Here is a 115,452-nt window from a genome sequence, read left to right as displayed (position 1 = left end):
TTGGGTGTGGCCAGTCATCCACAGGCCTGACGGTGCCTGTAACCCGGCCTCCTGGCCACAGCCACAACCACACACACACACACACACACACACACACACACACACACACACACACATAGACACATGGAACAAAACCCCAGACAGCGGAACAGAGCACCCACCAAATAATAACAATAATAATAATAATAATAACAATAATAATAATAATAATAACAATAATAATAATAATAATAACAATAATAATAATAATAATAACAATAATAATAATAATAATAATAATAATAATAATAATAATAATAATAATAATAATAATAACAATAATAATAATAATAACAATAATAATAATAATAATAATGATAATAATAATGATAATAATAACAATAATAATAATAATAATAATAATGATAATAATAACAATAATAATAATAATAGCGATAATAGTCCACACTTCTCATGGACCCCGAGTCCCCAGAGCTGGGTCCGTGACAGTGAGATGCCGGCATGTGGGAATGATAAACCACTGTTTATATCCCTGCAACGTCTGTCAGACGGTCAGTCGGTTGGTCAGTATGAGTGAGCATGAATGTGGGTAACTGTGCTCACCTCCACCCAGAAGTGGGTGTAGCTGCCCAGGGCTGGTGCTGGCACACCTGTTCCTCACCTGCAGATCTTTGCCCAGCTGAGGATAGCTGCAGACCACAGGGAGAAGGCTGGTCCACCGACGGCCTGCTCAGATGTTAGCTATTGGCTTACACTGAACCCAAATGAAACCTCACAGCGCTGTTTCACACTGTGAAGCATCAGCCAGGCATTCAGTGTGCATTAGGCACTGAAAGCTTCACTACAGCAAGCCTGCACGCTGTACCCCCGTGGGTGCATGTGTTGGGAAGTTCATGGCATCATTGTAAAAGCAGATCACTTTCTGCTTGTACACACACAGCATTCCTTCAGGGGATATATATGTCTGCCACACACACACACACACACACACACACACACACACACACACACAGTTGTAAATTGTGCATGACATCATTATAAACACAGATCACTTCCAGGCTCGGTTTTCTTGCACTGAGTGAGTTACTGTTTCAGCACACACTCTGTCATGTTTCCATCCACCCAGAGGACGTTACATCCACTCACATCCATCCGCTGCACCCAGAAAAGTGTAACTACATCTGCTCCCTCATTAACTCCTGCCCCACCCTAAACCTGAGCTCGGCTGCAGTCAGCTCACAGTAAATGTCCTGAAATGGATGAAAACCTCAGTGTGGTTCAGTGCGGACAGGTGATGACAGGTCTGCAGGCCGCGTGCTGTCTCCAGCTTGTTTTGTGGTTTGGGTGAAGTTTAACAAGCTTTCCCTCCTTCCAGGATTTACTTTGGACTCGACTCTTTCACCTGTCACTCCAACTCAATGTCACATCACAATCTGTTATTGCTGGACAACAGAGCAAAATGAGTCAATTTTACAATAAAGGCTCTAAAACTGGGCCATTCCCATTCTGTTGGCCAGAGTCATGTGACTCTCAGGCTTTCTGAGCAAAGTCAATCTGAGGTGATGGAGCGAGGTACATACAGGTCCTCCACACTTGAGTTCCTTCATTTTGTTTACAGCACTTTTATTCTTACTTTTTCAGTCTCTGATAGTGCTGAAACCTGCAGTTCCTCCAGCATCCAGCAGGGGCAGCAGTGAGTCAGTCCTCACAGACGTTTACAGCCTGTGTTTGTGCTGCTGGAGCCTTTGGGAGCATTTTTAATGACATCACATGACCAATAATGCGGCTGCTGTGAGGTCACTGTACTGACAGGCAGAGCTTCAGCTTCACTGAGTGAAACTCTGGGATTTTATTTGGGTGTTACTAACAGCGCGGGGCGTGAGAGGCTACATGGATGACCAGCTGTTCATTGTAAAAGCACCACGTTTTTACCATGGACCCATTTAGCTACGCTAACCCTGGGCTGCTGATTGGTGTTAATACCAACATAAGTGGGCTCTCATGCATGTTGACATTGCTGCAAACACACTGAAAATGTAAAGGTGTAGCTAGAGATAATTAAGCCTGCCCAGTCCAGGAATTAACTCATCAAACAGTTAGACATTACAAACCAGCAGCGTGTAATCATCATAACAAATACTTTGTTTATTCTACTGCTGAACTATATCACACAGGTTCAGTCCATCACAGTATTCCCCCATTTGCCCTTCAGCCTTCAAACAAATGATTTTGGAAAAACCCAAATGTGATGCAAGGACCCAGGAATGCATTATGTCAGTGTAAGGCCTCACAATGATACGAATACAGACACGTGTGTGTGTGTGTGTGTGTGTTTAACACCCCGCAGCAGCATCGCATCACGCCCCGAGAGGGCTGAAATGTCAAACATGTGTTAACACCCAACTGTCTCACACACACACACACACACACACACACACACACACACACACACACACACACACAGATAAACACCAATACACACACACACACACACTCTCACACACACACTGATGTTTTGTCAGCATCGTAAAGGATTTACAAAAATCAAATTAGATGGTGTGTGTGTGTGTGTGTGTGTGTGTGTGTGTGTGTGTGTGTGTGTGTGTGTGTGTTGGGGGGTTGTTATTACATAAAGGGTGTGACGGACGGCTCGTGTGTGGGGGGGAGAGACAGTGTTTGTCTGAAGCACCGTGAGCTCCGATCGAAGGTTTGTTCCCTTTGCTTCAGTTCTTCTCAGCTTTAAACTTTCAGTAAAAATGCTTCATAAGTTTATAAAACTTTTGAATTTTTAAGGTTTGAATTTGTAACCTTCAGTCCAGGAAAGAGTTTGTCTTTAGTTTTTAGTCCTGTTTAGCTTCTGTTTGTGGTAAGGGAGGAAATACAGTTTTAAAAGTTTCAGCGTCTCGATAGATTAAAACTTGTTTGCTGCTCGATTAGAGGAAACAGGCAGCAACTTCACAGTACTGAGAATTTATAGAACCAAAACTTATTGATATTTCTGATTTTTGGTCTATAATTTAATATAATTGATGATGAAATGGTTGTTTTAGTTTAAATAAAGTGCAGCTTGCTGTTTCTACAACACAACAAATTAATAAATCTCCCACGCGTGGGACTAGTAAAGGTTACCTTATCTTATCTAACAATAATAACAAATGTGGTTGTTTGCTTTACCAGATTTTAACATAATGTGATTTTAAAAAAATAGTTTGTCTGGTTTTGACGTCGTTTTATTTATCTAAAAAATTCGAAACTACTCCATTAGAGCAGCCAGAAAAGGATGCACGATGTTAGCATAGCCAAGGCTGCAGATCCTCTGCTTTATGCTGACTAATGTGCATATTTAGTGGCACCTGTTCAGGTGTACACCACCTCTTGCCCTATGACAGCTGGGACAGGATGGATGTGATACTGCTCAGCTACAGGCTTCATTAACAGATGGATGTTATGCCCACCCTACATACACACTGTGGGTGAAACCCAGATTCAATTCAATTCAATTCAATTCAATTTTATTTATATAGCGCCAAATCACAACAACAGTCGCCTCAAGGCGCTTTATATTGTACAGTAGATCGCACAATAACACATACAGAGAAAAGCCCAACAATCATATGACCCCCTATGAGCAAGCACTTTGGCGACAGTGGGAAGGAAAAACTCCCTTTTAACAGGAAGAAACCTCCGGCAGAACCAGGCTCAAGGAGGGGCGGGGCCATCTGCTGTGATTGGTTGGGGTGAAAGAAGGAAGACAGGATAAAGACATGCTGTGGAAGAGAGACAGAGATTAATAACAGATATGATTCGATGCAGAGAGGTCTATTAACACATAGTGAGTGAGAAAGGTGACTGGAAAGGAAAAACTCAATGCATCATGGGAATCCCCGGCAGCCTACGTCTATTGCAGCATAACTAAGGGAGGATTCAGGGTCACCTGGTCCAGCCCTAACTATATGCTTTAGCAAAAGGAAAGTTTGAAGCCTAATCTTGAAAGTAGAGATAGTGTCTGTCTCCTAATCCAAACTGGAAGCTGGTTCCACAGAAGAGGGGCCTGAAAACTGAAGGCTCTGCCTCCCATTCTACTTTTAAATACTCTAGGAACAACAAGTAGGCCTGCAGTGTGAGAGCGAAGTGCTCTAATAGGGTGATATGGTACTACAAGGTCATTAAGATAAGATGGGGCCTGATTATTTAAGACCTTGTATGTGAGGAGCAGATTGAAACACGGTGAGATTAAAAGCTCCACCCTGATTGAGGAGAAGCAGGAGCTCATTCTTCAGAGACGTGCTCCACACTGTGGGTTTGAAGGACTCACACTGCAGCAGGATAATGAACCCAAACACACCAAAGAAGACTGCAGAGTGCTGACATCATGGACCGAGTGGAAGAAGGGGTTAAAGGTCAATGTGGGTCACTCGAGTGATGCTGCCATCGGACACAGACAGATTCTGATGTTCACTCATGAACATTTTACTCGGACTGATGTCATCTATGTGCAGCGATGTGTTTCTGTGGAGGTCAGAGGTCAGAGTGTTGACAGCGTGTGTGCTCCTGTCGTGCTGTTACAGATGAACCTGGCTCTGGTCCATGACAGAGAGCTCATTAAGACGTTCTGGGAGAGGAGGATCGAGACTCAGACTCAACAAGCCGAGACCGAGGAGCAGAGGATGAGCCAGAGCGCCCTCAAAAAGTGAGTGACGTCCTTCGGCCCAGCGGTCACCGCATAACAAACTTCATGATGTGAGGCTCTGGTTAACTGTGTCTTACCCAAGTTTAGTCATCTTCTAGTTAGTTCAGTTTACTTTTAGTTTTGTACGTGTTGCATTTGAAGGTCACACCTGCCTCCATCTTTGCGTACAGCTTCTTTTCTGTCACGAGGCTGGCAGAAAGGTTTAACATATCCAGACTTTCTTTGTGTTAGTTGGCTAAACGCAGTCAGCGATAACGGATATCACTCAGTGATGGTTGCCAGCGTTCCCTCTAAAGTACATCTGAGCGTGCTAAACCGAGAGACCAACTGTCTACGGGCTGTCCTGGGTCTGCCCAGGTCTCCTCCTGATCAGTCAGTTATTTAATCAAGACGACAAAGGAGGCAAAGTGAGGTGAGACAGTGAGGGGCAGTTTGTTTTTCCTCGCCAAAGACACAACTGCAGGTCAGATTTAAGCTGAGCAGCTGATGGAAATAACTCCAGACCGAAGGGAAATGAATCCATAGATAATTCATTAATTATTTATGGTGATGTTTATGCACTGAATGCACAGTCATGTCACAGTATGATGGACAGGCTTTCATCAGCTTGAGTTTGAGTTGATGGATGAAACGTTGTGAGGGACCAGCGAGCGCTCGCTGTACGTGTTTTACTGCAGAGAAAAGCTGAGACTCAGCTGCTTGTTCGCTTCCACCTGAGCACACGGAGTGGCGTCCTCACGGGTTTTCAGTTACTGTTATTTTGGTGGAAAGGTTTTTGGACTCTTCTGTGTCACAGGATGTGGCGTCCAGTCCTTCATTTGTAATGTCACTGAACTTCAGTCTAACTGGTTTCGTGTTCACAGACTTCTGGAAGCCTTTCAGGATGGTTCGTTCCACTCTCAGCTTTAAATTCTTGCATTTTATTTGTCTCTGTGTGATTCGCTGATTATTCTGTGGTCTGGTTACCTGTCAGCACTCAGTCTGTCCTATGTTCCGGGTGTAACTGGGTTTTATGGACAGCTGGAGCTCCCTCTGCTCTGCTGTCCTCAGACACACCCTGCTCAGTGACTCTTGGTAAACGTGCTGTTTGTAATTCACACGCTGCGTCTCTCTACAGCTTTTCACTCGTGGAGGCTTAAATTACAAACGCTTTCTTTCATCTGTCGAAGTCTTTGAGCCAGACGTCCGTTACCAAACTGAGCATGAATGCGGTTTCATTCGGTGAAGCCATGTGACCTTGTGGCAAATAGACGCATCTAAAAACAGATCCTCTCATTACAAACGGCCTCGTCTCTCAGCGAGCTGCAGGACATACCGACACAAACACACGAGCCTCTAACACCGTCTGGCTGCTAAAGGTGTCAGAGACGATGAGCACTAATGAGCGGAAACATGACCTCGCCTCACCGGGCTCTGAAGGAAGCAAAGGAAACAGGACGATGGCGGGCTGGAGTCTCCAAACCAACCGAGAGAGAGAGACAAGCTGTCTCCAGGCTGTCCTGGGTCTCCTCCTGATCAGTCAGTTGTTTAATCAAGACAAAAAAGTGAGGTGAGACGGTGAGGGGCCCGAAACCAAAATCCTCCATCAAACAAGAATCAGCACACAGCTGTGACACAAACTGGGAGCAGGTTCAAAACAGGAAGCGACTAACACAACACACCTGGTGGAAGGAGGTAAGAGTGAGTACGGTGACTCAGACTCAGCGAGCAGGTAAGAACAGGTCAGTGCTGACACTGATGGAGGAGCCTCCTGCCCCTGTCCTGCTGCCCTTTTGATTTACCTTATATCCTCTTATTAAACTTGACCTCCTGATGTTACATCAGCTATTAGCCCTATCCGCCTTAACCCCTCTCACTCATCTTCCTCCCCCCTTAACCTCAGTTCATCTCACCTAATCCCTCTGCTATCCATTACCCTGTACCCTAATCCCCCACCTATCACTACCATGTATCTCCTAATCCTTCGGCTATCTATTACCATGCACCCCCCGCCTCCACAGCTATCTGGCTCCCCGCTGCCTCTAACCCCGACTCTAGTCCCCGCTAATTGTGTACGTTATGTGTGACCCGAGCAGGGGCTGGAAAAATGTGCTGCGGAGCGCCGAGGTGATAATCTGGGAGCGATGAGTGATGGAGGCCGGCCGCGAGCACAGACACAGCAGCTGAATTTAGAAGATATCCTGATATTAATAATCATCTAACGGATGCTTCGGTCTGTGCGTCTGTGTCGCTGAAGCCAAAACTAATTTTATTTCATGAAAGGACGTCGACGTGAAGCTCAGCACGCTCAGTTTCTGCTTTTCTCAATGAGCTGCAGCGAGTCCATCAGTGAGGATCTGTGGAGGCTTTTCTCTGCTTATGTGTCCACAGTGTGAGGCCAGAGTGTCCTGATATAAGTGTTAGCTCCACAGCTCTTCACTTGGACACCATGGAGCATAAAAAATACATATGAATGCATGATTACAAGAGTTAAACTTATCTATAATTAAATCAAGTTATAGTATTCCTCCACACTCGTTTAATGGATTCATTTATTTTTAAAACATCTGCATTTAAAAAAACATTCATTCATGAAAACTGAAAGAAAACACAGTGATGGAGATGAGCTGGGCCTAACACAGCGAACGGTCAACCATGAACCAGTGACATCATCACACCTCCTCCATGGCTTCAGGAGCTCAGATATAAGGCGGCTCCTCCACCCCTCGCCTGCAGCTCAAACACCAAACAAGTAAAACTAAATTCAGAGTTCAGGTAGAAGCTGAGGAGTCGAAGCGTTAGCAGCAGGAGAGGTTGTAGCGGAGTAACAGTAAAACACACAGAAGTCATCGCAGGCGTGGACGTGCTGGACTAACACAGGAGAGCAGAGCAAGACACGCCCCCGTTCATGGAAGGGTTTTTTCAGTGCCGAAGAACTTTTATCCAAACCTTCACGCTCTGATGGAGGCACCTGAGGGTGGAGTGTTTGCCCAAGGACACTTTAACATGCAGCTCGAGGATCCAGGGACTGAACCACAAACCCTGTGGTTAGTAGACCCACTGCAGTCGGAGCAGAAGCTGCAGAAATGGGAGGAGTTACAGACACTGTGGTAGTGTTTATGTCTAAGTCTAAGCAGAGGGTGTAGCAGTAGTAGAGGAGTCTGAATGGCCACAGTCATAGCAGCAGATGTAGAAGAAGCAGCTCATCAACAGCACAGGAAGTGGCTGCAGTCATATTAATTATATTTAGCAGAGGAGGAGGAAAATGCTGAACGTGACTCTCCAGCTTCTCTAAATCATTTCGTTTCGTTCCTGATCAGCTGACAGGTTAGCTTCAGCCTGCAGGTCCTCGCTGCAGATCCCAGACCTTAGCCTGGGTGATTATAATTTAGCTGCACCTCTGGACCGCCTCCTGCACCGCTGCGTCACGCTGCGTCACGCTGCGTCACGCTGCGTTACGCTGGTGATTCAGGACCCACAACTTTGAGGTTCGTGGTGATATCAGAGAGAAGCACATGCAAACAGGCGGTGCAGAATAAGAGGTGCACCAGGAGACGACCTGAAGAGGACATCTGCCAATCATAGTGAGACACTCAGTGATGTCATTGTGGTGCAGTACTGAGCCTGGAGCAATGACCCCACATGTTTTTGGTGAAAATGTGTGAAACTGGTTCTGGCACTTCTGTGGATAAGACACATCATAGCAGCAGCGCTCAGCACGCTGAAAGGAGAAATACTGACCTAAACCAGTGAGCCGGGCTGGACTTGAATCACTCTGATGCTGCTTCAGGAAAACTTTTGTGTCAGACGAAGGTCTTAAAGTGTCGGTCCTGGTGCAGAGGAGCGAGACGCCTACCTGTCCGCCTCGGCTGAGGTCAGGAAGATTATCAGGACAAATGGAATAATCCAAAAAACTTGACAGGAAGGCGACAAAGAGCCGGTGAGGACAGCTGATGTCGAGGGTTGGGTTACACTCAAACATGTGACGCCTGACAGACGAACGTCTGTTATTTCTTTGCCTTTCTATCCTGGAGTCACTTCCTGTCATGTTTGTGCTTCTGTAGTTATGAAGCCTTTCAGTGACATAACGTACACCCTGACCCCTCAAACAGCCCTCTGTCCTCAGGTCTGTCCCAAAGGAAGGACCAGAAAAAAGTCTGGACTGACAGGCTGGCAGCTCGTGATGATTTGACCTCCACCATCTTTAAGGAGAAACGCCTTCTTCCTACAGACAGCAGCCAATAACATCCGGTCAGAGAGTTGAATCGGACGCGGTGCAGCTCAGTTTCTTTGGCACAGAGCAGTGTTCTGCTAGTTTCTGTCAAGAAAGATGAAAACTGCAGCACAGAGAATGAAAACAGACGCTGAAGCAACAAAACCTGAGCAGAAATACTGTTTGAACTTATTTAGATGAAACCTTCAGAGGTGATTCAGGTGAAATCATATCTGTGAACACTGACACCTTGATTGCAGAGTAACTAGCCAACACTGCTGTGAGTGAAATCACTGTACTGAGACTGAAGGTGAAGCAGTGATTTGGCTGTGACGTGCTGTGAAACAGAAGAAGAAGAAAGCAGCACGAGGTGTTCTTTCTTCATCGTGCCTCACAGAGACAGACGAGCACGCTCGCGGGTGTTGGTGAAACAAAAGTGCTGATACGACAGCGATAACGCCGCAGCTGTCACCAGGACACCAGATCTGCTGCAGACTCAGAGCTCATTAAGCTCTGACCTCAGCACTGCTGCACGCCACCGACCATCGAGGCTCCAGGCATCGCTTTTACAACGATCAGATCCTCTTAAAATACTGTTAATGAATGCTTTGCTGTTAAATATGATGACGCTCACCCTCACATGGCAGCTTTAAGGCCTGAACCATAAGAGCAAAAACTGAAAGTTGAAGCAGGTGGTCTATAAAAGGTCACAAACCTGCGTGACCTTTGTAGGTCTGCAGAACCACTGCTGAGCACGTGTGGTGTGTGTAACAGCAAGATGGGGGTGGAGTTTGACTACATGGTATCATGTGATGCGCTGGCATGATGTAATGTAACCGTCCTTCCTGTGTGTTTCAGGCTGAGGGGGGAGTGGCTGGTCCGTCTGGAGAACCGAACCAAACACCTGAAGAACCTCAATGACAACTACATGAGGAAGATGAAGATGGAGCCGTCAGCTGACCAGACCTGAGCCCCCCATAACTCGCCGTAGAGCTGCTGAGCCAACAACCGTGTCTCCTCCTGCTGCTGTGTGAGAGAAATAAAGTGACTGCTGGAAAATAAACACGTCTGTGATTCACTCAGAGTCAGAGTTTGAACGTTCTGTTTTATTTCCTGCATGTAAAGCATCTCAAACACATCAGTGCATCAGACTTTCTCCCACAGCCAGCCGTGTGAGAGTGTTTCAGCGTCAGGCTGTGCTGATTCTGCAGCAGGTGTTATGCTGGGCTTACACTGTGCGATTTTTGGCCCATTTTGAGCTGATTTTTCAGTCGTGCATCGTGTAGTATACGTGGGGTAACGAGAAGCGATTAACACCTCACGACAACCGTGAAAATAGTTGGATCTACACTGCTGCTCAATCACAGCTGCCTGATCAGTGTTTTTCATTAGCACTTTAGCAAAGTTGATGGTGGTGGTGTGAGTCTGTGTGAGTGAAAGACAGAGAGGGAGAGCGAGCGACAGAATTTCTGTTATAACCTTCATTTTTATGGACGCACAGTGTGAACACTCAGGTCACATCAGAGCATCGGGCCGTATAGTGTCAGACCCTGCATCGTGACCTATGAACTTCTAACCCCTGCAAGTCAATCGTACAGTTTGAGCAGGAGCTGAATCGCGTGACTGAAAAAATCGCACAGTGTCTGCCCAGCTTAAAGGTGGGAACATGAAGGAGTTTCCGACGCCGGCCACATGCAGCGTGGGAACCAATAAATAATCTATAAGTGACCATTAGTGACAAAACCATCGGTCACCTTCAACACTAGCAAACAGCAGAGCGGGGTCAGTTTTTGGAACGTAACTGAAATAAAAACAACTATTAAATATTTTAAATTCACTCTTAGGTCATTTCAAGTTTTCTCACAGCAGCTTCACAAATACAAAGTTTTCAGTTGTTTTTCTGCAGAAGCATAAAAAAGTTAATTTTACGAATTATTCTCCGCAGAATTTAAGACGTTGGCCACCTTGGGGCGATGTTTCTGTTTAACATATGTTTAGGAAGTCATAGTGACTTTTTCCCCACCACTGTTGTTTTTCTTTATTTTGGAAACTTTAAACTTATTTATAAACACATATATTTAAAATAATAACCTTTAAATTTCTGCTTTTTTCTCTTTCCAGCAGTGCAACATGCAGGGGGGGCTTTAAGGGGGCCCCAGCTGTACCACACAGCTTTAGTTACTAAATACGTTGCACATGTAGATAATGATACAAACATACTCATGAATGACATTATTATAGAATAATCCAACCCAGCTGTAAACTGACAATCAGCTTTTCCACAGGTCAGTGAGCGATGGTGGACACCAGTCGCCCCAAAGATTTCTTACTTTTTTTGACAATATTTGCTGTTCCAGCTCGCCTCTCCCCTACTCTGAGACGCAGCGGAGCGGAGGTGTGAGTACCTGGCTTAAAACAGGACATGTTAGCTGCATTTAACCTTCAGTTACTCTTTATATAGTTCGGTAGGAGTCAGACCATGTTTCTTTTAGCTGAAAAACATTACACCAGGTAACCTCCAGTGTTGGAAACGTGTTTCTCCACGATGTTTGCTGCCCTACAATCCGTCCTACTCTGTAGTAACATCAGCGACATTTGACCGTCCTGTTGCTCCCATTGAAATGTATACAGCCTATTTAATAGGGCTGCACGATTAATCGTTAGAAAATCGCGATCTCGATTCATACTTATGTGCGATCTCATTTCCAAATGACAACGATTTTTTTAAAAAAAGAAAGAAAAAAAAGACGACGACGATTGTACCGCATTTTGATCCGGGACGTAATCTGCATGAAAACAAGCGCTCACTCTTCCTGCTCAACCAATGACAAGGGCGGAGCCTTATACCACGTGATACAGAAGCTGTGCCTTTGATGGCAGGGAAAAACAACGGAGAAGACGTCAGGGATGACGAGAAAGTGACAGGAGAAAATTCGTCCGGGTCAACCACCCAAACATCAATAACGGGAACCTTATACAGCGCTTCCCCATAGCCGTCGAACTCCCGCAGGCACAAAGAAATTACGGAGGCTATTACTTATCACCTGACCAAAGATATGGCTCCCATCAACACTGTGCAAAACGAGGGATTTAGGAAAATGATCAACACCCTAGACAAACGCTACACAGTGACGTCACGCAACTATTTTTCTATTGTTGCACTACCTGCTCTATACACGCAGTGTCGAGCAACGGTGGAGACGGAATTACAAGCAGTACAACATTTTGCAGCAACGACAAAATGTGAGACATTTATTTTTTTTATGTTTATTTATTGTTTTTATGTTTATTGTTTTTATGTTTATTTATTGTTTTTATGTTTATTGTTTTTATGTTTATTGTTTTTATGTTCAGTCTCAACTGTTACGAAGTTGATGTGCAGTTAATAAGTGCAATAAATATTTATATTGGAAAAGAAAATCGTGAGAAAATCGTGATCTCAATTCTAAGCAAAAAAATCATGATTCTCATTTTATGCAAAATCATGCAGCCCTACTATTTAAAATCTAAAACTTAAAATTGTCCGTAGCCTGCTGTTGTTACCACTGTCCTGTTTGAAATGGATACTAACTAGCTAACTGACTGAATGCCCATTAACCTTATAACTCCTGTTGTGTGTGTGTGTGTGTGTGTGTGTGTGTGTGTGTGTGTACAGAGAGACAGCCAGGTTCATAATGGATATAAGTTTGTTTGTTTTTTAATTTATATCCTTTATTAGATGTTCATGTGGTTTGGTTATTTGCCTTTTGGTTGAAAGTACACTGAGAGAGGACTTTTTGTTAGTGATCTTAATAGTATTTTTTCATATTAATGTAATTTTTCATCTAATTGAATCCAATCTATTTGTGTATGATTGTCAGTCCAAAGAGGGAGAGAGGAAAGAGGGGAACGTGAGGAGAAAGGTCAGGAAGAACCAGGTAAGAAAACAGACAGGGAACAGTGACAGGCACAACAGAAACTTATAAATCGTATTTCTGTTTATACTTCAATGCAACCAACACCCCTACCTCTTAAACTGTATTTATTATAACATTATTCAGTATAGTTCCAACAGCACCCCCCTCCCCCCCCTCCTCAATGTGCAATATCACTGATCACACTGCACCTCTCAATGCACCTGCTAGTTAGATGGCATGTGTGTGTATGTATATAGATGTAAGCATGTATGTGGAAATATGTGTGTGTGTGTGTGTGTGTGTGTGTATGTACGGATGCATATATGTATATATACATATATGTATGTTTGCAGGTGTATGTATAACTTATACATATCTTTCTTGTGTAAATGTAAATTTGTCTGTTATTGTGTAAATACTTACGCTATTGTGTACTCCACACACACGGAGAGATGCCAAACTGCCTTTCACTGTTCTTGTAACAGTGACAATAAAAAGCTATTCTATTCTAAAGTGTTAAACTGACAAAGAGAAAAAACCTGATTTTACTCACACAGTCAGGAAGTTGTGTCCTCCCTATATTAAAGCTGCTATACAGAATCTGCAAAACAAACTGGGTTGAAACATTTTTGACCCTCTTTAACAACATTCCAACATAACATTATCATTGATTGGGGAGATTAAAATTAATGATATATTTTTATGTGGTTCAGCCACAACTCTGCTAAAACCTCAGTAATAGGTAGGCCAACTTTTGGACTGTCCAGTTGTCTGTATGACTGCCGCAGTACGTGCACCACATTTGCACACTGAATCAGAAAGTGCCAAACAGCCCTGGTGGAGTGAGGAGCTGTAGAGAGAAGCAGATGCTCTGTTTATATTCTAAAAGTGTTTTAAGATTTATTTAAGAAATGTTTTCCAAAAGCACACATACACTTATCAGTGTTTCTCAAACCTTTTACAGTGTGTACCACTATGAAAGCATGAAACTCATAAATCTTACAACACAAAATTAGTTTTATTAAATTAGTAAAATTAGCATCTGCAGTAAGTATTTTTTCATACATTGTATACATTCTATCACAGGCAAAGTTGCCTCCATTTTTATAGTTTTTTATTAATATTTTGTAATAATTTATTCTTTTAAGGGAGTGTTTTTTTTTTAAATGTATCTGTATTATATTATACATACACATTAAAAGTGAATCTCTGTCCAAAAAATGCACTCGGTTTATTTTTACTCACTATGAGCATCATTCATTATTCTCCTCCAGTAATTAATGTTAGGATATGTATTTTTTATTCCAATCCATTCTTCTTTTGCAGCATTTAAATAACCTTTATCAGATTTGATGGTTTTTACAGACTTTTCAAAAAAGTTTTGCTTTTCTTTCTCAAATGTGGGATTAAATTGTGTTAAAATGTACAAAACAGTGATGTCATGTTTTGTGACGAGGACCCAGGCACAGAGAGACTTGATGAATTTAAGAATCTTATGATTTAATAAAGAAATTTGCAGACTTGCACAGAGATGGTAAAATTATAATGACTGATAACGGAGACGAAGACAACAGACGATGAGGACAGGGAGGAACAGGGGTTTAAATGCACCCAGGAGACAGTCAGAGGGAACTCGGGACAACTGGAGACATTTAAGGATGCAGGGACTGACAGAGACGGGGAAGAAGTCTCATCGTGACGAGTAAAGTTTATCTTGCCTGGCTGGGCAGCTCTCTGGGTGCTCAGCACCCCCAAAGCTCTGATCCTAGAATCGCCCCTGGTGGACACGTCCTTAATCAGCTGAAGACAGAACTTCACAACAAATCAGTAACTCGTAATCTACATGATAGAGGACCAGTAAGGCTCTGAGGTCCCTCCCCCCAGTCTGGGGGCGGTCGGAGTGATTCCCTGACAGTCATTAGCTTTCATTTTATTGCTGCAGTTACTGGCATAGATTGCCTTTCAGAATAAAACCTAAAACTTCTCGTTCTTTTCAAAATGAAAGTACAGTTGGTGTCGTCCCCGTACGCCCGGAGCCCCTCGCCGGCGGTCAGTACAGGCTGTGGATCGGTACCAGAGCGGCGTTTCTGGTTTTCTCCAGCAGTTTCTCCCTCAGCGTTTGTTTCTGGACTTCATGCCAGACGTAGCGAGGGTGCTCCACACGCGGAGGCTGCCCCGTCGGTGTCCACTCCACCTTGCGCCCGTCCTCATCGCGCTGGACGTGGTCAGGCGTCAGCACCACCAGCGTGTTGAAGCACACGCCGTCCGTCTTGCCGTGCTGTCGGCCATTGTGCTGCAGGCTGAGCACGCCCAGCGTGTTGACATCGTGGTCGTAGTAAGCCGACTGCATGGCTTCCTGCACCACCATGTTGGCCGCCCAGGTCACCGCGTGGGTCCTCACCGCCGCCGCTGTTGGAAGGTGGGGCACCGGGGCTGCCAGCAAAACAATCATATAAATTTCACGTCTGTAATATTCTGGATATTTATCATTGAGGTATTTGTATATATTAGGGCTGTTTCTTATATTTGTAACTTTGTAATATATTGCATTATTTAATTTAGTTCAGTCTGTTACTGAGCCGAGTAAATGATACACGGCTCAGGGTCCTACTTAATTAAAGGTTATTTATGAAGATGTCAAACTTAAAACACTTTAACTCAGCTGTGAAAAAAGCCAAACTGTAGAGTGTGTGCAGGTTTCTCTCAGTGCTAACGAGTGAGTTTGGTACCTCTGATGAGCAGAACCCAGATGTGCTCCTCAGCACCGACGAAGACCAACACCAGTCTCTGCACCACGTGACGGCAGCTCAGGTCTAAGGGTAGCGTGACAGGATGGCCGGGACTCAGACGGTACCTGAAGGCAGCACGGGAGGAAAGTCAGGAGTCGCCACATCAGCATTGTACAGATCAAAAACAGGCTGAACAACTCGGATAAAGGAAGTTTTTAAACACACTGAGGTTAATTATGGAGTTCCACAGGGAACCAATGAGTTAAACTGCAGGAATGTCTTAAAGACATAAAGACCTGGATGGCCGCTAACTTTCTGCTTCTTAATTCAGATCAAACTGAGGTTATTGTACTCGGCCCTGAAAATCTTAGAAATATGGTATCTAACCAGATTCTTACTCTGGATGGCATTACCTTGGCCTCCAGTAATGCTGTGAGGAACCTTGGAGTCATTTTTGACCAGGACATGTCCTTCAATGCACATATTAAACAAATATGTAAGACTGCTTTCTTCCATTTGTGCAACATCTCTAAAATTAGAAATATCCTGTCTCAGAGTGACGCTGAAAAACTAGTTCATGCATTTATTACTTCCAGGCTGGACTACTGTAATTCATTATTATCAGGATGTCCTAAAAACTCCCTGAAAAGCCTTCAGCTGATCCAAAATGCTGCAGCAAGAGTCCTGACAGGGACTAGAAAGAGAGAGCAGATTTCTCCTGTTTTGGCTTCCCTTCATTGGCTTCCTGTTAAATCCAGAATTCAAAATCCTGCTCCTCACATACAAGGTCTTAAATAATCAGGCCCCATCTTATCTTAATGACCTTGTAGTACCATATCACCCTATTAGAGCACTTCGCTCTCACACTGCAGGCCTACTTGTTGTCCCTAGAGTATTTAAAAGTAGAATGGGAGGCAGAGCCTTCAGTTTTCAGGCCCCTCTTCTGTGGAACCAGCTTCCAGTTTGGATTCAGGAGACTATGGTATTATGGTACTCCATAAATAAAACTGATGTGAATTTAACCACTGACTCTGTGGTGTGTTTCGCTGAGTTTACATACTTCAGTCCGGATTCGATGAGGCGGAGGATGTCCCGCCCTCTGAGTTGGAGCTCTGACTGTCTGTCCCACCACGAGGCCTGAAGAGACTCCTGATCTGCTGCTGACAGACTCTTTAAACTTCCCCCTGACAGAAGAGGAGAGACATGCTCCTTAAACTCTGCTGCTCTTCATGTGATACACACATTCCCCAGCTTCCTCAAACCAGACAAAGCTAACGATGCGTTCAGGGGCTCGGAGTAAAAAAGGTTACCCTTCAACACTAATAAAGTGTGTGACCTCTGACCTGTGACCTTGGCCAGGAAGATGAAACGGATCCACTGAGGTCCCTGCTCCTGGATGAGCAGCAAGGTGACTGGCTCGCTTTCAAACCCCGCCTCCTCCTTCACCTGCAGACAAAGAGAACCGCAGCTGATGGAAGACAAAGCCAGGCTTTCTCTACATGAGCTGGTTCAACAAAACCTGAAACCCAGGTCAAAGACATCCCAATCGCTCAACACTTCTTCTAAAGACCAACCGAGCAGCTCGCTCTTCAGTCAGAGCAGCAGCAATAAGCAAGACTGCTGCTGTTTGTAGCAGGGTGGTGATCACAGAGAGGATGGAGATCATTTCACAGCATTACGTCCTCCTGAGCCGAGTCTGGGACTGAAAGCACGAAGTTCTGTGCAGGCCGGCTCGGACTCCTGCTCCTGTGATCCAACACGGATAACAGGAAAAGCGTGACACTGAATTTATCCCTGAAGCAAACATCTCACAAAGCTGCTGCTCAACACAGGGCAGCTTTAAATACTGCAGCAGAAATCAGAGGCAACCTGGAAACTCATCATTGTGCAGTCCCTTCTAATGATGGCCTTAAAAAACTACAAATTTTATTTAAGTTCCATAAAGCTTCATGTCATCTCCCAAATATCATCTTTAATGAAAGAAAACACTGAAACGGACTTCCGCTTTGAACGTCACCGTGATGGCGGCGCTGTGAGCGAGCTCCTGAGGGAACCTACAAAACTGAAAATCTAACCCCACTAAGACGACGCACATTTGTCCCTCGAGGTGAATAAAGAAGGGGGTGAGCGAAATACACCAAACCAATACTCTGAGGTGGCAATAAAGTGGTAGTTTAACGGTGGGAAAATAATGCTAGCTTCCAGGCTAACACGTTTCACCTCTCACTGCAAACCTGCTGCCGCACACTGTGATCCAACCCCAGCAAGCAACGGTTGAAATATGGCTGACTTGGACATTGTGTTACAGGAAATAAAAGACTTTCGCCAAGAAAACAGTGCAAAACTGGGGAGATGAAGGAAGAAATCCTAAAGGTGAGCGCCAGACTGGACGAGGCTGAGGGGAGGATCGAGAGCACCGAGGTTGCCATGATTGAAAAAATAAAGCTACAGGTGAAGGTGGAGGACAAACTGACAGACCTACAGAGCCTTTATGCTGTACCCGCGACAGCAGGGCGGGCTCTACAACAATGAGTGAGTTTGTTGAGAAGTTGCCGCGGGAAGGCCTGGGCTGTCCCAAGATAAACTTGACGTACGCATCGAACGGGCGCACCACCCCAGGCGACGTTCCCCTGCGATCTATTATTGTGAAATTCCTCAGCTTCAAAACAAAGGAACTGCTGCTTCGTAAGGCATGGCAGAACAGAGGATTTACCTCCAACCACGTGAGTTTGGACCATGACTAACCCCCCGATTCTAAAAAAACCAAGAGAATACGCCAACGCGTGCAAGACTCTGAAAGAGCAGCAGATCCCCTCCAGCTTAGCTAAGGTGAAATATACCGATAAACAAAGATTTACAACACAGCGGTGGAAGCCAATAAGGACATGTCCAGTAGAGGCTACGCTGTGAAGATCGTTAAATCATCAGAAACAGCTTGTTTACAGAACCATCAGTGGATCAGGCAGAGACAGTAAGAACGGCAGGAGGGGACCAGAGAGTAGCACTGTTCACCGACGACCTACTACATCCTGTCCCACACAGGCACTCCCCAAAATCATGGAAATGCTCTCAGAGTTTCTCAGGATACAAGGTTAATGTAAACAAAACGCAGGTACTAACTCTAAACTACGATCCACCAATCGAAATTAAGAATCGCTGGAAATGGAAATGGGACGCAGGTAGCATTAGGTACGTAGGGGTGGTAATACATCGTGATGTCACCAAAATGTTTGATGCCAACTATGGTCCTGTGAATGAATCCATAAAATCTGATATAATGGAATACCATCCCTAATTGGACCTACACTCTAGGATTGAATCCATTAGATTAAACATGCTGTATTTGTTTCAGTCGTTACAGATTCCCACACCACAAAAAGGCCATTGATATGTCTCTGTTGTTTAGATTACACTGTGGGATGGAAAGATCTGGAAGGAACAAATGTTAAAGTAATACCAGCTACAGCTTTAATTCAATTCAATTCAATTTTATTTATATAGCGCCAAATCACAACAAAAGTCGCCTCAAGGCGCTTTATATTGTACAGTAGATAGCACAATAATAAATATCAGACACAAAGCTACAGAACAAAACAAACCTGCCAGATGAACCCATGCTACGAGTAATGATATCTGCTTGGAGTGAAGCAATAAGAATTTGTGGTTTGAAAATGCCTCTAAAGTCTTTAGATGGTGCGTATATGACTCAGACTTTACCCTGAATCAGTGCGATAAGAGCTTCAGGAACTGGATTCCAAAAGGCCTAACTAATTATTATCATCTGTCCACAAGGGGGCGTTTCAAAGCTTTGAAACCTTAAGGAGAAAATATGATTTAAGCTCAGACGATTTCTTCAGATATCTACAGGTCAGAAATTATTTTAATCAAGACCTGAAAGTGAATATAAACAATCTACGATTTGTAGTAACATTTGTATCATTAACTAATTCTGGAGCACACAATAAAATCATTTCCAGATTATACAACAGCATCCTGTGTAAAAACAAAAGCACTGTTTGTTAAAGTGAAGTGGGGGAAAAAAGCTAACCTGACCATTTCAGAGGAGTGCTGGGACCACATATGCATACAGTGGACTACCACTGTTGTTTGACGTGAATTTTGCTGGAAAAGCATCATGAGATTCTTCATCCCCCTGCTCAGAAAAGGTATCTGGGAACTGGTGACACTTGTTGGAGATGTGGAGGAGATGGTGCTAACCATTTCCATAATTCCTGGGACTGCCGGATGTGAGTAAACAGGCCCTCACGAGGAGATGGTTCAAGCCTGACTGAAGACTGGATATATTCTGTAGAAGACATCTATACCATGGAAAAACTGTCTTTCTCTCTCAAAGTGCAGACGGATACCTTCTACAGAATATGTTTGAGCCTGTGAGGTGGGATTTTCTATCAAGCCTGCCACTTTTATGCTCGTGCACTGATTGAAATACCCATGCTAATAACGCGAAGCTAACTTGGCTACCCCACTACCCCCAACCCAAGTTCTTACGGGGGGGTTTTCAACTATAAGTTTACAAATCTGAAAGCAAAAGCAATGTAGAGAGTCATACTACTGTTATGTTCAATGTACTTTCTTACAGTTTTTTCTGAATGCTTAAACCCTAACTGTGATTCTTATAGCACAATTTCTAAAACTATTAATACTTATAGCAAAACCACTCACTGAGTTTGCCAAACTAAAAGCACAAACACTGCTTTGCACTCAGTTTGCCATTTTGTAACACACACTTTGCAAACCTGTAGCTACAATCCACTGCACAGCACTCTTTTTGCAGAACTGTGAACACAACTCACTCCTTTACACTCAATTTGCAAATGATCAACACACTCTTAGCAAAACTATACACATTTATGGCTGTTATTTACACTATTTTGCCAACTGTCTGGCACACTGTCACATGTGAAAACTTTTTTAGATCATTAGTTCACTTTGCAATCAGCCTAAGCACTTTAAATAAGCTACAGGTAAGCTCTGTGTGTGTGGAGTACAATGGAGGGAGCAGGAAGAGTGAGAATTAGAGGAGGCCAACGGGTTCAGCCTAACTCGAGCCGCTACACTGTAGCAAGCATCATAAGGACATTTTGAAATGACAGTTGGTTAGTACAGTCACTTTGCACTAAGATCTGTAGCACTGCCATGCTAATGAGAAACACAACAATACCATAGATGTAAAAATACTGAAATTGTTACTTTACAGAATTGCTAGACGACCAGATGCTGGGAGCAGAGGAAGCATGTTCACTGCAGACCAAGAAACCCATATAGTCAATATGGTGATTGCAAATAATCCTATACTTGGAAATAAACACTTGTGTTTGTTTTGATGTGTGTGAATAAACACCAGTACTTGAAGTTTGGATCCCTCTATGCTTACGGATCTATGACAAAAGTATGAGCTCACACTGACATAGCCTACCTTGTGCACAGAGAAAGCAAAAGCCAGATGTGTTTTTCATTCATACCATCAGTGTGTAGTTGGTGCATTGTGTGCTTATTAATATGATGGCTTGTGTTAACTGTTGGATACGAAAATACCATTTTTACAAAGGTGTGGAGAGTTAAGCAAAGGTTATTCGCTTTTACAAGGAAACTACAATGTTTTGCTGATTGGGTGAAGAGTTTTCTTATTTGTGTGTAGAGTTTTGCAAAAATAGCCAATAGTTACAAAAAATGTGCTCAAGCCATCAGAAAAAACTGTAATAAAAGAGTTTTTTTTTTTAAAAAGAAAAAACTGAAACACCAAAACCTGCAGTTCCTCTAACGTCCACCTGGGGCTCCACCAGCGAGTTATTCCCATAGACTCCAATGTTAAAATGGTTCAAAACAACCAAAGCCTCTGATTATGATTTTTCAGACATTTTATTGATATACAAAAAACAAACATGTTCACACAGGTGACATAACACTGATGTTAAAGCCAGATCACTCCTCCTCCTCGCCCCCTGATCTCTGTAAAGCAGTGTTGTTCTGTCAGGGCAAGCAAGGAAGGCGGTGCTTACCAAATGAAAAAACAAACTGTTATTTCAGTATTTTGACTTTTTCAACCTTAAGTGACCGTATTTGGCATATCTTGGTTAGAAAGTTGGCAAGCTGCATTCACAGAGCTTATGCAAACATCACACAAACACATATCTGCTAATCAGTGCTCAGTAATATCTGAACTGTAGCTCCGCCTCCTTGGATGCTCTGTTTTAACAGTGACCTCACAGCAGGCATATTATTGGTCACATGATGTCATTAAAAAGCTCCAAACGGGTCCAACAGCACAAACAGGGTCCAGGGGTCCAGTTCAGGGACTCCCGTTAGTTAAGGTGAAGCCTAGCAGACAGCTAGCTGCTACAGCCACCTGTACCACCATCTACCTGTCAGTCAAAGAGGCCACGCCTCTAATAATGCAAACTTTAAGCCTTAATACAATTTGAACAGGTGAGTAATAGAAACGCTCTTCCGCGTACAGCTGTTATGAAGGAGTATATGATCCACAGAGACCAAACTGTTTGTGTATCAGGCTGTAAACAGGTTTGTTTTAACATGGGAGTCTATGGGGCCTGACTCGCTGCTCCCCCTGCTGGACGCTGGAGGAGCTGCAGCTTCTTACTCTTACAGGCTCCTCCTCACTCACCTCCCTCTTCATCGCCTCCTCCAGGCTCTCCCCCACCTCCACCCTCCCAGCAGGAAGATACCACTGTTTGTAACAGTCCGGTTTGGCCTCCTGGACCATCAGCACCTCCTCCTGAAGGAGTGTTAATTAATTAAATAATCGATCATTTAAGGGTATTGATGAGACGGAGTGGCTACCTGTGGTGACCTCTGTTCACCTTCTCATTGAAGATGACAGCACAGACGATGTAGGTGACGTTCTTCCTCAGGGTGGCGGGTTTGCTCTGCTCCAGGCCCACATCACACACAGTGACCTCTGACCCCTGCCCACTTAAAAGCCTCTCCACCTGCTCCTCCACCTGCTGCTGTTCCTCAGCTGTCATCTCCATGTCTGTAAGAGGAAGAACAGAGAGCGTCTTCATCAGCTAAAAAAAACACCGCAGAGCTCGAGGCTGTGATTGCAAGCGCGCGGAGGCTCACCTGTGATCCAGGTGTGGTGTTTCTGGTGTCTACCAGGTGTGACAGACGCTGGGAGAGCTTCCTCTCTTACTGTCGGATCTGAATCCTGAAAACTGTAGTTCACTAAAAGTACTTCGTTACTTTCTCCGCAGGTACCGGCGTCATAAATCACCGAAGCCTTCCCCCCGGAAACAGATGCCGGTGATAAAAGCACGAGCCCCCCTCCTTCAGCTCGCCTGTTTTGACATTTGACTCCAGAAGGTGACACCGGAAGTGCTACTAATCTTCCTGTTCCGCGCCGCCGCAGTAAGAGCTTTTAACCCACTCGAACAGCCCCCCACGGGCGCTTTGGACGGTCCAGATTCAGATAAACACAACAGAAGGTAACTGAGCTCTAACCAATCAGGAGCAGCGTTCTTAAAACGGGTATGAGCTTTAATTTGTCTGTGTGCGTGCTTTATTGTGAAAATCTGACCCGGAAATCACGTGTTTTGTAGTTTGTCCTGGTCGTTGCGGCTCAGGCCGGTGTTATAACGCAGTAAGGTCACAGAGGAGCTGCTCACAGAGAGCCGGGAGACGTACCTGTGACGGTGGAATAGGACAAACAGGTGAAGCAGCGGAGCCGGTCCGAACCGGTCTGAGCGGAACTCCGTCAGGTAAACAGGAAGTTGAACTGATCGCTCTCACTGACCAATCCTCTGAGGTCCAGCAGCCGCTGGTGTTGTGCCAAAGACTGATTTCCAATGTTTCCGTGTATTTTTTATGTGTAATATCTTTACGTATGTTGGTAAATAGACTTCAGTGAACAGCGTTTACAAAGGGGTTTTATATAGAATTAAAAAATTATCTGTTTTTCAAGTATCTTTACAACTCTGTGTTATTGTACTTACATTATAACCAATCCGGTCCTTTATCCCCACTTAAAATATTTTTACAGAACTATTGTAATATTTGCTGCCATCTCTGCTGTCCTGTTGGCCAGCTTACTCTTACAAAAGACATTTTTAATGTTAATGAGATTTTTTTTAACTGCATAAATAAAGGTTATATAAAAGTCACTGGCAAAAACTGATTGCAGCTTCTACCTTGTTACACGAATGTTGTTTGTGGCTCCAGATGACTTTATGTCATCCATGAGGGATGCATTTGACATATGTTTCACATATTATAGCCCAACAAGTTACTTATAGCAGTTTAAATACGAGCAATCAGTTTTTGGCAAATACCAGCTGTGGGTTACTTTCATAAGCCATAGCTGCTGGTAATACTGCGTGTAGTACTATAATATAAGTAATGCTAATACTACTGTATGTGTTACTGTAAAAACTGTTACTCAGGAGGGTCAAAGGATGGGCATCCAATCAGAATCCAAAGATCACTTATTCATGTTATTTTAGCTGAAATGTGTTTTAGCGAGAGACAGACACACCTAAACTCTGTTGTTGTTATAACGTGTGCCAGGTGAGTTCAGTTATCACAGAAACCAATCAGGGATGAGAAAATCAGGAGAGGCAGTCAGGTAAAAAAAAAAAAAAGTACGGAGGAAGAATCTTTACTGAAATAAAAACGTGCTTTTACGTGCAGGTCGACACCTGTGTGAACAGTCTGGGCTCACGTGCACGTTCATGCTTGTGCAGGAATATGAAACACACATAAGTACAGCTGTGTTTGTGTTGTTAGATCTGTGCCTTTGTTAAAGATCAGAAACAGCGAGAGCCAAAAACGTGTTCCTTCATCAGAACTCCAGTGAATGCATTCTGAATAAAAACAAGCAGGTAAAAGAAGAAGATTTGTTATATTCAGTCTGGCTCAGGGGAAACTGTGCTGCTGTTGACCGAAGTCCGAGGAGGAGAGGAGGAAGGCATGTTAGGAGGCTGAGAGAGAGAACATGAGATAAAGAAGGATTATTTTGAACTTTGATTGATGCAAAGCTGTTCTTGCAGGATTCAAATGTGGAGCTGCAGGTGAGCAGATGCCTTCTGTCGTGTCTTCAAGGTGTCAGTTTCTCCTGTGGGAGAATAAAACTAGCGACCGTGACGTGATGAATCTGCCTGAATGCTGTTTTGTTGTTCGGTTCTCTTTGTGTTCTTCCTGCAGGCAAACATCTTCTTTAAGACCCTGAATGAGAAGAAACGGGTGAAGCTGAGCCTCGTGGTGTGTTCAGAGTGGACGTGTGAGGGAGTGCAGCCGGAGACACGCCGGTGTTGGAGCGTCATGTGTGCGTAGCTGCCCTCTGATTGGACTCTTGTCTCTGCTGACTCGGTCTGATGTTGCGGCACAGTAAGCTGCAGAAGCAGGTCCTCGCTCTGTACCGGCAGTTCCTGCGAGCCGGGCGGGACAAACCGGGCTTCGTCCCCCGAATCCGCGACGAGTTCAGAGAGAACTCCCGCATCAAGAAGACGGACGTGATGCACATCGAGTATCTGTACCGACGGGGCCAGCGGCAGCTGGAGCAGCTGAGGGACGTCAACACCAAACAGCTGGGCTCCTTCTCCAAACCCAAAGAGTGCGGCTGAAACCGTGTGACCTCTGAATCGCACCGCCGTACCTCTGAAAGACGCTGGCGCCATCAAACTGCTGCCATCGTGCTCAGGAGATGGGCTATGAAGGCCGCAGCAGCGATAGAAGCTGCAGTGAAACAAATGTTGACAGTAATGAATTTTATCTGATGTCTGTAACAATAAAACGTGTCTGTGATGAAGACGAACTCATATTCTTCATATTCATGTTTAAGAAACTCAAAACCATCAGAGTTAATCTGTTAATGTGTTCATGACGGTCAGGCTTCATGTCTCCCTCTGAAATATCATTCATATTTTTCTTCATGCGTCTGCACTGCATTCTGGGTAGATGAAGAGTCATGTGACTATTTTTTTTTTTTCAGGAATTAAAAAGAAAATTAAAAAGTTTGTTTCCAGGGGAACTGAAACGAGGGAAATCAGGTGTTTTAGTTTTTACACAGAAAATTGTTTAAAGGAGCTTAAATGGAGTCAGAGCAGGAGTGGGTTTAAAAAATCAGTCGATTTTAGTTTGAATAAAGTGATATCGATGCATTAAATCCTGAATCGATTTTTAAATGTAAATGTATTTTGCTAGAAACGCTAAAATCTCAGGTTAAATCTCACAAAACTATTTCAACAACCAGCAAACAGCCAAAACGGTAAACGAGAGCCGAAACATGTAAACAGAGAGCGTGGATCATTCACCTGACGTCACGGACGCGCCGTCAGGGCTGAAGAACGAAAGCTCAGTGATTCTGATGCTGCAGGTTTTGTCTCTCCAACCAAAATTCACTGAACCTGCAGAAAAAGAAGCTCCGAACTACGCTTCACACTTGATAAACATGCTCATTAACTCCCTCTGACTTTGGCTGTTTTACTTCCTGCACAGCTCTCTCTCTCTCAGTGCACTCAGAGTCAGTTTTACCATCAAATCTCTGTTTTCTGCATTATTCTCTGCTTATTACACACCAGCCTGCTGCTGTGCTCAGTGCTGTCCGCCTCTGACAGTAAAGCCTCATTTCTGCTGTTCAAATTGAAGAAATGTAAACTTTTACAAATGATTGCTCAGCTGTGTCTGTAATCAAACCTCTGTGACTTTGCATCAGGTCATGTTCACATGTTCATTCACGGTTTTCTTCTGTTTTGGATCTACTGCAGAATATTTTAAGGTTATCTGCTATAAAAAGTCAGGCCAGGAAAATCTGCTTCGTGATTTTCTGTTTTATCCTCAGTTACTGTGACACAAAGGCCTCTGCTGTGATGCTCACACCTCTGATGGAGTCTCACAGTGTCAGCTTTGGTTTATACATAGATATAAAAATATGGAGATGAACTGATAAATAATCAGAATTAGAATATTTCTGACTGTCTGAGTCAAAACTGAACTGAATAGATTATAGAAATGGAAATCGATACCCGGCGCTCAGTCGGAGCTCTGCAGCAAACACGCGGAGACACGGTTGTGGCGCAGCACGCGAACGGAAGCAGCGTTTAGTTTGACACATGTGTCGCTGTGGAGCCGCCGAGCTGCTTCTAAAGCGACGAAGAAGAAGTGATGTAAACAGGAAGTTGGGCACGTACGTCCACAAAAACTGTCGTGTCGAATATGTGGATAAATATGAAATTCAGCAAAAGCTGTTGAATACAGAGGAACTGCCGAAGTTTGCTTTAGTTTAATCTCGGGACGTTTTTCTTAGTTTGGGGATTTTTCGCTGTTTTTGGGCCGTTTTCCGGTCATGTCCGGGTCAGTGAACCCCACAGGAGAGATGAGCAACGCGCAGTTATTCCAGCAGGTAAATCAATTTATTCTGTTGTAAAATAAATGAAATGTAAACTTTTATCACAGCGTGTGTCACGGTGAATTAGGCGTGGCTGAAACGGTCCAATCAAAACGAACAAAAAGACTTTTAATAAGAACAAAGACAATTTGATTATTCAGGAATCTTTATAGGTTTCTGTGAAGGTTCTCAGTCATCCAGCTCATCGTAGTCTCAGGAGCCTGGAAAGAAAAGCGTCTGGACTTAATCAGAGAAGCTTCTTCAGTTCCAAGAACAATTGGTCCCACATTTGAAACCCCGTGGGAGGGTCCCTAACAGGGTCATGGACCTTGTAATCTTTACAGGTGCAGGCTCACAGGAACATCAAACTATCAACAGAGTCAAATTAAAATCTAACTCAGCTGAAAGGAAATACACAAATACTCCTGAAGACACAGGTACACCTGAGTACACCTGCAACCCTGCAGGTGTATTCAGGTGTTATCCTGTCCCACTTCCTTTACCGCGGTCAAGTGAGCCGTCATTTATAAGCCGCGGTCAAGCCAGCCGCTTCTTATCCGCCGCATAAATGTCCTTGCGCTTTTACACCAGTCTTTACGGTAGCGCCTTTTCGCTTTATATCCCGATTGAAAGCCGAGACACGCGCACGCGTGCACGCGCGCACACACAAATTGCAATGGGACAGTCTGGTTGCATATTCAAAAATTCATTAAAAATCTTCCTTAATAGTTGATGCCAAGCTTTCAACACATTCTTCCTCTGGGACACCTACTGTACCTCTGGGCCAGGTTTCATCTCAATCCGCTGCATCAATAATTGTTTAATATTAATGGATCAAAAGTGCTGCTGAGAGAGTCATGACAGCATATTTCAGCCATATTTGCTTGTCTTCACTGACTCGCTTTGAAATCCAGATTTTAATTTTGGAATATCAGGTGTACTTGTGGTTCCTATAGAATTTTAAGGTTGAACGGGAATCAGAGTCTTCATCTCTCAGGCCTCTCTTCTGTGGATGCAGCTCACAATATTAATTGTGACAAGACAAACACCCATCTCTGCTCTTGTTATTAGCATTAAAACCTTCAGTTTTGACAAATAATACAGTCAGAGTGGATCAGGTGACCCTGAATCTTCCCTTATTTGTGCTGCAATAAGCCTCGGCTCTTGCGGGCTTCCCGTGATGTATGAATTTTTTCCTTCTTTGCTCGATCTGTGTTTATACACCTCTCTGCATTTAATCATTAGTTAGTATGTATCTCTTGCTCTCTTGCACAGTGTATATGTTGTCCTGTCTCCTTTTCATCAACCTCAGTCAGTCACAGTCGATGGCTGTCTCTCCTTGAGCCTGTTTCTGCCAGATGTTTCTACCTCTTCAAATGGAGTTTTTCCTTCCCACTCTCACTAAATGTTAGCTCATATTGGGTAATTAAATTGTTGGGCTTTTCTTTGTATTATTGTTGTGTTTTTACCCAGCAACATAAAGTGTCTTTAGGCAACTGCTGTACACTTTATCGAAAACCTAGTGAGGGTTTACTCATATTTGCCACTGGGTGGCTGTAGCTCAGGAGGTAGAGCAGGTCACCTCCTCATCGGGAGGTTAGTGGTTCGATCCCTGGCTTCTCCAATCTGCATTTCAAGAGTGTGAATGTGTATGAATGTAGTTAGGAAGCACACAGTTAAGAGGAAGTGTGTGATTGGGTGAATGTGGCATGTTGTATAGAGCACTTTGAGTAATCCGGGAGACTAGACAAGCGCTATAAAAGAATCAGTCCATTCACTGTCTGAACAGTTTTGTCACGTTACTTTTGCACTATTATGCTCCGGCACATGTTGTTATTACATGGCTTGATTAAGGTACACATTAGGCTGACATCGTGGGCCAGAGCTGAAACTGTTCTGGGCCAGCACAGGACCACCAGTGTCTATGCAACTGGCCTTGTGCTGGCCCATGTGTGGATTACCTCTGGCAAACCTGATCTGGGCCACCAAAGGACTGTCATTCTTTGCGGTATGTGGGCCATGTGTAAGCACATTGTGTGGTCCTGATCCAGGCCATACCAATTTCGCTACATGGGTTTAAGATTGAAGCATTAATTAATGGCAGGACTTCTTTGAGGAGACTTGTAGGAATGGGGTCTATAAGACACGATGATGGTTTGGAGGAAGTGATCACTGAAGTTAACTCAGAAAGATAAGTTGGAGAAAAAGAGTCTAAATGAATATCAATATTACTTAAAGTAGCTGTAGATAATATTACATCTGTGAGATCATTATGGTTAATTTTCTCTGTAATTGTTAAGATGTTATTTGTGAAGAAGTTCATGAAGTCATTACTAGTTAACGTTAAAGGGATGGTTGGCTCAGTAGAGCTCTGACTGTTTGTCAGCCTGGCTACAGTGCTGAAGAGAAACCTGGGGTTGTTCTTATTTTCTTCAATCAGTGACGAATAGTAAGATGTTCTGGCTTTGCGGAGGGCTTTCTTATAAAGCAGCAAACTATTTCTCCAGGCTAAATGATGATCCTCTAAATTTGTGACACGCCATTTCCTCTCCAGCTTACGAGTTATCTGCTTTAGGCTACGTGTTTGAGAATTATACCACGGAGTCAGGGACTTTGGATTTGAGGCCTTAGTTTTCACAGGAGCTACAGTATCCAGAGTCGTACGTAGTGAGGAGGTAAAATCAATTCACCTATATATTGTGTATTGTGCCTTAATTAAGTGTTCCCTGGTGTTTCCCAGTTGCAGTGTGTGTTACTACCAGTAAGTTTGGTAGTTCATGAAATAGAAGAGCTTCTGTTCCTGTAATATTGAATGTTGTTTTAAAAGGTGTCCAAAAACAGAAAATAAAGTATTTCAAAAGACAAGGAGTATGTCACAATGAATATATAATTTGAATTTATACAATTTAATTAATTCCGGTGTTAGCAGTTAAATGTTATGTATTTAGCGCCAAATCACAACAGCAGTCGCCTAAAGACACTTTATGTTGCTGGGTAAAAACACAACAATAATACAAAGAAAAGCCCAACAATTTATTTACCCCATATAAGCTAACATTTAGTGAGAGTGGGAAGGAAAAACTCCATTTGAAGAGGTAGAAACATCTGGCAGAAACAGGCTCAAGGAGAGACAGCCATCGACTGTGACTGACTGAGGTTGATGAAAAGGAGACAGGACAACATATACACTGTGCAAGAGAGCAAGAGATACATACTAACTAATGATTAAATGCAGAGAGGTGTATAAACACAGATCGAGCAAAGAAGGAAAAATTCATACATCACGGAAGCCCGCAAGAGCCGAGGCTTATTGCAGCACAAATAAGGGAAGATTCAGGGTCACCTGATCCACTCTGACTGTATTATTTGTCAAAACTGAAGGTTTTAATGCTAATAACAAGAGCAGAGATGGGTGTTTGTCTTGTCACAATTAATATTGTGAGCTGCATCCACAGAAGAGAGGCCTGAGAGATGAAGACTCTGATTCCCGTTCAACCTTAAAATTCTATAGGAACCACAAGTACACCTGATATTCCAAAATTAAAATCTGGATTTCAAAGCGAGTCAGTGAAGACAAGCAAATATGGCTGAAATATGCTGTCATGACTCTCTCAGCAGCACTTTTGATCCATTAATATTAAACAATTATTGATGCAGCGGATTGAGATGAAACCTGGCCCAGAGGTACAGTAGGTGTCCCAGAGGAAGAATGTGTTGAAAGCTTGGCATCAACTATTAAGGAAGATTTTTAATGAATTTTTGAATATGCAACCCGACTGTCCCGCTTTGGGATGTCCCAAAGCATTGTATGCATGCGTGTGCATGTCTGAGTCCGCGCGTGTGCACGTGTCACTGCTTGCGCGTGTACTTGTGCGCAGGTCTATGCTTTCGATCGGGAAATAAGGAGAAAAGGCGCTGCCGTAAATGCCGGTGTAGAAGCGCAAGAAAATTAATGCGACGGAAAAGAGGCGGCTGGCTTGACTGCGGCTCACAAATGACGGCTCACTTGACCGTGGTACTTCCTTTCACACAGGCAGCAGGTACACGCTTTAGGTCTGTCAGTCTGTCTGTCAGCAGCTCTTTTATACCCGGAGTTAAACCTGAAGTCACCTCCCAATCCACAGTCCAGGCCTCAGCCTCTGTACACCAGCGTGTTTTTCATCCAATTCATTTTTAAGTTCAGTCCCTGCTCCTGATTGGCTGCTGAGGCTCACCTGCACAGAGGGATGCTGTGTCTTTCTCCATCAGCTCTGTCTTTGGTCTAGTTTTAAGAGTTTACGGGAGAATCTGTTCATCTTTTTCACTTTTTCGTGTTCATAAAAACACCTGTGGCATGTCAGCTGGGTTTACAGGCAAAAACTCTGTGATTGGTTCTCATCGTGTTTCCTGCAGGTGGCACTGCTGCGATGGTTGAACTCTCAGACTGAGGAGGACCGGAGGATCTTGGCGGCGGTGACGGGCGTCCAGGTCGGCAGAGAGCTGCTGAATCGGATCACCGGCCAGGACAAAGTTGATGCCTACAAGGTACAGCGGGGAGCGCCGATCACATCCGCCACTCTGCTCGCGTCTCATTTCCTCACGATGAATGTCGTCCTGTTTTGTGTCCTCAGCGAGACTGTGTCCTGAGCATTGCACAGTTCCTGCGGCAGAACCCGCGAGCCTCGCAGGCGCAGATCAACGCCGAGGTGGAGAAGAACGTCCTGCTGTTCGCCGCTCGAGTCAAAGCTCTGGAGACAGCGCCGATTCTCTGAGTTATTCTGTGAACGCTCCACATTTCCCTCGAGTGTGCTCGCTTCATACTTCAAACCTTTGTTAGTTTGTGTTCTGCTTGTGTTGTCTGCTGAGGCCATGCTGAGTTCAACGAAAGCTACAGGATTTGTTTCCACATGAAGAAAAATCTGTTTCCGCCTGTGACTCTTCACAATAAAAGCTCCAGCTAATTCCAAGCCTTCTGTGTTCCGACTTGTTTACAGAACAATAAGTTCTGCACTTATTCAGATCTTCAGATTTTTATTTCTGGCGCACAAAGTTCTGATTGAGATTTTTGTACATGAGTTTCAAATGTCTAGAAATCTGGAAATGTTACATTCTGCATTCAAAGTTTAGTCATCAACTGTCTTTTACTGCTGAGGTTCATTATTTATGAGTCCTTCTGCAGAATGGGCTGATTTTAAAATCCTGATTGGAGTCAAACGTCCTGGGCTGCTTCCAGACAACAGACTGTATATTTATTAGTCCTTTATTTATCCAGGTAAAAATCTCATTGAGATTAAAAATCTCATTTCCAAGAGAGACCTGGCATCATGGCAACAAAAGTCACATACCACATAGGTATATAACATTCAAAACAAATACAATATCCCATACCAACATGTGTAAAATATACAATAACAGATCAAATTAAGAGTACATTAAAAACAATCACACTGAGTAAAAGAGCTGTTCTCTCATTCCTTTAAGACAGACTTAAACTCTCCTGAGGTAACCAATTCTGATAATTTCAGTTCCTTCTGCAGATTATTCCAGGAAGCAGGGGCAGCGTATTTAAAAGCCTTTTTCCCCAATTCTGTTCTGACTTTTGGGACAATCAATTGTATGGTATTGTGAGAACGAAGGCTGTATTGGTTGTGGTTTTTACACATATAAACACATAAATAAGATGGAACCAGCCCAAGGAGAGATTTATAGATAACGAGCAACCAATGGGAGAGTCTGCGAATATGCGAAGATGGACATTTAGCAGCAGCATACAAAGAACAATGTTGTACACGATTTCCATAGCCAGTAATAAAACGTAAAGCACAATGGTACACAGTATCCAACCTCTTTAGGTAGTGGGCAGGTGCATTCATAAAAAGCAGGTCACCATAATCCAATAAAGGTAAAAAAGTTGCATGAATCAAGTGTTTTCTCACTTGGAGGGGGAAACAGGATTGGTTTCTAAAAAAGTAACCTAGTTTTAGTTTTAACTTTGACACAAGCCTTTGAATGTGAGTCTTAAATAACAAATTCTGATCTATAATGATCCCTAGATACTTGTAAGATGTGACCATTTCAATTTCAGTTCCTTGAATTGTTTTAGCTACGTCTCCTAAGATTAAAACAATTCAAGGAACTGAAATTGAAATGGTGGAAGTCACCCACTTTGAATGAACACATAGGGAACACACCTGAGACTTGTTCTTGATGCTCAAAATATTCAGGGTGCCACATATGCACTCTTGGTGTGCAGTGCACACACTCTTCATATGATCCTCTTTTCAGACTAACATTTACAAAATAAACTCTGTATTTCATTCATTAAGACCTGAAAGTGTTGACTGAGGTCACAGAGGGAGCCGAATGCTGCTTTCCTTATGGGAGTCTTTAAGCAATAAGATGAGTCGCCCCCTGCTGGCCATTAGAAAGTATCCAGGTTTAAGCTTCACTTTCATCTTTAACAGTTATGAGAGTCTAAGACATTTTTATTTTTAGCTGTTTTACATCAAAAACTCAAAAAGCTCAAAATAAACAAAACATGCTTTTAAGTCCCGAGAACATAACAGAGAGGAGAGAAACAGTCGGCTTTACCCTGTCCAGCCAGGAAGCATCAACCATGTCACCTGCACATGTGTGTGTGGTAGGAATTTTTTTTTTTCAGTAATTGAGGGTAGACAATGGATGAAATACGGCGTTTTCCAAAGCTCGAATTTCGGTGATATTCCCTGGAAAACCTCAAACTGAACTGCTGCGAATGTAAACGTTTTCCTTCTCGCGCGTGTTGCTCGGCCGCTCATTGGCTGAACGTTTACTGGGGTCCCGCCTTATAGCACTCACCACCGCTTCTCCGATTGGATAACGTAGTCGTGACGTCCCCAAAGCGTCATCTCTGATTCGCTGTGACAAACCGGTGGGGGATGATCCTCGAGTTTAAACATAGAAACAGGTGGCGGCTCCTCGGAGAGTTCGGAGTTTAGTTTGAGGACAGATAATCGTTAAAGTCGTAGCTTCGAGCAGTTTGTAGGCGGAGGTACAGCTGTAACGGCGGGATGGACGGGGCCTACGGTACTGGAGAGGTTTCGCAGATTTCGGAGAAGCTGGAGAAGTAAGTAAAGCTCGAATCGTTAGCGAGCGGCTAACAGGCTGTGCCGTCTGAGGTCCCGTTCAGGGTCCGAAACACCAAACATGCCACCGGGATAAAACTCACGGTACTGGGACCGTGGAGCGCGTGTCGGGGGCTCTTGTGATTGGTGGTGGAGAAACGGATGGAGGACAAATTAAAGGCAAACCCGAAAGGACAGTGAGCCGCTCGGTGTTTACGTTACTGGCCTCAGATATTTGGGTGGAAACCATCTGAGACTGTTACACTTGAACCTGTAGTCCACCCGTCAGGTGAGTCTACCTGTGAGCACCTTCTCTGCTGAGCTTTCAACGTAATCAGCCATAAACCTGAGAAGGTTTTCACACAGACGCTTTAGAAAAGCTCAACCATGAGAACGAGAGCGGCTATGAGTCAGATCTGATCTGGGGTTTTTAAAGGAGACGTGGGGGGAGGCCGCTCTGTTCACAGCTGCAGGTAAAAGCCCGCAGGTGTGAACATGCAACTGAAACCAGAATCAGAACCCTTTATTAATCCCTAAGGAAATGATGTGGGTCACAGTTGCTCCAAGACAGTAACAGATTAAACTATTTAAGCAGATTTATGGATGTGTTTTTTATTCCTGGAGCGAAGGCTTCAGGTGTTCTTCAGGTGAGGGTGAATATCTGGTCCTGTGGCTCTCCGAGTGGACTCTCAGGCTAAATATGTGGGCGTGTGTGAACTCTGAATTGCTGCATGCTTTCGGTCTGACACTTGGTACCTGTAATGGGAGGTGGTGTTACAGTCAAGCAAAAATCTCCAGAACAGTGAAACTGAATGAGAAGCTTCATTGTTTGTGGTGCTTATTTATCGGTTTGTTTGATTTTCACTCCGACTCTTTGCAGGTCTTTGTCCATCAACACAGAAGAAAGAATGGAAACTTACCACAGGTACAACACACACACGCGCGCACACACACACACACACACACACACACACACACACTACTAATCTAATGCAATGACTCGTCACGTCATTTGTGGCTGTAGGTGAAGGCAGGATTTTCTTTGTCCTGAATCTGGGATCAGTAACTGTTCAGATGAGTCGCTGCTCTGCAAAACCCTGAAGTAGACCAAAGCCACGTTCTTTCACTATTAATGTGTGACGATCAGATTATGGCTGCCACGATTAGTCCACTATCAAAATCATCGACTAATTTAATAGTCGATGATTCGTTTGAAGTTTTGTAAGATCCTGAAAGACGCAGGAATAAGTAGTAGGATTTAAGAGTGTAATAACGGACTGAAACAGAAGATGGCAGCACTGCATCTACAAGGATGCCAGCTGCCGTTAAACACCAAAGAAGAAGAAGCAGTCTCCGATATCGTAGCTGTGTCCACATTCAGGGGCTGCATCCTCCTGAGGCTGCATTTGTAGGCCGATTACGTCACAGCGGCGCGACGAAGGCTGTCCCAATTCGTAGACTCTGGGGTCGTGTCCAAATTCATGGGCTGCATCCTCCTGAGGACCAGGGGCGGATCTAGAAGGGTTGCATGGGGTGGCAAGTGCCACCCTAAAATGATCCCTTGCCACCCCAGTTTTGCATATGACAGCGTTGTGTATTAAAATAAGATAGCATTAACAGTTTGAGCGTAGTTACAGTCAACAGTGAATATAAATGCTAAAACTGAATATATTGGATAGTGTTCCCCCCCTCCACCATTAACAAATGGTTCAGCCCATAGCAGGACCGGCTTTTTTCTTGTTTTCAGTAGCAAGCGATGCTTATGATTGTGCCAGAGCACATTTTGAACAACACCATGGGAATTTCGGATTTTACACAGGTGGTTGGATGTTACACTCTGGAAATGGAAGGAAGGTGAGTGTTATTAACCCTCTGTGGTCCACGGACACGCTGCACCTCCAAATCACATGACTGATGTAAGCTGACACAGCAACAAGCTGCAGCCACGCTGAGTCTCTATTTCAGCCCACATTGAAAGTTCGGACTTCAAAGTTTTTACATTTTAATTACAGGCCAGTAAATCCAGAGTTATGATAATATATATAAGCCACGCTTTTTACTAAATACTGTCGTCACGTTTTTGTGTGTGTGTGTTTTAAGCGTTTTCTAAGGACAGCGCGAAAACAGTAAAGAAAGGGGGAAAAAAAAAAAAGCCACCTCTTTCCTATCGGTGGAAAAATGCACCATGTCAACCAATTTATTAAAAAGTCAACATGTGGGATTTTGTTGTTTAGGAAGAGGGGGGGGAGGGAGAGAGAGAGAGAGAGAGAGAGAGAGAGAGAGAGAGAGAGAGAGAGCTTAGTGTGTTGTGTTGTCTTGTGTAGTTGTTCTGTTGTGTAGTCGTTTTGTCTTGTGTGTCAGTGAGGGCACTAATGATGTCACTAAGGCACATTTGCAACGTAAACACTGTCACTAAGTAGAAAACCAGCGGAGTGATACACCTGCTGCTGTCAGGCCTGCAGGTTTGTCCCTGTGCTGCTCTGTCTTTTGGTGGACAAACTTTTTTTTTTTTTACTGGCACACATCATTTGTGGGGCATCTTATTGCAACACCTGATTGTTCTCTCATTTTAGTTTTAGTAGGGCTGCACGATTAATCGTTAGAAAATCGCGATCTCGATTCATACTTATGTGCGATCTAATTTCCAAATGACAACGATTTAAAAAAAAAAAAAAAAAAAAAGACGACGACGATTGTACCGCATTTTGATCCGGGACGTAATCTGCATGAAAACAAGCGCTCCCTCTTCCTGCTTAACAAATGACAAGGGCAGAGCCTTATACCACGTGATACAGAAGCTGTGCCTTTGATGGCAGGGAAAAACAACGGAGAAGACGTCAGGGATGACGAGAAAGTGACAGGAGAAAATCCGTCCCGGTCAACCACCCAAACATCAATAACGGGAACCTTATACAGCGCTTCCCTATACACGTCGAACTCCCGCAGGCACAAAGAAATTACGGAGGCTGTTACTTATCACCTGACCAAAGATATGGCTCCCATCAACACTGTGCAAAACGAGGGATTTAGGAAAATGATCAACACCCTAGACAAACGCTACACAGTGACGTCACGCAACTATTTTTCTATTGTTGCACTACCTGCTCTATACACGCAGTGTCGAGCAACGGTGGAGACGGAATTACAAGCAGTACAACATTTTGCAGCAACGACAAAATGTGAGACATTTATTGTTTTAATGTTTATTTATTATTTTTATGTTCAGTTTCAACTGTTACGAAGTTGATGTGCAGTTAATAAGTGCAATAAATATTTATACTGATTTCTTTGCCACCCTAAGAAAATTTCTCTAGATCCGCCCCTGCTGAGGACCCGGCCTTCACGGTCTACGTGGGCCGGGTCCTCAGAAGGTCGGGTAGGCCGGAAGTAAACGGCTGTGAAATTGGACGGTCTAGCCTTCTGGTTAGCGTCACCGCTGTCTCGGTGGAGTTGAATAAACTCGGCCGTCTGCTCCTTGCTATCTAAAATATAACAGGACACTGGCGTAAATTCTCGACCGTCTCACACTTCTGTTTAATTGGTTTTCTGTTTGACGTTTATTCAGCTGTGTGAAAATCCCGGAGGAACCCACCCGGGGGATTAATTAAGTTTTATTTTATTTAATCTAATCTAATATCTTTAATCTCAGCCAAACCGATTTACTCAGGAACAAATAAAACACTGAAAAAAGCCAAACAATATCATTTCTAGGTTGTCTAAGTGACTTATATATTACGCTTAACCTGAGTAGCGAAAAGTCCGCGGTGATCTGAAAATGATGTGCCGGGTTTGTGCCGCTCGGCGGCTTCAGTGGCCCTCGAGCTCGGCTAGCTATCGAGCTGGTGGGTAACAGACGTCTCCGAAAAACGTCAAGCACTTTTTGCAAATATGCGATGTCTTGATAAACCGAGCAGATATTTGAAGTTTACACGGCTACATTCTCGCCTGAAAATATGTTAAAAGTTTATTTTGTGACCCAGAAAGATTAATAAGAGTAATTTTAAAACTTAGTAGCGGCCGCCATTGTTGGAAACTGGAGTTTGGCTGGGCCGCGCTATGAATTCTGGGATATGGTGGGCCACGAAGGACACACATGGCCCATCCTTCAAATTCAGGGAAGAGGAGGACGCATTTGTCGGCTGCATTCGGAGGAGTCTACGAATTTGGACAGCCTTCGGCGCGTCGCTGTGACGTAATTGGTCTTCAAATGCGGCCTCAGGAGGATGCAGCCCATGAATTTGGACACGACCTGGCTGTGTCCCAATTCAGGGTATGCACGCTTGAAGTACGCACACTACGTGTGTGCGTACACTACAGCTGTGTCCCAAAACGTCGGCTGCATCCTTCGGAGGACCCGGCCTTCGGTCTACGTGGGCGGGGTCCTTCGAAGACCGAGAAGGCCGGAAGTGCGAGGCTGTGAAATTGGACGGTCTAGCCTTCAGATTTGCGTCACCGCTGTGTCGGTGGAGTTTAATAAACTCGGCCGTCTGCTCCTTGCTATCTAAAATATAACAGGACACTGGAGTACATTCTCGACCATCTCACATCACTAATGTCACATAACTTTCCCGACATGTGGCCAACAGTAATGTTTTAATGTTCTTAACCATTCGCACATAAATAAGTGACATCATATTCAGTACTTACTTCTGACAGTTCACTCTTCGGCCGCTCCCTTCTGCCGTATTTTGCGGCAAAATTATCCACACCCACCGCCGCGCTATGGATTGTGGGATATATGGGGCCACGAAGCGTGCACCGGACCACGCTTGATATTTGGGAATCGACGGTGCATTTGGAGTATGCATTTGAAGTACACTTTGAATTGGGACAGCCGTCGTCGCGTGGCGGTGACGTAATCGCACTTGAAATGCGTACTTCAAGCGTGCAGACCCTGAATTGGGACACAGCCTCTGTCGCTACCCGATCCGTACCGGAAACCCGATCGGTACCCCGCATGCGCACATCTTACGTCACTTCCTCTCCGTGCCAGCATTGCGACATTCTTTGCACATGCGCAGTAAGGATCGGGGAGTCCTGATCCATCACTATCTTTTTATTTTTTTTGTTTTTGTCTACATTATATTAAATGTTTCATTATCGGAAACATTTTAAGAGAAACTTATTTTTCTTAACATCTTAACAGATACTCTGACCCGTAACTATCGTAAAACGCTTCGACCGGAAGTAGACACCTTTCGCGCATGCGGGGTACCGAGCGGGTTTCCGGTACGGATCAGGTAGTGACAGACTCCTCCGAATCCAGCCGACAAATGCGTCCTCCTTTTCCCCAGATTTGAAGGATGGGTCGGGTGTGTCCTTCGTGGCCCACCATATCCCAGAATTCATAGCGCGGCCCAGCCAATTCCAGTTTCCAACAATGGCGGCCGCTACTAAGTTTTAATATTACTCTTATTAATCTTTCTGGGTCACAAAATAAACTTTTAACATATTTTCAGGTGAGAATGTAGCTGTGTAAACTTCAAATATCTGCTCGGTTTATCAAGACATCGCATATTTGCAAAAGTGCGCCGACGTTTTCTTCACGAGTCACTGACATTAAAAGCCTGTTTGTCGCAAGCAGGGCTGAGAGGATGTCAGGGTTTGAGTGACAATGGGATCGTAAATATCCTGGAATCTGTCTTCCGAACGTTTACTGAAGCATTTTAAGCTGCATTAATTCATCCGATAAATATTTGATTCTGTGCTAATATCACAATTTAGACATTAGTTAAGAAACATATTTTACTTTATTTAAATTATTATTACAGCGTGTGGCTGATCTGAGATCAGAGTTTTTTCTTTTTAAGACTGTTCTGTTTCTTCGGGCGTGTAGACGAAGCTGCTGTACTGCCACACCTATCTGAGCTCTCATTATGCAGTTACACGAGTTCATGTGTCGCATCTTTGTTTGTTGTGGCTCTGTGCTCCAACATCACTGAAATATCTTTATCTAAAAATCCGACATGAGAAACCTTTTAAAGACTGTAACTGTGCTTTGCTGTAACTCCACTCGAGTCTTTCTGCTCAGATTTCAGAGGAGCTGCAGTTTCTGGTTTAGTGCTGTCTCTTGTAGTTGCGGCCTTTGACCAGCAGGTGTCAGGCTTCCTGTTGATCATGATGAACCCAGCACTCTCAGCACTCTAACTGTTGGGAGTCGCGGGCGCTGACTGTAAGCGCAGTCAGGACTGAGCAGAGGTTCCTGGCAGTCGGTGTCTATGAGCCGCAGTGATCTCAGTGTTGGCGGGCAGAGGGTGGTTAAAGGTGATTTCCACAAACTCACTTTCTAATCTCAGGACGTAGGTGACCCTGTGGCACCATGGGCGGGTGCAAACACGATGAAATGCTTATTTTTGGGGGAAAGCCTTTTAAAGGTTTTTATGTAGCAAACACGGGAAGCTTCCAATGTCAGTAACCGTTAACCATAACCAGCCTGGGTTACTGGGACGGCTGCTCAAAGGAGCAGTTTGTCCCACTGGTGTCGTGTGATCTCAACTAGGCCCGAGCAGTTAGTCAGATTTTAATGTTAGATGATGATTTTCTTTACATTAATGTTGATTAACATGAAATTATTCTTGTACTACTTTTGCATCTTAGAACTGTTTTTGTCGTTGTACAGTTGCTTGCACAATGAAATTATGTAGCAAGACCACAAAGGTGTGAAAGTAAAGAAACCAAAATACAAGAAAGAAGAAAAACAACACGAGAACATTGTGTGCACTATAGACACGATGTTTGGGTTACAGGAAGCATTGTGGGCATGTTTACAAAGCATCGTAATAAAATATAATAAATAATAAGCGTGGAAGGACTGTGGTCACTAATGGATGGAAATTGCACATCTGCCGAAATATTTCACAGGAAGAACAGAATATTGCAACATAATAATTGACAAGAAGCAGCAACAGAATGATTGTAAACTGTTAGTTTGCATTAATGGTTCTGACAGCCTACAGGAAGAAGCTGTTTTTCAGTCTGTTGGTTTTGCACCTGATGGATCTGAACCTTTTTCCAGAGGGCAGGATGTTGAAGAGGTGGAGGTTAGGGATGGAGGTGGTCTTTTATGATTGCTCTGGCTCTGGAGAGACATCTCGAGCTGGCAATGGAGTCCAGGGAGGAGAGTGGACAGCTGATCACCTTCTCTGCAGTTCTGATGAGCCTCTGGAGTCTCTTCTTGTCAGCTGTTGTGCAACCAGCGTACCACACAGGGATGGCGTGCACCAGCACACTCTCGATTGTGTCTCGATAGAAGGACACTAGGAGGTCAGTCTGCAGCCTGTTCCATCTCAGAACCCTCAGGAAATGGAGGCGCTGCTGGGCTTTCTTCACCAGATGTGTTTGTGGAACCAAGATAGGTCCTCAGATATGTGGGTGCCAAGGAACTTAGAGGAGGACACCCTCTCCACATAGTCACCTTTTATAGATAGGGGAGGGGGATCAGTTCTTGTTTTGCGGAGGTCCATGACCACTTCCTTGGTTTTCCTGGTGTTTAGGGTGAGGTTATTGTAGTTACACCATTCTGACAGTCGCTGGACCTCATCTCTGTAGGCGGTGTCATCATCCTTGGTGATGAGCCCCAGCAGAGTGGTGTCGTCTGCAAATTTCTTGCTGACAGTTTAACCAAAAGGCATTTCCAGTGGAAACTGGCCGACATATCATCAGCATAACCATGTATAATATCCACAAAACTTAAAAAGAGGTTATACACACACAATACGGTAATATTATGTTGAAGCACAGTACGTATCACTCCGCGAGGCTCCTGCCTACGGTAGCCGTAATGCTCGACAATCCATCAAGCGGTGCGGCTTCCTAGCTTAGCAAAGTCGTACTAAGACATTTGACAGATTTTCGTGTACCACATAAAATCGTTTCGAGGTCAGTAAACACAACCAGAATTCATACATAAGGCACACGGGATTATAAGGGACACTGTCGATTTTCAGAAAAATCAAAGGATTGATTTTAAGTGTGCCGTATTTTCCAAACAACACGGTAACAACGACGGCCCGCTAGCATGCTCTACCAAAAATAGTGCTTTGTTGTGTATCTGAGGGACGAAAGCTAAACCAGTTCCACACCACTGAAGTTGCAGCATTTTTACAAACCGATTCTGGTTCATCCGTTTCATTCAACGATCCACTTTCGCTCTTCTCATTCTGCGTCGCCGCCATGTGCGTATGTAAACATAGGCACTGCGAATGCGCGTTTTACCCATATTCTATCGCGATATTTCATTTTCCTATCGTTGCCCAAAATTACACCGGTATTACCGTGAACAGTATATGGCCCAGCCCTATATGACAGTTTTCTGCTTCTCTGATGTTTTAAAGGTAAAACTTTCGGTGTCATCACCACATGCTTTCAGTCTTCTGTTCAAGCTGTAAAGTTAAATCATGGAGAATTTTCCCTCAGCTCTGCTTTCCAGGATGAGGTTCGGCCACGTTTCCCACTTTGAGCTTAACTGAATGATTGTCCTACATCCTGTTTGTTCACAGCTCGTTTCAGTGGAGAAACCAACTTATTTATGTTGTATGTATTTATGTCAGCTCCAAATAAACTACACTGTATTCTAGGGCTGCCACAAATGATTATTCTGGTAGTCGACTAGTCACAGATTATTTTTGCGATTAGTCGACTAATCAGATCATGCATCCATTGGACATAAAACGTACAGTTTAAACTTTTAATGAAATTTGCAGATTGTAGCAACAAAACGAAAGACCCCAAAATGTGTGCCGAGGTGTGCATGTTGTTGGCTTGGTGACAAAGTCGTTTATTGAAGACGAACATATTTTTTGTAGCAGTACAGTAACATAACATTTACCCCTATCAGTATGAGTAAGTAATTAGCTGTTTACGCTAATGTTAGCAGCTAACTGGCCAATTAGCCAATTAGCTTATCGAGACGACTGTACCACTTCGTCAAAGCTGCGACATGGTATACTTTTCAGATCGCCGTCATACAGCCATGGAAGGCAAGTTCCATTCTGCAGATTTTGCATTGGACGTTCTTCTCTTTTATGCTCCCAGACTTAACAGCAGCTGGCATCCTTGTACATGCAGTGCTGCCATCTTCTGTTTCAGTCCGTTATTACACTCTTAAATCCTACTGCTTATTCCTGCGGGTTTCAGGATCTTACAAAGCTTCAAACGACGCATCCACTATTAAATTAGTCATCAACAATTTTGATAGTCGACTAATCGTGGCAGCCCAACTGTATTCTCATTTCTACTTTCTCTGACATTATAGGGTAATTTAACTTTATCATTTCTTTTTCTTTCTTTTTTTAAATAATATTTTTTCTGTCCTTTGTTTGAGCAAAATCATATTTATAATGATAAAATTACTATAAATGTAAAATACTAAAAAGCAGAGTTAAAAAGTTAAAATCAAATTCAGTGCGATTAGACTTCTTAATATTTGTTACTTTGGGTTGTCTGATGAGGTGCTCGCCATAGACGGTGAAAACTCTGATACTAAAGTGGATGTATTAAGTACATATATCTCAGTTTTACATGTACAAGTTTAAATTAACGCTGTCACTTTAATCTGATGTTTCAATATCAGAGTAAATTTGATAGAAACAGAAGAGATCCCTGATGCTTTGAGTAAAGCTGTTATTTATGTAACTACAGTTCTGTGAATTGTGTTAGTAACCACATGAGATCCATCAGTTCTGGTCCTCAGGCATCGCCATCCTGATGTTTCCTATTCCATACCCCACTAATTATTTACTCACAAACATGAAAAAGTGAAATCACTGACACACACACACCCCGTCTGTGAAGGTCCTCGGTCACAGTTAGGGCTGCTCAATTAATCGAATTTTAATCTCGATTACGATCTGGGTTTTCAACGATCATTAAAAATGACTGAGCCGATTATTAGCACCTCCCTCGTGCTTTACTCTCGCGCTGTTCTGTGTGGCAAATCGAGCGCACCTCTCTTCTATGGCAAGCCATTAGTGCCAAAATTCGCCACTTTGCCATACTCTGCGATTCGAACACGCGTCACAACAATTAAGAGGACCCGAGGGAAGCTCGGAAAGCTCAGAAAGCTAAGCAGAAGTTATTTGGAGAGGAGAGGATAATGGCTGCTGAAGAAAGAATGCCGTTGGTTGAAAAGAGAGGTAAAACGACTTCAGTGGTGTGGAAACCAATGTTCCATCTAAGCTGCGCACGTGCGCAATTGCGCACTGCTGGCACGGTCTCTGCGCACAGAAAATCTGCGTTGCACACAAAAAAAATCTAACCTGAATTGAAATTAAAACTTCAACAATTCTGTTTTGCAGTGTTAGTCAGTGAGTGACTGCTCCTGTATGGGATTAGAACGATGCCACCTTATCCTATAGTCCAGCCAATGATGCGATTCACATTCGTATACACGCAGCCAATCAACGTCGCTGACAGGCTATGACAGCGTCCTTATGTGCCGACACCGGTGTTTTAGCGAGCAAAGCGGCGTGGCTGATGTGCAGTGAAGCCACATTAATGACAACGTGTCCAACCATTGGAGATGTGAGCAGGACAGACGGAACAACTGACGGAAAAAGGTGTGGACTTTATACCAGTTTTTAAATTGTGTTGATCGCCACGTAAAACCAGAGTTATGATAAAAATATCTGCAATGTTTGGTTTTCTTCCTGAATACTGTCGTTGTTTATATTTACTGCGGAAGAACGGTAAAACGGCATGCTTTATAAGGAAAACGCCGAAAGCCTGTGAGCAAAAACAAAACCAAACCCCAGCCTTTCCTATTGGTCGAAAAAAGTACTGTGTCGACCAATCAAAAAATGATATGGCAACGTGGCATCTAGTTGTTAAGAAACGGGGGGAAGTTTTAGGAGTGACGGCGGTGTTCTGAGATGTGAACACCGCCGTCACACTAACTACACACTAACTACAAATCTTGTGTAGTTAGTGTGTAGTCAATAGTTTTGTTGTGTGTGTCAGAACAATGAGGCGGCTGCTGAATGTTACAGGTGTTACAGCAGTGATACATCTCCTGTTGTCAGGCCTGCAGGTATCAGGCTGTTGTTCTCCTTTATCTCATAGTGGACAAATTATTTTTTGGAGTGGCACAAATAATTTGTGTGGCATCAGATTTGATGCAGAACAGCTGATTGTTCTGTAAATAGTTTGAAATGTTTATTTAAAAAAACGCCTTGGCTGCATTAAAAAAATAGCTGCAAAAAACTTTGTTTGCCAAACTGAGTTACTTTTTTGAAGTAGTAACTATATAATTAATTGCCCAACATTGGTCATTATATACTGTATTTGCAGACAGAGTTACAGACTCTCTCCCAGACCACAGACTCATAATACAAGTCAGAGCTTTATGAAGAAAAAAGAAAAGAAAGAAAGTTGTGTTTTCAAAATTGGAGTTCAAGTTATTTTTACTTCCAATAGTGTTAACATCCTACACAGGTCATGAACAGGATTTTTTAAATTTTCATTGTAAGTGGGCTAAAGCAGTTAATTAAAAGTAGTCTAACATAAATGTAAATGCTGTAATTTGATTATTTTAATAAACCATGTAACTTGGATGGATTCGATGCTGGCGTGACCACAGTGCACACGTCTGATGTCGCTCACAGTGGTCCAAGGGGACGCTCAGGGAGTTTGTGTGTTCGCTCAGACACATGAAACATTTGAGGGAACATTGGTGGAAACATTACGGGTTCGCAGAGTCAGACGTGGATCAAATATTGTGCAGTATTTTGAAGTTCACTAAACATAGATGTTTACATTTTTCATTTATTTTTTTATATTGCAAACATTTGCACTGTAATCAGTATTTGCACACTATTTTATATTATTTTTTGACAATCTTTAAAGCCGTTATTCAATACATTGTTATTGTTAAATAAATATCGTCAAATAATCGAGATCTCAATGTCAGTGAAAATAATCGTGATTATCATTTTTGCCATAATCGAGCAGCTCTACATCCAGGTCATCGTAGTCTAAGGAGCTTGGAAAGAAAAGCATTAGGCATTACTTACTAATGATGTTTGCTTTGCTTTCTTTCAGGTTCATTCAAGATGGTAAAGATGCTGCCCGAGAGGGAGACCTGCACAAAGCGCTGGAGTTCTTTAGACTGGCTTACAACATTCATCAGAGTCACAAACTGGAAAGCCGGATCAAAAAAATCGAAGAGCTCATCGCTGAGAATGACTTGGAGGAAGAGGATGACGAGTTTGTTAATGTTAACAGCAGCGGCTTAATGCTTTTTAAAGAGCTGTATGACAAGCTGTACGACTACCAGAGAGATGGAGTGGCCTTCTTGTACAGTCTCTACAGAGATGGCCGGAAAGGCGGGATTTTGGCTGATGACATGGGACTAGGCAAAACCATCCAGGTGATATCATTCCTCTCTGGTATGTACGACAATGAGCTGGCTAAACACACCCTCCTGATCATGCCGACTTCCCTCATCACAAACTGGACCAAGGAGTTCTCCAAATGGACTCCAGGCATGAGGGTCAAGGAGTTTCACGGCATTAGCAAAGGAGAGAGGACCAGGAATCTGGAGAAAGTTCAGAGGAGGGGCGGCGTCATCATCACCACCTACACGATGCTCTTAAACAACTGGCAGCAGCTGTCCACCCACAATGGCAAAGAGTTCACATGGGACTACATGATCCTGGACGAGGCTCACAAGATAAAAAGCACAACCACCAAAACCGCCAAAAGTGCCTACGCCATACCGTCCAAGAACCGAGTTCTACTCACAGGTACTCCTGTCCAGAACAACTTGAGAGAAATGTGGGCTCTCTTTGACTTTGCCTGTCAGGGCACCCTCCTCGGCACGGCGAAAACATTCAAAGCGGAGTACGAGAACTCCATTACCCGGGCCCGGGAGAAGGACGCCACTCCAGGAGAAAAGGCGCTGGGATCCCGAATGTCGGAGAACCTGATGGCAATAATAAAACCGTATTTCCTCCGCAGAACCAAGTCCGAAGTACAGAAAAACAAAACAAACCGCACACATAACAAGGAACACTTGGAGGACAAGGAAGACCATGTTCCAAACCTTGAAGCAGACTCTGGAGCAGTGATGCCAAAATTGACAAGAAAAAACGACCTGATTGTTTGGACTTACCTGAGTGCCATTCAGGAGGACATCTACAGGCAGTTCATATCGCTGGACCACATCAGAGAGCTCCTGCTGACCACCCGATCGCCTCTAGCTGAGTTAAACATTCTGAAAAAGCTCTGCGACCACCCGAGGCTCCTCTCCGCTGCCGCCATAGCCAAGTTAGGCTTGGAGGAGAGTGCAGCTGAATGCCAGGAGACCACAGACACAGAGCCCAGCGATCACAGCATCACCAGCGTTCCTGATGACACCTTGATCTCAGAGTCTGGGAAGATGGTCTTTCTTTTCTCTCTCCTAGAGCGGCTCAGACAGGAAGGCCACCGCACACTCGTCTTTGCCCATTACAGGAAGGTGCTCGACATCATCGAGCGCATCCTGAGCAACAGAGGCTTCAAAGTGCTGCGGCTGGATGGAACCATCACTCAGATCACAGAGCGAGAGAGGCTCATCTCTCTGTTCCAGACTGACAAACGGTACTCCGTCTTCCTCCTCACCACCCAGGTCGGTGGAGTCGGCATCACCTTAACAGCAGCCAACAGGGTGGTCATCTACGACCCCAGCTGGAACCCTGCAACAGATGCCCAGGCCGTTGACAGGGCGTACCGCATAGGCCAGACTGAAAACGTCGTCATCTACAGGCTGATCACCTGCGGCACTGTGGAGGAGAAGATTTACCGCCGGCAGGTTTTCAAAGACTCTCTTATTAGGCAGAATACCGGGGACAAGAAGAACCCGTTTCGGTACTTCAGCAAACAGGAGTTGAAGGAGCTCTTCACCTTGGAGGACACACGGTCCTCCTCTACACAGCTCCAGCTTCAGGCGCTGCACGCCAGGCACCGGCGCACCGACCCTGAACTAGACAAACATATCGCACACCTCCACACCATGGAGATGTTTGGGATTTCTGACCATGACCTCATGTTTACACTTGACATCAACCACGATGAGGCCCTCGAGAACCAAGAGGAGCACCATTACATCGAAGGGCGGGTCCAGAAGGCTCAGGAGCTCATGAAGGCGGAGTCTGAGCTGCAGATGCAGCTGGCAGAGAGCATGGTGTCCAGCACGGAGCCGGCATGGCTCCGATACCCAGCAGACAACAACAGCCATGAGCGGTCCCACGAGAAGAAACCACGAAACCACAAAAGTCCTTCATATCCGGAGCAGGACACAAGCCTGGCCCGTTCTCCGGCTGTGGTGGATTTGGAGCAGAGTGGTTCTGGAAAGGAGGACACTCTGGAGAATCTCAGCAAGGGAGTGATTGATCTGACTGCAGAGGAGAGCACAGCCGAGGAGCAGATCGCAGCAGAGGTCAGCCACCACAGCCTCGCCGAGCAGAACGTGGATTCCCCGAAGCACCCGTCAGTGAAGCTGGAGAGGAGCTTGTTGGAGGCGGCAGATCTGATCGAGGAGTCTGTGGTGCTGATGGAGGCTGGTGACGTAGCTGACACCTCTGTCGGAGAAGCACTCAATGACTCTGCGGCCGCGAGTCTGTACGTTACAGCAGCCGATGAAGATGAGCAGAAAATGATGGGACATTTGACCCTGAAGTACGATGACTCCGAGATGGAGCTCGGGTCTCCTCACGCCACTCCTCCTCCAGAGAACAGAAGACTTTCCGCCCTGCGCGCCTCCAGTTTGAGCCTCAGAGCCGACACATCATCCAGAATCGGCAGCGAGCTCGAGTCTTTGAACGGCAACTTCAACCTACAGCTGGAGGACAGCGACGCTGATCACGACGAGGCGGTGGTGCAGGAGGAGGAGGAGCTGCAGGAGGAGCTACTGTCTCAGCTGCAGCTGGAGGGAAGTTTCGACGTGGGTAAATCTCTTTGTGAGTGGCAGCAGAAAGAAGCATCAAGGCACAGCCCGAGCAACTGCCACGCCGTCAGCCTCAATGAGTCACATGACTCAGTCGTGGGTATCAGGAAGAAAAAGGCTGCAGTGATTTATGACAGTGAAGAGGAGACGCAGGAGGAAGATGATGGGCAGCTTGAGAACTCCTTTCAGGTTTCCGGAGCATCAACGCCAAAGTCAGCGTCCACTGGCACCACCCCGCTCCGTACACGAAAGAGCATTGGCGGAAACACGTCCGTGGCTTCTCGCCGCTCCTTCCTCCATTCCATCATTGAAGACATGGACAACCAGGACATGGAGGAGGAGGAAAGCCATGAAGATGATGGTGATGCTTCGGATGTCCATTCAGATGAGGCCGAAGAGGACATGATTGGTTTGACTCACGATGAGGTTCAGGAGGAGGAACCCAGTGGAGAGACTCTAAACTCAGAGGAGGAAGTTGAAGAAGAGGAGATGGAGGAGGAACTTGAGGAGGAAGGAGACTTTGAGTCAGGAGACGCCGAGGAGTCTGGAGGAGAAGGGAGCCTCCTGGAGGAAACGTCCACTGAGCCTGAGTTGGCATCAAACGAGGTGATGGATCAGTGCACCGCCGAGATGGGCGTGAAGGAGGTCGAGGACGAGAGCTACGACTCGCTGGTGCGGCGAGGGCGGGAGTGCTACAGCAAAGCGGAGCTGGACGAGGCCCTAGACTTCTTCCTCAGAGCCATTGACATCAAACCCGGAGATCCAGAAATTCAGTTCATGACCATCCAGCTGTACCGGCAGCTGAGTCAGGTGGCGAGGAGATCCTAACAGAAAAGAACGATCGGGGCGGTGAGGTCAAGCTCTGCCAGCCCGCCGCTTCACGCCAAAGCTGTAAATCTTTCAAACGTATCTGGTGTGTTCGTGTTCTCCGTGAGATTGCGCTGAGTGACTAATGTTTGAACAGCGCGGCTGATTGCAAAAAGCTTCCTGTTTGAACTTCTTGTTTCAGTAATGTAACTAGAATCAGGTGCGTGTCATCATCCACCACGAAACGATCAGCTTTCATCTTTGATCTGATTTTCATCTGTAACCTGCACTTATTGTAAAATACTTTGAAATTAAGATTGTGAAATTAAAATTCATGTTTCTGTCTAATTTGAATTCATGTCTTATTTTTAAGGTAATGAACGACTTCATCTCTGAAAACAGAAATGTCCTGCAGAGCGTTTGGCTTAAACCCTCCAAAATAAACTTCCTGTTTTATCCAAGCGGGCCTCAGATCAGCTGAGCAAGCTACATCCATCTTTTATATACAGATTATAACTAAATCATCCGATGGCCCATAAAAGACTCCACACAGCTGTGATCCAGCTGTGCAGAGACCAGAAACCACTCAGCAGGAAGTGCTGAGGATACATCAGTGGGTCAGACCTGAGTTTGGGTCCCTCTGAAGCCTCTGACTCAGCTCCTAATCCTGGTTACATTCCTCTTTAAAACCAAACGTGTTGGGATTTGTCATCTCCTGAAACGCTCCGCAGTCAGTGCTGCAAACCTACATTTACAAAGCAGAACTGACGAGACGCACACAGCGGGGAGGACGCGTGTTCCCAGACTTCCTGTCCGATGAAGTCGCACAGGTCAGAGTATTTGAGCAGAAACGAATCCAGAAAACGTAAAGCGTCAGTGAGTTTATCAGTGTGAGGTCATAACGGCTCATTTCCATGTTTCTGTGATCACCAGTATGCAAATATTCAACATTATTCTTCTCAGCGGTTTTAAAGTTCACTGTTAGACCAAGAAGCTGAAGAATAATGAAGCTCATCATCATAAGATGTAAGATTCCAGTCATTTAATGTTTAACGTCAGTTTTACGGGTTTAATGTTCTGATTTCTCGCTGCTCTCAGATTTGGGGGTTAAAACATGAACTTGGTTTATTTTCTGGATAAATAAAAATATAATTTGAAACGCGTGTTTGACAGGTTTCTAAAATATGTGACGCGTGATGTCATAAATGTAGAGGGGGACAGCATCAGGTAATGGCACGAGTACACAAGTACTATGATAAAGTATAAATACTGTCATTAAAGTACTAGGTTATTCCCAGCACGGGTCCGAGCGGGTTTGTTACCCTGATTGGTTGAGAACAACTTCCACCTGCAGTCACGTGACACTTTTAAGTGGAGGTCACGTGATTCATTCAGTGTGAGCTGTTGCAGGAGATTCTGCCTCCATTGCCTCTCCCAACACCTCCACCTTCATCATCATCATCACTCTCCCTCTTCTGCACATGTGCAAACCATGTGGACCTCCAGCTTGCTGTCCTCCTGTCACCTCCACCCTGCCTGGACTCTCTGAGCTGGTGTTGTGCCAAAAACTGATTTCCAATGTTTCCAGTGTGAGTAATATCTTTACATAAACAGACTTCGGTGAACAGGCTTTATAAAGGGATTATAAACCTCCTGTGTTACTGTACTTTCATTATAACTTTTTTCCCACATAAAATATGTTTACAGAACTGTTGTTATATTTGTTGCAATTTCTGACTTTTTTTAACTGGATAAATAAAGGAGATATAAAAGGCACTGCCAAAAAAATGTAAAGTTGACATTTAACATGTTTGACATTTTATAGACCAACAAGTTATTTATAGCATATGGCAGCAATCAGTTTTTGGCACAACACCGTATTCAAAGTCAGCGCCTCATTGGTCAGTTTACTCCCTGAAGAGTCGGGCTGACTGAAGCTGCGTTCTGATAAATCACGTGACTATGCTGTTTACGTCTGTGAACGACACCTGAGCTCAGGTGAGTTTCAGAGAAGCGGTTTTCTTAGTTTAATAAGAATATGACGTTTTTATTCCTGTCACGTGACGCACGTCTGCTTTTAAAGTTTAAAGCTTTTACACAAACTCTGAATACGTCACTGTGCTCGCCGTAAGAATCTGCGCGTGCCCACTTTGACGGCATATTAGTTTTGTCACGTGAACTGAAAGCGTCCATTGACCTCTGCGTGAGCTGCTTTGACTTCAAAATAAAAGCCTGGGCTGAGAGGAAAGCATCGTGCTGAACGTTGTTTTAATTTACTTATTTGTATTTTAGGTGAGATAGCGAAGTGTCACCTTTATTCAAAGTACTCTGTGGAGTGAAGCAGCTCCTGTGATCATGAATTTTTATTTGCTGTGACTAAAACAGAATTAATTATGGTTTTATTTAGAAATTAATTCTAGTATTTTCTTGATTTGCTGATTATTTATTTTGTTTAAAGTCCTGACATGAAAACATTAATTTATTTAATAACCAATGAAAACTCCTCAGATCTTGGAGTTCACATGAGAGTAACAAACACAAAACAGTCATCTAAACACTATATAGTACTAATGAGACCATCTTCAATGCGTTTTTGTTTTTTAGTTAATGACATCGATGTGAATGGAGTGATTTCAGCTCGACTGCTCAGAGTTTAGACTGAGCACCTGCCAGGTGATCCTGGCGGGATCACAGGAAGCTGAAACGGTCCTTAAAGGGATCATCCTGCAGTGTTTCATCAAACTTCCTATTACTGCAGTCTGTCCTTGCTCTTTACGCTCAGTTCAGAGTGTGTGGTACCGGTTGTAATTTTCATTGATGTGGATCAAATGTCATACCTCTGCCTACAGGGATGAATCAAATCAAATAAAAATGCAAACGCACTCCTGTGTCAGAGACTGTGCCCTTCTGTGTTCATTATCATCCACTAAAGTCTACTGATGCGACCTTTGACCTTACAGGAACGGACTTTTGTGCACTTTGGTAATTTGTGTGAGGTCCACATCCAGTAATCAAATCAATTTTTTAAATTTTTAAAATCTTTTTATATTCATTGATATTCGTGTTTACTGGAACATTATTAAGACAGACTTGTTGATTTTAATTTTATGATTTTAGTTTTGTTCCTCTCGAGATGATTGGTCTTGGGTGCTCTTATTTTGAAGAACCGCACAGGAAGCTGCGGCTGTTTCCGCCAGCTTGCTTCAGCTTCAGTCGAGTTTCCAAGGAGAGAAATATCAGCCGCGCGCGGAGAGGACGCGCTTCAGCTCGGACGGGACTCCTCAGAGCAAACACCCACACACTCGGCGCTGACCTTTGACCTCTGGGACATTTTGGGGTCCGGGCGGGAAGCTCGCGGACGGTGTAGAGCCGGGACAGGCTGCCATGGCCCGGCCGAGGAAGAAAAGCTGCTCTGGGTGCTGAACATGAAGCTCCGCGGGGGGAGACAGAGAGAGCACAGACTGCAGTAACACGGAGGGAGAGGAGGAACTTTAATTCAGGAGAGAAGAAGAAGAAAAGGAGGAAGAGGAGGATGAAGATGGGAGGGATAGTGGAGCTGCTGGGCATCAGCTGGCTCCTCTTCCTCCTGCTGCTCATTGGAAACGGTCACTGCAGAGGTGAGAGGGGTGAGGAAGAGCACGCTGAGTGGGAGGTTTATCGGGCCCTGTGAGGGACACTGACCCGGGGTATCATGGGAGGTGTAGTCCACCCTCAGCTGCTCTGACGGTCACTGCGAGCAAAAATCTGTGAAATGTTCCTATAAATGTGTCCAAGTTTAATCTTCATCGGAGTGAGAGGACTCTGGCTCCTGCCTCCCTCTGTGAGCACGCAGGTGAGCGCACAGGTAGGAGTTTATGCAGCACGCTGAGGTTCCATCGCTAATAGTTAGCTCTAAGGTTTCATGTTAAATGTGGTCAGAGTTTCACAAAGTGACGGGCGCATGTGCAAAAGTAGGGTAAAGCACTGGGTCGGGCCCCTCTGCAGCTTCCTAAAGTCAGCCAATTAGACGAAAGAGTATGGGGGCGGGGCTCAGACAGGAAATGAGGATGAATGGCAGGACAAATGATGATGACTGTCGTCTGTAAACCTGTGTCTGATGCAGCGCTTCTCTATAACCCTGATGAACAGCTGTTTAAAGCCATTTAATATAACTGTTGCTCAGGTGTCCAAGTACCCGAGAGCTTTAGACTGGTGAAGCTGAGGCTCAGGACTTTTGCACAGAGCGATCCAAACCAGCACCAGATCATTTAGTGACCTGGACCTGCTCATAGATCCTCTCAGACCTTCTCGGAGCTGAACTTTGGTCTGTCTTCCTCCTGACTCCGCCCACCAGGGACTGAGAATGGCGTCCTGTGCTCTGCGGCTCCTCTGGGCCGGAGGACAGAGGTGGCCTCGAGCAGGGAGTTCAGGTGTCCCGGAATCTTATTCCTAGGTGAGGGGAAAGTGGAGCGTGAGCACTCAGACCTCTGGAGGGATCTTGGAGTACAGCTGCTGCTCCTTCGTTTGAAACGACTCAGTTCAGGTGGCGAGGACGTTTCCTCAGCGTCTCCTTTTTCCCGGTACATTGAATTGAAAGGAGACTCTGGGTCAACACGTAACTGCTGGACAGATTTTACTCCTGCCCCGGCCAGGGAACGCCTGCTGGGATTTCCCAGGAGGAAGTGGTGCTTAGTTTACAGAGCTGTGGGTTTCAGTTTTCAGGCGTGCTTCAGTCACAGCTGCCTTTTCTTTCTGGAAACTTTATTGAAACAGCTGTGAGAACAGCTAGCAGGTGACCAAACCGCGTGGTTCCTTCCTGTTCAGCGCCTGGTTCTGGTTCTGGCTGAGCGGAGCTGAATAACTAGCGTGCTGAGACCAGTGCAGCGTTTCCATCCTCAGCCTGAAAGTGCAGTTTTTGTTCATCATAGTTATATCTACCAATCTGCAGGCGGATCATTTCCATTTCTTCCCGTATTTGTGAGTCTTTCTGTGTTAGCCTGTGTGAACATGAACAATGGTCTAAGCTAACTTGTTGAAACCCCTGGGAGCTGACATCCAGGAAACAGGAAGACAGGAAACTCTTCTTTGCTCGGTTTGAGGTTTCTGCACATGAATCTGATACTAATCAGTTTTGTGATTTCCTGTTCTGTGATGTGGTTTCAGAGCAGCGAGTCAGGCAGTCAGACCACAGTGCAGAAGTTTGTGTGAGGGCGGAAAACCTCCTTAACCATGAAAGGAAAGCTTTAACAGCTCCTGTTTAGGATATCTGGTGTCACTATGACAGTTTTATGCATAGAGTACATTTGATAACATTAATATTGAATATGCTGAACACTGAGGACACAAACATAAAAACCTGCGTGGGTTTAGCTGAAAGCTGCAAATAAAACTTGACAGAGAGGAAACGGTGTGCAGCTGAGAGGCGTGACGAGGTCAGAGAGGTGAACTAACAGAAGGATTCTAACGGTGATTCTGTCTTAAACTGGGAGCCAATGGCGTGACTTCAGTCCCGGGGTCACGTGGTCACATGTCAGTGGTCACGTCCTGCAAATCGAGCGTTACAATAATCTAACTGAAAGCATGGACCGGTGTCTCTGAGTCAGTTTAGAGTAGAAACTGTGAACACAGGTTAGATCATCACAGGAAGTGACACGTACAGCTGTGTATCGTCTGCATAGAACAGTAACCCCAAGGCTGAAGCTCTCAGTTCACTTAGTTCATGTCCATGTTTGGACACACCTGTGCTGTCTTACCTGAGCTCAAGGCACTGCTGAGTACTCGCCGTGTGTGTGTGTGTGTGTGTGTGTGTGTGTGTGTGTGTGTGTGTGTGTGTGTGTGTGTGTGTGTGTGTGTGTGTGTGTGTGTGTGTGTGTGTGTGTGCAGGTTCTTACTATCTTGGTGGGGACCAAAACCCAGGTCCCCACGGGGTTGAAGGCATTTTTCACACTCAAAATGTGGTTTTAGTGTCAGGGTTACAGTTGTGGGTTATGGTTAGAGTAAGAGGCTAGGAAAAGCATTATGTCGATAGGATGTCCCCACCAAAATAGCAAACCAGGTGTGTGTGTGTGTGTGTGTGTGTGTGTGTGTGTGTGTGTTACAGTAAAACACGTTGACGTTTCTGCTTTTTGAAAAAAATCAGATAAAAAAAAAAAAAAATGAAACCAGTCCTTTCTGTGAGAAGTTTCCACTGAGTCGTCCAGAGTCTGAATGAATCACTCTCTCACACACACACACACACACACACACACACACACACACACACACACACACACACACACACACACACTTTCCCTGAATCATGACTCATGGTGTTTTTCCTGGATCCACAGACCGTAATCACAATGAAAGCAGCTTCAGGGTCTGATAATGTGAACCTGCAGTTTTCTCAGTGCCCAGCAGAGGGGGAGTCGTTTGGCAGTACATCAGAGAGGGCACGGCCATCTTTTAAATACAGTCTGATCGGGGTGGCTCCTCCTCCTGAGTGGCTGATCGCAGCTTCTCCTTCTTTAAATGTGTTTAAATCCGTTTCTTGGGGTTTATCATGTTTTACTCAAGTCTTCATTTAGTTCATTTAGTTTTTACTGTATTTTATTCTCAGAGCTTTTTGCTCGTCTCGGTGTTCCTCATGGTTCCACCTGAGTTAGGTTTTTTTAAAATCTGTGGTTGAGATTATCTTTGGAGTCACTTTTCCAGGGTTTTCCTTCTGGGGTCCCTTCGGTAGGGATGAGCAGCAGCTCTTGACGTGACGAGCCGGTGACGAGAATAAAACCAGCAGGAAGCAGTGAGAGTGCTTCCTGTTTGGAGGCTTCCTGCCCGGCTTCAGGACGGCGAGGTCGTTAGCATCAGACTGCAGGTGTTGCTGTGGCTACAGATTAACACACACACTCGTGTTGGACACCATGCTGTCTGTTGTTGTGAGCAGATGGCGAGAAATGAAGAACAGAGAGTGTGTGTGTGTGTGTGTGTGTGTGTGTGTGTGTGTGTGTTCTCTATCAGCTGACTGTGGTCAGACTGTATTTGACAGGCTGTGCAGGATGAACCACCGCTTGTGATTTTGTCTCCTGAGGAACAAAATACAGTTCAGAGCTTCCTGTGAAATGTGTGTGATTTGAGCTGCAGTGTGACACTGATACCTGTGTGTGGATCAGCTGCTTTGTTACAAACAGGAGCTGCTGAGGACGCTTTCAGCTGCTTTACAGGAAGCAGTGGAGCTGTTGTAGCAGCGCCGTAAGGAGCTTACAGCTCTGCGGCTGGATTTATTTTCTTTCACTGAGCTCATTTCCAAACAGGCCGTCATGTTGCTATGAGCATGTTTGCTTTACTTTATCAGCTCAAAGATAAAGAAGGAAAACAGAAGAAGGGTGAGGCTGAATGTCAGCAGCAGACCTCACAGGCGGGGTGGCGGGTTCAAAAGTCCCGCCTCCCATCAAGGAGGAAATCTGGAGAGAGAATGTGGTGCGATGGTGTGCGGGGACGGCTGAAATGAGGATTCATTGATGTTCTGCTGAAGGTCTCACTGATGCTCCTCAGACTGCAGTGTGTGGAAACACACCCGGCTCACACGCAGGAAGTAGAGCCGCACAGAAGTGTCATCAGAGACATAAAGATGAGTTTCATGTGTATAAAATCCAGATTCTGGATCGTGTCTGTGGACCATGTGTGACACTCAGAGACTCACACAGACGTAACTGTGAAGCTGGGTTTAAAAAATGAAGAGCTTAAAGTTTTAAAAACATGATTAGCGCCATCCTCTGTCAGCACAGGACGTGATGTCATCTGGTTGGTTGGTTGTGGCTGACAGACATCGATAGCTCAGAGGAAAATAAGGACACTGAAACTAAACATCAGTGTGAGGATCACCTTCGTGCTGCAGCGATGAGTTCATGTTAAACATGGACGTCCACTGTCCATGCCTTTAACAGGAAGTGGCTGTTGGCTGTGTGGTTAGCTGCACTCAAACAGGAAAATCCAGCTGTTAGCCGTGATGCTCGGGTTTGTAAAGCACTTCGTGAACGAGTCCTGAGTCAGGTGACAGGCGGTCCACCTCCTCTCAGCTGATGCGATGTTTTATGCAGTAAAATCTTTGCGTTTCCGACACGTGCACACAAAATGATGTGTTCAGTTCTGAGGCTGTGGCGAAGGATTTGAACTTGTTTACAGAGGAAACTGAACTGATTCGTTTCCCGTCTCCTCCTGCAGACTCTCACCAGACCGAGCACCTGTCCTCCTATCAGCTGGCTGTCCCTCAACCAATCGGAGGCAGGCTGAGGAGGGACGTGAATGGAAGACTGCCCAGTCAGGTTTGGAGGTTTTTATTTCTAGTTCATTTTCACTTACCTGTTTCCAGGTCACACAGAGAGGTTCACGTAAGACGATGACGAGGGCACCTCACAGGAAACAGCACTGCTAGCCACGGAATCGTAGGCGGGCAGACTCCATGTTTGCTGGTCCATCAGACCGAACAACCTCAGATTATTGTGACCCCAGTCTGCGTTAGGCGAGCTGCTGATTCCAAACTGATGGATTGTGTTGTTTTACTGACGTGACTGTGGCTGCACACAGATTTTAAACATTAGCTTTAAACCGTGTTTGGCTCGCCACGAACACAAATCTGATGTCACGACGTCCATGTAGCAGCACGCCTGCAGGCTTCGTTTAAAGACGCTCGCTCCGCCTGTGCTGCTGTCCCTCCCTGCATGCTGCAACATGCTCACACACACACACACACGCACGCGATGATACACTCTGCTGGCATGTGCAGTCTGCTCAGAGATAACACCCCTGTGAAAGTGTTGTTGAGACGTGTGTGTGTGTTCTTGTCTAGCTATCTTTGTGAGGACCGAAATCTGCATTCTACTATACTTGTGAGAACCAGCAGTCACTTGTGAGGACACACAACCCGGTCCTCACATTTTTGAAGGCATTTAAAGCCATTTTTGAGGCTCAAAACATGGTTTTAGTGTCAGGGTTACAATTAGGTTAGGGTTAGGCATTCATTTGTAATGGTTAGGGTAAGGGGCTAGGGAAACCATTATGTCAATGAGGGTCCTCACTAAGATAGCTGAACGGGTGTGTGTGTGTGTGTGTGTGTGTGTGTGTGTGTTCAGCGCTGGCTCAGCTCCAGTCTAACACTTACACCTGGAGTAAATCTGATGGGGTGTGTCGCTGCTCGCAGAGACTCGTGGCTAACACGTCGCTGTGCTCGGAGCCGATTATCATCCAGCTGTGTCACAAACAGCTGGTCATTCCCGGGATCGTGAGATGTGAGCGCGCTCGGATCACCACGTTTTTCCACGTTTTACCCTGTGAAACTGTTGAACATGTACTTTCTCTGAAACTCGTCAGCATCGCTCACTTCCTGTGGAAACAGCTGACGGGGGAGAGCTCCTGACCTGTGGAGGCCCGTCGGACAAAAACGGGGCGCCACAGTGATGACCTCACTGCTCTCAGCGCCGATGGCTGCCTCGGGGTTCGTGACCCACAGAGGAGCTGAGAACGGATACCCGCTGCCTGCATAGGCGCGCACACACCTGGTGATGTCATCACCTGACTTCACAAACGTAACAGAAACGAGGTCAGCTGACTCTGCGAGGCGCCACGGGGACGCCGACCGAGCCAGAACCAGCAGCAGCTCTGCTTAATGAGTTTGAGCTTGAACTGTTTCCATGACAATACCATGGTATGTTTACAGATTTACCCGACCTCTGACCCCTGCTGTGTTAGAGGACGGATGAGCTGCTGCTGGCAGCTGGACGATGGAGGCCACCGCTGACTTCCTGTCCACACCAGCTGTCTGTGTGCGCTAATTATAGTCCCACTGACACACACACACACACACACACAGAGCCAGGTGAGTCAGAGGCTCAGGTGACCTGCTCGGCGAGCAGCGGGATGCGTGATGAAGGCGATGGCGTGCTGTCAGTGCAGATGTTTGGCTGCCCGTGCTTGAGCTGGCCCTTTTTTCCACCATGGCGTGACCTCAGAGCATCCGATGACATCAGCTGAAGTTCGGTTGTGTCAGCAGGGTGACTCGAGTTGACGAAGTCTTTGCTCACAGCGGATGGAGTGTGTCTTTAACGCACGCCGTTTTAGCTGTTTGAGCTAAAACGAGGTAAAAATGAAACCCTGAGAAGCTCCGTTTTCATCCCTCGATCAGCTTCATGCTCTGAAATAACCCAAAACACGGAGCAGGAAGTGGAGCCCACAAACATCACGGGTACAAAGGTAACCACTGCTGGGAGCGACCGTACGTCTGTCACATATCGGAGCTAACGCTAGTGTCAGTGTGTTTGTGCTGTTAGCTAGCGCCGTCTCTGTTAGCTAACGTGCTCCTCGTGAGGATTGAAGCTGTAATCCCGACGCTCATGTACCAAACCAAGCTTTGAAGGACGCCGGCGCTCTCTTAGCTCTGTGGCTGTGAATCCAACATGGCAGACAGGATGGCAGGGAATGAGACCTCTTGGTGTTCTGCTTTCTGATTGGCTGATCTCCACCTGCAGTCACTCACACATGCTCAATGTTTTATTCTACAAGCTGTCACATTTGGCATCAAATTTACCTTTGTGTGTGTGTGTGTGTGTGTGTGTGTGTGTGTGTGTGTGTGTGTGTGTGTGTGTGTGTGTGTGTGCGCGCGTGCAGGTGTCCTACATCATCAGTGTGGATGGAAGCGACCGCGTCGTCCATCTGGAGAGAAACGAGTAAGTTCTGATGACGGGCGGTTGTATTCTGGCAATCGTTCGATCGCTGAGATCGAAGCTCTAAATTACTTAAACAAAAAGATTGAAGTATTTTTTTTTTTTTTCATTACCAAAGAAGAGTATCTGTGTTTGATTTGTCCAATTTTGACACACACGCATGCACGCCGACAGACGGCTGACATGTTTTTTACTTCATGGCCACAAAATCACATTTCAGACTCTGACAGGTGATCTCGAATGTCCTGGTGTGTGATTCTAAGTTTTTATGGAAACGCCACCAAGAATAACAGTGAGACATTTAAATAAACCTGTTTTTAATAACTGACTGAGCTCCAGTGGGAGTGAGGCAGGTGAAGGTGTGTTTCCTGTGCAGGTGTGAAGTGGCAGACTCACACCTGCACAGTGTTCACCTGCAGTCGAGGGTTCGGGGTTAAAGTGAAGTTGGTCACATGACTGTCCTGTTTCAGGCTGCTGCTGCCTGCAGACTTCACCGTGTTCTCCTACAGTCCCGACGGATCCTTGGTCACATCCACGCCACCTGTCCAGGTAACGCCCCGCCTACCTGTCTGTCTGTCTGTCTGTCTGTTGTATATGAGCCTCACCGGTCCTGTCAGTCAGTCGCATCGCTCAGACTCACCTGCTTTACAAACGTCCCGCCCTTTTCTTTCCTTTGTGGTCATTGCGGCGTCGATGCCACTGAGAACAAAGCGCATGCGCTCTGTTTCTCTGCAGACTTCATTAAAGCAAGGCTTTCCCAGAGAGAGGTGCATGCTGGGAGTTGATACTTCCTGTCAGCTGACCTGGGTTGTGTGATCTTTGAATGATAAATGGACTGTGGGCGTGTTTGTTTGGAGATGGTTACCATGGCGAGGGTCTGGGTTCGATCCTGTGACTAGATGTCACTTCCTGTCACTGTACAGAAACACGCTGACTCCTGCTTCCTGTATTTAAACTTGAGTCAGCTGGTTCGGGCAGAGCGTGATGGGCGGGTGGAGCGCTCGCTGCTCACTGCACCCACAGAGGGGAGGAGACAGAGCGAGAGCAGCAGACCGCTGAGATACGAAACTAAGACGCCGCTGACCATCCGTGTCTGATCATTCTCTGCAGGGAACTTCACAAAGTGCATTCTGGGTAAAGTTTGAGCCTCATGTGACACGGGCATCTTCGTTGGTCAGGAAGGTGACGGAATCACCTTCCTGACCAGCAGGAAAAGCCCTCCAGGGGTCTCCATGGAGACTGATGTGTCATCAGGTCGATCAGGTCAGGTGACGTGCTGATAGGTGGAGCCTGAGATCCCCGTCCTGTGAGTCAGCGCAGACAGGATGGGTTCAGACCCGCGGGCCACGTCTTGACCACCACAACTCCATGAGGACAAACAAGAGGAAAAGGAAGTGAGAAAATGATGAGCTGGTGTTCCTCAAAGTCTCTCTCGCACACACACACACACACTCACACACACACAGACACACACACACACAGAGGAAGTGTGTGAGCTCCGGTGGAACTGATACAGCAGTAATCGCTGCAGTGATGTCACTGAAACAGTCACAGCAGTGTGTGTGGAGAGGAGGTGTGGTGGCGCCCCCCGCTGGTGTGTGTGGGTGCTGCAGTCACCTCTATGTGTTTCAGGACCACTGTCACTATCGCGGCTTCGTCCAGGGCGTGGAGGGCTCGTCCGTCGCCATGAGCATCTGCAACGGCCTCAGGTAATACACACGCACACATAGACACACGCACTGTGTCAGACTGCTGCTGTAAATGACGTGTTCGTTAAATCTTCAACACTCTCATTCCTCCATAACGACCTCGCTCGCTAAAAGAACTTTCTGATGCTGAACAAACGGGGCGACTGTTTCAGACTCGCCTTAATCCTCGCCATGTTTGATGGACCCGTGTGTGTTTGTGTGTGTTTTCAGAGGAGTGATGCACCTCAGTGGTGGCAGCTATGGGATCGAGCCGCTAGACTCCGCCCCTGACCAGCACCTGGTGTACCGCTTGCAGGATGTGACATCACAGCCCCGAGGGTGCCAAACGCCGCACTACGAGCATGGCCACGACTCTACAGAGCGTGCTCAGTCCAGCTGGGAGGAGATCCCTCACGGGCAGCACAGACGGGTGCGTTTTGCCTCACGCACACGGTGCACGCCGACTTCCTGTCCCCTGAACTTTGACCTGTACCAGCTCTCCAGCTCTGGAGTCATGCCATCATTCCTTTACAGTCTATGCTGACTTTACATTCGTGTGTCGAGCGGCGATGATGGAGCGTCAGCAGCGTGAACGCCGCCGTGCGCTCTCAGAGAGTAACCGTGTTTCTGTTCCAGGTGAGGAGAGCCGTCCTCCACAAGACGCACTACGTGGAGCTGCTGCTGGTGGTCGACAACGACAGGGTGAGGGCACGACACCGGGTGGAGGTGGACTGCTGCGGCGGGCGGCGTGTAACCGTGTGTTTCTCTCTCCTCAGTTTAACTTCATGAGCAGGAACGCGACGGCAGTGAGGGAGGAGATGGTTCTGCTCGCCAACCTCGTGGACAGCGTGAGTGTCACATGTTTCCTCCACGGCTGAGTTAGCTTTGTGTCAGGGGAATCGTGCACACGGCAACAGGAAGTGACTTTCCTTTCAGCTCGTTTGCTCTCGTGTGGTTAAAAGTAAATAAATAAATGTTCTTAAAATGAATAAAGCATAAATAAGAGGAGGTGTGTGTGTGTGTGTGTGTGTGTGTGTGTGTGTGTGTGTGCGCGTGTGTGTGTGTGTGTGTGTGCGTGCACGTGTGTGTGTGTGTGCAGATCTACATGCAGCTGAATATCCGGGTGGTTCTGGTTGGTTTGGAGATCTGGAATCAGCAGAACCAGATCAGCACTGACGGAGCGGCCGGTGAAGTCCTGAATCGCTTCACCCAGTGGAGGGAGAAGGAGCTGGTTCCTCGCCGCCGCCATGACTCAGCACAGCTCATCCTGTCAGTACACACACACACACTGTTTCTGTTTTGTTTATTACTGCATGTGATTGGACCGTGTATCAGGTGATGATGATGATGATGATGGTGGTGGTGTCTTTGCAGGAGGAAGAATTTCGGGCAGACGGCCGGGATGGCTTTCGTCTCCACCGTCTGCTCAAGGAGTCACGGAGGCGGGATCAACGCGGTACGCCACCATGCGTGCACACTAAATACATTCAGTTTTATTAAAAACACCAAAAACATTATTAAAATGAATGTTTCTCCACCTGTGACATCGATTTCACTCTGAATCAGACGTCTGGGAGAAAGATCACGAGAAATAAATAGATCTGGATTCTGCTAATGACAGCTTTAGAAGGAACTCCATCTCCCAGGGTGCATTTCAGTGAGACGTGACTGAATTGTGCTCTGTGTCCTTCAGTTCAACAACAACCTCGTGGTCTCGTTCGCCTCCATCGTGGCTCACGAGCTCGGCCACAACCTCGGCATGAACCATGACGACGGCCGACAGTGCACGTGCCCCACCGGTGCCTGCATCATGAACTCCGGAGCCACGTAAGACGCACACGGCGGGCTACGCCGCACGCTCACACACACTCACGCCTAACGCATCTCCTCACGCTCTCTGCAGAGGGTCAAAGAACTTCAGCAGCTGCAGCGCCGATGACTTTGAGAAGATGATCCTGCTGACGGGGGGGGCGTGTCTGCTGAACGTCCCGCGGCCTGACGAGGCCTACAGCGCCCCCTACTGCGGAAACAGGCTGGTGGACTTTGGGGAGGAGTGCGACTGTGGCTCAGAGAAGGTGTGATGTGTAGAGAGCGAGTTAGACATGTTTGCCTTACATTAGATTTGACCCTCTTTGATACGACGTGTGCCGAAACAGCGACGACGCTCCTGTCAGTCGGTTTGGGCCCAAACAGACAGTCACTCAGTGATTTATTACACAACTCGAGCTCCTCATCAGCAGGAAGTCCAACGTTTACGCCGTCCACGTGTTCCACAGCTGTGCAGTGGACCAGCTGGAGTTTTTGCCAGTCCAATTCTGGCTCCCGGGCCTTATGTTTGACATCCCTGTTTTATATTAACGTCTCACTGTTTTTGAGTTTTCCTGCACACAGAAAATGAAGATAAAAGAGCCAAAAGTTTAGATTTGTGGGTTATTTTTACATCTTTGTGCGATTTTCTAACGTTTAAAATGATTTTACTCCAGAGACAGAAACTTCCTGTCTAAACCCGGTCACGTGATCAGCCGTGTGTGTGTGTGTGTGTGTGTGTGTGTGTGTGTGTGTGTGTGTGTGTGTGTGTGTGTGTGTGTGTGTGTGTGTGTGTGTGTGTGTGTGTGTGTGTGTGTGTGTGTGTGTCCGCGCGCGCAGGAGTGTGAGGAGGACCCCTGCTGTGAGTATCGGACCTGTAAGCTGAAGTCTGGAGCTCAGTGTGCGTACGGCGAGTGCTGCTCCAACTGTCAGGTAAACACAGCGAGTCTCGTGACCTCGTGACACACACACCTGTGTGTGTGTTGGGCTCTGTAACTGTGTGTGTGTGTGTGTGTGTGTGTTCGTTCTCATGTTCATGTTCATGTTCAGTTCCTCCCGGGGGGAACCGTGTGTCGCGCGAGCACAGATGAGTGTGACCTGCCCGAGTTCTGTAACGGCTCCTCGTCCTTGTGTCAGAGCGACGTCTTCATCCAGGTGAGGTCCGCTGCTTTTACCTGAGCAGGTGAGCTGCTGGCTGAGCTGTCCTTCATCACATCTGTGTGTGTGTGTGTGTTTCAGAACGGGCAGCCCTGCAGGAACCAGGAGGCCTACTGTTACAACGGGAAGTGTCAGCACTACGACAGCCAGTGTCAAGCCATCTTTGGAGACAGTACGTACCTCTGCACGCCTTCATCTTCACTCCTCTACCTCATTACTCATTACTCAGCAGCTGACCCCCTCCCCCTCCCCCCCTCAGAGGCGAAGGCAGCTCCTGAGCTCTGCTTCAAAGAAGTCAACAGCAAAGGAGATCGCTTTGGCAACTGTGGCTACCTCAACAACGGCTTCAAGAAGTGCGAGAGCAGGTAACACACACACACACACACTTCATCAGGGTCCAGTGTGATTTAACGAGCCTGATGATGTCACACAGTTCAAGTCCTATGGAAGTTAAATGCACCTCCAGCTTTGACCTGATGGTGGCGCTGTGTGATGTCTGCATTCCAAACGTCACTACACCTGTGTCACTAAGAAACGGGGAAAACCTGAGCAAACTCCATCTCCCAGGGTGCATTTCAAAGCCCCGCTGTGTCTTTCCCACAGTCCGTATTCGAGCCTTCTCCTGAATCCTCCGATTCTTGTCAAACTCGCTGCTTCCGTTTTCCTCATCATGTTTGTCACCATAGAAACGCCATGTGTGGGAAACTGCAGTGCTCCAATGTTCAGGCGAAGACGGTGTTTGGCATCGAGCCGTCGATCATCAGCACGCCAATCGCTGGAGGGAAATGCTACGGCGTGGACTTCATGCTGGGGTCGGACGTCCCTGACCCCGGGATGGTGAACGAAGGGACCAAGTGTGGAGAGAACAAGGTGAGGAGGAGGGAGGAGGGAAGGTGAGGAGGAGGGAAGAGAAAGGGGATGAGGAGTGAGCAGATGAGGTGTTAAAGCTCGATTCTTCTTCTGCGGCGCTCAGGTGTGTGTGAACTTTGAGTGCCGCGGCGCTGACGTCCTGAGCTACGATTGCAACGTGCAGACCAAATGTCACGGACACGGGGTGAGTCACCTGCCTGTCCTCCTGCCTACCTGTCTGTCAGGTGCGTCACATGACTCAGGTGTCACCTGTCTGTGTGTCGCAGGTGTGCAACAGCAACAGGAACTGCCACTGCGACTATGGCTGGGCTCCGCCCTTTTGCGAGTTGTCAGGTTATGGTGGCAGCGTTGACAGCGGACCCACGTGGAACGGTATGTCACCTGGAGAACTCGGACTCACCTGAGGGCAGGTGTCCCGTGTTAACGCGCCTCCTCTGTGTGCCCCTCCCCCAGATAAGGACACGTCTCTCAGGGACGGCCTGCTCGTCTTCTTCTTCTTTGTCCTCCCGCTGCTCGCTCTCAGCGTCTTCGTTTTCCTGCGCAGGAACGAGCTGCTGCGGCGACTCGGGCTGAGCCGCAGGAAGAGGTCGCAGGAATATGAGTGAGTGCACGCACACACACACACACACACACACACACACACACACACGCTGCCACGACCGCGGGAACCACATGTTCTCTGTGCTGCGTTCAGGGACACTCTGAGTATAATTGTAAACCATTAGCTGCACGTGTGGCGCTGCTCACACGGTCATGTCTTCCTCAGGGCTGACGGCATGGCTTCAGCCAATCACAGCAGGAGACCGCCTCCCAGAGCGCAGCCTCCATCTGTTGCCCGGGGAAACGCCAATAACATCGTCAGAGACGGGGTGAGTTTAGGGTTCGCGTGAGACTCAGAGTTTAAGTAAACATGCAGATGTGATTTAGGAGGGGGTGTTTCCCTTGTTTTACATACTCCTGCTTCACCTGTCCGTCCAGGTGTGTGATGATGTTTGTAGCATCATCAGTTGTTCCTGCAGCTTTACCCGGTTTGTTCTGTGTGAGCAGTGTACAGAGACCCACAGCAGCAGCAGTACTCTGAGTGGGCGTGTCTACAGAAGATTAAAACTAAACATCTTTGAGGCGTTAGCGGTCGGAGAGCGGCGTCCTCCGATCTTCTTCTGGGCTCCTGTACGGGTGTGATGAAGGTGGACGGTACCCACAGAGACCAGTAAAGCTTTAACGTGCTGGACTCACTGCTGGAGCACCCGGTGGACGGTAGAGGAACTGCAGCTTTTAGCATGAGCTGCTGATGGCCAAAACATTAGAACCAGTCAGCCATGTAGCTGCTGATAGTGAACACAGCTGGTTTACACTTCACCTTTCTGCTCATATGTGGACCTGAGCAGCAGGTGGACACGCCCACACGGCCTCCTGCTGCTGCTGCTGCTGCTGCTGATTTTACTAATGACACAAACCTGCTGTGTGACCCTGCTGATCAGGAGGCTGAGGATGGAGACGCTGATGATGCTCTCCTGGTAAGCCTCAGTGTAGAAGCTGAAGTCAGATGTAGTGATGAGCACACCTCAGCACGACAACACCAAACACAGTTATTGATCACTGTGTCGTTAGATGACCTCACAGGCTGGACGATCAGCTGATCACTTACAATCAGTGACAGACTGTACTAACCAACAGAGCAGCTAATCTGCATCAATCAGCATCTAACTGGAACTGAAGCGGCTGTCTGCACAGTTTATTGATGAGCTGATTAAGCTGTGTGATTAATCACTTTAGTGTGTGTGTGTGTGTGTGTGTGTGTGTGTGTGTGTGTGTGTGTGTGTGTTGATGGACTGCATGAGCTCTAACATGCTCTGCTCTCTCTCCATGTGAAGCACCACGCTGAGCTGCTGCCATCACAAGAGGTAAACCCTGCTTACTTCTCATTACCACTCTAACTACTGCTGCTGATGTAGTGTTAGCAGAGCTTAGTGCTGCGCTGTCTGCAGGTTAATCATCACAGCAGGAAACTAGAAAGCACCTTTCACTCACCCAATGACATCAGGTAAACTGGGAGAGTCAAACAGGGCAGGTAGATTGGGTGTGAGGGTTTGAATGGGACAATGACTCGCAGACTAGCAGATTTACCCAGGTGTACTTCCTCTGTGTGTGTTCAGGTAGTGGAAACCAGCCGGACGGCTCCTTCCCATGCTCTGAGGCCGCCACCGCCTCCTCTGTAAGACGTCGCGCACCACCACATCCACCGAAACACAAACCGAAAACAATCTATACAAAACATCCACTCAGCTGCTGTGACATCACCTGCTGGTTTCTCACGTTTCTATTGTCACCGTCTTTGTTGCAAGAAAACTGACGTGGCGGTGAGGACTGGGTCCGACTGTGTAACCGCTTGCTCATTGGCTGATGACTTGCGATTGATAACTCATTAGCCAATGGAGAAAATACCAGGGTTATTAGCATGACACCAAGTGAGCAACTGAGCTCCCAAACTCAGACGTCAGTAAGCTGTGTTCCTGTTGTCTTATACTGGTTTCTCACAGGATGTCACATTAGCCGCGGTAACTCAAAAACTGTCATTCAAACCTGAAATGGGGAAACTTCACTTTCAAACTAAAAGTTGTATCTTTCCAAACATTTGACGCTGTAGCAGTATGTTTCATATGCTAGCCTTAAGCTAATGATTCTTAAAAGCTAAATTTAAGCTACTGAGTCTTAGATGCTAACTTGAAGCTAATTGGACTGGACAGTTAGCGGAATTCAAAGCTATACCTGTGGCTAATGCCAAATCGACTGTATTTAAAAATAATTTTAAGCTAACTGGACTGAAGCTAACTGTGAGCTTGCTGGTCATTAAAATGCAATTTAATTTTAAGCTAAATTGTCTTCTACTCTTCTAGATTTAATAAACCTAAAAGCTGCATTTAACCTAAGTGGATCTAAATATAAGCTAACTATAAGCCAGCGGAAGAAATTTTATTTACCCAGTAGCTAACCCCAAACTGGCTTAATTCATATATTAACATTAAGGTAACTGGACTCAAGAGTGATTTTAAAACTAACTAAACACAGACAGTAGCATTAATTTAACTTGACAAAGAAAGAAACTAGCTAATGTTAAGCTGATCCTAAACTGGATATAGCATCTTATTCCTAATAGGGCAACACTAGATGGCCAGCTAATGTTAGCTAACATTTATAAGCTAGTCTTTAGAGAGGCTAGATGCTAAGTGAACCCAGAAGCTAACTGCTGGTGTAGCTGTATCACTCCAGCAGTTTGAACTGTGGCGGAGTGATACGTCATCTCAAACAGAGAGTGCACGCTGTGGTTTTAGTGGCTAGTCACAATGAGTCTTTTTCTTCTTTCTTGCACAGAAAACCGAAACCTTCTGCTGTGTCACAACCTCTGGTGCCTCAAAGAGCTGCGCCTGCGCCTCCTGTTTAACCAGTCAGGGGTCTTCTAACGACACCTGGATGACCAACCCCCCCCTCCCCCATGCTTATCTTCAAACCCTTCCCAGCGAACTCAGAGCTAGTTCCTTAGCAACAGCCAGAAACAATTCTGTAGCCACGATAACCGCCAGCCGGCCAGACTGCACCGCCATTGCAGTAAAATGGATCCAGGTGGACCGGACGAGGAACTTTAAAGAACCTACAGTAACCCAGCAGGTCCAAACTGGAGCCGCTGCTGTTCTCTAACCTAACCAGGCAATCAGATTCTCCTAAAAGCACGAGTTCTTCTGATTGGATGATTTTAGGAGGCACGTTCTTCTGATTGGTTGGTTTTACGAAGCCTGCTTAAGTATTTTTCAAATTTCTGATTTAGTCATGTGACCTTTCAAACAAAGTATAACAAGTATAGCAGGCCATGTGGGCCTCTCTCTCTGATTGGCTGGTTTGTAGTTGTGGGTGGAGCATGCATCTGAGCAATGGTTTGTTTCTTTTCTGTCTCTGAATGAAAACACTGATAGCACCGCCCGTCTGCTCAGCACTATTTTAGGAATGTAACGCGCCCTTGTGCGGTTGTGTGCCGGTGCGTTTGGTTTCTGCCGTCTGGCTCGCCCTGCATTCGCCTCCCTCGCTCTTCACAGAACTGTAAATCTACGATATGCAAACAGCATCTGAGCACGTAGCTCCTCTGGTCTTAGTTCATCATGCGTCATGGCGCCGTCTCTGCAGGGAACGTACGCTCACCAGGCGAGGCTGCTCGGTATGCCTCTACTGTCCAGGTATTTCCACCAGTGGAAATATGATTCTGAGCTTGCAAAGCATTCTGGGAAACGTAGGCAGTCACATTTAGTACAAGCAAAGTGGATTAATCAAATATGGAGGATAAAGGATTCCTAATCATCTGTTAGAATTGAAACTAAATGAGATGATGTGAGTTCAGACCTGCACTGAGAACATGTTCACTGCAAGTCTGGGCTCAAACTGAACAGCAGTACCTACCAGCTCCACCCAACATCGTTTCTTTCTTTCTTTCAAAGACTTTATAAAACACTCTTATTCCTGATGATTATTATCAGTATGCCTGACTCAATGGGGCTTTTTTTTTTAAATCTGTCGCTCTTCTGTTAAGCTTGAAGCTTTTTGCAGATCCACATGTTCCTTCTGGGGGGACACAGACCCCCGTTTCACCAGTGTTTAAAAAATGAATTGTGTCCAGTGGAAGCAGAACTTTAGCAGAAACATGAAATTGGGTGTAGCCTGCTGAGCACTCACACTGAGAGTGCGTGACGGCGTCTGAAGGTGGATCAAAGTCCTTTAAATTCTCGGCAATAATGTCCCGAGAGCGTCCACGCTTCCTGTCTGGGTGAGCAGTGATCACGCTGAACTCTTCCCGCGTTCAGGGCGTCTGATTCAAACCAGGGATTTTTACACCACCGGTGAACCAAATGCTTGTGTTCTGCAGCTGACGAGCCTGGATGCACTGTGCTGTGTAACCACGTTGGTATTTTTAAATGTCTTTTTTCACTTACTTTGCTCTTTTGAGGGTTTTTTGCACAGAAACCGAGGACTCCACTGAGGATGTTGACGCGTCACTCACAGGGCTATTTTAGTGCCATTCGACTGTTCATGCAAAAAAAAAAATAAACCGTAGTCTGTGCTGAGCTCCTGAGTGAAGACAGTCGGACGCAGTTATTTAAAGAGCTGAGAGCAGCTGAAGCTTCAGGTTACAGGCAGCTGCTGACGGCACCATTTAAAGGGGACCCGTTTTTATTATTTCCACCTCTGCACTTTGTCAGAGTAGCTTTGTATGATTCACAACTTAAAATAATCCAATTTTTTCTAATGCAATCAAAGCTTCACCTCACAAAGCTTAAAGTTAGCTTAGAGTAATCTCCACGGTCCAGTTAGCTTCAGGGTGCAGAGTCAGTTTGGAGTTTGTGGGATTACTTCGCTCAGAATTTAGCAAAGTCTCTCCTCCTGCTTAAACGTGCTGATGTGAAAGGTTTGTGGTGTATATACGTTTGAAAGTTTGGCCATGTTAAATATGAATTTTACAATATTGTAAAATCAAAAGTCTTGGTGCTCGGCAGCCATCTTGGTAATTTAAAGTGTTTATTTCTCCAGGTTACGCTAACTTTAATACTCTAATGAAATTGGGTGAATACAAGTACTTTTCCCAAAAACCCCAAACAGGTACAAGGTCTCTGTCAGCACAGCTGGTGGTCCAGGTGGGAAAAGCTTTAAGTGTTATTTTGGGTCAGCACAGGCCAAAGTGAAGCGGTCCCCTTTAAAGCCGATCAGCCAATCAGACGTCCTCAGTGGGGTTACATTCATACTGAACCTGTGTAAAAGATTTCATTTTCTCTTATTATGAATGATTTTATAGCATTTCTTTTTGCTTTTCACCTGTAATCTGTGGTCATTTGAACATTTCATTATTAACGTTGCTGTGTGGCGTGGAAGCCTCCGCGCTGACTGACTGATGATTTTTATGATTCGATGGATGATCTCTCACCTGTTGGACAACTTCCTGTTTCCTGTTGGACAGGTTCAGGTAGTTACAGCCAATGGAGCTCAAACTTGTGCTGCCTGCTGTGAAAACCAAACCTGGAAGAATAAAGGTCCTTCAGCTGAACATGATAATTTAATAAACTCTGTTCATACAGACTGTGATTTGTTGGCTTTCAGACTTAATAAAGGTGCACAGAAAATGGTTTGTCAGCATTCAGGTTCCCGTTAGTGGCGACATCCGTTTAATATACAGAAAAGCACTCCCAGCCTGACTGCAGTCATTGTCACACTTTCAATGTGAAAAACTCTTTTTGAAATTCAAGGTTATTTTAGAATTGTACATAGTGTTTTAAAAATATATTTAGGACCAAAAGGGTTTTTTAATGTCCTGATACAATAACTATATTTTTAAATAGTTTTGTGGAGTTGGGCAATTAAAATCGAGCCCTACTTTGTTTCTATTTTTTTAACTGTTATTTTAGACTTAAGTTGTTATTTTTACTGAACTGTGGAAATATTTTTAACAATAATTTAAAATACTGTTGAACGACTTTTTCACAACAAACATTTAAATGAGTATAAAAAAGATTCCTTGTTAGTGTATTTGTTTAGTTATGTGTGCCTATGCCAAGAGGCACACATATTACTATTCGTCGGATTTATTATTATTATTATGTGTGCCTATGGAAAGAGGCACACATATTACTATTCGTCGGATTTATTATTATGTGTGCCTATGCCAAGAGGCACACATATTACTATTCCTCGGATTTATTATTATTATTCTTCAGTTTCCGCCTGAAATTTTGCAGCGAATCTCGCCCCGCAGTTTTCAGACAAGCTTCATATATGTTACCTCATTTTGTGCGGCTGGATCTGGAATGGTGTGCTATGACTTTTGGTGTTTATGACTATTATAGTTTTTGAAATATTAATATTTTAGTGAAAATTTTCCCGCGCTCCTCTGCCAAACAGTTTTGACAATAGGGTTACATATGTTAGATCATTTTGTGCGGCTGGAGCTGGACTACTATGGTACGACTTTTGGTGTTCATGACTTTTATAGTTTTTAAATATTAATATTTTAGTGCAAATTTAGAAAGATTCTACTTTTGGCGCCATAGAAACAGACTTCATTTGTGGTGTGTTGGCTCTCTCTAGTGGTATACCCGGAGTAGTAGTACAGGCGAAAAGATCTATCCTTGGCCCAAAACTCCATATCCCACAATTCATAGCACGCCTCTACAGAGGCCTCTACCGAGTCAAACAATGGCGGCCACCACTTCGCTTTCTATGTCTTTTATTCGTGTTTCTAGGTCACAAACTAAACTTTTAAGACATTTTCAGGCGAGAATATAGGTGTGTAAACTTCAAATATCTGCTCGTTTTATCAAGACATCCCATATTAGCAAGAGTTGTCTTATGTGTTGCTGATAGCCAGCCGGCTAGCATAGCGCCGCTAGCATAGCTAGCTAGCGCTGCTAGCGACCCTCAAAGCACCCAGGCTGGGCTTATAGTGACGCGGCTAAAATTTGTTGCAACACCCGATCGCTCGCCAAGTCTGTGTTTTAGCTGGACTCATTTTTCGCTTATATGGGCCGATGATGGTGGTCGATGTGGAAAAAATAACTGAGTTGTTTGGTGGTGGAGCTAGCCGAGCTACAACAGAGGGCAGCTATCCACCGTGTGTGACAGAAAGGACATGCCGCGAACCACACATAGGAGGTGGGGCAGGCCACCGCCGATCGACCGGTGGTTGCTAACCTGGAGGTCAATCGTGGATCAGGGAAAGCGAAGGTGGTTGCTAACCTGGAGGTCAATCGTGGATCAGGGAAAGCGAAGGCAGGAGCTGAGGGTGAACTGAATTTCAGGTAAGAAGTTATGAACTGCACTCTATTTGGGTCAGATATAAACAGAGTTTAGGTGTAGTTTATTTTCGTTGTGCTTGACCTTTTACAATCGTACTGCATGCTAGCTAGCACGACAGCTGTGTGCGTGTAAGTTACTGATGTTGAACTTTATTATATTCATAAGGGTTGGTTCGTCAGAGTTGCCGCATACAAACGGAATCGTCCCACATTCAGAGAAAACATTACGATTTATTCTGTCGTTACGAAGCCTCCCCTGTCATTCTCTCGCCAGTTGCAACTTCACTCATGAAACTGATCAACGATCGGCTTTTCGCTCTTGTATATCGCGCTAAAGAACAGCTGCACGTTTAAGCTTGATCAGCTGTTGTTAGAATTCATTTGATTTTAATTTCTAGCAGCTCCTTCAGTGGAGACTGCGGCACCCACGGTGTGGGATGGAGAGATTTCAGGGTCTTTCCTCCCCACTGCTGTCAGACTCCACAACAAAGACTTTAACTGATCAAACACACACATGTGCAATAACACTAAGTGCAATAATCTTCCTGGCATCGTTGTATTTTTACTCAGTTGTATATAGCATTTGTATTCTATTTTTATCTTATTGTATATTTTATTCTATTTTATTCTACTGTATATAGTATTTTATTTTATTCTATTCTGTACAGTTGTGTACTGTATTTATTCTTATTTTATTTTATTCTAATTTTTGCTTCATAACTTTTGCACTGTCCACTTCCTGCTGTGACAAAACAAATTTCCCACATGTGGGACTAATAAAGGTTATCTTATCTTATCTTAGTATCAGCTGATGTTTGCTGGGGCACAGCTGTAGAAGCGGCTGGTCCAAACCAGGAGATGTCCTTACTGAATCATCAGAGCTGAACTGGTGATGGAGAAACAGGTTTACCCTTTAGGTGACATGAATGAGTTGAAGGGAAGTTATGAACTGTTTCTGACAGACAAATATACACCAAGCTCCTGTTTTTGTGTAGCTGACAGCTGGTAACTGTGCAGGGGCGGATCTAGCAAAGCTTTTGCCAGGGGGCCAGGTAGGGCATTAACAGGAAAGGGGACACAAAGATATACTTTTCTTTCTTACTCTCATATAAAATATTTAGCTTTTTATTAAATAGTTATCTGCATCTTACAACCACAGTTTGTATAATAATACACAAGATTGGCTGTAGACCATTGTTAATCATTCAGAACACTGTGTAAAAATAACAAAAACAAAAAGTGAATGCACAGCCGGCTGTGTGGGTAAACCAACCATGTGTGAAAAGTGGTCCATAATGTAATGCTTCAAAGCGTGTTCATGCAAAAATTGTCGGGTCTGCCGTGGTACAATGGGACTTCTGCTCATGAACCTGTGTGCACAGCGTCTGCAAATCGGCGCTGTACGAAGTAACTTCATCTTTACACAAAACTGTAAGCTGTCATCTGTGAAGCGTGAGCGGTGTTTGTTTTTACCATAGTTCATGGTGGAGAATGGCTGCTCTTCTGAGTTTTGCTCTCTGTAGCTGTATGAATGGCAAACTACAGTGATTAGCAGCGGCATAGGCACACATAAAATTTCTTCTGAAATTTTCGCTTTCTAGTTATTATGTGTGCCTATGCCAAGAGGCACACATATTACTATTCCTCGGATTTATTATTCTTATTATTATTATTATTATGTGTGCCTATGCCAAGAGGCACACATATTACTATTCGTCGGATTTATTATTATTATTATTATTATTATGTGTGCCTATGCCAAGAGGCACACATATTACTATTCCTCGGATTTATTATTATGTGTGCCTATGCCAAGAGGCACACATATTACTATTCCTCGGATTTATTATTATTATTATTATTCTCCAGTTTCCGCCTGAAATTTTGCAGCTTAATCTCGCCCGCAGTTTTGAGACAAGCTTCATATATGTTACCTCATTTTGTGCGGCTGGATCTGGAATGGTGTGCTATGACTTTTGGTCTTTATGAATTTTATAGTTTTTAAATATTAATATTTTAGTGAAAATTTTCCCGCGCTCCTCTGCCGAACAGTTTTGACTTTAGGGTTACATATGTTAGATCATTTTGTGCGGCTGGAGCTGGACTATTATGTCATGACTTTTGGTGTTCATGACTTTTATAGTTTTTTAAATATTAATATTTTAGTGCAAATTTAGGCCAATTCATCTTTTGGCGCCAAATAAACAGACTTCATTTGTGGTGTGTTGGCTCCATCTTTTGGTCCCATTGAAACAAATTTCAAACTTCATTTGTGGTGTGTTGGCTCTCTCTAGTGGTATGCCGGGAGTGGTACAGCCTGTCTACCCTTATTTGGATTACCGTAATGATGACAATTTCAACGGTGCGCACAGCGTCGCTGCTTTCAGGAGCCATTGGAATTTTTAAGGTTGCGCAAATCATTCAAAAGTTACGGTAATGCTTGGTGGAAAACTCAATATCCCACAATTCATAGCAGGCCTCTGCCGAGTCAAACAATGGCGGCCATCACTTAGTTTTTATTTTCCTCTTAATACTGTTTCTAGGTCACAAAATAAACTTTTAAGATATTTTCAGGCGAGAATGTAGTTGTGTAAACTTCAAATATCTGCTCGCTTTGTCAAAACATCCCATATTAGCGACACTGTTCTGACGATGTCGTTTCTGCCTGAGGCTAGCTGGCTAGCTAGCTAGCGCGGCTTTGCTAACAAGCTACAGCCGGCCTGGATGACAGTGAGGGCGGCTTACTATGGTTTCACCCCCGGTCCTTCGCAATGTCTCGTGGTCACAGCTGGACTTATTTTTCCTTCATATGGACCGATGATTTATTTATTTATTCATTTTAGTAACGGTATAAACAGTGAAAGGTGGTGGATTGGCCAGATGTAAACTTCAAATATCTGCTCGTGTTACCAAGACATCCCATATTAGCTCTGATGTTTTCGGTGCCTGCAAAGAGCTAGACAGGTAGCTAGCTAACCCGAGCTGGCTGTCTTTTTGACTCAGGGTCATAGCTGGACTTATTTTTCGTTTTTATGAGCCGATGAGGGTTTTTTTAGTAACGGTACAAACAGTGAAAGGCGGTGGATTGTCCAGATGCTGGTCGATGTGGAAAAATAACTGAGTTGTTTGGTAGTCGCTGACGCCGAGCTACAACCGAGGGCAGCTATCCACCGTGTGTGTCAGAAAGAACATGCGGGAACGAGGCGGCGAGGGCGACCGCCGATCGACCGGTGGTAGATCGTGGATCAGGGAAACCGAGGGCAGGAGAAGCAGGCGGCTGCCGGTCGGAGCGTGAGGTGAACTGAATTTCAGGTAAGAAGTTATGACCTGCACTCTATTTGGGTCAGATATAAACCGAGTTTAGGTGTAGTTTATTTTCGTTGTGCTGACTTTTACAATCAGTTATAATAACTCGTACTGCGTGGTAGCTAGCACGATGGAGTTTATGACAGCCTCCCTGTCATTCTCTCGCCTGTTGAAACTTCAGTCATGAAACTGATCAATGATCGGCTTTTCTCTCTTTTTTGTTTATCACGCTAAACAACAGCAGCACGCTTAAGCTTGATCAGCTGTTGTTAGAATTCTTTTGATTTTAATTTCTAGTATCAGCTGATGTTTGCTGGAGCATGAAGATGAAATCAGGAGATGTCCTTACTGAATCATCAGAGCTGAACTGGTGATGGAGAAACAGGTTTACCCTTAGGTGACATGAATGAGTTGAAGGGAAGTTATGAACTGTTTCTGACAGACAAATATACACCAAGCTCCTTTTTTTGTAGCTGACAGCTGGTAACTGTGCAGGGGCGGATCTAGCAAAGCTTTTGCCAGGGGCCAGGTAGGGCATTAACAGAGAAAGGTGGACACAAAGATATACTTTTCTTTCTTACTCTCATATAAAATATTTAGCTTTTATTAAATAGTTATCTGAATCTTACAACCAAAGTTTGTATAATAATACACAAGATTGGCTGTAGACCATTGTTCATCATTCAGAACACTGTGTAAAAATAACAAAAACAAAAAGTGAATGCAAAAGTGCATAAATATTTATTTTACGTGTTTGATGTGTGTGGCGGGCGTGGTCTGCAGTGCCGCTGCAGGGGGGTGGACCCACCTGAGCGGCACCTGCAATCACGCCTCGGGCGTAGTCTGTGCTCTCTCGGCTGTTTTTGGGTGTGTGTCGGGCTGTGAGTTGAAAAGCTACAGCCGGGCTGTTTGGGTACACCAACCATGTGTGAAAAGTGGTCCATAACGTAATGCTTCAAAGCGTGTTCATGCAAACATTGTCGGATCTGCCGTGGTACAATGGGACTTCTGCTCATGAACCTGTGTGCACAGCGCCTGCAAATCGGCGCTGTACGGCAACTTCATCTTTACACAAAACTGTAAGCTGTTATCTGTGAAGCGTGAGCGGTGTTTGTTTTACCATAGTTCATGGTGGAGAATGGGTGCTCTTCTGAGTTTTGCTCTCTGTAGCTATATGAATGGCAAACTACACTGAATAGCAGCGGCATAGGCACACATAAAATTTCTTCTGAAATTTTCGCTTTCTAGTTATGTGTGCCTATGCCAAGAGGCACACATATTACTATTCCTCGGATTTATTATTCTTATTATTATTATTTTCCTTTTTCCGCCTGAAATTTTGCAGTGTATCTCGACCCGCAGTTTTGAGACAAGCTTCATATATGGTACCTCATTTTGTGCGGCTGGATCTGGAATGGTGTGCTATGACTTTTGGTGTTTATGAATTTTATAGTTTTTTAAATATTAATATTTTAGTGAAAATTTTCCCGCGCTCCTCTGCCAAACAGTTTTGACATTAGGGTTACATATGTTAGATCATTTTGTGCGGCTGGAGCTGGACTATTATGTCATGACTTTTGGTGTTTATGACTTTTATAGTTTTTTAAATATTACTATTTTAGTGCAAATTTAGGCCAATTCATCTTTTGGCGCCAAATAAACAGACTTCATTTGTGGTGTGTTGGCGCCATCTTTTGGTCCCATTGAAACAAATTTCAAACTTCATTTGTGGTGTGTTGGCTCTCTCTAGTGGTATGCCGGGAGTGGTACAGCCTGTCTACCCTTATTTGGATTACCGTAATGATGACAATTTCAACGGTGCGCACAGCGTCGCTGCTTTCAGGAGCCATTGGAATTTTTAAGGTTGCGCAAATCATTCAAAAGTTACGGTAATGCTTGGTGGAAAACTAAATATCCCACAATTCATAGCACACCTCTGCCGAGTTAAACAATGGCGGCCACCACTTCGCTTTATATGTCTTTTATTAGTGTTTCTAGGTCACAAAATAAACTTTTAAGATATTTTCAGGCGAGAATGTAGGTGTGTAAACTTCAAATATCTGCTTGTTTTATCAAGACATCCCATATTAGCGACAATGCTCTGACGACCTCGGTCCTGCCTGACAGCTAGCCGGCTACCTAGCTAGCTGCCGCACTTGGCTGCAAATGGACAGCGAGGGGACTCTCTCTCTCCTTTCACCTCCCCGGTCTCTCGCAAATGCTCGCACAGAATCGGAGTTACAGCTGGATGTGGAAAAAATAACTGAGTTGTTTGGTGGTGCTATAATGCGGAGCTACAACAGTGGGCAGCTATCCACCGTGTATGACAGAAAGGACATGCCACGACCGCCGATCGACCGGTGTTTGCTAACGCGGAGGTCAATCGTGGATCAGGGAAAGCGAAGGCAGGAGCGTGAGGTGAACTGAATTTCAGGTAAGAAGTTATGACCTGCACTCTATTTGGGTCAGATATAAACCGAGTTTAGGTGTAGTTTATTTAGCAGCAGTTCTCTTATGTGTTGCTGATAGTCGGCTAGCTAGCTAGCGCCGCTAGCATAGTTAGCTCGCGCCGCTAGCAACCCTTCGTGAAAAAGCACCCAGGCTTGGCTTATATTGAGGCGGGTGAAACTCGTGTCAGCACCGGTCGCTCTCTATTTGGGTCAGATATAAACCGAGTTTAGGTGTAATTTATTTTCGTTGACCTTTACAATCGTACTGCCACGGGAGTTTATATACAGCTGTGTGCGCACTAAGTTACTGACGTTGGACTTTATTTTATTCATTAGGGTTAGTTCATAGAGTTGCCGTGCCGCATAAACGGAATCGTCCCACATTCAGAGAAAACATTATGATTTATTCTGTCATTACGAAGCCTCCCCTGTCATTCTCTCGCGTGTTGAAACGTCAATCATGAAACTGATCAATGATCGGCTGTTCGCTCTTATTTATCGCGCTAAACAACAGCAGCACGTTTAAGCTTGATCAGCTGTTGTTAGAATTCTTTTGATTTTAATTTCTAGTATCAGCTGATGTTTGCTGGAGCATGAAGATGAAATCAGGAGATGTCCTTACTGAATCATCAGAGCTGAACTGGTGATGGAGAAACAGGTTTACACTTTAGGTGACATGAATGAGTTGAAGGGAAGTTATGAGTTGTTTCTGAGAGACAAAGACCAAGCGCGAGAATGTAGGTGTGTAAACTTCAAATATCTGCTTGTTTTATCAAGACATCCCATATTAGCAACAATGCTCTGACGACCTCGGTCCTGCCTGACAGCTAGCCGGCTACCTAGCTAGCTGCCGCGACTTGGCTGCAAATGGACAGCGAGGGACTCTCTCTCCTTTCACCTCCCGGTCTCTCGCAAATGCTCGCACAGAATCGGAGTTACAGCTGGATGTGGAAAAAATAACTGAGTTGTTTGGTGGTGCTATAATGCGGAGCTACAACAGTGGGCAGCTATCCACCGGTGTATGACAGAAAGGACATGCCGCGACTGCCGATCGACCGGTGTTTGCTAACGCGGAGGTCAATCGTGGATCAGGGAAAGCGAAGGCAGGAGCGTGAGGTGAACTGAATTTCAGGTAAGAAGTTATGACCTGCACTCTATTTGGGTCAGATATAAACCGAGTTTAGGTGTAGTTTATTTAGCAGCAGTTCTCTTATGTGTTGCTGATAGTCGGCTAGCTAGCTAGCGCCGCTAGCATAGTTAGCTCAGCGCCGCTAGCAACCCTTCGTGAAAAAGCACCCAGGCTTGGCTTATATTGAGGCGGGTGAAACTCGTGTCAGCACCGGTCGCTCTCTATTTGGGTCAGATATAAACCGAGTTTAGGTGTAATTTATTTTCGCTGACCTTTACAATCGTAATGCCACGGGAGTTTATATACAGCTGTGTGCGCACTAAGTTACTGACGTTGGACTTTATTTTATTCATTAGGGTTAGTTCATAGAGTTGCCGTGCCATACAAACGGAATCGTCCCACATTCAGAGAAAACATTATGATTTATTCTGTCGTTACGAAGCCTCCCCTGTCATTCTCTCGCGTGTTGAAACGTCAATCATGAAACTGATCAATGATCGGCTGTTCGCTCTTATTTATCGCGCTAAACAACAGCAGCACGTTTAAGCTTGATCAGCTGTTGTTAGAATTCTTTTGATTTTAATTTCTAGTATCAGCTGATGTTTGCTGGAGCATGAAGATGAAATCAGGAGATGTCCTTACTGAATCATCAGAGCTGAACTGGTGATGGAGAAACAGGTTTACACTTTAGGTGACATGAATGAGTTGAAGGGAAGTTATGAGTTGTTTCTGAGAGACAAAGACCAAGCTCCTTTTTGTGTAGCTGACAGCTGGTAACTGTGCAGGGGCAGCTAGGGCATTAACAGAGAAAGGTGGACACAAAGATATACTTTTCTTTCTTACTCTCATATAAAATATTTAGCTTTTATTAAATAGTTATCTGAATCTCACAACCAAAGTTTGTATAATAATACACAAGATTGGCTGTAGACCATTGTTCATAATTCAGAACACTGTGTAAAAATAACAAAAACAAAAAGTGAATGCATGTGTGAAAAGTGGTCCATAATGTAATGCTTCAAAGCGTGTTCATGCAAACATTGTCGGGTCTGCCGTGGTACAATGGGACTTCTGCTCATGAACCTGTGTGCACAGCGCCTGCAAATCGGCGCTGTACTGAAGTAACTTCATCTTTACACAAAACTGTAAGCTGTCATCTGTGAAGCGTGAGCGGTGTTTGTTTTACCATAGTTCATGGTGGAGAATGGCTGCTCTTCTGAGTTTTGCTCTCTGTAGCCGTATGAATGGCAAACTACAGTGATTAGCAGCGGCATAGGCACACATAAAATTTCTTCTGAAATTTTCGCTTTCTAGTTCTTATTATGTGTGCCTATGCCAAGAGGCACACATATTACTATTCGTCGGATTTATTATTCTTATTATTATTATTCTCCATCTTCCGCCTAAATTTCGCACGTATCACGCCCGCAGTTTTGAGACAAGCTTCATATATGTTACCTCATTTTGTGCGGCCGGATCTGGAATGGTGTGCTATGACTTTTGGTGTTTATGAATTTTATAGTTTTTTAAATATTAATATTTTAGTGAAAATTTTCCCCGCCTCTGCCAAACAGTTTTGACATTAGGATTACATATGTTAGATCATTTTGTGCGGCTGGAGCTGGACTATTATGTTGTGACTTTTGGTGTTTATGACTTTTATAGTTTTTAAATATTAATATTTTAGTACAAATTTAGGCCAATTCATCTTTTGGCGCCAAATAAACAGACTTCATTTGTGGTGTCTTGGCTCTCTCTAGTGGTATACCGGGAGTAGTACAGCCGAAAAGATTTATCCTTGTGTTGAAAACTCCATATCCCACAATTCATAGCACGCCTCTACAGATTGAACAATGGCGGCCACCACTTCGCTTTTATATGTCTTTTATTCGTGTTTCTAGGTCACAAAATAAACTTTTAAGATATTTTCAGGCGAGAATGTAGGTGTGTAAACTTCAAATATCTGCTTGTTTTATCAAGACATCCCATATTTAGCGACAGTGCTCTGACGACGTCGGTCCTGCCTGACAGCTAGCCGGCTACCTAGCTAGCTGCCGCACTTGGCTGCAAATGGATAGCGAGGGACTCTCTCTGTCGTTTCACCTCCCGGTCTCTCGCAAATGCTCGCACAGAATCGGAGTTACAGCTGGATGTGGAAAAATAACTGAGTTGTTTGGTGGTGCTATAACGCGGAGCTACAACAGTGGGCAGCTATCCACCGTGTATGACAGAAAGGACATGCAGCGACTGCCGATCGACCGTGTTTGCTAACGCGGAGGTCAATCGTGGATCAGGAAAGCGAAGGCAGGAGCGTGAGGTGAACTGAATTTCAGGTAAGAAGTTATGACCTGCACTCTATTTGGGTCAGATATAAACCGAGTTTAGGTGTAGTTTATTTAGCAGCAGTTCTCTTATGTGTTGCTGATAGTCGGCTTAGCTAGCTAGCGCCGCTAGCATAGTTAGCTAGCACCGCTAGCGACCCTTCGTGAAAAAGCACCCAGGCTTGGCTTATATTGAGGCGGGTGAAACTCGTGTCAGCACCCGTCGCTTCGCCGACAGTATGTGTTTTAGCTGGACTTATTTTTCGCTTATATGGACCGATGATTTATTTATTTATTCATTTTAGTAACGGTATAAACAGTGAAAGGTGGTGGATTGGCCAGATGTAAACTTCAAATATCTGCTCGTGTTACCAAGACATCCCATATTAGCTCTGATGTTTTCGGTGCCTGCAAAGAGCTAGACAGGTAGCTAGCTAACCCGAGCTGGCTGTCTTTTTGACTCAGGGTCATAGCTGGACTTATTTTTCGTTTTATGAGCCGATGAGGTTTTTTTTTTTAGTAACGGTACAAACAGTGAAAGGCGGTGGATTGTCCAGATGCTGGTCGATGTGGAAAAAATAACTGAGTTGTTTGGTAGTCGCTGACGCCGAGCTACAACCGAGGGCAGCTATCCACCTGTGTGTGTCAGAAAGAACATGCGGGAACGAGGCGGCGAGGCGACCGCCGATCGACCGGTGGTAGATCGTGGATCAGGGAAACCGAAGGCAGGAGAAGCAGGCGGCTGCCGGTCGGAGCGTGAGGTGAACTGAATTTCAGGTAAGAAGTTATGACCTGCACTCTATTTGGGTCAGATATAAACCGAGTTTAGGTGTAGTTTATTTTCGTTGTGCTGACTTTTTACAATCAGTTATAATAACTCGTACTGCGTGGTAGCTAGCACGATGGAGTTTCTATACAGCTGTGTGCGCGCTAAGTTACTGATGTTGAACTTTATGACAGCCTCCCTGTCATTCTCTCGCCTGTTGAAACTTCAGTCATGAAACTGATCAATGATCGGCTTTTTCTCTTTGTTTGTTTATCGCGCTAAACAACAGCAGCACGTTTAAGCTTGATCAGCTGTTGTTAGAATTCATTTGATTTTAATTTCTAGTATCAGCTGATGTTTGCTGGAGCCACAGCTGTAGAAGCGGCTGGTCGAAACCAGGAGATGACCTTACTGAATCATCAGAGCTGAACTGGTGATGGAGAAACAGGTTTACCTTTTTTTAGGTGACATGAATGAGTTGAAGGGAAGTTATGAACTGTTTCTGAGAGAAATAAACACCAAGCTCCTTTTTTTATTTAGCTGACAGCTGGTAACTGTGCAGGGGCGGATCTAGCAAAGCTTTTGCCAGGGGCCAGGTAGGGCGTTAACAGAGAAAGGTGGACACAAAGATATACTTTTCTTTCTTACTCTCATACAGGGAGTGCAGAATTATTAGGCAAGTTGTATTTTTGAGGAATAATTTTATTATTGAACAACAACCATGTTCTCAATGAACCCAAAAACACATTAATATCAAAGCTGAATGTTTTGGAAGTAGTTTTTAGTTTGTGTTTAGTTTTAGCTATTTTAGGGGATATCTGTGTGTGCAGGTGACTATTACTGTGCATAATTATTAGGCAACTTAACAAAAACAGATATATACCCATTTCAATTATTTATTTTACCAGTGAAACCAATATAACATCTCCACATTCACAAATATACATTTCTGACATTCAAAACAAAACAAAAACAAATCAGCGACCAATATAGCCACCTTTCTTTGCAAGGACACTCAAAAGCCTGCCATCCATGGATTCTGTCAGTGTTTTGACCTGTTCACCATCAACATTGCGTGCAGCAGCAACCACAGCCTCCCAGACACTGTTCAGAGAGGTGTACTGTTTTCCTCCTTGTAAATCTCACATTTGATGATGGACCACAGGTTCTCAATGGGGTTCAGATCAGGTGAACAAGGAGGCCATGTCATTAGTTTTTCTTTTTTATCCCCTTTCTTGCCAGCCACGCTGTGGAGTACTTGGACGCGTGTGATGGAGCATTGTCCTGCATGAAAATCATGTTTTTCTTGAAGGATGCAGACTTCTTCCTGTACCACTGCTTGAAGAAGGTGTCTTCCAGAAACTGGCAGTAGGACTGGGAGTTGAGCTTGACGCCATCCTCAACCCGAAAAGGCCCCACAAGCTCATCTTTGATGATACCAGCCCAAACCAGTACTCCACCTCCACCTTGCTGGCGCCTGAGTCGGACTGGAGCTCTCTGCCCTTTACCAATCCAGCCACGGGCCCATCCATCTGGCCCATCAAGACTCACTCTCATTTCATCAGTCCATAAAACCTTAGAAAAATCAGTCTTGAGATATTTCTTGGCCCAATTTTGACGTTTCAGCTTGTGTGTTTTGTTCAGTGGTGGTCGCCTTTCAGCCTTTCTTACCTTGGCCATGTCTCTGAGTATTGCACACCTTGTGCTTTTGGGCACTCCAGTGATGTTGCAGCTCTGAAATATGGCCAAACTGGTGGCAAGTGGCATCTTGGCAGCTGCACGCTTGACTTTTCTCAGTTCATGGGCAGTTATTTTGCGCCTTGGTTTTTCCACACGCTTCTTGCAACCCTGTTGACTATTTTGAATGAAACGCTTGATTGTTCGATGATCACGCTTCAGAAGCTTTGCAATTTTAAGACTGCTGCATCCCTCTGCAAGATATCTCACTATTTTTGACTTTTCTGAGCCTGTCAAGTCCTTCTTTTGACCCATTTTGCCAAAGGAAAGGAAGTTGCCTAATAATTATGCACACCTGATATAGGGTGTTGATGTCATTAGACCACACCCTTCTCATTACAGAGATGCACATCACCTAATATGCTTAATTGGTAGTAGGCTTTCGAGCCTATACAGCTTGGAGTAAGACAACATGCATGAAGAGGATGATGTGGACAAAATATTGATTTGCCTAATAATTCTGCACTCCTGTAAACACCAAGCTCCTTTTTTTTGTGTAGCTGACAGCTGGTAACTGTGCAGGGGCGGATCTAGCAAAGCTTTTGCCAGGGGCCAGGTAGGGCATTAACAGAGAAAGGTGGACATAAAGATATACTTTTCTTTCTTACTCTCATATAAAATATTTAGCTTTTATTAAATAGTTATCTGAATCTTACAACCAAAGTTTGTATAATAATACACAAGATTGGCTGTAGACCATTGTTCATCATTCAGAACACTATGTAAAAATAACAAAAACAAAAGTGAATGCGAAAGTGCATACATATTTATTTTATGTGTTTGATGTGTGTCGGGCGTGGTCTGCAGTGCCGCTGCAGGGAGGTGGACCCACGGTGTAAAGTCTGTGCTCTCTTGGCTGTTTTTGGGTGTGTGTTGGGCTATGAGTTGAAAAGCTACGGCTGCCTGTGTGGGTACACCAACCATGTGTGAAAAGTGGTCCATAACGTAATGCTTCAAAGCATGTTCATGCAAACATTGTCGGGTCTGCCGTGATACAATGGGACTTCTGCTCATGAACCTCTGTGCATAGCGCCTGCAAATCGGGCTGTACTGAAGTCACCTCATCTTTACCCAAAACTGTAAGCTGTCATCTGTGAGGCGCGAGCGGTGTTTGTTTTTATCATAATTCATGGTGGAGAATGGCTGCTCTGCTGAGTTTTGCTCTCTGTAGCCGTATGAATGGCAAACTACACTGATTAGCAGCGGCATAGGCACACATAAAATTTCTTCTGAAATTTTCGCTTTCTAGTTATTATTATTATTTTCCTTTTTCCGCCTGAAATTTTGCAGTGTATCTCGACCCGCAGTTTTGAGACAAGCTTCATATATGTTACCTCATTTTGTGCGGCTGGATCTGGAATGGTGTGCTATGACTTTTGGTGTTTATGAATTTTATAGTTTTTAAATATTAATATTTTAGTGAAAATTTTCCCGCCTCCTCTGCCAAACAGCTTTGACAATAGGGTTACATATGTTACATCATTTTGTGCGGCTGAAGCTGGACTAGTATGGTCTGACTTTTGGTGTTTATAACTTTTATAGTTTTTGAAATATTTAGATTTTAGTGCAAATTTGGGCCAATTCATCTTTTGGCGCCAAATAAACAGACTTCATTTGTGGTGTGTTGGCTCTCTCTAGTGGTATGCCGGGAGTGGTACAGCCTGTCTACCCTTATTTGGATTACCGTAATGATGACAATTTCAACGGTGCGCACAGCGTCGCTGCTTTCAGGAGCCATTGGAATTTTTAAGGTTGCGCAAATCATTCAAAAGTTACGGTAATGCTTGGTGGAAAACTCAATATCCCACAATTCATAGCACGCCTCTACAGAGTGAACAATGGCGGCCACCACTTCGTTTTATATGTCTTTATTCGTGTTTCTAGGTCACAAAATAAGCTTTTAAGATATTTTCAGGCGAGAATGTAGGTGTGTAAACTTCAAATATCTGCTTGTTTTATCAAGACATCCCATATTTAGCGACAGTGCTCTGACGACGTCGGTCCTGCCTGACAGCTAGCCGGCTACCTAGCTAGCTGCCGCACTTGGCTGCAAATGGATAGCGAGGGGACTCTCTCTCTCTCGCTAGCTAGCACGACGGGAGTTTATATACAGCTGTGTGCGTGCTAAGTTACTGACGTTGGACTTTATTTTATTCATAATGGTTAGTTCGTAGAGTTGCCGTACAAACGGAATCGTGCCACATTCACAGAAAATATTACGATTTATTCTGTCGTTACGAAGCCTCCCTGTCATTCTCTGCCTGTTGCAACTTCAATCATGAAACTGATCAATGATCGGCTTTTCGCTCTTGTTTGTTTATCGCCTAAACAACAGCTGCACGTTTAAGCTTGATCAGCTGTTGTTAGAATTCATTTGCTTCTAATTTCTAGTATCAGCTGATGTCGATGTGGAAAAAATAACTGAGTTGTTTGGTGGTGGAGCTACAACAGAGGGCAGCTATCCACCGTGTGTGACAGAAAGGACATGCCGCGAACGAGACATAAAAGCGGTGAGGCTACCGCCGATCGACCGTGTTTGCTAACGCGGAGGTCAATCGTGGATCAGGGAAAGCGAAGGCAGGAGCGTGAGGTGAACTGAATTTCAGGTAAGAAGTTATGACCTGCACTCTATTTGGGTCAGATATAAACCGAGTTTAGGTGTAGTTTATTTAGCAGCAGTTCTCTTATGTGTTGCTGATAGTCGGCTTAGCTAGCTAGCGCCGCTAGCATAGTTAGCTAGCGCCGCTAGCAACCCTTGGTGAAAAAAGCACCCAGGCTTGGCTTATATTGAGGCGGGTGAAACTCGTGTCAGCACCGGTCGCTCTCTATTTGGGTCAGATATAAACCGAGTTTAGGTGTAGTTTATTTAGCAGCAGTTCTCTTATGTGTTGCTGATAGTCGGCTTAGCTAGCTACCGCCGCTAGCATAGTTAGCTCAAGCGCCGCTAGCAACCCTTCGTGAAAAGCACCCAGGCTTGGCTTATATTGAGGCGGGTGAAACTCGTGTCAGCACCCGGTCGCTCTCTATTTGGGTCAGATATAAACCGAGTTTAGGTGTAATTTATTTTCGTTGACCTTTTACAATCGTAATGCCACGGGAGTTTATATACAGCTGTGTGCGCACTAAGTTACTGACGTTGGACTTTATTTTATTCATTAGGGTTAGTTCATAGAGTTGCCGTGCTGTACAAACGGAATCGCCCCACATTCAGAGAAAACATTATGATTTATTCTGTCGTTACGAAGCCTCCCCTGTCATTCTCTCGCGTGTTGAAACGTCAATCATGAAACTGATCAATGATCGGCTGTTCGCTCTTATTTATCGCGCTAAACAACAGCAGCACGTTTAAGCTTGATCAGCTGTTGTTAGAATTCTTTTGATTTTAATTTCTAGTATCAGCTGATGTTTGCTGGAGCATGAAGATGAAATCAGGAGATGTCCTTACTGAATCATCAGAGCTGAACTGGTGATGGAGAAACAGGTTTACACTTTAGGTGACATGAATGAGTTGAAGGAAGTTATGAGTTGTTTCTGAGAGACAAAGACCAAGCTCCTTTTTGTGTAGCTGACAGCTGGTAACTGTGCAGGGGCGGATCTAGCAAAGCTTTTAGGGGGGGAGCTAGGGCATTAACAGAGAAAGGTGGACACAAAGATATACTTTTCTTTCTTACTCTCATATAAAATATTTAGCTTTTATTAAATAGTTATCTGAATCTCACAACCAAAGTTTGTATAATAATACACAGGATTGGCTGTAGACCATTGTTCATAATTCAGAACACTGTGTAAAAATAACAAAAACAAAAAGTGAATGCATGTGTGAAAAGTGGTCTATAATGTAATGCTTCAAAGTGTGTTCATGCAAACATTGTCGGGTCTGCCGTGGTACAATGGGACTTCTGCTCATGAACCTGTGTGCACAGCGCCTGCAAATCGGCGCTGTACAAAGTAACTTCATCTTTACACAAAACTGTAAGCTGTCATCTGTGAAGCGTGAGCGGTGTTTGTTTTACCATAGTTCATGGTGGAGAATGGCTGCTCTTCTGAGTTTTGCTCTCTGTAGCCGTATGAATGGCAAACTACAGTGATTAGCAGCGGCATAGGCACACATAAAATTTCTTCTGAAATTTTCGCTTTCTAGTTATTATTTTCCTTTTTCCGCCTGAAATTTTGCAGTGTATCTCGACCCGCAGTTTTGAGACAAGCTTCATATATGTTACCTCATTTTGTGTGGCTGGATCTGGAATGGTGTGCTATGACTTTTGGTGTTTATGAATATTATAGTTTTTAAATATTAATATTTTAGTGAAAATTTTCCCGCGCTCCTCTGCCAAACAGTTTTGACAATAGGGGTACATATGTTACATCATTTTGTGCGGCTGGAGCTGGGCTAGTATGGTGTGACTTTTGGTGTTTATAACTTTTATAGTTTTTGAAATATTTAGATTTTAGTGCAAATTTAGGCCAATTTCTAGGCTCCTGAGAAAGATTCTGCTTTTGGCGCCATAGAAACAGACTTCATTTGTGGTGTGTTGGCTCTCTCTAGTGGTATACCGGGAGTAGTACGGCCTAAAGGGTGCCATGCTTGGTGAAAACTACATATCCCACAATTCATAGCATGCCTCTACCGAGTCAAACAATGGCGGACACCACTTCGCTTTATATGTCTTTTATTCGTGTTTCTAGGTCACAAAATACACTTTTAAGATATTTTCAGGCGAGAATGTAGGTGTGTAAACTTCAAATATCTGCTCATTTTATCAAGACATCCCATATTAGCGACAATTCTCTTAAGTGTTGCTGATAGTCGGTTAGTTAGCTAGCGCCGCTAGCTTAGCTAGCTAGCGCCTTCGTGAAAAACCACCCAGGCTTGGCTGATAGTGAGGTGGCTAAAATTTGTTTAATCGCCCGATCGCCGGCAAGGGTCTGTGTCTTAGCTGGACTTATTTTTCGCTTTATATGGGCCGATGATGCTGGTCGATGTGGAAAAATAACTGAGTTGTTTGGTGGTGGAGCTACAACAGAGGGCAGCTATCCACCGTGTGTGACAGAAAGGACATGCCGCGAACGAGACATACAAGGCGGTGAGGCTACCATGGATCGACCGCTGTTTGCTAACGCGGAGGTCAATCGTGGATGAGGAAAAGCGAAGGCAGGAGCGTGAGGTGAACTGAATTTCAGGTAAGAAGTTATGACCTGCACTCTATTTGGGTCAGATATAAACCGAGTTTAGGTGTAGTTTATTTAGCAACAGTTCTCTTTACGTGTTGCTGATAGCTGGCTGGCTAGCTAGCTAGCGCTGCTAGCTTAGCGCCGCTAGCTTAGCGCCGCTAGCGACCCTTCGTGAAAAACCACCCAGGCTTGGCTGATAGTGAGGTGGCTAAAATTTCTTTAATCGCCCGATCGCTCGGCAAGGGTCTGTGTCTTAGCTGGACTTATTTTTCGCTTATATGGGCCGATGATGCTGGTCGATGTGGAAAAATAACTGAGTTGTTTGGTGGTGGAGCTACAACAGAGGGCAGCTATCCACCGTGTGTGACAGAAAGGACATGCCGCGAACGAGACATACAAGGCGGTGAGGCTACCGCCGATCGACCGGTGTTTGCTAACGCGGGAGGTCAATCGTGGATCAGGGAAAGCGAAGGCAGGAGCGTGAGGTGAACTGAATTTCAGGTAAGAAGTTATGACCTGCACTCTATTTGGGTCAGATATAAACCGAGTTTAGGTGTAGTTTATTTTCGCTGTGCTGACTTTTTCAATCACTTACAATAACTCGTACTGCGTGCTAGCTAGCACTACGGAGTTTGTATACAGCTGTGTGCGGGCTAAGTTACCGATGTTACCGATGTTGAACTTTATGACAGCCTCCCCTGTCATTCTCTCGCCTGTTGAAACTTCAGTCATGAAACTGATCAATGATCGGCTTTTCTCTCTTGTTTGTTTATCGCGCTAAACAACAGCAGCACGTTTAAGCTTGATCAGCTGTTGTTAGAATTCTTTTGATTTTAATTTCTAGTATCAGCTGATGTTTGCTGGAGCATGAAGATGAAATCAGGAGATGTCCTTACTGAATCATCAGAGCTGAACTGCTGATGGAGAAACAGGTTTACCCTTAGGTGACATGAATGAGTTGAAGGAAGTTATGAACTGTTTCTGACAGACAAATATACACCAAGCTCCTTTTTTTGTGTAGCTGACAGCTGGTAACTGTGCAGGGGCGGATCTAGCAAAGCTTTTGCCAGGGGCCAGGTAGGGCATTAACAGAGAAAGGTGGACACAAAGATATACTTTTCTTTCTTACTCATATAAAATATTTAGCTTTTATTAAATAGTTATCTGAATCTTACAACCAAAGTTTGTATAATAATACACAAGATTGGCTGTAGACCATTGTTCATCATTCAGAACACTGTGTAAAAATAACAAAAACAAAAAGTGAATGCAAAAGTGCATAAATATTTATTTTACGTGTTTGATGTGTGTGGCGGGCGTGGTCTGCAGTGCCGCTGCAGAGGAGGTGGACCCACCTGAGCGGCACCTGCAATCACGCCTCGGGCGTAGTCTGTGCTCTCTCGGCTGTTTTTGGGTGTGTGTCCGGCTGTGAGTTGAAAAGCTACAGCCGGCTGTTTGGGTACACCAACCATGTGTGAAAAGTGGTCCATAACGTAATGCCTCAAAGCGTGTTCATGCAAACACTGTCGGATCTGCCGTGGTACAATGGGACTTCTGCTCATGAACCTGTGTGCACAGCGCCTGCAAATCGGCGCTGTACTGGCAACTTCATCTTTACACAAAACTGTAAGCTGTTATCTGTGAAGCGTGAGCGGTGTTTGTTTTTACCATAGTTCATGGTGGAGAATGGCTGCTCTTCTGAGTTTTGCTCTCTGTAGCTGTATGAATGGCAAACTACACTGAATAGCAGCGGCATAGGCACACATAAAATTTCTTCTGAAATTTTCGCTTAGTTATGTGTGCCTATGACAAGAGGCACACATATTACTATTCGTCGGATTTATTATTATTATTATTATTATTATTATTATTATTATTATTCTCCAGTTTCCGCCTGAAATTTTGCAGCTAATCTCGCCGCAGTTTTGAGACAAGCTTCATATATGTTACCTCATTTTGTGCGGCGGATCTGGAATGGTGTGCTATGACTTTTGGTGTTTATGAATTTTATAGTTTTTAAATATTAATATTTTAGTGAAAATTTTCCCGCGCCTCTCTGCCAAACAGTTTTGACATTAGGGTTACATATGTTAGATCATTTTGTGCGGCTGGAGCTGGACTATTATGTTATGACTTTTGGTGTTTATAACTTTTATAGTTTTTAAATATTAATATTTTAGTGCAAATTTAGGCCAATTCATCTTTTGGCGCCAAATAAACAGACTTCATTTGTGGTGTGTTGGCTCTCTCTAGTGGTATGCCGGGAGTGGTACAGCCTGTGTACCCTTATTTGGATTACCGTAATGATGACAATTTCAACGGTGCGCACAGCGTCGCTGCTTTCAGGAGCCCTTGGAATTTTTAAGGTTGCGCAAATCATTCAAAAGTTACGGTAATGCTTGGTGGAAAACTCAATATCCCACAATTCATAGCACGCCTCTACAGAGTGAACAATGGCGGCCACCACTTCGTTTTATATGTCTTTATTCGTGTTTCTAGGTCACAAAATAAGCTTTTAAGATATTTTCAGGCGAGAATGTAGGTGTGTAAACTTCAAATATCTGCTTGTTTTATCAAGACATCCCATATTTAGCGACAGTGCTCTGACTACGCCGGTCCTGCCTGACAGCTAGCCGGCTACCTAGCTGGCTACCTAGCTAGCTGCCGCACTTGGCTGCAAATGGATAGCGAGGGACTCTCTCTGTCGCTTCACCTCCCTGGTCTCTCGCAAATGCTCGCATAGAATCGGAGTTACAGCTGGATGTGGAAAAAATAACTGAGTTGTTTGGTGGTGGAGCTACAACAGAGGGCAGCTACCCACCGTGTGTGACAGAAAGGACATGCCGCCAACGAGACATATGAGGCCGGGCAGGCGATTGCTAACGCGGTGGTCAATCATGGATCAGGAAAGCGAAGGCAGGAGCGTGAGGTGAACTGAATTTCAGGTAAGAAGTTATGAACTGCACTCTATTTGGGTCAGATATAAACCGAGTTTAGGTGTAGTTTATTTAGCAGCAGTTCTCTTATGTGTTGCTGATAGTCGGCTAGCTAGCTAGCGCCGCTAGCATAGTTAGCTCGCGCCGCTAGCAACCCTTCGTGAAAAAGCACCCAGGCTTGGCTTATATTGAGGCGGTGAAACTCGTGTCAGCACCCGGTCGCTCTCTATTTGGGTCAGATATAAACCGAGTTTAGGTGTAATTTATTTTCGTTGACCTTTACAATCGTATTGCCACGGGAGTTTATATACAGCTGTGTGCGTATTTGTTACTGACGTTGGACTTTATTTTATTCATTAGGGTTAGTTCATAGAGTTGCCGTGCCGCATAAACGGAATCGTGCCACATTCAGAGAAAACATTATGATTTATTCTGTCGTTACGAAGCCTCCCCTGTCATTCTCTCGCGTGTTGAAACGCCAATCATGAAACTGATCAATGATCGGCTGTTCGCTCTTATTTATCGCGCTAAACAACAGCAGCACGCTTTAAGCTTGATCAGCTGTTGTTAGAATTCTTTTGATTTTAATTTCTAGTATCAGCTGATGTTTGCTGGAGCATGAAGATGAAATCAGGAGATGTCCTTACTGAATCATCAGAGCTGAACTGGTGATGGAGAAACAGGTTTACACTTTAGGTGACATGAATGAGTTGAAGGAAGTTATGAGTTGTTTCTGAGAGACAAAGACCAAGCTCCTTTTTTGTGTAGCTGACAGCTGGTAACTGTGCAGGGGCGGATCTAGCAAAGCTTTTAGGGGGAAGCTAGGGCATTAACAGAGAAAGGTGGACACAAAGATATACTTTTCTTTCTTACTCTCATATAAAATATTTAGCTTTTATTAAATAGTTATCTGAATCTCACAACCAAAGTTTGTATAATAATACACAGGATTGGCTGTAGACCATTGTTCATAATTCAGAACACTGTGTAAAAATAACAAAAACAAAAAGTGAATGCATGTGTGAAAAGTGGTCTATAATGTAATGCTTCAAAGTGTGTTCATGCAAACATTGTCGGGTCTGCCGTGGTACAATGGGACTTCTGCTCATGAACCTGTGTGCACAGCGTCTGCAAATCGGCGCTGTACAAAGTAACTTCATCTTTACACAAAACTGTAAGCTGTCATCTGTGAAGCGTGAGCGGTGTTTGTTTTTACCATAGTTCATGGTGGAGAATGGCTGCTCTTCTGAGTTTTGCTCTCTGTAGCCGTATGAATGGCAAACTACAGTGATTAGCAGCGGCATAGGCACACATAAAATTTCTTCTGAAATTTTCGCTTTCTAGTTATTATGTGTGCCTATGCCAAGAGGCACACATATTACTATTCGTCGGATTTATTATTCTTATTGTGTGGATGCTTTAGGCATCCACACTATTGAGTTCCTGTTTCTCTTTATTCTTTATTATTCCAGTTGCCACTTTTTGTACGTTTTTTTTGGCACTTAACTACTTTCACAATTTTCAGCCGATTTTCACCGCTCAAATTTTAAACTATTCTGCTATTTCTGCTAATGTGTGCTATGACTTTTGGTATTTTTGCTGTTATACTTTTTAAAATATTAAGCTTTTTTCCTTTAATTTGTCCCATTGAAATGAATGGGAAATTTCTGCAATTCTGCTAAAACTTGCTCGTTTTGAAACTTAACTACTTTCTCATACTTTCGCCTAGAACAACCATTCAAACTTTAAAATGTTCACAAATTATTGGGCTATTCATGAATGATTCAGCTTTTTCATATCTGTTACCGTTTTCATCTTATCCCTCTTTAAGTTTTGAGTTTCATCTTTGTGATTTTCACAAAATACATGCGTTGTTATGGTTGCTATGCAGTTGGTTCTAAGTGAGCCACTGTACCTTTGGCAATTTTCTCTTCATGTCCGAACAACTTCTTGCTACTTGATTAATTTTCACTTAACTTCCACAAATTATACATCAAAACGTAGGTATTTTTGCTGGCTTTCAGAAAATGTCACTATCATTGTTGTGGGATTTATAGAATTTTGGCAAATCTCCTCAGACCAACATTAAAGTCTGAAAACTCTCCATAGAAAGTCAATGGAGAGTTTGTTCAAAATCACCGCTGGATTTCTCTAATGAGAGGCATTTTCAATCGTCATATCTCCTTAACGGCCGGGTTAAGACATGAGGCTTGTGCCAATATATCTTCAGACACTCCTGGCGCTCAAAATTCAAGAATTTCTTTCTCATCTATTACCATTTGGCCATGAATTGGGTTTGTTTGAGGGTAGGAAATTTGTCCCTCGCTCAGATTTCTTCAGATTTCAAACTCTGGAAATGAGGCACTTTTTTTCTCTCGTCATATCTTTTGATGGATTTCCACAGAGACCTGAAAATTTCCATGACTGTTCACCAAAGCCTGCTGTTTCTTACGGTGAAAGAATGATATCGATACTCCAAATAGATTTAGAGTTAGAAAGCGTTGTTTGAGGGCAAGCCAAGGCAGTTTTCGCTTGCCTCTACTCAGTTATGGTGCATTAGAAGTCAAATATCTTCAATAATTCATATTTTAATGATAAAGTGTCAACACTTTAAGATTCCCCATCTCTTCTGAACAAAACGGTGTAAGAATGACCGTTCTAGCCCCTATGGTTAGGAAATTATGGTCATTTGTTTGAGGGGAGTCGTCATTATGAGAAATAGACTGCAAAAGTCCTGTGTCTCTCTGTGCTGCGCACCTGTTTTGGCGGGAAAAAGTGCACAGGCTCTCTGATTGGTGGATTCAAATTCAGCAGCTCCCAGGCTGCTTGACTGAGCTAGAAACTTACTTCTCTCTCCTGTGTGTGTGTGTGTTTGTGTGTGTGTGTGTGTGTGTGTGTGTGTGTGTGTAACAGAGAGAGAGGGAGAGAGAGAGAGAGAGAAAGCCTTTTTATGGGATGATCTCATTGTAAGATTCAAATTCAATATATTTAGACTGGTTGACTGAATTGGATCTTGTGTGTGTGTGTGTGTGTGTGTGTGTGTGTGTGTGTGTGTGTGTGTGTGTGTGTGAGAGAGAGAGGGAGAGAGAGAGAGAGAGAGAGAGAGAAAGCCTTTTATGGGATGATCTCATTGTTAGATTCAAATTCAATATATTTAGACTGGTTGACTGAATTGGATCTTGTGTGTGTGTGTGTGTGTGTGTGTGTGTGTGTGAGAGAGAGAGAGAGAGAGAGAAAGCCTTTTATGGGGATGATCTCATTGTTAGATTCAAATTCAATATATTTAGACTGGTTGACTGAATTGGATCTTGTGTGTGTGTGTGTGTGTGTGTGTGTGTGTGACAGAGAGAGAGAGAGAGAGAGAGAGAGAAAGCCTTTTTATGGGATGATCTCATTGTAAGATTCAAATTCAATATATTTAGACTTGTTGACTGAATTGGATCTTGTGTGTGTGTGTGTGTGTGTGTGTGTGTGTGTGTGTGTGTGTGTGTGAGAGAGAGAGGAGAGAGAGAGAGAGAAAAGCCTTTTTATGGGATGATCTCATTGTTAGATTCAAATTCAATATATTTAGACTGGTTGACTGAATTGGATCTTGTGTGTGTGTGTCTGTGTGTGTGTGTGTGTGTGTGTGTGTGTGTGTGACAGAGAGAGAGAGAGAGAGAGAGAAAGCCTTTTATGGGATGATCTCATTGTAAGATTCAAATTCAATATATTTAGACTGGTTGACTGAATTGGATCTTGTGTGTGTGTGTGTGTGTGTGTGTGTGTGTGACAGAGAGAGAGAGAGAGAGAGAGAAAGCCTTTTCATGGGATGATCTCATTGTAAGATTCAAATTCAATATATTTAGACTGGCTGACTGAATTGGATCTTGTGTGTGTGTGTGTGTGTGTGTGTGTGTTTGTGTGTGACAGAGAGAGAGAGAGAGAGAAAGCCTTTTTATGGGATGATCTCATTGTAAGATTCAAATTCAATATATTTAGACTGGTTGACTGAATTGGATCGTGTGTGTGTGTGTGTGTGTGTGTGTGTGTGTGTGTGTGTGTGTTTCCATATGTGTCCATATTTGTGATTGTGTGGCTGTTATATATTTTTTACCGATTTTTTTTCATTTAACAAGTATATTTGAAGGACCCTTAGCATGTTCAGCATTTTTTCAGCTGTCCATTTTGCTTTTCCAATTTTTCTGTTTAAGTTATTACTATTGTGCTAAATCATAGCATTTCTGCTGTTTTATAAGATTTTTGCTAAATTTAGTATTTCTGATTAATTGTAGTTTTTCACCAAATCATAGTACAGTATTTTTGCTTTTTATAGGATTTTATAGGATATTTATATTGCTTGATATAGTATTTCTTCTTATTATAGGATTTGTGCTTAATATAGTATTTCTGCTAAATGTAGTATTTATGCTTCATCATAGTATTTCTATATATTTCTGCCAGGTCCCCAGGCAGCCAATCCTCTGTGAGGACTGAGGCATTCAAATTTACATATCAGGGCCTGCACGGCTTCTCACCCAGCCAATCTTATCTTAGGGATGCAACATTCAAATTTACAAATCAGGGCCTGCACGGCTTCCCAGCCAGCCAATCATATCTGAGGTCTGCCCTTTCTTCTCTCGTCATATCTCAGCGACAGATGTACAAAGAGCAATGCAAATCACAGTCAAAGTACACCAAAGTCCGCTGATTCACCCAGTACAAGAATTATGCTTCTAGTCCACCTAGTTTTTGAGTTACACGACGTTTTATAACTCCAAAAAACGGCGTTTTTCGCCTCTCACTGCAGTCTAATTCTGACTGCTCATCACCCTGTTGTCCAGGCGCCGCTCTCTTTCCCAATTCTGCAAACATTTATGATTTTAGCAGCTTTTCTAATATGGACCTCAGATTCTTGTTAACACTCCATGGCACAAATACTGTTCCCTTTAGGCTCTGTGTATGTGTGTGTATCAATATTTCTCCCATTTTAAAGTATTACTCCTCCATAATTGTATTTCTGTTAAATCAAAGTACTTTTACTACATCTTAGTACTTCTGCTCAATCATAGTATTTCTGCTAAATCATAGTATTTTGCCAAATTATGGTTTTTGTGCCAAATCATAACATTTGTTTTATGTTATAGTATTACTACTAAGTGGAGGAATTTCTGTCATGTTACAGTATATGTGCTGATTACAGTATTTCTGCTAAATCATAGTATTTCTACCATATTATATTTTTCTTTTAAATATAGCATTTCTGCTATATAATTTTATTTCTGCTATGTTATAATATTTGTGCTAAACCAGAGTAATTCTGCTGAAACATAGTATTTCTGCCAAATTACAGTATTTGTGCTAAAACATAGTATGTGTTTTTTAAAATTTCAATATTAATAGTATTTTACAGTGTCTCTGGTAAATTGCAGCATTTCTGCTATGTTGTACTGTTTTTCTAAATCATAGTATTTCTGTAATGTTTAAGAATGTTTGGGTAAATATATTCTTTCTGTTATCTTATACTATTTCTCCTAAATTCTTGTATTTTTGAGAAGTTATCGTGTTTCTGGTAAGTTACAATATTTCTGCTAAGTTCTGCTATGCTATTGTATTTCTGCCAAGTATTATGTTTCCTCTAAGATATTACAGTTCTGCTAAGTTACTACATTTTAGCAAAGTTCCTTTGCTTCTGCAAAGCTTTTACAAATTCTGCAACTTTTCAGCTTTTTCTGCTAGTTTCAGCAGACAGCTTCAGCATTACAGCATCCACACTGCATTTTCGCAGGAAATGCAAATTTTCTAGTTATTATTATTCTCCATCTTCCGCCTAAATTTCGCACGTATCACGCCCGCAGTTTTGAGACAAGCTTCATATATGTTACCTCATTTTGTGCGGCCGGATCTGGAATGGTGTGCTATGACTTTTGGTGTTTATGAATTTTATAGTTTTTAAATATTAATATTTTAGTGAAAATTTTCCCGCGCCCTCTGCCAAACAGTTTTGACATTAGGGTTACATATGTTAGATCATTTTGTGCGGCTGGAGCTGGACTATTATGTTATGACTTTTGGTGTTTATAACTTTTATAGTTTTTAAATATTAATATTTTAGTGCAAATTTAGGCCAATTCATCTTTTGGCGCCAAATAAACAGACTTCATTTGTGGTGTGTTGGCTCTCTCTAGTGGTATGCCGGGAGTGGTACAGCCTGTGTACCCTTATTTGGATTACCGTAATGATGACAATTTCAACGGTGCGCACAGCGTCGCTGCTTTCAGGAGCCCTTGGAATTTTTAAGGTTGCATAAATCATTCAAAAGTTACGGTAATGCTTGGTGGAAAACTCAATATCCCACAATTCATAGCACGCCTACAGAGTGAACAATGGCGGCCACCACTTCGCTTTTATATGTCTTTTATTCGTGTTTCTAGGTCACAAAATAAGCTTTTAAGATATTTTCAGGCGAGAATGTAGGTGTGTAAACTTCAAATATCTGCTTGTTTTATCAAGACATCCCATATTTAGCGACAGTGCTCTGACTATGTCGGTCCTGCCTGACAGCTAGCCGGCTACCTAGCTGGCTACCTAGCTAGCTGCCGCGCTTGGCTGCAAATGGATAGCGAGGGACTCTCTCTGTCGTTTCACCTCCCTGGTCTCGCAAATGCTCGCATAGAATCGGAGTTACAGCTGGATGTGGAAAAAATAACTGAGTTGTTTGGTGGTGGAGCTACAACAGAGGCAGCAGCTACCCAACCGTGTGTGACAGAAAGGACATGCCGCCAACGAGACATATGAGGCCGGGCAGGCGATTGCTAACGCGGGTGGTCAATCATGGATCAGGAAAGCGAAGGCAGGAGCGTGAGGTGAACTGAATTTCAGGTAAGAAGTTATGAACTGCACTCTATTTGGGTCAGATATAAACCGAGTTTAGGTGTAGTTTATTTAGCAGCAGTTCTCTTATGTGTTGCTGATAGTCGGCTAGCTAGCTAGCGCCGCTAGCATAGTTAGGTGTAGTTTATTTAGCAGCAGTTCTCTTATGTGTTGCTGATAGTCGGCTAGCTAGCTAGCGCCGCTAGCATAGTTAGCTCAGCCGCTAGCAACCCTTCGTGAAAAAGCACCCAGGCTTGGCTTATATTGAGGCGGGTGAAACTCGTGTCAGCACCGGTCGCTCTCTATTTGGGTCAGATATAAACCGAGTTTAGGTGTAATTTATTTTCGTTGACCTTTTACAATCGTACTGCCACGGGAGTTTATATACAGCTGTGTGCGCACTAAGTTACTGACGTTGGACTTTATTTTATTCATTAGGGTTAGTTCATAGAGTTGCCGTGCCGTAAAAACGGAATCGTCCCACATTCAGAGAAAACATTATGATTTATTCTGTCGTTACGAAGCCTCCCTGTCATTCTCTCGCGTGTTGAAACGTCAGTCATGAAACTGATCAATGATCGGCTGTTCGCTCTTATTTATCGCACTAAACAACAGCAGCACGTTTAAGCTTGATCAGCTGTTGTTAGAATTCTTTTGATTTTAATTTCTAGTATCAGCTGATGTTTGCTGGAGCATGAAGATGAAATCAGGAGATGTCCTTACTGAATCATCAGAGCTGAACTGGTGATGGAGAAACAGGTTTACACTTTAGGTGACATGAATGAGTTGAAGGAAGTTATGAGTTGTTTCTGAGAGACAAAGACCAAGCTCCTTTTTGTGTAGCTGACAGCTGGTAACTGTGCAGGGGCAGCTAGGGCATTAACAGAGAAAGGTGGACACAAAGATATACTTTTCTTTTACTTACTCTCATATAAAATATTTAGCTTTTATTAAATAGTTATATGAATCTCACAACCAAAGTTTGTATAATAATACACAAGATTGGCTGTAGACCATTGTTCATAATTCAGAACACTGTGTAAAAATAACAAAAACAAAAAGTGAATGCATGTGTGAAAAGTGGTCCATAATGTAATGCTTCAAAGCGTGTTCATGCAAACATTGTCGGGTCTGCCGTGGTACAATGGGACTTCTGCTCATGAACCTGTGTGCACAGCGCCTGCAAATCGGCGCTGTACAGTAACTTCATCTTTACACAAAACTGTAAGCTGTCATCTGTGAAGCGTGAGCGGTGTTTGTTTTACCATAGTTCATGGTGGAGAATGGCTGCTCTTCTGAGTTTTGCTCTCTGTAGCCGTATGAATGGCAAACTACAGTGATTAGCAGCGGCATAGGCACACATAAAATTTCTTCTGAAATTTTAAGCTTTCTAGTTGTGTGGATGCTTTAGGCATCCACACTATTGAGTTCCTGTTTCTCTTTATTCTTTATACTTTATTATTATTATTGTGTGGATGCTTTAGGCATCCACACTATTGAGTTCCTGTTTCTCTTTATTCTTTATACTTTATTATTCTAGTTGCCACTTTTTGCACTTTTTTTGGCACTTTTCTACTTCCACAATTTTCAGCCGATTTTCACCGTTCAAATTTTAAACTATTCTGCTATTTCTGCTAATGATGGCTATGACTTTTGGTATTTTTAACTGTTATACTTTTTAAAATATTAAGCTTTTTCCTTTAATTTGTCCCATTGAAATGAATGGGAAACTTCCGCAATTCTGCTAAAACTTGCTTGTTTTTGAAACTTAACTACTTTTTCCTACTTTCACGTAGAACAACCATTCAAACTTTAAAATGTTCACAAATTATTGGGCTATTCATGAATGATTCAGCTTTTTCATATCTGTTACAGTTTTATTTTTATCCCTCTTAAAGTTTTGAGTTGCAAAATTGTGATTTTTCAGAAAATACATGCGTTGTTATGGTTGCTATGCACTTGGCTTCCAGTGTGCCACTGTAGGTTTCGCAGTCTTCTCTTCATGTCCGAACAACTTCTTGCTACTTGCTCAATTTTCACTCAACTTCCACAAATTATACATCAAAACGTAGGCATTTTTGCTGGCTTTCCGAAAATGTCACCATCATTGTTGTGAGATTTATAGAATTTTGGCAAATCTCCTCAGACCAACACAAAGTCTGAAAACTCTCCATAGAAAGTCAATGGAGAGTTTGTTCAAAATCACCGCTGATTTCTGTAATGAGAGGCATATTCGAATCGTCATATCTCCTTAACGAAGCGAAGTTAAAACATGAGGCTTGTCCCAGTATATCTTCAGACACTCCTGACGCTCACAATTCAAGAATTTTTTTCTCACCTATTACCGTTCTGAGATGAGTTACACTTGTTTGAGGGTAGGAAATTCGTCCTTTCGCTCAGATTTCTTCAGATTTCAAACTCTGAAATGAACCACTTTTTCTCTCGTCATATCTTTTTGATGGATTTCCACAGAGACCTGAAAATTTCCATGACTGTTCACCAAAGCCTGCTGTCTCTTACGGTGAAAGAATGATATCGATACTCCAAATAGATTTAGAGTTAGAAAGCGTTGTTTGAGGGCAAGTCAAGGCAGTTTTCGCTTGCCTCTACTCAGTTATGGTGCATTACAAGTCAAATATCTTTAATAATTCATATTTTAATGATAAATTGTAAACACTTGAAGATTCCCCATCTCTTCTGAACAAAACGGTGTAAGAATGACCGTTCTGGCCCCCTACGGTTAGGAAATTATGGCCATTTGTTTGAGAGGAATCCTCACTATGAGAAATACACTGCAGAAATCCTGTCTCTCTCTGTGCTGAGTGTGTAAAACGGCTGCACCTGTTTTGGCGGGAAAAAGTACACAGCCTCTCTGATTGGTGGATTCAAATTTAGCAGCTCCCAGGCTGCTTGACTGACCTAGAAACTTGCTTGTCTCTCCTGTGTGTGTGTGTGTGTGTGTGTGTGTGTGTGTGTGTGTGTGTGTGTGTGTGTGTGTGTGTGTGTGTGTGAGAGAGAGAGAGAGAAGGGAGAGGCGAGAGAGAGTTTTTATGGGAGCATCTTATTATATGATTTAAATTCAATATATTTAGACTGGTTGACTGAATTTGATCCTGTGTGTGTCTCTCTGTGCATGTGTGTTTCCATATGTGTCCATATTTGTGATTGTGTCACTGTTATACTTTTTTTTTGCTGATTTTTTCATTTAACAATTACATTTGAGGGACCCTTAGCATGTTCAGGATTCTTTCAGCTGTCCATTTTGCTTTTCCAATTTTTCTATTTAAGTTATTACTATTGTGTTGAGTCATAGCATTTCTGCTGCTTTTCAGTATTTGTGCTAAATACAGCATTTCTGCAAAATCATACTATGTCTGCTATTTTATCAGATTTGTGCTAAATACAGCATTTCTGCTAAATCATACTCTTTCTGCTATTTCATAAGATTTGTGCTAAATATAGTGTTTCTGCTATTTCTGCCAAATTTAGTATTTTTGATTAATTAGGGTTTTCTACCAAATCATAGTACAGTTTTACTGCTTTTTATAGGATTTTTAGAGGATATTTATATTGCTTAATATAGTATTTCTGCTTTTTATAGGATTTGTGCTTAATATAGTTTTTCTAAAAATGTAGTATTTATGCTTAATCATACTATTTCTATATATTTCTGCCAGGTCCCCAGGCAGCTAATCCTCTGTGAGGACTGATACATACAAATACATATCAGGGCCTGCACGGCTTCCCAGCCAGCCAATCATATCTGAGGTCTGCCCTTTCTTCTCTCGTCATATCTCAGCGACAGTTGTACAAAGAGCAATGCAAATCACAGCCAAAGTACACGAAAGTACGCTGATTCACCCAGTACAAGTATTATGCTTCTAGTCCACCTAGTTTTTGAGTTACACGACGTTTTGTAACTCCAAAAAACAGCGTTTTTCGCCTCTCACCGCAATCTAATTCTGACTGCTCATCACCCTGTTTTCCAGGCGCTTGCTCTCTTTCCAGGTGGCGCAGTTGGTAATGACCAGTGTTGGGACTAACGCGTTATTAAGTAACGCGTTACAGTAACTACGTTATTATTGTGGTAACGAGCACGGTAACTAGTTATTATGCCAAAACCAGGAGCAGCGTTACTGCGTTACTGGGATTTAGATAGGCTCGTTACTCGTTACTTACGTGTGGTGGATATCGCGAGCTTCCACAGATTCAATAACATTAGCAAGTGGTGGAGGCCAGCAGGTGGATGAGGGAAAGGGAGGCAAGAGGAGAGACCCGAAGCGGCCGCGGTCCGCGTGTCAGGTGAACTGAACTTCAGGTAAGAAGTTATGACCTGCAGTCTATCGGAGTCAGATATAAACCAAGTTTAGGTGGAGTTTATTTTCAGTATGCTGACATTTTCGTACTGCGTGCTAGCTAGCATGACGGAGTTTCTATACAGCTGGGTGGGTGCTATGTTACTGATGCTGAACTTTATTTTGTTCATACGGTTAATTATTAGAGTTGCCAACCGTCCCGTAAAAAACAGAATCGGCTCGTATTCAGAGAAAATATTACGCGTTTCGTACTGAGGTGAAAAGGAACACAGTTTGTCCCGGACTTCAGCTACAATGAAAAAGACACAAAGCTGAAGCTGCACAGCTGCCTCTTCTTCTCTCATTCTCTCCTGTTTCTACTTCAATCATGAAACTGATCAATGATCAGCTGATCAGCTTTTCTCTCTTGTTTATTTATCGCCCACTTTGCACCAGAAAGAGGAAACCAGCGGAGGTCGCGCTAAACAACAGCAGCACGTTTAAGCTTGATCAGCTGTTGTTAGAATTTATTTAATATTAATTTCTAGTATCAGCTGATGTTTGCTGGAGCCACAGCTGTAAAGCTGCTGGTCATGATATCGGTTTGGTTATCTGGTGAGAGGGAAACATGCAGATGAAACCAGGAGATGTCCTTACTGAATCATCAGAGCTGAACAGGTGATGGAGAAACAGGTTTACCTTTTAGGTGACATGGATGAGTTGAAGTTATGAGCTGTTTCTGAGAGACAAATAACACCAGGATCCTTTTCTACATAGCTGACAGCTGGTAACTGTGCAGGGGCGGGTCTAGCAAAGTGTTGCCAGGGGGCCAGGTAGGGCATTAACAGGGAAAGGGGGGCACAAGGAAATAGTTTTCTTTCTTATTCTCATTTAAAATGTCTCGCTTTTAAAAAAAAATAATTATCTGAGTCTTACAACAAACAATTGATAGATTGATGCATATATACCATCAGAACAGTGTACATCACTGTCACAACAGTGTTTATTTTCATTCAAAGGCTTTATGATTTTTCCTATAATGGTGGGCGGTCTCTAGTCAAAATGCCGGGACGATTGTTTTGTCCCAGTCCAGCTCTGTATGCAGCTCATCTGCAGTCTGGTGTTACCTACATCTTCCTATTCAGAAGGCAGAATTTCTGAGTTCTGAGTACAATCAAAAGCACCACGACTGCAGTTTTTGTGTTGGATGTAAAAGCAGGATAGAATCATGGCGGCGGTCAACGACGGTCCAGGCGTGATTTCTCTCGTGGAAATGTGCACATTATTTTTCCTTTCTGTTGGTAGGTGGCACAGTGCACATGTGGCAGGTAAGCAAGCTAGAAGACTGGCAGTCTGGCTGGGTATCCAGTTACGGAAGCAACACATTAACAAGAGAAGTCTGAGTAAAACCAAAGTTACTTTCCCTAGTAACTAGTTACTCTGAAAGTAACGAGTAACTTGAAGTAACTGAGTTACTTTTGATAGTAGTAACTAGTAATGTAACTAAGTTACTAATTTAAAGTAACTTACCCAACACTGGTAATGACACAGGTCTGCAACCCAAAGGTCGTGGGTTCAATTACACCTTGGGCAACATGTGTTTTTTCCCTACAAATTAATACACTATCACAGACCACTAATTCATATTCATCATTTATTACAATTCTGCAAACTTTTATGATTTTAGCAGCTTTTCTAATATGGACCTCAGATTCTTCTTAACACTCCATGGCACAAATACTGTTCCCTTTAGGATCTGTGTATGTGTGTGTGTGTATCAATATTTCTCCCATTTAAAAGTATTACTCCTCCATAATTGTATTTCTGTTAAATCAAAGTACTTTTACTACATCTTAGTACTTCTGCTCAATCATAGTATTTCTGCTAAATCATAGTATTTTCCCAAATTATGGTTTTTGTGCCAAATCATAACATTTGTTTTATGTTATAGTATTACTACTAAGTGGAGGAATTTCTGTCATGTTACAGTATATGTGCTGATTACAGTATTTCTGCTAAATCATAGTATTTCTACTATATTATATTTTTCTTTCTAAATATAGCATTTCTGCTATATAATTGTATTACTGCTATGTTATAATATTTGTGCTAAACCAGAGTATTTCTGCTGAAACATAGTATTTCTGCCGAATGATAGTATTTCTGGCAAATTACAGTATTTGTGCTAAAACATAGTATTTTTTTTTTTTAATTTCAATATTAATAGTAAATTACAGTGTCTCTGGTAAATCGCAGCATTTCTGCTATGTTGTACTGTTTTTCTAAATCATAGTATTTCTGTAATGTTTAAGAATGTTTGGCTAAATATATTCTTTCTGTTATCTTATACTATTTCTCCTAAATTCTTGTATTTTTGAGAAGTTATCATGTTTCTGGTAAGTTACAATATTTCTGCTAAGTTCTGCTATGCTATTGTATTTCTGCCAAGTATTATGTTTCCTCTAAGATATTACAGTTCTGCTAAGTTACTACATTTCAGCAAAGTTCCTTTGCTTCTGCAAAGTTTTTACAATTTCTGCAACTTTTCAGCTTTTTCAGCTATTTTCAGCAGATAGGTTCAGCTTTAAGCATCCACACTGCATTTTCGCAGGAAATGCAAATTTTTCTAGTTGTGTGGATGCTTTAAGCATCCACACTATTGAGTTCCTGTTTCTCTTTATTCTTTATACTTTATTATTCTAGTTGCCACTTTTTGTACGTTTTTTGGCACTTAACTACTTTAACAATTTTCAGCCGATTTTCACCGTTCAAATTTTAAACTATTCTGCTATTTCTGCTAATGATGGCTATGACTTTTGGTATTTTATGCTATTATACTTTTTAAAATATTAAGCTTTTTTCCCTTTAATTTGTCCCATTGAAATGAATGGGAAACTTCCACAATTCTGCTAAAACTTGCTTATTTTTGAAACTTAACTACATTCTCATACTTTCGCCTAGAACAACCATTCAAATTTTAAAATGTTCACAAATTATTGGGCTATTCATGAATGATTCAGCTTTTTCATATCTGTTACCGTTTTCATCTTATCCCTCTTTAAGTTTTGAGTTTCATTTTTGTGATTTTTCACAAAATACATGCGTTATTATGGTTGCTATGCACTTGGCTTCCAGTGTGCCACTGTAGGTTTCGCAGTCTTCTCTTCATGTCCGAACAACTTCTTGCTACTTGCTCAATTTTCACTCAACTTCCACAAATTATACATCAAAACGTAGGTATTTTTGCTGGCTTTCAGAAAATGTCACCATCATTGTTGTGAGATTTATAGAATTTTGGCAAATCTCCTCAGACCAACACAAAGTCGGAAAACTCTCCATAGAAAGTCAATGGAGAGTTTGTTCAAAATCATCGCTTGATTTCTGTAATGACAGGCATATTCGAATCGTCATATCTCCTTAACGAAGCGAAGTTAAAACATGAGGCTTGTCCCGTATATCTTCAGACACTCCTGACGCTCACAATTCAAGAATTTTTTTCTCACCTATTACCGTTCTGAAATGAGTTAGACTTGTTTGAGGGTAGGAAATTAGTCCTTCGCTCAGATTTCTTCAGATTTCAAACTCTGGAAATGAACAACTTTTTCTCTCGTCATATCTTTTTTTTTGGATTTCCACAGAGACCTGAAAATTTCCATGACTGTTCACCAAAGCCTGCTGTCTCTTACGGTGAAAGAATGATATCGATACTCAAATAGATTTAGAGTTAGAAAGCGTTGTTTGAGGGCAAGTCAAGGCAGTTTTCGCTTGCCTCTACTCAGTTATGGTGCATTACAAGTCAAATATCTTCAATAATTCATATTTTAATGATAAATTGTCAACACTTGAAGATTCCCCATCTCTTCTGAACAAAACGGTGTAAGAATGACCGTTCTAGCCCCTACGGTTAGGAAATTATGGCCATTTGTTTGAGAGGAATCCTCACTATGAGAAATAGACTGCAAAAATCCTGCCTCTCTCTGTTCTGAGTGTGTAAAAAAGCGGCTGCACCTGTTTTGGCGGGAAAAAGTACACAGCCTCTCTGATTGGTGGATTCAAATTTAGCAGCTCCCAGGCTGCTTGAATGACCTAGAAACTTGCTCCTCTCTCCTGTGTGTGTGTGTGTGTGTGTGTGTGTGTGTGTGTGTGTGTGTGTGTGTGTGTGTGTGTGTGTGTGTGTGAGAGAGAGAAAGAGAGGGCGAGACAGAGTTTTATGGGAGCATCTTATTGTATGATTTAAATTCAATATATTTAGACTGGTTGACTGAATTTGATCCTGTGTGTGTCTCTCTGTGCATGTGTGTTTCCATATGTGTCCATATTTGTGATTGTGTGACTGTTACACTTTTTTCTGAGTTTTTTTCATTTAACAAGTACATTTGAAGGACCCTTAGCATGTTCAGCATTTTTTCAGCTGTCCATTTTGCTTTTCCAATTTTTCTGTTTAAGTTATTACTATTGTGCTGAATCATACTATTTCTGCTATTTTATAAGATTTGTGCTAAATATAGTATTTCTGCCCAATATAGTATTTCTGATTAATTATAGTTTTCTACCAAATCATATTACAGTATTTTTGCTTTTTATAGGATTTTTATAGGATATTTATATTGCTTAATATAGTATTTCTGCTTTTTATAGGATTTGTGCTTAATATAGTATTTCTGCTTTTATAGGATTTGTGCTTAATATAGTATTTCTGCTAAATGTAGTATTTATGCTTAATCACACTATTACTATATATTTCTGCCAGCTCCCAGCCAATCATATCTGAGGTCTGCCGTTTCTTCTCTCGTCATATCTCAGCGACGGATGTACAAAGAGCAATGAAAATCGCAGTCAAAGTACACCAAAGTCCGCTGATTCACCCAGTACAAGAATTATGCTTCTAGTCCACCTAGTTTTTGAGTTACACGACGTTTTGTAACTCCAAAAACGGCGCTCTTTGCCTCTCACTGCGATCTAATTCTGACTGCTCATCACCCTGTTTCCCAAGAGCCCACTGTCTTTCCCAGTGGCGCAGCTGGTAATGACACAGGTCTGCAACACAAAGGTCGGGGGTTCAACTCCACCTTGGACAATATGTTTTTTGCCCTACAAATTAATACACTATCACAGACCACTAATTCATATTCATCATTTATTACAATTCTGCAAACTTTTTACCAGCTTTTCTAATATGGACCTCAGATTCTTCTTAACACTCCATGGCACAAATACTCTTCCCTTTAGGCTCTGTGAATATGTGTGTGTATCAATATTTCTCCCATTTTAAAGTATTACTCCTCCATAATTGATTTCTCTTAAATCAAAGTACTTTTACTACATCTTAGTACTTCTGCTCAATCATAGTATTTCTGCTCAATCATAGTATTTTTGCCAAATCATGGTTTTTGTGCCAAATCATCAGAATCGTGTTTATTGGCCAAGTATATGTGCAGACAAATACAAGGAATTTCGTTCCGGTAGATGGTGGCTCTCGAGCACAGCAATGTAAATCTCACACACACACACACACACACGCACCCACACACACACGTATCTATATATACATTACACATGCATACACATACATACACAAAGCTGTGTAAACCAACTATAAATAACTAATCTAAACGTATATACATAAAATACAGAAATGAAATGAGGTGGAATGAATACTACAGAATGTACATAAGGTGCAGTTGCAGTCTGGCAGTGGGGAGCAGTGTGACAGTTCAACTGTTTAGAAGGGAGATGGCGAGGGGAAAGAAACTGTTCCTGTGTCGGGTGGTCCTGGTCTGCAGGCTTCTGTACCGTCTGCCAGAGGGCAGCAGATCAAAAAGTCTGTGTCCAGGGTGTGAGGGGTCTGTGATGATTTTCCCTGCCCGTTTCCTGGTTCTTGAGAGGTACAGATCCTGGATGGAGGGCAGGGGCCGCCGATGATCCTTTCTGCTGCCCGTACAGTCCGCTGCAGTCTGCACCTGTCCTGTTTAGTGGCTGCACCATACCAGACTGTGATGGAGGAGCACAGGACAGACTCAATGACTGCAGTGTAGAACTGGATCAGCAGCTCCTGTGGAAGACTGTACTTCCCCAGTTGTCTCAGGAAGTACATCCTCTGCTGGGTCTTTTTGAGGATGGAGGTGATGTTGGTCTCCCACTTCAGGTCCTGGGAGATGGTGGTACCCAGCAACTTGAAGATCTCCACAGTCGACACAGGGCTGTCTGATATGATGAGGGGTGGCAGAGTTGAGGGATGTCTCCTGAAGTCCACTGTCATCTCTACAGTTTTAAGAGTGTTCAGCTCCAGATTGTGCTGACTGCACCAGAGTACCAGCCGCTCAACTCATCATAACATTTGTGTTATGTTATAGTATTACTACTAAGTGGAGGAATTTCTAAAATGTTACAGTATATGTGCTGATTACAGTATTTCTATATAATAGAATTTTGGCAAATCTCCTCACACCAACACAAAGTCTGAAAACTGCATAGAAAGTCAATGGAGAGCTTGTTCAAAATCACCGCTGGATTTCTCTAATGAGAGGCATTTTCAAATCGTCATATCTCCTTAACGCAGCAAAGTTAAGACATGAGGCTTGTGCCAATATATCTTCAGACACTCCTGACGCTCACAATTCAAGAATTTCTTTCTCACCTATTACCATTTGGCCATGAATTGGGTTTGTTTGAGGGTAGGAAATTCATCCCTCGCTCAGATTTCTTCAGATTTCAAACTCTGGAAATGAGGCACTTTTTCTCTCGTCATATCTTTTGATGGATTTCCACACAGACCTGAAAATTTCCATGATTGTTCACCAAAGCCTGCTGTCTCTTACGGTGAAAGAATGATATCGATACTCAAATAGATTTAGAGTTAGAAAGCATTGTTTGAGGGCATGTCAAGGCAGTTTTCGCTTTGCCTCTACTCAGTTATGGTACATTAGAAGTCAAATATCTTCAATAATTCATATTGTAATGATAAATTGTCAATACGTTAAGATCCCCCATCTCTTCTGAACAAAACGGTGTAAGAATGACTGTTCTAGCCCCTACGGTTAGGAAATTATAGCCATTTGTTTGAGGGGAATCCTCACTATGAAAAATAGACAGCACAAATCCTGTCTCTGTGCTGCATGTGTGTAAAAACAGCTGCACCTGTTTTGGCGGGAAAAAGTATACAGCCTCTCTGATTGGTGGATTCAAATTCAGCAGCTCCCAGGCTATTTGGCTGCTGCTGCTGCTGTGTGTGTGTGTGTGTGTGTGTGTGTGTGTGTGTGTGTGTGTGTGACAGAGAGAGAGAAGAGAGGGCGAGAGAGCGTTTTTATGGGAGCATCTTATTGTATGATTTAAATTCAATATATTTAGACTGGTTGACTGAATTTGATCCTGTGTCTCTCTGTGCATGTGTGTTTCCATATGTGTCCATATTTTTGATTGTGTGACTGTTATACTTTTTTTTTTGCTGATTTTTTTTTCATTCAACAATTACATTTGAGGGAGCCTTAGAATGTTCAGCATTTTTCAGCTGTTCATTTTGCTTTTCCAATTTTTCTATTTCAGTTATTACTATTGTGCTAAGTCATAGCATTTCTGCTGCTTTTCAGTATTTGTGCTAAATACAGCATTTGTGCTAAATCATACTATTTCAGCCATTTTATAGTATTTGTGCTAAAACATAATATTTCTACTAAACGCAGTATTTCTGGGTAATCATAGTATTTCTATGTATTCCTGCCAGCTCCTCAGGGAGCCAATCCTCTGTGAGTACTGTAATTTTCAAATTGACATATCAAGTCATGCATGACTTCCCAACCAGCCCATCACATCTGACGGCTGAGACATTCAAATTTCCATATTGGGGCTTTCATGGGTTGTAAGTCAACCACTCATCCATGTCATGTATCTCTACAAATTCATATTTTTACTTTAAACACACAACACTTGACAATCCCCCATCTCTTCTGAACAAAACAGTGTAAGAATGACCGTTCTAGACCCTACGGTTAGGAAATTATAGCCATTTGTTTGAGAGGAGTCCTCACTATGAAAAATAGACTGAACAAATCCTGTCTCTGTGCTGCGTGTGTAAAAAACAGGTGCACCTGTTTTGGCGGGGAAAAAGTACATAGCCTTTCTGATTGGTGGATTAAAATTAAGCAGCTCCAGGCTTTTTGACCTACCTAGAAACATACAGGAAACACTGTATGTACAGCCCCTATTTGTTCACTTGCTTCTGCTGCTGCTGCTTGTGTGTGTGTGTGTGTGTGTGTGTGTGTGTGTGTGTGTGTGTGTGAGAGAGAGAGAGAGAGAGAGAGAGAGAGAGAGAGAGAGCTTATGGGTGTATCTTATTGTGTGCCTACTGGTGGTGGTCAGAGGGCCCGGTGGCGCCAGTGTCCAGCAGCCTCACCTCTGTCAGTGCGCCCCAGGGTGGCTGTGGCTACAACGTAGTTTGCCATCACCAGTGTGTGAATGGGTGAATGACTGGATATGTAAAAAGCACTTTGGGGTCCTTAGGGACCATAAAAGCGCTATATAAATACAGGCCATTTACCATGTCCATATTTGTAATTGTGCAAGTTATTACTATTATGCTAAATTATAGTATTTCTGCTACTTTTCGGTATTTGTGCTAAATACAGTATTTCTGCTAAATCTTAGTATTATTGCTTAATTATATTATTTGAGCAAAATCATAGTATTTGAGCATATTCTTTCTATTTGTGCCATAGCATAGTATATTTGCTGAATTACAGCATTTCTGCTATGTTGTAGTATTTGTCCTAAATCACAGTATTTGTGCAATGTTTAGGTATTTTTGTTTAAATAAAGTATCTATGTAATCTGGTACCATGGTTGCTAAAATCCTATATTTCTGAAAAGTTATCTTGTTTCTGCTAAGTTACAATATTTATTCTAATTTCTGCTGCTAAGTTCTGCTATGTTATTGTATTTCTGCCAAGTATTATGTTTTCTTTACATTATTGCAGTTCTGCTAAGTAATTACATTTTTGCTAAGTTCTTATGCTTCTGCAAAGTTATTACAATTTTTTGCAAAGGTTTTACAATTTCTGCAACTTTTCAGCTTTTTCAGCTAGTTTCAGCTGACAGCTTCAGCTTTATAGCATCCACACTGCATTTTCGCAGGAAATGCAAATTGTGTGGATGCTTTATGCATCCACACTATTGAGTTCCTGTTTCTCTTTATTCTTTATACTTTATTATTCTAGTTGCCACTTTTTTATGCGTTTTTGGCACTTAACTACTTTAACAATTTTCAGCCGATTTTCACCGTTCAAATTTTAAACTATTCTGCTATTTCTGCTAATGATGGCTATGACTTTTGGTATTTTATGCTATTATACTTTTTAAAATATTAAGCTTTTTTCCTTTAATTTGTCCCATTGAAATGAATGGGAAACTTCTGCCATTCTGCTAAAACTTGCTTGTTTTGAAACTTAACTACTTTTTCCTACTTTCACGTAGAACAACCATTCAAACTTTAAAATGTTCTCAAATTATTGGGCTATTCAGGAATAAATCAGCTTTTTCAAATCTTTTATCGTTTTATTTTTATGCCTCTTAAAGTTTTGAGTTGCAAAATTGTGATTTTTCACAAAATACATGCGTTGTTATGGTTGCTATGCACTTGGCTTCCAGTGTGCCACTGAAGGTTTTGCAGTCTTCTCTTCATGTCCGAACAACTTCTTGCTACTTACTCAATTTTCACTCAACTTCCACAAATTATACATCAAAACGTAGGTATTTTTGCTGGCTTTCCGAAGATGTCACTATCATGGTTGTCAGATTTATAGAATTTTGGCAAATCTCCTCAGACCAACACAAAGTCGCAAAACTCTCCATAGAAAGTCAATGGAGAGCTTGTTCAAAATCACCGCTTGATTTCTGTAATGAGAGGCATATTCGAATCGTCATATCTCCTTAACGAAGCAAAGTTAAGAAATAAGGCTTGTCCCCGTATATCTTCAGACACTCCTGACGCTCACAATTCAAGAAATTTTTCTCACCTATTACCGTTCTGAAATGAGTTAGACTTGTTTGAGGGTAGGAAATTCGTCCTTCGCTCAGATTTCTTCAGATTTCAAACTCTGGAAATGAACCACTTTTTTCTCTCGTCATATCTTTTTGATGGATTTCCACAGAGACCTGAAAATTTCCATGACTGTTCACCAAAGCCTGCTTTCTCTTACGGTGAAAAAATGATATTGATACTCCAAATAGATTTAGAGTTAGAAAGCGTTGTTTGAGGGCAAGTCAAGGCAGTTTTGCTTTGCTCTACTCAGTTATGGTGCATTAGAAGTCAAATATCTTTAATAATTCATATTTTAATGATAAATTGTCAACACTTTAAGATTCCCCCATCTCTTCTGAACAAAACGGTGTAAGAATGACTGTTCTAGCCCCTACGGTTAGGAAATTATGGCCATTTGTTTGAGAGGAATCCTCACTATGAGAAATTCACTGCAGAAATCCTGTCTCTGTGCTCTGTGTGTGTAAAACGGCTGCACCTGTTTTGGCGGGAAAAAGTGCACAGGCTCTCTGATTGGTGGATTCAAATTCAGCAGCTCCCAGGCTGCTTGACTGAGCTAGAAACTTACTTCTCTCTCCTGTGTGTGTGTGTGTGTGTGTGTGTGTGTGTGTGTGTGTGTGTGTGTGTGTGTGTGTGAGTCTGTGTGTGTGTGTGTGTGTGTGTGTGTGTGTGTGAGAGCGAGAGAGAGAGAGAGAGAGCCTTTTTATGGGATGATCTCATTGTAAGATTTAAATTCAATATATTTAGACTGGTTGACTGAAT

At 43.6% G+C, this 115,452-nt stretch overlaps 5 protein-coding genes across 9 annotated transcripts; 4 read left to right on the top strand and 1 right to left on the bottom strand.

The window, feature by feature from the left end:
- Positions 1-2,647: 2,647 nt before the first annotated feature.
- On the top strand, positions 2,648-9,966 carry LOC116315335 (protein FAM240B). Its single transcript, XM_031733604.2, has 3 exons — positions 2,648-2,707; positions 4,569-4,690; positions 9,741-9,966. Exons 2-3 carry the CDS (start codon positions 4,569-4,571, stop codon positions 9,850-9,852), a joined length of 234 nt encoding a protein of 77 aa, XP_031589464.1. The 5' UTR covers positions 2,648-2,707; the 3' UTR covers positions 9,853-9,966.
- A 4,473-nt stretch (positions 9,967-14,439) lies between these two features.
- Positions 14,440-22,744, bottom strand: nudt18 (nudix (nucleoside diphosphate linked moiety X)-type motif 18). 2 transcript variants are annotated; one of them, XM_039621141.1, is made up of 7 exons: positions 22,609-22,744; positions 22,347-22,519; positions 22,151-22,261; positions 16,851-16,953; positions 16,568-16,691; positions 15,508-15,632; positions 14,440-15,211 (listed from the first exon to the last, which is right to left on the bottom strand). In XM_039621141.1, exons 2-7 carry the CDS (start codon positions 22,515-22,517, stop codon positions 14,829-14,831), a joined length of 1,017 nt encoding a protein of 338 aa, XP_039477075.1. In that variant the 5' UTR covers positions 22,518-22,519; positions 22,609-22,744; the 3' UTR covers positions 14,440-14,828. The 2 variants fall into 2 exon arrangements, with proteins under 2 accessions (XP_039477075.1, XP_039477076.1); XM_039621142.1 differs by lacking the exon at positions 22,609-22,744 and having other exon boundaries at positions 22,327-22,488.
- Positions 22,745-22,929: 185 nt separating this feature from the next.
- On the top strand, positions 22,930-25,298 carry sdhaf1 (succinate dehydrogenase complex assembly factor 1). Of its 3 annotated transcripts, none has more exons than XM_031733607.2 (3): positions 22,930-22,970; positions 23,085-23,243; positions 24,685-25,298. In XM_031733607.2, the coding sequence occupies exon 3, from the start codon at positions 24,855-24,857 to the stop codon at positions 25,101-25,103; it is 249 nt and encodes an 82-aa protein (XP_031589467.1). In that variant the 5' UTR covers positions 22,930-22,970; positions 23,085-23,243; positions 24,685-24,854; the 3' UTR covers positions 25,104-25,298. The 3 variants fall into 3 exon arrangements, with proteins under 3 accessions (XP_031589467.1, XP_039477074.1, XP_031589466.1); XM_039621140.1 differs by having other exon boundaries at positions 22,944-23,013; XM_031733606.2 differs by lacking the exon at positions 22,930-22,970 and having other exon boundaries at positions 22,973-23,243.
- An 8,443-nt stretch (positions 25,299-33,741) lies between these two features.
- Positions 33,742-50,023, top strand: ercc6l (excision repair cross-complementation group 6-like). The gene is made up of 3 exons (XM_031733624.2): positions 33,742-33,950; positions 34,829-34,873; positions 45,985-50,023. Exons 1-3 carry the CDS (start codon positions 33,895-33,897, stop codon positions 49,694-49,696), a joined length of 3,813 nt encoding a protein of 1,270 aa, XP_031589484.1. The 5' UTR covers positions 33,742-33,894; the 3' UTR covers positions 49,697-50,023.
- A 2,838-nt stretch (positions 50,024-52,861) lies between these two features.
- On the top strand, positions 52,862-72,031 carry adam9 (ADAM metallopeptidase domain 9). Of its 2 annotated transcripts, XM_031733625.2 has the most exons (24): positions 52,862-53,292; positions 57,854-57,954; positions 60,293-60,351; positions 60,819-60,897; positions 61,981-62,057; positions 62,268-62,466; positions 62,673-62,738; positions 62,813-62,884; positions 63,136-63,305; positions 63,411-63,492; positions 63,730-63,863; positions 63,940-64,111; positions 64,683-64,775; positions 64,893-64,997; positions 65,082-65,172; positions 65,260-65,365; positions 65,687-65,870; positions 65,974-66,054; positions 66,137-66,242; positions 66,324-66,471; positions 66,637-66,739; positions 67,745-67,774; positions 68,027-68,085; positions 69,243-72,031. In XM_031733625.2, exons 1-24 carry the CDS (start codon positions 53,208-53,210, stop codon positions 69,310-69,312), a joined length of 2,472 nt encoding a protein of 823 aa, XP_031589485.1. In that variant the 5' UTR covers positions 52,862-53,207; the 3' UTR covers positions 69,313-72,031. The 2 variants fall into 2 exon arrangements, with proteins under 2 accessions (XP_031589485.1, XP_031589486.1); XM_031733626.2 differs by lacking the exon at positions 67,745-67,774.
- Positions 72,032-115,452: the final 43,421 nt, after the last annotated feature.

This window comes from Oreochromis aureus, linkage group 12 (genome assembly GCF_013358895.1).
Source record: "Oreochromis aureus strain Israel breed Guangdong linkage group 12, ZZ_aureus, whole genome shotgun sequence".
In the NCBI taxonomy this organism is placed as follows: domain Eukaryota; kingdom Metazoa; phylum Chordata; class Actinopteri; order Cichliformes; family Cichlidae; genus Oreochromis; species Oreochromis aureus.
Note: the sequence above shows the minus strand (reverse complement) of the source record. Positions and strands in the feature narration are given on the sequence as shown.

Coding starts and splice junctions, on each gene's coding strand:
- LOC116315335 (XM_031733604.2), top strand. CDS start 4,569: ATGAACCTGGCTCTGGTCCATGACAGAGAGCTCATTAAGACGTTCTGG. Junction 4,691..9,740: donor AGCCAGAGCGCCCTCAAAAA/GTGAGTGACGTC, acceptor TGTGTGTTTCAG/GCTGAGGGGGGAGTGGCTGG.
- nudt18 (XM_039621141.1), bottom strand. CDS start 22,517: ATGGAGATGACAGCTGAGGAACAGCAGCAGGTGGAGGAGCAGGTGGAG. Junction 16,954..22,150: donor AGGAGGCGATGAAGAGGGAG/GTGAGTGAGGAG, acceptor CTTTGTCTGCAG/GTGAAGGAGGAGGCGGGGTT. Junction 15,212..15,507: donor CTGGGTTCTGCTCATCAGAG/GTACCAAACTCA, acceptor TTTTGCTGGCAG/CCCCGGTGCCCCACCTTCCA.
- sdhaf1 (XM_031733607.2), top strand. CDS start 24,855: ATGTTGCGGCACAGTAAGCTGCAGAAGCAGGTCCTCGCTCTGTACCGG.
- ercc6l (XM_031733624.2), top strand. CDS start 33,895: ATGGACGGGGCCTACGGTACTGGAGAGGTTTCGCAGATTTCGGAGAAG. Junction 33,951..34,828: donor ATTTCGGAGAAGCTGGAGAA/GTAAGTAAAGCT, acceptor GACTCTTTGCAG/GTCTTTGTCCATCAACACAG. Junction 34,874..45,984: donor AGAATGGAAACTTACCACAG/GTACAACACACA, acceptor GCTTTCTTTCAG/GTTCATTCAAGATGGTAAAG.
- adam9 (XM_031733625.2), top strand. CDS start 53,208: ATGAAGATGGGAGGGATAGTGGAGCTGCTGGGCATCAGCTGGCTCCTC. Junction 60,898..61,980: donor CATCCACGCCACCTGTCCAG/GTAACGCCCCGC, acceptor TATGTGTTTCAG/GACCACTGTCACTATCGCGG. Junction 62,467..62,672: donor CTCACGGGCAGCACAGACGG/GTGCGTTTTGCC, acceptor TTTCTGTTCCAG/GTGAGGAGAGCCGTCCTCCA.